The following is a 144,179-nucleotide window of genomic DNA, read 5'->3' on the forward strand; positions in this document are numbered from 1 at the left end:
ACTTTTATTTTTTACTCAAGTGATGATCCTGAAGCAGAACAAAAATCAAGTCTTGCAAGGGAAAATTATCACCTGAGTCACGGCAAGTGTAATCTATTGAGAAAAATGGAGATTTTAAGCTACACAGAGAAAACAATGTGAATGCAAAACAGTAGGGATCATAGTGTAGCCCAAGCAATTGGAAAAATGTGTGAGAGATTTCTATCATGATCCTGAGCAAGGTATTTTTAGACAGTAGTCTGCCCTGATTAAGTAATGAATAAATAAAAGGCAAATTTTCCCCACTCTTTCTTTGTGTGTAGAAGACACTGAAAGTCCTAGACTAGTTCAGAAGTTTTGGCACACCATTGATTCACTCAGGTTTTGTGATGAGGCCAAAAAGGGAAAAGGGGAAAAAAAAAAGCCTGTGAAACCCTATAACTGTCCAGTCTCAGTGGTTTTGTTACTGTGCCAAAATAAGGGGTCAAGGCATAATAGCACTAGAAAAGCTCACTTGCTGTAGATTTTACATAACAAGTTCCCAGCTTCTCTCATTCAGCTTGTGCCTGTTTCTGCAACCAGGGCAGCAGAGAGAGCAGATTTTAGCTGTAAATGTGTCAATGGGTAGAGCTTGTTTTCCTTTGGTAAATTAAAGAAATGCCTTGGTGCTTTGGAGCCAAGGGTGGCACAGAAAGTAAAATTGAAAATTCTAGAAAGAATCTCTGAAAATGTACCAAAATATTCCCTCTTTTTCTCCAGATCTTGCTTGGAAAAGTATGGGTTAGACAAAGTAGCTTCTGCTGCTTCCAATTATAAGTATGTTTAGGGGTAGATTTTTATACTAAAAGTCTGTGAAGCACAGCTCCCCAAGAACTGGGTTCTTCAGCAGCACTTAGGAGTATCCCTTAGGGCCAACCTGCTTTTCAGAGGTGGCCTTTGCAACTCCCAAAGATGTGCCATGCAGCAGCAATGGCTCAGCCCACCTAAAAGTTTTGCCTGCTAACTTGCAGGTTCAGTAGCCTAACATACATCAGCTTAAACTGAAAATTTCAGTGCTAGCATCACTTTTAAATAAAGCAAGGCAGAAAACAATTTGTGGGCCAGATTCTGCTTGGTAAGAGTGCTTCCATTAGGGGAGTTTCTGTACTCAGGGGCAGCGCATTGTCTTGGACCCACTGTAGCCACTAGACTGGAGACAGACAAAAAGATACATGGAGAAACAGAAGCCTTGTTGGCAGCAAGTCTGAGACAGAGAAAAAATTTATCTAACTTTGGTTCAGTGTTTGTGTTTTCCCTGCTATTCAGGAGGACCTGCAGGGATCACGAGGATTTTGAGAAACATCATCCTCCCTTGGAGCTGAGCTTTTGCTCTGCTGCAGCCTGAGAGTACTTTGATCAGAGATACAATAGCAAACCAGTAATTTATTATTGTTCATTGTCACCTCCAGCCACAATTAACATTTCCCCTTCTCATTAGAAGTTTTTCCTCTGTCCCTTTTCTGTTTCACTTTTTTGTTTTTTGCTTTTTTAAGAGAATAGCAGAAGTCATAACAAAGGTGAAGCTTGTGTGTGGCTTGGAGTGCACTATAGGGATAATACCATAACTTCCTTGGAAGCAGACAGATGCTGTATTCCTCCGCCTACTTCACCCCCCTACCAAGTGTCCCACCAGGAACTCTTCCCAAAACCTGTAGCTGTACCCATGACCAGAAAGAGGCACAGCTGTAAAACTGCAGACCCAGTTTTGGACCATCCTGCTCCAAGCAAGCTAAAGAAGCAAAAAGACAGGCTGTGCAAGAGGCAAACTCGCAGTCCCTGCAAATAGTTTAGGTTTGCTTGGAATAATGCTGTGTTTCTGCAACATGCTAACAGGATGTTTATGTGCATATGTTTTCGTGCACATTTAAGGTCTTTAAAGTCAAATGCAGGACTTTAACTCTGTAGCTGCCACTACCATTGTTGCAAAACCTTTGTCTGGGTGTCATAAGACTGACATACAATACTGTGTATGTGCACATTCATTTATAAAACATGTGCATCTATTTATATTGCATTTGTGCAAGCTTGTAGGAAGGGAGCTATATAGTTGAACTCAGCTTTCTGAACACTGAGAAACACAAATTTTTTCTCAGATGAGCTGTAACTTATGATCTTTCCTAGAACTTGAAAATCTGTCTCTGTGCATCTGCTTTTGTCAAAAATGAGATAATTCAATATGCAGGTGCTGCTCTGCAGACATCCAGTTTTTGCATCCAAGTGACAACCCTGAGATAATTAAATCTTTAGCATTTAATATCCTACTGACATGTATTTATAATCTACTGAGTATTGATTTGCCTCTCTGTGCGCTGAAATGCCCTGGTAAACCAGCTTTGCTCCTACACCTTACATCTCAGAGTGCTGTTTCTTGAATGCAAATTATACAGGTCACTCAAAATTTACAGATCTTGGGAAATGAGCAGTACTGTGAGCTTTTGTGGAAAATGTGGCTTCTGCAAGGAATTTGAGAGAAAAAAACCCGAGCCCTGAGACAGAAGGAATTTTTACATGACAAGGTCAAGCCAGATATGTGTGCACAGATGGTGGCTGACAGTACCATACTCTCAGGCAGGCTTATTAGTGCAGCCTCAGTGCCATGATAACATAGATGTGCTGGACTGGAGGTGGCTCACACTTGTCAGCTGAGAGCAACCCGGCAATTGGTCTCACCCATTTGTGCTGACATAATTAGAGAGGGAGGGAAATTCTATGTGAGGAGACAGAGGAAAGGAAGTGACAATTACACATACTATAAAAAAAAAAAAAAAAAAAAAAAGCTATGGTCATGGCCTTGAGATTTTTCCTTTCCTTTGTAAAGACCCCTTTCCCTCTCTCACAGTTGTTAGTCATCATTTTTTGAAGATAAAAGGAAGAAAGCAACATAGTCTGTCTCATTGCCATCCCTGTGTTATTTGTAGCCTCCACAGGGTCACAGAAACAGTGGCTATGTTACTAGGAGATAAATCCTGAGATGTTCCAGCATGCCAGGTAAAGTGGAGTCTGTCACAAGGAGTGGCAGGACCTCAGAAAGGGCTGGGGGAACACAGCCCTGGGCACTGGGTCATGCAGCTCTGGTGTTTAGGACTAGGCAGGAGTTTGCAGTGGATGGGATCCACTGCTTTTGCAGAACCCTCTAGTTGAGCATCACTTTATTTACAGCTACTACACCAAAATAAAACAGCCTCTCTTTCATCTGAGCTCAGAATAAATTGAGACAGCAAGATTCTCACCCTGTCTGCTCTCCCAAAGGAACTGGAGGGACACTTTCCCCACGTCAGACATCCTGGCACTGGTTTTATGCTGAGGCAGTGCCTGGATAGGCTTGACAGATGCACAGTGTTTTGAAACAGAGCTTGCATTCTTAAGGCTGCCAACTGCCCAGAACAGAGCTGAATGATGTGTTTCTCATCTGGAGCAAAGCTGGGAAGTCCCCAGCTTCCTCCAAGCCATTGGAAGTAAAGCATAAGGAAAGGCAATGAACATCCTGTGAGTTAAATTCTGAACTAACACTTAATTTCTAACCACTGCTCTTTAGCCACACAGGTTTAATGATTTTAGGAGAAGACACATGGTGTAATTTCCTCCCATTTACAGGACCACTTTACCAGTGGGGGCACCAATGCATTTCATGTCCCACAAGTGCATGAAGTTACAGAACCTGGATGAAGACCCAGATCTCTTAAGTCCAAGTCTGTCACTCCAGCCACAAGCAGAGCTACATCCAACATTGAAGAGATACGTGGAACTCACTTCAATTATCTACATTGCCAAAAGCACAACTTTTCTCTCGTAAAACAGGTATTTGATAACCAAACAATCTAAGACATTCTCATTAAATTAAATAATATGACTGTTTCCTGAATTCACCCACTTGCACACATTTCTGAAGGAAAAGCAATCCCAGATATCTGGGGATATAAACAGATGTCCTCTGCTTAATCAGATAGTTCCACCTCCCAGTAGTGTGTGTGCCTGCCCTGCCCTCTGAACTGTACATTAATTGGTTGATATAGGAGAGGTGCATCCATATTTGTAATGAAATATAATGATTTATGGTCAGATTTCAGACTTTATGTTCCAAGACCAAATCAGTTTGGTTCAGAAGGCATCACAGGAGTTATAAAGTTGATAAACTGGTATTAGCATTACAGTTTAAGAGACTTTTCTGATGTATTGTTAGCCTTAAGGCACATACAACAAAGATGTTTATACGTAACCTACATATACAATACAAAGCTCTATGAAAATATTTTCCCCTCAGTCTTATGCAAAGTGTCACATTGCAATTTTCAGTTAAGCTGCATTTAAAATTAAAGCAGTGATCTCCAATGACATATCACCAAGATAGCTGAGCCTGAGGCAGGAGTAGCTCCAATAAATTTAGCCTTTTGGGGGAGTTCCACCAGAGGAAATTTCCAGGACTATGTGCTGTGTTTGACTGCACTGTGGTTGCACACCTCTGACTTTCAGCAAGCAACAGTTTAGCAGAAGTTTTAGAAGAGATGAGTACAATGGCTATGTCTGAGCTTTGCAAGTCAAATCCTACCTGGAAAAAAGAAGCTGCCCTATGTTGATGGGAATGCACACCTATGAAGTTTAATTTATTTTTTAAAATTGATTTATTATTTTAAAAAAATGTTATTAAATAATTTGGTTTCATTAATACTGATTCGTTTGAGAAGAAAGGCAGATGTAGAACATTAGGTTCTAAAAATCAAGTTTTAATTTCAGGAGGGATGCATGACTGTCTGGTGTTTGGAAGAGATACATGAGCCAAGGGAGCTTTCTCCTGCCCTTCCAGCCCTCCCACAGACTCCCTATGATGCCTTTACAGCACATTTGACTTGCTCTGACAACTGACCTGCATTAGAGAAGTGCTCAGAGATCTTCAAATGAAGAAATGTTCATAACTAAAAAGCATTTACTGTAATGAAGCCCCTTAAAAGGGGCTCTGTATTCCACAGCTGATGTCTAGTGTAGATGTAATTGCACTGAATGTTGTGAAGTGTATTTTCATTCCTCTTCTGCATACATTATCTATAATTTTCTGAGTAAAACAAACATCTGTGCACAGTTGTGGAGATGAGATTTTGTGCTTGTTATGACGGACGACCTTCAGTTTTTGTTTTTGCCCAGGATTCTTACAAAATATAAACAAAGTTACGATGCAGCCTCCCACTTTGACCTTTTAAATTTTACTTTTAAAAATAGAGGTTATCTTTTACACTGCAAATTATGCCTTTATCTCTTATAATCCCATAAGTCAGATATCACAGTCCCACTTCAATTATGCTAAACTCTTATGTTAATTTTAAATCATGTAACTTAATTCCTGGCAAAGCAGGCTGGTGATTTTCAAAATGTGGTTAATGAGGCAAAGTACCATCTAGATTCTGCTATTGAGATCATCTGAATCCCTTAGGTCGCTGAACATGACTATGGAGAGGCTCTTCTTTACAAAAGTCTGGGTTAGATTCTCAAAAAATGAATTTTTAAGTGCAGTTAGGGGCTATGAAATTTGAAGTTGAACGTACAAAGAAGTTAAATTACTTTCACTAGAGCCATAGAACAACAGTGCAGCTAAAACAATTACGCCTCTGTGCACATACATGCTTTAAAGGCCTTAACTGGTGTCCTCCCCTGTTAAATCACAAATGCAAACCATACCAGATTTTCAAGATGACAGTCTGGGGACCTGATGTCCATGGATGTATGCAAATCAATGTCATTTTTCCTATCATTTGCAGAAACCAAACATTTGCTAATAAATTTTTTTAATCTCCTCCCTGACTCAAACAATAGCTTTATCTAAGTCCTGCTAGTAGACAAAATCTTATGAGACTGTGCAGCTTTTTCAATGCAATTACAGCTGCCCCCCAAACCTCTGTCATTCTCTGATAAGAAGGCAGAAAGTTTGCCACTAAAATGAACTCAGTGTGAAGCTTAAGTTCTTCAGAGACTTTGTCATTTACTAATATTAATTTATTTCTCTGAACTGAAGTATTCATACCTAACTCATCTATAAATTGGCCTCTGTTCTTCATTAGCATGTTGCATTTTTTTCCTCATGTGCTTTTTTGAAAATACCACTAGTGTGCCATTTTTTTGTCTATAAATTTTCAGTTAATTAACACACATCCACAAGAGACAAGACAAGGTAAATGTATAGACACCCAAAGGTTGGTGGACATTTATCTTTTATTTAAATTTATTACATTCAGTGGTCTTCTTATAAGGCAAGACAGATTCACTCAGGATTGGAGATTGAATCTAGTACTTAAAAGAGCAGAGAACCTAGAGGTCATACCAAGGTCAAATCCAATGCAGTTTTCACATGAGTTAGAAGGTAGCACGGTACAAAATCAAAACTTTCAGGAGCTCTTCTTTAATGTCCTGACCCACAGTTGCACTTGAGAGCAACAGCCATGAAAATGCACAGTTAAGTTAAATAAAAAAAAAATCCTTCAAGGTAAAGACAAATGGGAACTCAGTGACAGCCATTAACAGCATGGCTGGTGTGGCAGCACAGTGGCTCTGTGCTGGTGTCCAGCACAAAAAGGAATACAAGGAACCATCACCTCGCCAGCCAGGGGCTCAGCATCAGTCATGGAATGTCTGTGCCTCAGGCAGACTGTGCAGCTCTGGCACACTCCAGGAAGGAAAACCAGGAGGGATTTCTGGCAGGGAAGGTGGGACTTGAACCATCCTGTGTTAAAAGGGGGAGATTTTTGTTCAGCTGAGGAGAAACATGCATGGGGGAGGTTCAATTATCAGATATATCTCCCAAACACTTCTAGGTGTTAACATCTGTGGGTCCACCCACGCACAGCAACAGCTCACACAAGTAGCAGTGTGTGTGTTTACCTGTCCAAGGCATCCTTCCAGCTTCTCACTAGTGCTGAGCAAATCTCCACACCTCATATGCTGATGGATGGCTTTTTGCTTCTCCTCTTTGCTCCATGGCGTCAGGGAACAGGGTGGTTTAAGCTTATGGGTATTGCAGACAGCACAACCCCTGACTTGGGCTACCCAGTGTGCTTTTGACTTTTCCCCTTGGAGTGGTTTGTCCTGCCACAAGGAGAGATGTGCAGAGCCTGTTTGGTGGCACTCTGGCACCATGGAGACTGGAGGTGGCTTTTTTCCTCTTCTGAGGAGAAGATTCAGGAAGAATCAAGCAGCGAGGGTACCTAGGAAATGATCTGTCCTTTCAGTTGGGACCCACAATTACTCCTGTGAAAGGACTGAATCTGTACATCCTACTTTGCCTGAGATGAAGGAAAAGACAACAATAATAGCATTAGTTGGGAACAGAGGGAGAGGACATTTTACTTGCATCACTTTCCCTCCAGGCTGTTTCCTCACACTACAACTGGCTATATTGAGACACTGAAGCAAGATTCCCCAAACTATTTCAGAAAGAAAGGCATAGGTGACATCTTTATTGTGGAAAGGCATAGACAATTTTCCCTATCCATTTTAGGGATTTGGTATAGTGATGGACTTGGTAGTGTTAGGTTAATCATTGGACTCAATGATGTTAGACACCTTTTTCAATGGTTCCATGATCCTATGGTTTGGCAGAGATTTCTCCTCCTCCTGGGACACCGTGGCCCAGCCACTGGGCAAGACAAGTTGCAGGAACAACTGCATGTGCTGGTCAGGCAGCACTTGTGGGAGGAGAGAGAAAGGAAGGGTAGAAAGTATCTTTTCCTTTTAAAACCAGATTCTGTACGCATCTTCCTCTAGGACAAATCAGCAATACACATTATACAACATAAAACTGCACCATGCACCCCACTCCTGGGGCTTGGTGACTGCTGGCAAGGCAGGCAGCACAGCAAAACACAGGTGACTTCAAGAAGCTCTGGGGGCAGGACCAGTTTATAGGTTTGGGAGGCAATGGGCACACACACCTTGTCTGTAACAGATTACTGGGAGCTGGGCTGATAATCAGACCTCAGCAGACCCCAGAGAATGCTCACAGCAGTTGCACTGAAGTTGCTTCTCAGTGCAGAGAATATCCCAGAGCTGCCACACTGAAACTTTTTCCATTTCACCAAAAATGAAGAGTACCATGAATATTGGGATCACAGTATCATATGTAATGATGCACTGTGCATTAAAATCTCAATTTTTTTGAATGCAGCAGCTCTCTGAAAGGAGGGTCATACTTGTCAACTCGAGTGCATCAATCAAACTGAGGTAGTGGACTGGTCCTTCACAGGCTTACCCAAATTTACTCTGCTCATCAGCTGAGGTGCTGTGTTATTTTTAGTTCGGTGCATTTGTATTCAAGAGCGTCTTTCAATAAAAAAATCAGGTCTAAAATTGGCTACAGTCTAATAGTAATCAAAAAATCAAGCCTTGCAGCTGAGAACATTGTAAACATTTTAGAAAATTAGCCAATGATTCTTTATTAATAAGTGACATAAAGTAAAAATACATTCAAAAGTTTTTCCAAAACCCATTTTTAAAGCAAACACACCAAAAAAAGAATCATGCCACTCTGAGGTTTTTTCCTGAAACCATTAAAAGAACATTAGGTAAGCTAATGCAACAGCTGTCTGAGCTACTGCTTCCATAGTATAATCCATAATGGTAAAAGCAGCTTTTTCAGGCATTTTAGTGCAATTTATGCTGTTTACAGGTCTTTTCTTTCTTTGCATTCTCCATAATTTAATATCAATTGATATCACTCTAGCTTATAAAATCCCCACTAATTCAAGACAACTCTACTTAGCAGTAACTTCATTTCCTTTCAGGGCTTTTATCAAAGTAGTTGTTTTGAATCCCAAAATGATAAATATCTAATGGAAGCCTGAAGTTATTCTAGTGCTATACAAGTGGTGATGTATAATTGAACATTAAGTAATCCAAGTAATAGAAGTCATAGGTCAGCTGTCTCTCCTCCTTAGACAGTTCCTTTAAATATTGCCTTACTACTTCTGTACTTGTTCTCTCATCAGAGGAATGTCTGTCTTTGAATTTAGGGAACTTCAGATTGGCTGGAGCTCCTACCAGCTGCAGAAAGTAATTGGCATCTTCTTCCAGGGTTTCAAACTTTCCTATAAAATCATAGTTGATGAGGCAGGGATAGCACAGCTTACTGACTTGCTCCCAGTGAATGTCCATTCCAACTGGTCGGTGGGAATCTAACAAATATTGGATAAACTCCTTGAATTTAACTCCTGATCCTGTTTTCAATGCTTCTTCATCTGCATTATGTCTGTACTTTTTAATTATTGCCTTCCCAAATACTGGATGGTAATAGCTGTTTGGATGTTCAAACTTATCCCTGAAGGCAGATACCAGTCTTTCCATAGGGTCACGTACAAATATAAACTTGGTGTACATGTTCAGGCGTGTGTAGATCCCTTTTAGGTCATAGCTGTCCAATTTCCTTAGATGCTTTCCATAGTGCACATCGTCATGGGAGATGTTGTTTGCTGAAGCAGCGAGTCCACTGAGCACCATGAGGACCCTTTTCCAGTTGGAGCAGCCTGCTTTGGGCACCTCACAGTACAGAACCTTGTGCCTGTCCTCCACGTAAATTCTCGACACCAGGTGCACCAGATGGGTTTGTAGCTTCTTTCTGCTGTTGTATTTCCTACAGAAGTCCTGCAGGAAGGCTCTGCGCTTTTCCTGGGCGCTGTCTATGTCCTGCCACTCGCCACCCTTGACAAATGTCTTGTTTAATGGGTGCAGAGCAGGAGGTAAATACACCCCTCTGAACCAGCTGAGAGGGGACTCACTCGTCCTCTGCTGCTCAGGCACTCGGTTCCCCGAGGAGGCAGCTACCACTCCGAAAGGGTCAGCCCTGCCCTGCCAGTGCCTGCTGCTTGAGACAGCCATCTCGTGGTTACTGAGGCCCACAGGAGCACTTCTCCTCCATGCTGCTTTCCTCGGCATCCCCAGAGGCTGCAGAGTGAAATCCTGCAAACATGGAAAGGATCAGAGCTTAGAGCACAGTGACAGCAGTGACAGCTGCAGCAGCAGCGAGGATGGTGGGGTGTGCTCATAACCAAGCCACATCTGGTACCTACAAAGTCCCTTTTGAACTGCTCAATCAATACACCTAATTTAGGAACAAGTTGAGCTAATTACTGAAATACATGCTTCTGAAGATTACCTGTTAGCACAAAATAGGTCTCCCTACAAAAAAAAAAAAAAATTAGTTCACACCTCTTAAGAAAACAAAAATGGTTCACACAGGGTGGTTGATAGTCTTGGTAGGGGTGGCTTTTCTCTACTGAACACATTTTCCCCTGTGACAGCACTGGCACTGGTGGAGTTGCACAGTTATTCTCTGGAGTGCCCTGGCACAATCACAGTAACAGGAGTTGGATCTACTCCCACCACTGAGACTTGGAACAGCCCTTGTCCCCAGCAGGGGACAAACCCAGGGTTCCTAAACATTTGACATCAGTTGGTTTGAGCAGGGTATAGTGACAGACAGAATTGTCCCTCCAAAAGGGTCCTACTGCTGTCTGCATACAGAGAGGTAATGGAAGTGGATACACTGAATGTACATACAGGTGTCTGTGACACAGATGCCTGCACCTCAGCTGCTTTCACAGATGATAAGGAAAAGTAGAAGCCTTTGGAGCCTATTCCATCTGACTTATTTAAACATCAACATTAATGACACCAACTAACTAAACATCAACTAGTGACCCTGCAAAGAATGTGAAAAGATGAGACTTTCCTCCTAAACATCTCTGTGTATGTCCCCACCCATTGTGCAATCCACAAACTGCAGGAACAGCAAAGCTTGCATCTGTTTTGATGTAAAATTCTTCAGGGTCTTGAATCATGCAAGTTGACTGCAGAATTTCTTGCAGTATGGGTATTTCTGCTCACTCATTCCTGAGTGGATTCTCTGTGTCTGTTAAGCCTTGCAGATTTTTTGTCCAGTTGGTAAGAAAGCCTGATGCATTGGGACACCTCCACAGCTGCTTATTTTCATTACACATCTGGAGAGGAAGGATGCTGATTGACAGGTTTTCAAACATCTTATTGCAAGTAACAGAAAAATGCTTAGATGGACAGACAAACACAGACTACCTGACTGCTCCCATAAGTCTAACTTTTTTGGAAATCTACATAAAAAGGCTTTTCTGGCATAAACTGATTAAACATTTACTGGAAAGTTGATTTGTGCACTGGCAGATCAAAAGTGTGAATTTGGGGAGATGTTAAAGTTCATAGGCCAATTCAAATGAAGCTGTTAAAAATTCAGAGGAAAAATATAAGAAATGATAATGAGTGGAACACAATTTGAATTCCAGTTTGAAAAAAAGCCTATGAAAAAACAAGCAGTTCAAGGAAAAGTTAGCATATGTTGCAGCGTAATAGTTTCCCATAACAAAAACAAATGTAGGGGATCAGGCTTTTCTGTACTGCTGCAAGCCACTGACAAGCAGGTCGTTTTGCCACTGAACTGATTTTTGTGTTGGTGAAAAAAAAATGAAAGAAGAAATTAATGGAAGACTTGCATGTCTGTGAAAGAGAAGGCATGTTGGTGTATTTGGAGATGCAAAAGGATACTTGAATTCATTGGATTTGATGTGGTCAGCTTTTCTAATATATTTTTAAAAAATATATTCTGTTTAATATTTTATTCTTTAAAACAAATGAAACACATGTGTCTAGAGATTTATCCCTTCTGCCCTAGGATGGAAATAATTCAGGAGCTAAGTCAGTGTGTAACAACAGAAAGCAGTGGTAATAGTAAGCCGGGGTGTGACTATGAGTCTAATGGGAGTTTCAGCATCACAGTGAATGGCAAAGTGCCATTCTTGCAACTGCTACTGCAGAACCACAGACTTACAAATAATTTAAATGTTTTTAACTTAAAAGGGAAAGCTGGAACTTAAAAAGGTGAGATAAGAAATATGGGATACTCAGAAACCAGCTACACAATACAAAGCTCAACAGAACTAGGAATAAAATTGTAACAGTGCTGAGGTAACTAAAGATTGTAAGCTCCTTAGTACAAGTCTGGTAATTTTGAAAATTTAGAGGACAGTCTCCAGTGGTAGATGGCTGTAATACTACATCCTACTCATGTTGGTTAATATAAGTTTTTTATGATCTCCATGAGGGATTGTGTCCTTGCAGTAAATGCTGGCTGTAATTTGGTGTAAGAATAGCAATGGATAGTGATATTTTCCAAAGGCATAAATGGCTGGTACATTCCCATGGAAGTTTTCTAACTCCAAAAAATTTAAAAAGAAAAAGAGGAAAGAAAGAGATCAAACCTTTCTATACACTTGCCTGAGTAACTAGGTTAGTACCTAATATAGGTGAGATGAATGAAAAGATGAATCAAGCTTTATTTTGGATGTGAAATATTTATCTAGACAGTTTTCCTAGGAAACGAAGAGAAATTGTTTAATAGATAGTGCCATGTTCCTTAAGCAAAGCTGCCTGACAGTCTGACACTTATCTGCATGAAAGAACTGAAAGCCACACACTCTGAAAGGATTTAAATATTTTATGACACCAGTCTTACATAAAGAGAGGTGCCTTCTTTGGCTTGCTCTCGGTGTCAGTGAGTTTTTGTTGTGCATTTTATGACACTTTAAAGATCTGAACATCTCCATGTTATATTTTTTTTTCCCCCAGCAATAACAGGTAAACAAAAACTTGTGAAAACAATAAACACTTTTAGAAAACATCCATATCCGTATCCATACATCTAAATTCCTAACAGTCCATCCCACAGGCATTGTTGTTCTGGAAAACACCTGAACATACACCAAAGAGAGGCAGCATGCAGGCAGTATTGGATCCAGATCCAGACTCTGGATCCAGATCTTCCCAAGGAGACAGCCCTTACCAAACTCTTTGAGCCAAGTGTCCAAGGGCAGGGATGTCCATTTATGGCTTTTTAAAGAGCTGCTAAGTTTGGGAACCAGCTGCCTGACATGGGAGATGAACTTTGGAAAGATGCAAGGCTGTCCTTGAGACATGCTGACAACCTGTGCAGCAGGTTGGGTACATTTAGTCTGAGAATTGAAACCCTGTGAAGTGTTGCACCTTTGCCAGTAATTGTGCAGAGATCCCTGGCCTCTGTTTGCATGAACACATTTGAAAGGAACGTAAAAAGTGGCCATGAACCTAATTTAGAAGAGTAGAAGAATAGAAGAGTATGCACATTGCCTCTGTCTCACTTTAACGGAAGACAGATTTAAAAGTGAGTTTAAATTTGAGGAAAAATTGAATAGAGTATTTGTGTGATGTTTAGCTACTGGCAAGCAACTCAGTGAAGCTGCTGAAACAAAATGCATTTTAGAGTAATTAATAGGTTCATGGATTTTTAAAAAAATATATATTTTTATTGCTGGATGTTCTCTGCTCCTCTTCATTCACAAAAAGATTTCTCCTCACTGTAAAAATAAGTAGCCAATACCTTCTTTTATACACATTGAATCTGTCTTTTCCTTTAATACCTTCACAAGCTACTGGGATAGAAGAGATTGACTACTGCCAAGAATGGTTAAGACTCATCCAATTATGCTGTGTGGTGATTTTACAATACATGGGTGGGATCTCATCTAGGCAGTTTGCAATTAGAGCAACTCCCCATGCAGAAAGATAATGATGTATTGGAAAGGCTGATATTCCAGGGCTGATTTACAAAGATTTAATGGCCTGCAGTGCAGACAGCGCTGTTCTTCTTAAAAGCCTTAGTGCTGGATATTCATTTTTTCTAATAAAGATAATAAAATTAAATAAGCCCAACAGAAAACATAGCATGAAGAATAGTAAAGGAAAGAAATACTCTGTTTTCTTGTGCTTTTCTCTGCTGCCAACTTACCTGTTTACCTAGGATCTCTCTGTAGAAAACTGACAAAGAGCAATTTGAGGTTAATTTTCCAGTTCACACTCTGCCTCTAAATTGATCACGGAGCATATATAGATGAGTCTCTTAATTTAGGTTTTTAGCTGAAGGCAGCTTGAATACTGGGAGAAAATAAAACAAACATCCTCTTACTTGGATGGTATGTATCTGTGAGTCTTTGAAAACTTTGGAACCAATAGTTTCAGGCTAAAACGTCAAGTTTTTCACATAATGGTTGGATGGGGCTCTGAGCAAACTGATTTAGTTCAAGATGTCCCAGTTTATTGCAGGTGGATTGGACTAGTGGACAAGTGACCTTTGGAAGGTACCTTCCAAACCAAACTGTTCTGTAATTCTGTGATAATTGTTGGGCACACTTAGAAGAATCTCTTAATCAGAGGACCATGATTGTGGCAGATAGCTTAGATTTGGTATGCAGTTTAAACATGAGGAAAAGTTGAGAAGATTCCTATTTCAGCAAGCCAGTGAAGCCTGGATCTGTTACTACCTCCCTTCAGTTGTACAAGCATGACAAGCTGTACTTGTATGTGCAAGTTTTCATAAGCCTGCCAAAAGGGGAGATTATCCTAACTTCTTTTGTGCCAGAAGACTCTTTGGGAAATGTAACTCAGAATGGCCAGACTCCTCTACTACTACTATGCTACCTGAGCTAACATGTAAATATGGTCAGAACTCTCTCATGTCATAGCAGTTGTTTAGTGTAATGTTGGTGAGCTAAACAAACTCCCACAGGATCTCCCAATGGAGAGACTATTCAGGCTGGCCACAAGTGACAGAAAATATTTGCTGATGAGGTGCTTCACCTTCTGTGCAGTGGAGATACACTTCTTAATTCATCACTTGTGCTTGTATCAGCTACTCCAAAGATAATAGGCACCACTAACCCCTCACCTCCCAGTAGAGCCATGAATTTTTGGCTTATCTAATTTATTAGGGCATATCACTGATGCTACATTCCTCAAAAGCCAGAGGCAAGACCTTACTGTCACAGATACCACATTTTCCTATGAGATATGTATCCCTAAAACCCATGTGCTTGTACCAAGCATCTCTAAGATTACTAAATGGGTTGAGGGAAAAAAAAATAAGAAAAAAGAGTATACAAGATACTCAGAACTTCATTCAGAGACTAAAAGGCAAACCTCATAGTGTGTAGCTGAATTCCAATTAGGTTCAAAGGAGATCCTTGTGAACTCTGAGCCAGACACAAAATAGAGTAAGTGATCATAGTAAGAAAAAAATACTGCAGGTAAATTTTAATTAACAGATGCCAGTAATTTTAAATACTGCTTTTCAAAACACAGCTTTGTGAATCAGTGACTATCACGCCTAGAATCTGTTAGCAGAAAGTCCAGCATCTCATTGCACGGTGACTTGGAGTTATGGCAAGAATACAGACCAAGACAGTGAAGAAGGAAAGGGCAGAGGGAAAGAGACGGGTTTTTTTCTTGTTATATGCTGCGGCCAAGCGTCAGTGATTGGTGTGGAAAAATTTGAATGAAGAGCCCCAGTCCAGAGGAGGTTTTGGAGGAGAAGAACCCAGGCCCACAGGCAGTGGGGAAAGTGGAGAGGTCCAGTGGGGTAAGATGAACAGTAACACTATCACAAGTATAGTAGCCTACCGTCCCCACTTAATAAGGAGAGAGGAGAAATCCATTTCTATTTGCCTGAGACCTCACAGATACCCAACTCCTGGCTCTGCACCAGGTTCCCCTCCTCTCCCTGCCCTGTCTTCATCGACAGAAAGCACGAAATCATGCTAATGAGGCAAGACAGTCTGCACGAGCCACTTCCACAAGCTGATTCACATGGTCAGCAACTTGGATGAAGGAAATTAAGCTCTAATTTACTTGCCAATTCTCGATCAAATCTGGAATTAACTCCCTCCTGTTTCCACCTTCACAGTCAAAGCGTTTGGATTCTCCAAAGCATGCCTTGAATGGGAGGAATAAGACAGATCAAGGCATAAATAATAGAAAAAAGTAGCAATAAAGATGGTATTATTATCAGAAACCAAGTCTTGTTTGGCAGATTAAAGATTCACCAATACAACTGCAACCAAGTATAGCAAGTAAAAAAAAAAACAACACTCCACTCCCTTACTCCTAATAAATAAATAATAGGGAAGGTCAATTGATAGCAATAATAAATTGGTTTCAGGATAGTGCAATGCTGATGCTGCTTGCCTTGCCTCCTGATAACAGTTTTATGGTGCAGGTTCTTTGCACTTCAATTTACAGACTTGAGAACAAGCACAGAACCACTGCAGCCCATACAACTAGTGTTTGGGCAGACTCTGCAGCCACCTGGCATGGAGTGCATGTCTCTAGATGTGCAGCTAAAATGCACTGTAAATAAAAGGCAATTTTCAGGTCATGGACCTCTTGACACTTGGCCATATTTAGTCCAACTTCCTTCCTACCTAGCAACACTTGTTTTGCATACAGGTAAACCAGTGTGTTCAAGCTATTTAATTCTGAGCTCAGTTCTCCTCTGTATCAGTAAAACCCAAGTCAAACACTGTGGTCAGTGGCCAGAAATCTTCACCAACACTCACTCACATTTCTATGCAGAACAATCTCACAGGAAAGCAATTTAAACAGCCTGAAATTCAAAACTGACTAAAGAAAGCATGCAATATTCATTTTATGAGGCAAAGGGCTTGATAACCTTATGTATGGAGGGAGCTTAAATCTGAAGATGACACTTTCAGGCAATCTCTGTATATTACATATTGATCTCTTATTTTAACTGATTAAGTAATGCTAACATGCCTACTTTTTCATAACTTCGAGCACTGAAGCAAACCAAATGACCCAAACAGTTCCTGCTCTTGACAAATCCAATTCCCAAAATTGCTATTTTCAAGTGTATTTGAAACACGTATTTGAAACAAAAGAATGTCTCTCGCACGTTCAGAAGTCAAGTCAGGCAGGAATTTTTGAGCACATTTCATATTACAGACATCTATTTTCCTCTCCAAAGAAAAGGGACACCAACACTTTTTATCCAAAGAGGGATCATGTCTCAGCCCTTGCTGATCAACACCCAGCCTGTGTAGGAGAGACCAGTGCCTATTTCCCTGTCTGCATGAATAGACATATTTTGCAGGAAGTTATCCAAACTGCTGGGAGTTAACCCTGCATGCTTGGACTGAAACTCTGGCTCCCATTTTCCAGCAAGGGCTTTGAGAATCTAATGCTGTGCTTCTGCAAAGCAGAATTCCTCACATTAGTGGCTGTGGCAAGATTCACAGGGATTTTTTTTTTCTGGTAAACAGAATCCATCTCTATCTTGTTTGCAGGTAAACATACTTATCTTCCAGCATAAATGAGTAATCTTGCTCTTTTAGAAATAATAAGAAAAGTTTCAAATGAAACTAAGTTCAGATGAAGAATATTAATGTATGTTCAGGCATGAAGAATTCAATTTCTTCCAAATTGCTTTGAAAGAGATACTAAGATCTCTAGAGGTCTCAAAGCATTTTCCCTTCAATCACAATTAGCATTTAATTCAAATTAGATTACTTTATTGGTAAATAAAAAGGAAATAGAAATATAAATGCACTCTAGGTTGGCAAATAGCTCAAATACATGTTTGCCTACATTTGTACACTTTTAAACAAATTTGTGTGTTCATTTCTAGACAGAAATAATAATACTTGAGAATTGATTGCATTCATAAATTACAGTGGGAAAAAATACACTGTGAATTGGCAAAGGGCATTATTCACTGTACACTCCATCCTCACACTCACTGACCCTGTTTCACTGGCTGGCTAAGTCATGTCTATCACAAGTAAAAGAAAATACATCAGCTTATTCTGTAGCAGATTTTTGTGAGGCTATCCACTCAATATGCATTAATATGCAAGCAGTGCCACAGCTGACAATATGCCACCCAAACAATAACTAGTTCAAGCACCATCCCTCCTTGAAGCACAGGAATCATAAGAGCAGCACTGTGTTCGAGGGCAGCTGCACCCACCAGAGTGTTTGGTTTTATCCAAGTCCCTTGACCTTCACACTTTATTTTTCCATGTCTGTAAACCAAGGAAAGATAATAATTGCCTAGCCCATGTGAATATTGTGATTCCTACTTTCTGATTAACACTGGTAGAAAAACCTTGCCATTTTACAGAGAAAGACACAGAAATCTGGTAACTGGGATTGCAGCACAACTTCCCAGTCCATGCTGCCCTTTATTGCTCAAACCTCACACCATGTCTTTCAGTACTTTTGTTAAGCATTCAATCTGTTGCAGATTCTAATGCTTGGGTTTTTGTTTTTTTTTTTCACAAAAATAATAATTCTTCATAAAATTAAAGATATTTTTCTCTTCAGACACTGCACTTATGTTCCTGCCAATATAGCCCGATAAACAGTTTCCTCCACAAGAGACTGAAAAGTTTCTCACATAAAAGTGCCTTCTGTACTTATTTAAATAGTAGTTCCTCCTGCATTTTTTTCTGAGAGTCACCATCTTGGTCCTATATATTAAGCACTAATCAGTGAAGGACTGTTATGTTATTTGAACTCAGAGGGGGCAGAGAATGTTATCAGAAGCAGCCCTTATCAGCTTGGAAGAATTAAAATGCTTTGTGTTGGGAAAAACTAAACATTTTTTTCCCAACTGATTTTTATCTGATAATATATCAGATAAAAAAATAAAAATTATTTTTAAAAAATGCAATTTCTGCTTACTGATAAACAAAACATGCAGTGGGAGTACGAAGGGTCTCATATTCAACCAGGCTGGGCTCAGAGCTGTCTGCCTCAAGTAAACAAGTGAGAACCTACAGGACATGACCAGCTGACCCACCCAGTGGATCAGGGAAAAGAGGAGTGACTGGAAAGCTGTCCAGTGAAAAAGGACTTGGGGGTGTTGGCTAACAGCAGCTGGCTCTCAGCCACTGTGTATGCTCATGTAGCCAAGAAGGTCAATGGAATCTTGGTTTGTATCAAAAATCATACAGCCAACAGGACTAGGAAAAGGTTTGTCCCTCTGTTCTCAGCACTGGTGAGGCCACACTTCAAGACTGAAACAAGGAAAATTTCCCTTGGTGGAAAAGGATCAGCTTAGAGAATATTTAAACAAACTAGACAGAAACAAGTCCTTACAGAACAGAAAAAAGGAGCTTATGGAATGCACCCATGAGTGTTGAAGGAGCTGGAGGATGTCACTGTGAGCCTATCCTTGCTTATCTTTGAAAAATCATGGTGACTGGGGAAGGTTTCCTGAGGACTGGAAGAAAGAAAACATCACTCTTATCTTTAAGGTTGGATAGCAAGGAAATTGCAGGTTGATCACCTTCACTTCATCACCTGGGAGCATGACAGAGCAGCCAGTTCACCTTGATGAACTTCATGAGGTTACTGTTGGTCCATTTCTCCACCCTGTTGAAGTCCCTCTGAATGAGAGCACAACCCTCTGTTGTATCAGCAATTCCTCAGCCCAGTTTTACATCCTGTGACAACTTCAGGGTACACTCCATCCCATCATCTTTGTATGTAATGAAGAAGTTAAATGGTATTTATTCAGCTGTGACCCATGAGTACTCCATTGGTGATTGTCCTCCAGCTAAATCTCATGTTGCATGGATTTATGGAGGGGAAATTGAGTCTGACCCGTCTAATAGCCCTGTACAAGGAGATGACTGGATCAGTGGTGAGGGGAGAGTACTGGATCTTTTTATCTCAAATTTACTAAGGCTTTTGGCACTCCCATAACATCTTCACGAAGAACAAGTTAGGTAAGTGCTTAGTGAGTTGGACTGACAACTTAAACAGTTCTGCACAAAATGCAGCTGGAGGCCATTCACTACTGCCCCAAGGTTGATGGTGGGTCCAAAAGTGTCTCGTGTCTTTATTACTGACCTGGATAATGAGACAGAATGTATCCTAACCAAGCCCGCAGGCAATACAAAATTGGGAGGAGTGGCTGATACACCAGAGGGTTGTGCTGCCATTCACAAGGACCTCAACAGACTTGAGAAATGGCTAAACAGGGACTTCATGGGATTTGACAGAATGGAATGCAAAGTCCTGCAGCTGGGGAAGAACAACCCCAGGAACCAGCACAGGCTGGGGGCTGCAGAGTGGGAAAGCAGCTTTGTAGGAATGGACCTGAGGGTACTAGAGAACAACCTGACTGTGAGCCAGCAATGTGCTCTCAAAGCAAAAAAGGCCAACAGCATCCTGGGATGCATTAGGCAGTGCAATTCCAGCAGATCAGGAGAGGTGATCCTTCACATTTTTACAGCCCTGGTGAGACACAGACACACTGCTGTGTCCAGTTCTGGACTTCCCAATGCAGGTGACATGGGTGTACTGTGATGCCTCCAGTGTACAAATGGACATGGAGGTAGACATGCTGGAGTGAGTTCAGTGAAGGAGCAAGGTATTTAAAGATTAGAAGCATGTGGCATACAAGCAGTGGCCAAGAGAGTTGGTGCTGTTTAGCTTGGAGAAGAGAATGCTTGGAGAGATCTTATCAATATATATATAACCTGGGAGGGAAGAAGTGGGGGAGTGAAAATGATGGTGCCAGACTCCTCTTAGATGTGTCCAGTGATAGGACAGGAGGAAGTGGGCACTAAGTGAAACATAAGGAATGCCATATAAATATAACAAAATACATTTCTACTCCATGGATATCAAGCACAGGCATCCAGGAATGTCCAGGAATAGAGGAACAACAATACTTGAAGGTACTCAAAATCCAGCCAGATGTGATCCTGGACAACCTGCTCTATGAGTAAAGGGATAGACAAGATGATCTCCAGAGATGTGTTTCAACCTCAACCATTTGGTGATTCTATAAAGCACATGAGGATGAAACAATTGTTCAGTTTGTTCAGTGGACTAAATGCATTAGTTCTCTCATAGATTTTCAAACTCTTTATTTTTGGGGGATAAAGTATGTAACACTGAGGAATATGACCTCAAACTGGGAAAACAGAAGCAAGGGCCATACCTATCAGATAACCTCAAAGTGGCAGGACATGGAAGCTGGCATAAATGGACTGAAGTTTTTTTTAGCTAGGTCACATGAGACGATGAAGGAGATAGAGGAGAGTACTGGAGTAAGCTACAGTAGTGCACAAGGGCAACCAAGGAGTTTGGTCTGAACTGTGAAGATTTATATGTGCCTGCAGCAACCTTCAGGTCATAAGCTATTCTTCATCATGGTCTGTGCAACAGACTTATATTGTCATTTAACAAAGGTTTGAGTTGACTTTGACTTCTTTTCTTTGGCACAAGGTGTACACATACTGACAGTGTGTCAGAGCTGCAGTTACCCATGGTCTAACCCCAGCTCTAGCAAGTACAGTAGTTTCACAAATACAAGCCGCACGGATTATAAGCCGCACCCCCGCTGCCTCGACAATGTTGCTGTCTTTGTCAATAGATAAGCCGCACCCCGAATATTAGCCGCACTTTCGTTCGTCGCGAGAATCCGTGCGCAGCTTTCACAAATTGGCCAATTAGTAACAGGATCGCGGCATAGCGGGCTTTACTGGCTCGGGGCGGGGCCAGGCAGGCTCGGCCCGCTCATGGTTGCCGACGGGGCCGGGTGGCCCAGCTCAGCGCCACGGCTCGGCGGGACTGGCCGGGTGGTGCTGCCGCCGCCGCCGGGCTCGCTGGCCCCCCTCTCCCGTCAGCACCGCCCCGCTGCCGCGTTCGCTCGCCCGGCCGGCGGGCTGCCACCGCCGCCGGGCTCGCCGCTCACCCCGCGCCGCGCTCGCTCGCCCCGCGCCGCGTTCGCCCCGCACCGCGTTCGCTCACGCCGCTTTCGCTCGCGCCGCGCCTCGCTCGCCCCGCGCCGCGCTCGCCCCGCGCCGCTTTCGCTCGCGCCGCTTTCGCTCGCGCCGCGTTCGCTCGCGCCGCGTTCACTCGCGCCGCGCCGTTTTCGCTCGCACCGCGTTTGCTCGCGCCGCGCCGCGTTCGCTCGCCCCGCCAGCAGGGCTGCCGCCGCCGCCACCAGGCTCGCCGGCCGCCCCCTCCCGTCTGCACCGCCGCCGCGTTTCCTCGCCCTGACCGGCACTGCGGGCCCCCGCACCGCCGGGCTCCCCCACGCTGCTGGCCCCGATTCTGCTGGGCTTCCCCCGCTGCCAGGCAGCCCCACCCGCCGGCCTTCCTGCTTCTGCCATGCTCCCCTGCACTGCTAGCCCCAGTTCTCCCGGGCTCCCCCGCCCTGCTGGCCCGGGCTCTGCCGCCCCCCTGCCCCGCCCTGCTGGCTCAGGCTCTGCCGCCCGCCCCCCACACTGCTGGCCCTGCCTCTGCCAGGCTTTCCCACCTCTGCCGGGGCCGGCCGGGCTCCAGCTTGGCTTGGGGCTGCCGTGGGCTCTCACTTCCGTGTTGGCAGCTTTTAGAATTTTGTTAATGTATTAGCCACCCCGGAATATTGGCCGCACTTGCGGGTTTCCACCAAAATTTTGGTCAAATTGGTGCGGCTTGTATTCGTGAAATTACTGTACATTGTCTCATCATTATCCTGTGTTCCTGCTTCACAACCCCATGTGCAGAAAAGAAAATGCTCCCTGACAGAGCACTTGAAAGACTGAGGGATGGATGTGCCACTCCAAGGGAATCTGCCTTGACAAAAAACTCCTCCGTGACAAAACTGTGACAGATATTGTGGAGCATTCTCACTGGTCTTCCAGCTTGACCTGGAGCTTCACTGCAGAAGGGACAGCCTCAAGTCTGAGCTCAAACACAGCTGGGATTTTAACCCAAAAGTCTGACTCTGCAAGCAACTTCAACTTCCAAATGCAATTATACATATTCATCTCAGTCCTTCACAGATTCAGAGGCACTGGACAGAACTGTATGTAGGAGAGTACATTAAGACCACAACACGATAAAATATGAGTGGTAAGGATGAAACATAAAGGATTTCCCCAGACACATTTTGATTGGTGGTCTGCAATGTGTTGTTTTCTCAAGACAGTTACATAGAAACACAAGGTTTTTTCTTGTTTCCTTGCATTTTCCTCAGCGGTCGTTAAGATGCTACAGTAAACAGGCTGTACATTGGTGGCAGGATTTACCCTTGAAGTTGCAATGGTAGCTAAAGACAGGTATTGAAAAGCAGAGTGTATGCTACATCTGGTTGACTGCTGGTGGTAGGTGACCACTGCTGTCAAATGACCATACATATTTATATACATAAATGACAAAAATGATGTTTGAGGAAAACCAGCAAATGCCTTATAATCAAAGGGAACAAAAGCTAGTGAAGATGATAACTGCAGTGAAAGGTTTCTGGAAGCAGATACTCCCTTAGTGTTTTGTCTATGTCATGTTTCACTAAACTTTGCTTAGGCTTTAGAAGAGCCAAGAACCACACAGAAACCACAATGGTCTTCAAGATTAGAGAGATCCCAGATGCACACAGTGAGGGGTTTACCCAGCAGGAGATCACTGGAACAGCAGCTTTATCATTTCTCCATCCCCTCTCTTTCACTGACCTCTCAACAAGATATTTCCTTTGCACTCCTGTTCCTGTCAACTTGTAACATCATCCATCTTCTGCAGAGAGCTTCTCCCTCACTTAAGTTTCTGGCAGCCAGTTTAACATACTGTTGCTGAGCTGAGCTTAAAAGGGACGAAAGGATCTTACCCTCCATATAAAATTTTAAGTTCAGTATTGAAAATAAAAAGAATCCTTACACATCAGATATTCCATCGGGATCAATACCGGTTTAAATATTTTTGTTGAAGCAATAAAAGTACAAATCATATATGAAGTGCTTCTGTAATTGTGTCGTAAATGATAGACTTGAATATGAAATTGATTTCTGTTCTGAAACACTCTTCCAGTTCTTGGATATCCAAAGAAAATTCCTATGGAATGGGACATCACCAGCTTAAGTAGCATCCATTTAAATGGGAATGTCTACAAATCAACTTTTTACAGCTTTATTTAGATAGATTCAGCTTATCAAGACAACGCAATATTCTTACAAAATTAGATATTCTTAGGTTAACTGCAGAGAGACAGAGCAGGTGAACCATTCAAGAAGGCATGCAGGAAGAGACCAAGACTGAACACACAAAGTACAGCACATGAGTCAACCTTTCAAAATGTGGCAATTCCTTTTTTTTGTAACAGTACATTCTTCCTCAGAAAAGGGCAATGGCATGCACAGAGCAGATTTTGTCAGACAGAAAATGTGCAGAATTAGGTCTCCAATCAACCATTCACACATGGCCAATGTTGCCTCAAGTTGTGCTTTAAAAATACAAGTGCCCCCCCTTCTGGCCAACAAAGACTCCCAAAAGTGGTTTTGCAAGACATTTCAGGCTAATTTCAAAATGCCGTTATAAAAGTTAATTAGACTTGTTCTAGGATATAAACTCTCAGTCAAAGCACAGAACTCCCAGTAAAATCCAAAATATATCTTAAAAAGTGAAAGATTTCTTATGCAGTGCTTATGCAATGCCATATTCTGAACTAAATATCTATCCATCAGTTTCCCAATAAAGAGTATGTTGTAAAAACTCTGAATATTACATTGTGCCACAGGACCAGGCTTCCCACAAGAGTCCAGACTTGCAAGGGTTTACCTGGTGAAGAGTGGTGCCAGCTCAGACCACTGAAAGTGACACAGTGACAGCTGTGCCATGCTCAACCGTGGCAGGGGACTTGCTGTTGGACCCAAACCAAGTTTCTTTAGGTGGTCAGTCCCCTGTCAGGTTAGTCCTTCATCTTGGTGATCAGTTCACAGATAACTGTGGTGTAATTATACCAATGCCTTGATGTATAGCTTAGAAGGAAGATGGCTTAAGGGAGGGTAATTGCTGGACTGCAAATATTTTAATGACTGCTTTTTAAGTGGCATTTCAAAATAAATCTCACAAACAATCCAGATGCCCATTTATATGCCATCTGGATAACAGTATTCAGCAAGAGGACAAGAAACCAAAGAATGATAAGCAAGAACACTGCTTCTGTAGAGTCAGGTCCCTTTGATCCACAAGGGCATGTAATTGAGGAAAGCAAACTCTGTGTTTCCTCCTGTCTTTCTGGTTAGAAATTTTTTCAGTTTAGTTCCTATATGCTTTTCCTGATGCTGAAATGACAAATTACAATAAAGGTTTTTTTCCAAGTAATTACTCTTGATACAGTAATAAAGACAAGGCGGAAAATGCCTCTGCAAGCAATGTCACAGTTTAGTGCAGCCTCAATGAAAATTCATGGCAGAAATAACCTAAGAAACACTGAAATACACTGCTGTTCAGGTATTTGTGTCAATAGCTTTCTGACTTTTAAAAGGAATACTAGCAAACAGAACGGAAAGAAAAGCATAATGTTGTGCTACAAAATGTAATACCAATGAACAAATTACCTCTGGGCTTTGTCCTCAGCACCAACATGCTGGGAAGTAGATGAACTAAATTGCTCAAATGGCAAATCTCAAAGATCAAAATGATGGCTACATTTGTGAATTCAACACATCTGCAGAGCCAGTCAGTTGTCTGCTCCTTAGCACATCTGTATTGTTAATATTAGTGTATCTTGTGAAATTCTCCTTTCTTCTGCCTGAAAAAATTATGTTGACAAAAAGTATGAAAGTTTCCAAATACCTGATTAATTGTTTCTTGTTGCAGTTTTTTTCCAGACTCTGAAAGAGAAAGAAAATAATTAGTTTGCATATATTCTGATCAATACAATAGGGGACTTGCAGAGCAACAAACAGTAAATTAGTAAAAAAATAATCAAAATCTATAATTAGGAAACAGAGTTTAACATGTAGAAATTACTTGATCTTTTGAAATGGAAATACACCTAAAATAAAAGAAACACAAGCCTCTGTTATAAAAAAAAGTGTGATAGCAAGAACATTAAGATAAGTAGTCAATCTTGCTAACCTGAAACCCCACAAGAAATTTAAACATTCAAAAGGGAGAAAAAAAAATTCTAATATGTAATATGAAGCCTCTCAATATTGCAAGATGTACTACGTGACCTGGATGCTGGTAGCATCTAGCTCAGGATTTGACCACTGGAGGAGAAAAGCAACTTCTGCCATTACCTTAAAATAAAATGAAATGCCTGTGTCAAGACTGAGGCTCAGCACCAGCTGGCCCAGGGAGAAATTCTATCCTGATATTATCCACAAAGTGGCAAGTTGAATTATGGTCTTGTTTCCTTATTCTGGCCTTCTTCTGCAGCGTTCTTCACTGTGCTCCTGGAGATAAAATCAAAACCTAGACTGAGCACTGCTTTTCTACACAACTTGCCTTGGACTTGAGCAGCAAGGACACCTCAAACCTGTTTGTTGCTTTCCAGCCAAAAGGGGCAGTAATTTGCTCATTTACTGCTCCCATGCACTGGTTGTCAAAAGGGCAGCTGGTATCAGTTTGCTACTGGAGACTGTCCACACATATTGGGGAAAGTCAGGAATTTCACACTTGCCCATCCAGCTAGGCTACGTGCACCCAGACGGTTTTTAAAAATAATAGTGATAGGACAGGACTTACAACCTGTCAGTATCACTATTAACTGTCACAGGAGCCTGCCTAGCTTGGGTGGCTGCCATCTCCAACCCTGGGAAGGATACTCCATTTCAACCAAAATTTTCCATATTGATAAGTGTGACACAAACAGAATTTTTAAAATGAAGTAAAATTATATAAAGTGTTAAAATACAGAATAAAGATTCTACTTAATTATCTTCCCCTCTCATCCCTGAGACTACTCCTCTTTTCAATGAAAGCATCATAGATTATTCAGATGAAGATAATTACTTTAGGCTATAAGATTGTCTCCTATGATAATGACTTCCTGCATGCTTGTGTTGTGTTTTTATTTACTAAATATAAAAATTGTGCTTTTAAAAAACTCCACAGAACTATTGTTTAAGGGAGACTTCTTAAAATGTATTCCCTTGCTCATCCCTGAGTTGATCTTTAGGAGAAATAAGATTTATTCTTGAAACAAATATTTTAGCCAAATAGATTGTTGGTAATAGAAGATTAAAGGAGTATGTGTTTTTAGCATTCTCTAATGATATACAAGTTGCTAGGAAAGCAGAGTGTTTGAAATCTCTGGTTAGATCAACACTATTTTGCTCAAAGGTTTGTGGACTTTGAATACTGATGCTTTCCTGTTTCCCAGTACATTTGTTTTTAGGCTATTTTGATTCACTTTAAAGGAATTTTAATAACTTTCTGTTGACAGCATGGACAGCTGGTCTTGAGAATTAGTGAAAATTCACTTGCTGACTGAGGAAGGAAGTGACATCAATGAGTTTCTAAAGTCAGCCCTGAGGGAAAAGTGTACTCTGCCAGAGTAGCCTTTCATGCCATTGTATTTCCAGTGATCCCTCAAGATGCAAACTGCATTATCAATCAAACTTGTGGTCTCTACCTCAGACAAATATAAAAAAACCAGAAAGACTGGGAAAGACCTGTGCAGCCATTCCTGACACTACTAAGATAAAGGTGAAGAAGAATTTATGGTTAATTCTTTCCTTGTTCTCTCTTCTTTCTTTTCATGATTTAAATGTACAGTATCAAGGCAAAGGTAGCTGCAGAAGTGGCTGTATGATACGACAGCAATGGTGGCATGGTTAAACAGGACAGAGATTGACTGGGCTGTTAAGGATAGAAGAGAGATCAAATTCAAGGTCACCACTAAATTGAATACTGAGTTCTCCATTTATTTGCTAGATGATCCTTGTCCTCATCACAGAACAACTGTGTGCATTTGGCAGAGTCAGCACTTGTGCTCAGAAGGGACCAAGGTCTGTAATAACAGACACGCTGCAAATTAGGGTGGAAATATATTGGCACCATTACATGGGGAAACCTGAAAAGTCCTGGTGTGTACAGTACTATTGTTTTAGAAGAAACATCACAAAAAGCAGTGAAAAAACATGACACCTACACTGCTGAAAAGGGGTTCAGTTTCAAAAGTGGGCAGAATTTTGTTTGTCCCACTTTGGGGGGTTTTTTGTTTGCATTTTTTTTTTTTTTTTTTTTTTCATTCCCAGAATTATCTTATAACAACTAGTTGCTAATCTGTTTTATTTTTGGCACTCTCAGTTTTGAGGAGGATGTTCCCGTGTCGGTGCCTTGTGATCATTTGTGGTGACCATCAACATTCACCAGCAGGATTCAAAAAACGCCAACACCTGCATCAATCTCATGAAATGCAGGTAATACGTGACACTTGCAAGAAGTTTCATTTCTGGTAAATACACACATGCTAAACTTAAAATTTTTTTACAGTTTTTCCCAAGCTGCTGCAATGAGGCAGCAGCCTATGCAACAACATCAAACTAACTGGGAAAATTACTGCCATCTGAAAATTTACTTAGAAGCTGCCCAGTAGGTAGCCAGTGCAGTCTCAGAGCTCACCTCCTGCAACTCAGACTGCTTGTGAGCAGCTTGCTCTTCTATATTTTTTCTGCAACTTCATTTTTCTACCTGTCATCTTGCAAACTGTTCCTAAATGGGCTCAATAGTGCCACCTGAGCAGCCTTAAAATCACAAGCAAGTCCAAATGCCTTAATCACAGACAAATAACTGATACTTTGTGATTTAAAAGTTATATTTACCAGTATGAACTATCATTCTTGTTTGCTGACACCGTGCTTTCCTACCGTGCTAGCTGAGGCCAGACTGCTGCAACAGGATTCCAGTGGTGTTTTTGCATCAGGACTGAGAAACATACCACTCCCAACTAATTTTTAGTGATTTTCTTTTGTCTCTCTAGCTGCAAAAAGTGTAATGGGTGGTTGACTGGTTGAGATAAATGGCCTTCTTGGGTTGACCTCGAGCTATATCACTTTGGAAAAAAAAAATTACAACAAACATTGTTTAAAAGATTTCTCTGTATGTTCATACACTAATTAGTATACTAATTCATGTTTCCAGGGCAAGGTGGTTTTTTCAATTTTGTTTTTTTTTTTTTTTTTTGTTGCTTGTCCATGATTAAAAGATTACCTTACTGAGAGGAATAATGTATGTTTTCTAATGTAACTGACAGCTGCAAGACATGAGAGTGTGCCATAACTGCTGCTGTCACGAGGAATGGCAACACCAACTCCTCAGCCTTATGCACACAGCCTACACAGAGAACAACACATAATTATGCACTCTATGCCCTGCTTACCTCCATACAAAGGAATGTGATATTTGTGCAGGTTTACAGATTAATCTGCTGTAATTCCCTTTAATGTTAAACTACTTCCAGCTCAAATATAATTAAGATCACCAGGTACAAAAGATTCAGATTGGAAATATGAGTACACTCCAACAGAACAAATAACAGCTTGATGCTGTTTTTTATGTTCAAATAGTTGGATACATTAAGGATTTTGACAGCATGTTTGTTCTATAAGTATGTAGATGAAAAAAACAAAGGTTTCATTTCAAAAGGCAAGAAATGACTACTGTATTTAATTAGAGAGAAAAATCCCTTAAGTATATAGATCTGCCAATTTTTATGTGACGTGACTGCTATAAGACATAGCAACCTAGCAACAAAGGATTTTTTTTTCTTCCAAAATCCAAATTTATATACTTAAAGTTTTTATATACTTTCATCATCAATGTCAAAATAAAAGCTTTGGAATAAAAAGTTTCCTTAAGCCTTCAAATAATTCTACTAATATTTGTGGCATGGCAGAAAGGCAGGGGATGAACAGAAATGCTGAGTCTGCTTCTCAGTTCCAATGTATCTGACGGTTTCCAGAAAGACTAAGAGTAGCGCGGAGATCTCAGGGGACAAAGGGGACCCTCAGCCTTGCTCTGAAACTGCCTATGCATAATGTGGAACAGCCATATTTACTTAACTTCAAGTGGGAATGGTACTTATAAAAAAATCATTAGTCAAGAGGGAATTCGATGCTCTAATACCAAGTTACTTCTGTTTTTCCAGTTTGTGAAATGAACCCTATAAACTTCATCTTTTAGTTCATGTTTCTAGACTTAAACACATATTCAACCTATTAAGTTGTGACCCACCCCACTTTGATTACTGCAGTCCTGATCTACCAGCACACATTCTGAGAAGCGTAAATAATCAAAGCACTCATTTTTCATAAACTTCTTTAGCAAATACCCGAGGCACAAGAGCCTGGGGAAGCAACACTCAGATTTGTTTTTCAGGTTTTTAACAGACAAGGTGTGACACTAACAGATGATCTTCTGTGAAAGCCTGTAACTTGGCACACAAAGATTAAAATATTTAGGGCAGAACCATACACTTCCTATGTATTATCAGCAGAATCTCTGAAGCAACACAGCTCTTGCAGGTCTGGTCATCATTTCCTCCTCCTTCTAACGAGGAATTCAATAAACTGAAAGTGCTCATTTATACAATCGCCTTCAAAACCCAGTTTAGTTCACTGCTGCACCTCTGTGATAATTATGCAACTGAATATGATTACAGTGGCCTAAAATATATTAATCACATCTTCATGGTATTGCATAATCCTTCTCAGTTGTCACAATGCCAACTCATAAGTTGCTCTGGTAGAAGGAAACATAAAAAGAAACCCAAGTTGATACTGATTGAAGCAAATGAAGGCAAGTTGGCCATCTCAAAACACTGAAACTCTCACAGCATTCCAAGGTCTCCCTGGCTAATTTTTTGTGATTACTTTTGATATGAAAACAGACCTTTAATTGTCAGTCTCTAATAAGGATGCAGAACTGTTCCCTGGGAGGTTCAAAGGACCCTGGGAAACTAAACATTTACGAAAGCTTGAGTAGCCAAATGTCTTGTGCTGATTAACATAGACCATTCAGTTTCCACCTAACGAAGTCATAACAAGAAGGAACCCCAAAGGAAAAAAAAAAAAATTGGACTGACAAAGGAACATTAGTCTTAATAAGACTGAGGGCTCTCATTCATTAATTCTGTTGAGCGTAAAAAGGAGGTGAGGGTATAACTCAAATCCATTCCTGGACCAAATCCTGCATTGACTAACATTGTGTAACTGTACTTGGGGCAAGGAGACGTTACAACATAAATTAATTAAAAATTTGAAATTTTACCTGCTCTCTACCTCATCAGCAGTGATAAAATTTTTCAAATGAGACAGAATTGCCAGGATGCCCACTAATGGAATTAGAAAGCAGCCTTGTTTGCCAGTTTTCTTCTAGAAGGCTGTGCTTTCTATAACTGGGAAAAGGGAAAGCAAAAATTTGTCATATTTTTCCTTTAAGGATGGAAGATTTGAGATAATGGAAAAGTGCCAGACAGTGTATTTGGTTGTAACATCAACACAATATTAATATCATGATTTGGATGGTTTCCAGCTGAACATGGCACATATTTTCAATGCCTATTTGGCATTCATCCTGTGTCTAACAACAAGAGTAGTTTGTTTCAATTTTGTTTTACAGCTCACTGTGCAACCGCTTTGAAAAGTTTTTTTTCCTTTTATCCAACTGTTTCACTACTTTTTTCACATTCCTGCACTCTTAAGGAACTGAATGGAGCAAATCACACGTCCCTATTCATCTGTAATAGACAAGCAAAGCTCAGTTAATTATGTCTTAGTAGGTGCATTTTTTCAAATCCTATCACAATGTGATCCAAATCCAATGGTAAAAATTCTCAGTTCCCACACTGCAAGGGCCACTGCCTTTTCATCAGAACTATACAAACCACAAAGTCTCCCCTTTCATGTTGCTAGTTATGTATGGTGCTTTACACTGCTTTATATTATGATCATCTGCAGGGTAGGTCACACAATCTGTTAAAATACCTTTTTGACGTGCTTTTGTCAAGCTCAATTGCTTATGCAGTTGTATTAAAAAAAAATAGGTTTCCAGGCTTTGGCACAAAGGAAGTTGTTTCTACCCACCTGTTTCAGTTTCCTGTATCAGGGTTCTTAGCACATCATTCTGGGAGAAATCATAAAATCATACAATGGTTGGGCTGGAAGTGCCATTAAAGATGTTCTAGTTCTAACCCTGCTGCCATGGGCAGGGATACCTCTCACTTGACCAGATTGTTCAGAGTTCCAACCACATGGCCTTGGATGGTTGACTGATTTTTTTCCAACAAAGGAAAACTGTCTGGGTTTTTTATTCTAAGAACATCACAGTAAGAGCTGTCATGATAGAAAAGACCATGGAGAGAAGCTGGAGCTTTAATCCACATGCTCAGACCCCACACAGAAATAAAGCTGTGGGTATACAGCTCTCTCTTTAACATACCAGGCTATGGTCTTAGGCAGCTGAACCTTTGCATTGGCTCACAGTGGACTGAAACATTGCAGTAATCTGGCTTTGGTTTCGGTTGCTGCTGGGGTTCTGTTCATATTAAGAACATGATTGTTCCTCTCTAGATGAGGAATACGAGTGCAGTTGAAATTTGCAGTCCAATTAACCACCTCTAGGCAGAGTCATCATCCTCCTGATCATCATCATGGTCAGCTATTGGTTTTTCATTGGTTTTGGTAGCAAATATAAATTGATCTCCGCTTCTGGAGCCATCTATACCCATATAATCTTAATTAGAACACCCTGGAAATGGCATCTGAATGTACCAGTACCAATGGGAAGCAGCACACAAGCCCAGAGAGACTTATTCTGACTCACCTGCTAGGACAACTGCACCACAAGCAGCTAAGCTACAAAGCTTCTCCAGTGTGAATCAGAAGCAGCAGTGTGAGCAAGTAAAGGACACTGCAAGCCCAAACAGAGATGGAAAAATTCAGATTCTTGGCACTAATTACAAAGTAGAGTCCCACGGCAAAGACACCATGGGAAGGCTCAGTGTACAGTTTCTGTATTTCAGAAATAAAAAGAAGATGAATTGTTTGTACAACATAAGGCCAGGAAGTGACCAGTGGTGATGAGGGCAAATATTCTTTTAATTTACTACTCATTCTGAGCTATGCGTACATAAACAAACTCTACTTGTTTAAATCTTTCTTGTTTCTTTGTTTAAGGTCTAAATGTGACACTCTAAGGCATGCTCTTAGCAAATGGCCCCAAACAACTTCTCTGAAATCATTCCAGTTAGAAGTAGAATATTCCCCAGTGAGACCCTGACAGTAACAGAAAGACACTGTTCACATTTACGAGGAATAATCTGTAGTTAGTCCACTAGTAAAGAAGAGAGTGGAAAAAGGAAAAGGTGAAATAGGAACCCTATGAAATAGAACTTTAACAACTGAAAAAGCAAAAAAAAAAAAAAAAAAATCTGTAAACCAAATAATTTTATAGTGAATGAAAATTAGGTGAAGAAAGTGAAGAAAGGCCAAGAGAAACAAAGCTAGAGCATGACCTTTTCTAATGCTTGGCTTTGAATTAAAATTGGTTTAGATACAAACCAAAAACCTACAGCAATCAGTTGCTGCAGGGAGTGCAAATTTATCCACATTTTGTATGACTGGAACATGACCTTTTGCGACCAAATCTTGTGGTTGACTTCAGTTGCATCTATTGGAAGCCATTGTAAAAGGTCATCCACGACTGAGAACAAAATATGAATCCCAGATGCACAAGGACGCAGGTTTGTGCTACTCAAAAGAACTTGGGGAAGGAGAAAGAGGGCAGGAAGATCATCTACTGCCACAGATTTAGTTATCATATGGATTTGTAATTTGGTAAGAGCAATTAATCTAAGTAATCAATTTCCAATATGTGAGTGCAAATTATGAGAGGATACGCAGTTTTTATGCTTGTCATTTATGTCTACATTACTTAAATATTACCAAAGGAGATTATATTATCAAACAAGGCTACTTATTCAGTAATGTAACTTGAGTCAATTTTTGTTGTCTAGAGCATAGTAGAACCACTTCTTCCCACAGATTGTCCACGACAAGAAAAGATTATGGACCCTCAGTTTTTACTGTTATAAAGAAATAATGTTCTTAGGCAAAGATAGATTGTAGCCCGAAATAACGTATTTATCTGACTTTACACATACAAAACCTTAGCGCTGTTTGGTTTTGGTGTGGGGTTTTTTTGTTTTTTTCTTGTTTTTTCCATTAAAAGCATGATATTTTAAGGAGCTCCTTACAAGAAGAGCTGATAATGATGCACAAGCAATCCTCAACAAGCAAAGTGCAATTATATACATAGATATATATATATATACATGTATACAAGCTTGTTAGTCATGTTCTCTGAAGATCAGAAAATTCAAACTGTATAGTCCAAAGTAGCTGACTAGGGAAAAGAAAAATTGTACAATAATTTATGTGTAGAAGTAAAGGAAAATTCATGTTAGAGAGAACTGTCAGCAGTTATTTAACTAAGATCTCATGACAACACTTCTCCAGAAACCTAAATTAATTCAGAAGGCCAGTCTGTAAAAGATTCACACTGCTATATGAGAGCTCATTTAAAATTATGCAAAAAAAATATTATTTTATGCTTGGTGTCTTTAAAGCCAGACCTTTAGCTCAAGCTTGCTATCTGCCCTACCCCTAGCTTTGGGCAGCTGTGTAGAAACTGAGTATATATTGCGTTTGCTATGGATAATTGCAGCCACCTCCTCTCTTGCAGGTGAAACACCCTGATGCTCCAAGCCTCACAAGCAGCACCATGCTCTGCTTGGGGGGAGCCTTTTGCTCACTTTAGGAATGCCTGTTGAGCCTCCCCGTGTGTGCCATCCTTGCTACACCCGTGAGGATGCTGGCAGCGCTCAAAAGTGGAAAGCAGCAGGAGTGATGAAACAACTTCAGCTGGAGAAATCTTTATGAGAACTGAACTCAACATATGTCACTGAAAATGTAGTTAAATTATTCTTTTTAATTAAACAGAGACTCAAAACAACAGCAGTACAGTGGTATATGGTAAGGTTTTCAGTACCCAGAAAATGCAAAGCACCCCAACACCAAAAGCATAAATGCTGAACTGGATCTGTTTGATCACTCGAGCAAAGTTTTAGTAGATGTTCTCAGGTACAGTGCATCCTTTTCATGTACAGAGGGTAAAATAAGCTTTAAAACCACACCTGCAGGTTTTGTACATGCCAGCAAATTCTGCCCACAAAATATATACTGCTGCTGCTTGCAAAGGACCATATGTACATACCAAAAGCTGGTACTGAGGTACAATTTGCATCCATAAATGTGCAGGTGCAGTTCTGTGGAGACCCATGAGAAGAACGTGACCACACAGCAAACAAATACTACTTACACAGCAGTCTTCAGAAAACAATCTTTCCATAGGATGTGCCATGCCAGGCACAGCAAGGAGAGGCAGAATTCACAGCTGAAATTGCAGTTGTGCAGACTGGCAGACTGATTTAAGAAACAAGCCTACTCAGTCCTGGTTTGCAAACCATGGGTGTGTACTAATTCTGGTAGCTCTGATGATACCCCAAACTGAGGGCAAGATGAATGTGTCAGTTGCAAAGGTGAAAAAAATTTCTGAGAGAGTCCTTTGCACCAAGTGATTCAACATGGTTTTCTATGACTGAAAAAGCCCACCTTGTTGATTCTTTTCTAGTGAACTGCATTCTTTTCCAGGCATTAAAATTAATTCTGCAAGCCTGACATGAATCAGCATGAGAATTACTGACCAAAGTAAGCTTCAGCAAGTACTAAGCAACACAGTACCATAATACGGTGACTTTATTCACGTGTAAATTACTGATTTCTAATGAAGTGAGCACTCAGGATTAAACATTTATTTTTTCTTCTGACAGGAGAACACAGTCAATATTGTATGTGTTTACCAACCTGGCAATGACTTCCTGCTAATTGCAGGGACAAGGTCTTCACATATGTCCAAGACTAAGGGGAAAATGCATATTTTCATATGTGAAAAGAAACACAAATTAAATATGGAAAAAATTCTCTTCAGATTAGAAATTATTTTGGACTAAAGCCACATAAATTGCTATTACTTAAATATTTAGTGAAGGGTAAAAAAGTAGTTTTGAGAAGACTGAACTTCCTGCCTTCCTCAGAATCTAAAAAAGAAAATGTGATAAATGAGCATTCACCTCTTATGTAACTTTTGGACATCACTAACATACTGACCTATTGCTATAATGAAAGTAATTTGTATACTGTGGATTGTGTATAATTTAAAGGTTAGGTCCAAATGTTGTAAGCATGTGAGATGGAAATCTTCAGAGAAATTAATTTTACATATTGATGCTGCTGGCAGGGGGTGAAAGAAGTGCTTAGTATTTTTAAATGGCTGGTTAATTAGACGTGCAGTCACAGAATCTGGAAGAACAGAGATGCAAACACCTCAGAACTTAATATTTCTTCTCTTCATACAAGCACAGTAATAATGTTCCTACTTTCAGTACTTTTTCTCTCATAGATTACAGATAACTAGCTCCCAGAATCACATTAAAAACCAGAAACACTGCTGGTTACAGCTGTATAGAACCAAGCTTAGGTCAAACACAGTAACAAACTTACTGTAGTAATGGAAGCTATGTTCATTGATCACAGGAGAAAACATGACAGAAAAAAAAAAGAGTTATAAAGAAATGCCTTCATTTTTAAGTCTCATCTCTGAGAAGAGACTAGACCAGTTCAACAAATCCAGTGTGGACTACTATTTCTTTACTGGAAAACTTACGCCATCATGCAGTCACCTACACACACTCAAGACCCAAATAATCTTAGGTTAAAATACCCTTTTATACAAGCTACAGACAAACAATGGTTCTTAGGGTTTGCTTTTATGATTGGTTTAAGCTTCCCAATGCCCAGCCCTTGCTGAAGCTGGAGTCCTGCTGCCTCATGATGAGGATATTGATGGTCGTCAGGCTGTTCTGAAATCACCTGAGAAAGGGAGCAAACAGAGAAGACACAATGTTTACTGGTGATACTAAACTATATGAGGCAGAAATGATGGAGGCTAAAGAACTTTCTATGAGGTTCATAATAAACTGACATGTGAAGCGCAATTTATACAAAATTATGCTTGAAATCTTTTACGGGAAAGCTTAATTGAGACTCAAAAGTAGTGGACTCTGAACTGAGTTATGAGCACACTGCTACCTAGGAACAAGATCTTGGGGTGGTAAAACTTCTGTATAAATGTCATCTTCCTTCTCCCCAGTAGAGAAAGCAAATTTAAGACCAGAGAAAACCCAAAAGGCAACTATTGTGTTTCTGCATATCCACACACTTGCATCTTGAATATTATCTGCAATTCTGATCCTTCCACTCATGTACAGAGTTGAAGAAGAAGAAAAGAGGGTGAACTGAAAGTATAAACTGGCTTAAAAGGAGCAACAACTATGAAACCTGGGAAAGCAATGATCCAGAGGAGATATGATAGGGATCTGTAAAATTATGAGTGACATGGAAGGGGTGAATCAGAACTGACTGCTGCCCATTGTAACACAAGGCTGGGGGCATCAGATGAAGCAGGCAGATGGCAGGTGGAAAACAAACATGAGGAAGCAGCTCTCCATGCAACCGAGAAAAGGAAACTCAGGAACTCTTTGCCAGGGGATGCTACAGCTGCTAAAACTCTACATGGATTCAGGGGACAACTGAACAAGCTGAGAGACGGGAAATCCTTTTGGGGCTGATAAGCAAACAAAAACCACCTCTGGCACAGGAAGTTTCTGAAACACAGACTGCTGGAGTTGGAGAAAGTAACGTGAGAAGGTTTCACTTTGCTGCTAGGATATTGAGCAAGACAGAGCTCTGGTCTCAGGCAGTGTTACTGCTGTGTGCATATATAACACAAGGCAGCCAAAAAAGAAAGGCACTGGTTTAAAACACTTCAGTCTGGACACCTTCAATAACAACATGCACCACCTGCACAAGCTGTTGACCCTTCCTGCTGAGCCTCCAACCACAGGGGACTGACCAGTACTTAGATAAATTTCCAAGAAACACGAAGAACTGACTCACTGAATATTAAAAGCACTAGACTGTGTGCAGTGAAAAATGAACAAACAAAATTATCTCAGTGACTTGCAAAATTCCCTGGAAAGTTTACTGGGAGCAAGAGATTGATCTGCAGTATCCTAAGGTAGATGCTAACACCAGACCACTCTGTTATGCCACAGGCTGCAAACACAAAGGGTTTAGAAGGCATTACAGGAACTTTTTACCACCTATCAATTTTCTGGTTTACTGGTTCTACTTCCTTGGAATTAGGCAAAAATCACTAGAGAAAAGCAAAGGAGTGTTTTTGAAAAGTGAGCTCTGTTGGATCTTTGTTCATAAGGCAGATATTAATTTAAAGAATACAAATAGCCCAACAGCCATTAAAATGAACTCTTAAGCACTATTTCTAATTATACTCCATTGATTAAACACAACTATATTTTAATTAAGCTTTGTTCATGCCATCATCCACGTATGATTTTTCTCCTTCTAGAGGAGGAAATTAATCACTTTTTCTAGAGATACATTTTCATGGCAAATAATGCTTATCACTTAATTTATTTTAAAAGCAAAAGACAAAATCTGTGCAAGACATGAATTGTCTCAGCTGTGTTAGACAAATCAGTGTCTACTTCAAAGTTCACCTGCATGGAGATCCCCAGTCAATGCCTACACTCTTTTCATTGCTGATTTTAAAGTCCTACCAAGAGGTTCACTTTTTGCATTCTGAGTTGTTACAGCTCCAGCTGCTGAGCTATTGTTAACAGATTGTGTGAGTTCTCCCAGTCTATTTCCATGTAAAATCAGATTACCTACAATCCGGGCTGAGGAGCAGCCTCGTGGTTTGCCCAGCACTGGGGCTATGGAGAAGAGATCCTGAATGTTAGCACCTACTGCCCTCTACCTGCTCCACTTAAAAAGCTTAGGCAGTAAAACTAGACAAAACTTCACTTTCCAATTTTTTAAATATTTGGTCTTATCACTCTGATTGGAACTGATTTCTAATCTATTTCTTTTGATTGCAAGAGTAGGAAGTGTTATTCTCCTCTACATTGCAGTCTAGGTAGGGATTGTCATTACAAAATGTGCAGATATATATTTCTTGCATAATTTTATCCTGTTTTCATATAATGTAATTTTAAATTTCTCTTAGCAATCAGTGGGATTATGAATTCAGAGGTTCACCATATCTTCCCAGGAAATGTGGTGGGAGGTGTACTGTGCTGAAGTTCATCATGACAGACAGAGAAAAAAGAATTCCAGCTTGTAAATCCTTGCCCTGCAATACGATCCATGTAGAGAAACACGTATACAGGCCATCTGAGTAGCTGGCACATACTACAAAGGGACAGACCTTGATGCCTATACAGATTCTTATCTGCACCATCAAGGACAAAGTTCCTTTAAGCCACAGCAGACAGGCAGCACCATGAATGGGGACTCAGAAAAAGTCTGTCTCAATGGTTTTGACCTCGTATTCAGCTTAAGTGATAATCCACCGTTATTGACTCTGACTTGCACTTCAAATTCTCACTTCTGCCCAAGAGAATTGCTTGAAATTCCTTAGATATAGAAAATCAATAGGAAATCTATTCCCTTGGGTTTTGCTAGAGGGTACACTAACCTCTGGACTTTTAAACTGTTTTTCTCTGACCTAGAGAATAGAAAATATTTCCATGTCCATTTGTGGAGGGGCAGAAGCCATGCAAATGGCATTCAGGGAGTCACACCTAACCTCAAGTCCATGAATGCAAAGGCAATACTGTAGCCCTGTGTATATGTCTGTTAATCATGACCTACAATTCTGAACAGAAAAGACACAGGAAATCCTGGCAACTCTTACAATTCTATTATCCCACCTGCATGTCTTCCAAAATGCACGCCAGTAGCACTCCCTCCATATAAGGCAGGAGATACAGGAAAATATAAAAGTCCATTTACATATGTAGCTACTTGTGTTTTCAAAAATCTTTAAATTTCCAGCAAAGGCTTAACTTGATGCAGTTTGGTTTAGAAATAAAACAAACCATGTGCTTCCAGTATATTTGGTCCTTGTCACTGCTTCTGCTTCTTCACAAGCTCTATCATCCATGGTCTGGCAGTTACCATCCCTTCCCTTCACAGACTCATTTAGGTTCACACCTGGAATATTTACCCCTGGTTCCACCCACTCACAACAGCTGATTATTTTGATAATTAACCTGTCAGACTGCCTAGACAGCTAAAAAAACCCAAGTAACACTGGACCAAGGTCTTCTATGAGAGGCTTTGGTCAGAAGCCAAGGACAGAGCTAACAAACAGACATACCACGACTGCATGCCATGCTTGCTGAAAGCATGTGTAAATTTATACTGGGCATTCTGCATACCTCAGCATTAAGCTGGCCTGGCAGATGGGTCCCTCAGTGCCTTCTTTCTCTCTGTGATTGGCAGTAACAGCCAGGAAAAAAATAAAGCAAACTCCACCCTCTTGGGACACCCCTTGGGGTGGTGGGCTCTCCAGCCCACTGGAATTGTTTATCCATCAGAGAAAAGAGGTCCCATGGCAAATCGTGAAGCCAGGAGGTAAAGTGCACAACTTCCCAGCACAAAGGCAGCTTTAAAGATGTGCCATGAGCTGCCAATATGCCCTTGTGTGGCCAGGCTGCCTGTGAACTTTAAGCACTCATCAGAAATCACTGGGGTTTGGTGTCCAGCAAAGCAAATCGCTGGAGCATAATAAGCTAGGTGGTCTACAGTGAAGTGTCATGTTAAACCCAGTTAGAAAAGTGCACTCCACTTGGTATCTTAGGTACTTCACGAGTGGTGTGTGTAAATGAGGGCTCTGGCTTTGTTTGTTTGCAAGAAGAGGAGTTTTTTCATTTGTCAATTTACAGCAGAGATTTTGATACTCGAGAACTGTGTCTGTGTTTGTGATTATACACCCCTGCTGCTAAGTATGATGATTTGTTCCACTTCAGGTTTTATTAATTAAATTAATACTAATTGAGCAATCTCCTGGTATAATTTTAGCCTGAGTGCTTTTTGCACTAAATCCTGTACACTGTAGCCTCTCCTTAGCTTCCCGTTCTATCTCCTGTCCCAAAGGAAATGTTTTACTGCAGATCACTGCTCTGATACTCTCAGGTTTACAGATATTTATGGCTATACTTGCATGCTCTTAAATCAATAATAAAATCCAGTAAAATCAACAAATGCTTTAGAAGATATTTTAGAGTAAGAAGCTATTACCAAAAAGAAAACAAACCCAAAACCAACCCAACCCAAAGATGGTTAATTTTATGTGACTAAGTGCCCTCTAGTGACAAGTCCTACTCCATATAACTTTCACAGTCACTTTCATGTGTTACACAGTTTCGGTTGTCAGTAGTACCTGAAACATCATGGGGTTTTTTGTTTGTTTTTTTTTTTTAATCTGTTTTTGTTTTTTGTTTTTCTTTTTTTGTTGTTTTTGTTTTTTGGTTTAATTTTGCTTTGTTTTATTTAAAGAAAATAAAGAAAGCGGACAAGCAAAATCTATCTGTAATAATAATAAAAATTACTAATAATAAGCACCAATCACTGTGTTAGTCTAAAATACACCTTATTTACTGAAACATGATGAGTATTTTTCTGCATCAATGTTATTATTCCCATAACTCAAGGGAGACACATGGTGGGTTGTTTAAATTGCTCAACATTGCTTGAACTGCTGCTGCTTCTAAGAGCTGTCTGCCACTGAGTGGTGATGCTGCAAAGTAGAAGAGAGAATTAACTTTGGGCCAGCCTGGCAACCCTTTCCCCTTTTTACAAATTCCTCACTCCACACAGAAACCCACCTCAAATCAGGCATTCCTTCCCCAGAACAGCCCACACACATGCTGGAGTAAATGTGTCTAAAAGGCAGGCGTGGAGCTCCACCTGCTTCATTACCTTCTCCAAACATGTAAGTGAAAAACATGTACTTTGGGAAGCCTGGCTTATTAATGAGCTCTTAGGGAACAAAAAAACTCTCCAAAAGAAAAAAAAAATACTGTATTTTTTTTGTCCCTCAATAATTTTGAATTTGTGAAATTGGAGAAATCATAGAAAGGATACTAATGTCTTTACTTTGTAGTCCTACTCCTTTAGGTGACAGCTGAAGATTTACAATCTGTTCTTAACAGAGAAGAAAATGGTATTATGATTTTAATATATATATAATACACAATATATATTTTCTATACTATGTTATAATACATAAATTAATACATTAAATATTATAAATAATGTAGTGCGCACACACATATATATACACACATATATATGTATACACACACCCATAGCTTTTCCCTGATCAGATTTTTAGGCACCACTTCAAAATTATTCATCACTATTCTGTAAATAGCATTTTTCCTTTTTTTTCAAATGTTGCGATTTGCTTTCTACTGTGGAGAATCTCACACTGACACTTCAGTCTGTGAAACAGCTCTCAGTAATTTTTTAAAAGACCAGCAATGAATGATTTAAGCAAAACTGTTCTCTTCTACGCATTTTTTTTAAAAAAATGAAAACATTTCAATGAAAGCATGCTTTTTTTTGTCTTCACACTTAATGAGCATGAATTATATTTTCTGGTTTTTCTAATGAAGTAATAACCTTACCACATTAATTTTCTTTGCTGTACTCAGTGTCTTTGCACTAAGACAATCAATGATGTTAGCTAGAAAAGCAGTTTGCCAGTGTTCTCTCAAGTTACTGTAAAACTGGGAATTTAGTCAGAAGTACTCCTATATTCCTCTGGAACATTAAATTGAAGGCTTAAAATACAGCCTTTCAGTAAGCAGTTTCTTAGAGAAGATAAAAAACAGCTCATAAACCAAAAAAAGATGCAGCAAAAGAGACATATTTTTCTAATGCACACAGCATAAAATGCACTGAAGGAAATTCAAATCTCCTAAGGAAATTTTGCTTCCTTAAAAACAGCAAACACCAATACTAAGATGCTCTGAATTGCAATTTGACCTTTCAAATTACTGTCAAAAAAAGGGTACAGTTTTATTGTTAGTTCCTGTTCTCAAGTTTTATCGCAGCAGTTACATTTCTGCCTCTTTGTCCATACTCAACACTGCCTAATATTGGTTAGAATTGACATAAAAGATCAAGGATTGTAAATGCAAATGACCTAGCTACCCAGTGGAAGGAATAAACTACCCTTAAGTATTTTCTCAGTCATGACAGAAACATCCAGTGCCTTCTTAAGGCTAATAAATGTAGACAAGAAACATGTTACTCTTACACTTTCATGAGACATAAAGTTCTGCAGTTCAGTGTCTGTGGAAATTTCTTCTGATCATATTAAAATGATCTTAGGGCTCTGCAGAAACTCTGCTCATAAAACAAAAAAGCTAGGATAGTTAAAATTAATACATCATAAATAAAACATGCATTTCTGTATATATTAAGTGACAGGTCTCAGAAACTCCACCACCACACACACGTTCACAAAGCAGCAAAAACACATGCAATTCATTAAGTCCACTCAAGTGTGTGGTTCTTCCTGGCATTATTCATAATTGAAACATTTCAATTCTAGTTAACAAAAAAAAAGTCCTCTAATTTAAAATTAAAACAAGAAAATTGGTTCTGTGTTTCTGGATTACAATCCCACAGTGTCTTCAACTAGCCACATTAAGCCTTAGGGTGGTTAATTTTAAAATATTTAGGGGGTTTTGTGGCTGCTTTTTAAAAAAAAAAAATTGTAAAGTAATGCAGCTCACTCAAGCAGAAATCTTTGCAAACACGATTCTTAAATATTTTTTTCCAGTATGCGATACAAAGCCAGACAGGAAAACAATGAAAAGTGCCAACTTATATTTTAATTATAAAATGAAATGTCATTCCTTAAGTACAAATGTTCTTAAATAAGCATAAGGAACAGATGGGTTGCAAAAAGCAGAAAGAGCAGAGTATCCTGCAGGATATACTACTGAGGTGAGAGATGAAAGCATGGGGGTGACACTATCCCTCTATTTTTCACCTGTTTTAGCCATAAAATCTCCCTACCAAGCACCCACATGGTTGGGACACCTCACCTGGACTGCCTATACAAAAGGAGGAAAAGCACCCTGAATCAAATGGATTGGCTTGCTACAATGAAAATAAAGAATTAGATGCTGCATCTCAGACTCAACATCCATAAGCCAGAGGTGTGTACATCACAAGCTCTGACCCCAATACCCCACTGCTCAGCATTTGGCTTGATCTGGTTCACAAAGATGAGCACAAAGTGTATTTTCCTATTCTTGTTCTGTTTTAGTGTTTCACTAGGTCTCCACGCTGCTATCCTCAGACAAAGACCCACCCTCTCAATTTAAAAATAAAAGAAAATCCGCTGCCCCCACCTTTCCTTAAAGCCTTGTTACATTCTAGGGCCATTTCAACAAACATCACCAGCTTTTCTTCTCTTTGGGTCCTTCAAAGAAGGATAATTGTTTCCCCCAAAATTTATTCTGTAACATTGTTATGGCATTACCTAAGTGGAACTGGCAGAGCCCTGGGGGAAGGGATCATGAATTACTGCTTTTTTTCTTGCATTCTTCACTTGTAATCTGCTTTTGGTTACCTGCTGCAGATCAGGTAACTGTAGTCAGCAGAACTTTGATCTGGCTCCATGTGGCCCATTAGAACTGGGCAGATAAGAAACCTGCTTCTATAAAATCTTATGAAAGTGCGACACCAGATGCAGGAGGAGGTAATTATTCTGTGTTGTAGCTGGTGAATTCCTGAAATAGAGATCTGTGTTGTTTCTGGTGCTTTTTGTCAAGATATGAAAAAAAAACCGAAGCAAAACTTCAGCAAGTTCCTTCTGAAGATCCAAATTTTCCTAAAAAACCTGGTCTATCTTATTTATAATCCCTTCATGTAAATTAATATTTTGGTGAGTTGTACAGTGAGACAAAAGAGCCTTACAGCTTCTTCTATTTGCATGATGAAGAATTGATTTTACCTGAAAGTAACACTTGACTTCACCAGTTACATGGGGCCTGAAAAAAAACCACATGTTTACCATGCTAAACAGTTGCATCTTTAAAGTTTTGGAAAATTTATTATTATTATTATTATTCCTTAATAGAGCAATATTGGTAAATCTTTACCCAAATATCTACAGTTCTTTTTTATTTTTTTTCATTCAAGAGAATAAACTGTTCTGAAAAAAAAAACCAAACAACAAAACAAAACCAGCTAAAATAGTTATCATGCCACTGTTTAAATAGCTCCCACCACAAATAAAACTGTGCTGACGAGCCTGCACACATCCAAGGTCCGTGTCTGTGTAAATCAAAGAGACGTGTGAAAGTAATTCGATTCATTTAACAGTCACATGGTATAAGAAAGGAGAAAAAAAACCTATATTCTTAAATTTGTCTCTGTCTCTTCACAAAATCATCCTCATGAATTCAAATAGGAAGAAGCAGCTTGGCACTGGAAAGTCAAGTGTCTGAGTGCCATGGCTGCAACAGACCAGCAAGGGGAGTAGTAACACTTTGAGAACTTCTGTCTTCAGTGACAGACAGCTACACATAAATGCAGTAAGGTATAGAATATTGATGCCAGGCTGTAGAGACAGTGGAAGGGATATTAATTCTACTGAAAGACTGAGAAATTAAAAAAGCAACCCAAACCCCACACAGACCCTTACAATGCTATTTGGTTTTGAAAAGAAGGTGGAAGCATGCATAAAGGATCTCAGATCAGCCCCACATGCCGCTCACCACACTACCCAAGGCAGCAAGCTAAAATAAAACCCTCTCAAATTTGTGACTGCTATTTCTATTTCATGTCTTTATATATGTATGTGTGTATATATATACATACACATATATGTTGTTTTCAGTATTTTCTCATTTTAAACAGTAATGGCTACATATTTCTATGGGAAAGAGAGACACTTTCTATCCTCCTAAGAAAATAAACAGATGGCACTGGTGGGGTGGTAAGTTTCAGAGAGGAAGAATTCTCGAGGCTCAGTTGCAACCCTTGATAAAGAAAGTAGAAGGTGGAATTCCTTAAAGCAGGCTTCTACATCTCGATTTCTTAGGGACAGATAACTGAGCCAGCACTTTCAGAGAGGAGTATATTTTATAACTCCTGGCAGACTGACCTTCTAAATACTTGTGCCTGCAGCACTGACACGGACTTGCCCATGGTGGTACCAAAGGCAGAGTTGCACATCCCACCACAGCTCCCGCCACAGAGGGAAAAAAAGAGGGAGCACTGACAGTGCCTCTTCACTGCATCATTCCCACTCTCCTTTTCAATCCTGTCCTACCACAGGTACCTCTGAACAGTGGCACTGCCCAACACAGCTACAGCCCAGCCACCATGGAGCAGAGGACCACATGCTGTAAAAAAGAAGCAAAGATGAAAAGAAAAACTACTGCCTGCACCAGGTTCTTCAGGACAGACGAGGTTCCCACATTCCCACCTTTTCTACAGCACTGTGAATTTTTTTACAAAGAAGTAAGAATCCCTCTCCCTTCAAAATGATGCAAGTTTTTAACAACTGCTACCCAAGTAGGTAACCAAGGCATTTAATCAACTTGTAAATGCCCAAGTGTGAAGGGAACCTAAGTACTAATCATGAAATTACTATGCATGACAAAATTCAGAATAGTGTTTTGCTGTAATTGTGCATAATTTAACTCAAAAAAGCAAGAGGAGTTATATTTGGATACAGAAGAAAGAGGTCAATTTGATGAGGGGGAAAAAATGCTGTCATTTTTACTAGTCTGAGAGAGAAATCCTTCACCCAGTAGAAGAATTTTGCTTCTCCGATGTGATGCCAGGGGGACAAGGCATCATCAAAGGAATATGTAATAGAAAAAATGGTGTTCCAGAGTCACATTTTCAACAAAAAGAAATCCACCTCTGTTACCTTAAAACACATTTATAAACTGTGGTTTCAGACACTGGAGGCAGATAGAAACCTGTATGTTACAATCTCAGAGTACAGCTGTAAAAATTAAAACAATATGAAAGATTTCCTCCTTCTGATAAGAAGGAGTGGAAATATTAAATAAAAATCCAGGATAATCTCAACAATTTCCTAATGATTTTGTAACATTTCCGAACATTGGGTTCAGCAGCTCCTAATTTAGAGTTTGTAAGAGGATGTTGAGGGGGTCAAATCCAGACCTGATTTGGACAGTTTCTTCTTTTCTTCTAAAGAGCAAGATATGGGATGCAGGGTGACATCTGTCCTGGATGCACTGCCACTGACATGGGTGAGGCTGTGACCTACACAGAACCTTTCAAACCCAGACACAGATGAAGGGATGTGTGGATAGTGGATTCTGAAGGTCTGCCCACCCCATCGGGTCAGCCTGTGTTCCCTTGAACTCTGTTAACACGGCACCAGCCACAAAGAAGAGCCATGAGCCTCCTCCCCCAGCACTGATATGTTGATTTTACCCTCCTTTTGTACCCTTCCCTTCATCAGCACTGACCTAAACCAATTACAGTAATTTCACGAATACAAGCCGCACCAATTTGACTAAGATTTTGCTCCTACACCGAAAATGCGGCTTATACTCAGGAGTGGCTAATATGTGAATAATTTTCTGACATTTCCAACCTCAGAAGTGCCAGTCAGGTTGCCGAGCGGAGCAGCTGCCAGTAAAAGCCGGTATTTCGCGATTGTTACAAATTGTTACTCTGTTGCACCACGGGTGGAGCCTGGCTCCCTGCAGGCAGCACGGGGGGCGGGGAGAGAGGAGGGAGAGCTCCCTCCTTCCCTTCTCTGCCGCAGCCCGGGGGAGAGACAGGGGGGCCCCGCGCCGCCATTGCCGCGGCTCGGGGAGGAGGCGGGGGGCTCTGTCCCCACCTACCTCCGCCGCCACAGGAGCGGGGGGGGGCTCCATCCCTGCCTGCCACGATGGGGCAGCGCCGGGCCAGGGCGAGCGAGCCCAGAGGTGGTGGTTGGCCCCAAGCGGCCCCGCCGAGCGGCAGCGCCGGGCTGGGCCACCTGGCCCCGTCGGCAGCCACGAGGGGGCTGAGCCTTCACAGCCCGAGCCGAGCCAGTAAACCCCGCCCTGCCGCAGTTCTGTTACCAATTGGCAACTTTGTTGCACGCGGGTCCTCGCTGCGAACGACAGAGCGGCTTATCCTCAGGTGTGGCTTATTTATGGACAAAGAACGAAATGTTTGCCAACACCCAGAGATGCGGCTTATACTCAGTGCGGCTTGTATTAGTGAAATTACTGTACATCTAATCCCTTTACCTGGCAGAAAGCAGAGAAACATGAGCTGGAGTTCAGCCTCAGGAATTGTGTGACAGAGAAGAGAAGGAAACCAGAATATGAAGTGCCCTTCACCATGCATGGCCCACTGCATTGGTCTGAGCAGCCTAACCCATATTCTGTGACACTGCCCTGAGGATATCACTCCTTGGGACATAATTTTTGGACCAGAAGTAGAAAGAACATGAGATAATATCAGGAATAGTGCTTTTCTGGTAATCAAGTTCAAAAAGGATACAGAGGGCACAGAGGCTGTGGTAAGAAATTATCTTGATGCTAATGCAAATAGTGGTGGTTTCTTCCAAAACAGACTCTTGCACTTGACCTTTAAGGCCCACCTTTCCAAGGAAATAGTGTTAATCAAATCACAACAAAAATTCCCTTGGGCTTATTTTAAATACAACAAGTAAATTGCATTAGCATAAACTCATCTCCATCTTAAGAGGCAGATTCTTTGATAGGTAGCTTTCAATGTACATAGACTGCAGAAGAGGAAGATTTTAACAACCAGTCTCTAAACTTCCCTACAAATGTAGTTGGATTGGTAACTCTTCCAAAAGTCATAAAATGTGGATGCATTTTTCCATTGAAGGTGTACACCTTTGCAGCTGTTAGTGACCAAAAATATATTTTATTGATTTTGAAGACATCTGTAAAAATAAGCCATTTTTGTTTATTTGGAAAAGGTAGTAGTAACAGTATATATTTTCAAGAAACAAGTATGTGTAAACACAAAGTTCTCTTGGCAGGCATGATATACACCACAGATCTCATATGCATTCTATATAGACTTTGTCCATAATCTAAAATCTAAAATATATCACATAATGTTCATGTGACCATGTGGTTTGCTTTTTCATTTTTTTTTTTGAAAGGATGGTAGCTTTACATATTGTACTAAGATTTTTCATCTGTGTATCAACCGCCCCATTACAAAAAAGCTAGTTCCTTTTGCAAATATCAATTGGGGGCCCTCTGGCCACAGGCCTAGCTGGGTAAGTCCCTGCTACCCTTGGGTGGGAACACCAGGCATGATCAGACAAAAATCTGCCAATCTTTCTTTTGGCCATTTCCATCTTCCCAGTTTTCAGTCTCTGTATCACAAACAGGCACAGGGTAACCCAGTTTTCCCTGTGTTAGCTGTCTTCTTCTTTTTGTAATTAAGTCCGAAAGGATAATTTAATTTGCAAAAAGAGAAAAAATACTCTGGACCATAAAGAAAAATACGATTCTGGACAGAATTGTTCTGGGATGAAGCTATAATATGAAAATGAACACAGTCATGGCTAGCCTTTTGTGTTTCTATCATCCTAAGAAGGATCTCTCTTTTTCTGAGCCTCTTGGCTTGCATATGTGTGCCTTATCCTCTTCCTTTCTCTAAAGTAGCAGAACTTTTTATCTCTAATTCCCTTGTCATCTGCTAGACAAAAATACAGATTCAACATCCTTTTTTATTTTTGAAAAAATACATTATTTTTAAGAATGTTACTAATTATCAGTTACCTTGAGAGCTATGAAACACTTATCCTACTTTGGGAAAATATTTGGGGTTTAAAAAAAAACTTTCCTACTCTAAATCAGGAAGAAGAAGATAAGATTAGAATGACTTTTAACTAAAAAAGGAGTACTTTTCACTCTTTTGACTGGCTGAATTTTCAAAATAATTTCAAAACACGTTGTCCTTTCACTCAGGCTGCAGACTCTTGACAAATTCAGAATAACTAAGAAAGAATTCTTTTATTCAGAAGATGTCAAAACAATAATGTCAGCACAGTTCTCCAAAGAAATGAATTGTAAGTAAAAAATTAATTTGAAATTTTCTTTCCCACACACTGTTGTGCAGTTGCACTGGATCAGCACTTCCTTCTGAAGGAGAATGTTCTGTCACAAAAATCCCTGACTTGATCTAGGGCATTGTGCTTACTTGTATTTTAGCAACAGGACAATCAAGTCCTGAAAAGATGTTTTCTTACTGAAAAGTAAGAAAACCCCTTCCTCCTTGGGGTCCAGCTGCCTGTGATCCCAAGCCAAGGGTTTGTCCAGCCCAGCTGTCCTACCTTGGCTCATATTCCTGAGAAAATTGGTTACTTGTGAGGCAGGGGTGTTAGAAAATGGGCTAGAGCCACACAACAAAAGAATGGCAGAGATGCAGTTATTGAGCTGAGGATGGATGCTGTTGCAGGATTCAAGAGAAAATCACCAACATGAGAAAGTATAAAGTATTTAGGGGACTGGAAAAAAAAATACAGCATCTTAACTGTTTCCTTCTGTTCTCTAATTTCTGGAACTAATGAGTATTGAAAAAGAAAAAGCACTGAACAGACAACTAAACTGACTGCAGTGGAAGTTCAATTATAATCTCAAATATCAATCTGTGCAATTTTAACTCAGCTCCCATTGCTAAAGTAGGTATTGGCTATCCATGAATGAATAAAACAGTATTTAGTATTATCCTCAAATAATCTATCTGTAGAATACTTAATTTTTGATCTGCATGCTTCTGTGTGTCAATGGTCTAATCTTACCCGATTATTCCCATTTTATGGCATTGTTTATCCTATAGCCTCATCTCATAGCTTAGAATGAATCATGGTAAATCTGTACATCTAGTGGCTTCCTGATAAAACACATTTTCCAATACTATTTTTAAGCACTTACCAGGCAGTGTGGCTAGGGGCACTGCATGACAGATGCTATGGAATCATGAACATTTGAATATTAGTATATTAATTTTAGAAGAAGTGCTATATATATATCCACACAGGCTTGCCAGTGATTGTATCACAACCTAAGTGATCAGGAGATGAATTACCAGAGGAACAAGTGATCAGAGTGGATTTGGGATAGTGATTCCTGAAAGGCAGGTTCTATATCATACCCACAGTGGTCTACAACAAGGACATGTATTATTTATCATGCATTTATTAATTCTCCTGCTGCAGAAGACAGGTGACCTACTCTTAACTAACCATACATGTAGCTTTCTTTTAGATGACATGTTTCCTCTTTTCTGAATAAACTCTTTTTTGATTTAAGAAACCCTGCTTCTCACCTCATAAACTTCCAAACCTGGTTCAATATAAGGGAAGATGATGCAGTACAGGCAAATGGGTTGATGGTCACCACACCATCCAGGTTACGAGACATTCAGGTTTAGCTGGGAAAGCAGAGCTTGTGGTCTGAATGAGACATGCCCCATCTGGCTAGGGCTCTGCAGCATGTTCTGCAAAGAAGGATACTTCAAAAATTTCCAGAAAATAAGATGCCATCCTGATCAGGTGAAAGGTGTGTACTGGAACTGTGATTGGGCTGTGGCCCAAAGCTAGACTTGGCTCTGCACTAACATAAAAAAAATTCCTTTTGCTCTCATAGATTTAGTTTAAGAATTATGATCTTCCTACTGTTGGAGCCAAGACCAAAATGAACACATCCAGTTCCTTTTATGTAACACCAAACTGGGAAGACTTTTTCCAAAGCTTGCTCAAGCAAACAGGCACACTGACCACCAGCCATTGTACAGTTCCACAACTCCTGAGGCTCTCAAATGGCATCTCATTCACAAGCCTCTCTAAACTAAAAGAGGTAAAGAACTAGTCTGTGCAGTATTATATACTTCAGTCTCTTCAAAAACTATAAATACAGGACTTCCTTTGCTGAACAGCATCATCAGAACCAAATTTGTAGCAATGGTAGCAATTTTCTCCTTCTGTACAACAGACCTGCATCAGTTACTGTCTGCCATTGGTATGACAGTGGATGATAATTGGTTTAATATCCATTAAAAATAAAGCAAAATGTTCATGCTAATTTATTGGATTAGACATCAAGTTGTTTGTATTACAAAGTCAAGGAACAACTGCTTCTGATGATGCCAATGTAAATTATCACAAAACAAATCATTTATTTCACAACCCAAATTGTAGATGTGTATGGTAATACCAGATAGACTTCAAATACAACCCAGTTGCCACTGTCTGCCAGTCTTTCAAACTAATAATTTAGTTTCCTTATGGCATTACAGTTATGCATAATCTGTATGCAATTCACATCATTAACTAATTGTATTTTTTCCTTTTTCTAAATTCAAGCTACACACAAGACTAAAGATATATTTTCACATCTGATTAATTTCATTATCATTTATGCTAAGTCTGCTCCAACTGAACCTAAAAAATGTGGAGGAAAACAGTTTTGTTTTTCTTTTAGCTTGGATTTAGATTTAAGAAGACAAGTATCAGCAGCAGCACGAGACACATATAATAGAGCTTAATTACATCTCATACAGGCTTAATTACAAGAAGTGGCAGAAAGAACCTGCAACATTTCATCATTAGAGAAAAGTTATCAAGCATGTTTCCCAAACTTTTAGTACAGAAGTGCTATTAATTGCTTACTGCCTGCATACAGAATTTGCATTTGTTATTCAGGCTGATATACATATCACAACTGCCACAAAGAAATGGATAACTGAATTAGTTTGATGAATTTTGTAATAATAAACATAGCATTTCCACAAGAAGTTTGGGGAATTGAAAGCCTGCATTTATGAGTTCTGATTTCTGCAGCAACTGGTTTGCTTTTTTTTCTTCTTATAAATTCAGGATAAAATATTGCTATTGTTATATTCTTTGATATCCTTATTTAATTCCCAATACATAGAGAAAATAGTCTATATGCCCACATAAGTAAGCCAGTCATTTCAGGACTAGTTGAAATACACTATTTCTTCCACAGAGGCAACTTGAAACAAGTTGGTTTCTGGGCACAGAAAATGAGAAGAAATTGAAAAAAGTATATTTCCACAGTAAGCCATACAACAACTTTATGAAAATTGGTATTATAAATTTTAATTTTCATTATTTCATGACATATCAGTTGCAGTTTTACACAGTTATTTAGATACAAGTGATGACTTTTCATTGCAACTTGGGGGGACAGATTTAGGTGAAAAATGCTAATGCTGTATTGATTATTGCACCATTGACCAATTCACACAGACTTTTATCTAGACTGCTTGGAACACACCATTATGTGTTCATCTTAAGTTGTGTATTACAATATTTTGGAGATACAGACAAGTTCCAGAACAGCTGAAATAATTTCAATGCTTGGTGGCAGTCTATCAAGAAAACCCCCAAAGTTTTTCCAGCAATGCTGACTTTTACAAGAAACGCATATTTCACTGGAAGTAACCTGACAAAAGAATTTGGAGCAGGCCTAATCCATTCCTGATTTGGCTGCTTTGATGGCATTTAGTACATGCTCTCTTCTTAGACATTCTGCTATATTATTGTTGTCAACATCTTTGAGCAACAACACTCCAAAAGTCAGCCTACACTACTTCTGGTCATCAAAGCTGAGCACTCCTGGCATGCAGCAGAGAGCACCTATGAAATACTGACTACTCACTGCCATTTTCTGTTTCATCCCATGTCTTCAAGAAAGAAGGTTTAAAAAAGACTACAGAGACAAAAGGTACTCAGACCATCTTTCTTTAAAGACAGCACATTTTGTTGCTTTTCTCCCCCAGTACACAATGTGAAGTTTCAAGCAGCAGAGCTTTGAGCAGCTTTCTTTAGGAAATCATTCCATAGCTTGCAACACATCTTTGACAGAAACCTAAACTCCCTTTATTTTAAGGATTCCTGGAATCCAGCTGAACATTGCTGCAACTCCTCAGTCACCCAGATTCACTTTGCAGTTCTGTGGTTATCAGCATTAGTGCAAATTAAGTCTTTTCTCTTGAAATAATAATTTTGAAAGAAAGTGTTCTTTAACATCCTTACTTCTAAGGTCTAAGCAATTCTAATAAATATGAATTTTGTTTTATCTTCTGTCTGAGGTTAATCTAGTCAATATTTTACTTATCTGTCTCACTGTCATTTTTGGCGGTGGGTGGGGGGGCATCAACAGCAGGCTGAAAAGATGTAAAAGATGCTAGCTGTAAAAAAGATGTTAAAGAATAAAAACTTGAACTTAAATCCTCATCCCTACAGAGCCTCATTAGTACAATTCACTCTGTCTCAATTCATCACCAGTCATCACTGCTCATTATTTATAGTCCTTCAACTCATCTACAGTCTGTACAACCATGTTTCTATCTAAGCAAACATGTATTAGTTATTTGTGTATGCTTTGGCAAGATGGTATCAAAAGGTTTACTGAAATGCATGTATTATACCACTTGCCTTTCATCTGCTTATTTTGTAATCTTATCAGAAAGGTAAAAAAGCAATCTGGCTAGATTTATCCTTTCTAAGCCTATTTGTCTTATTGCTTATGGTTCCATTATTAAAGCTGAGGAAAATAATCTTCTTTACTCGACCTCGCAATGCATTTATCATTTCCCTGCTTTTTATGGTTCTAATTTCACTGGCTCTTCCAGTTATAGTCATGAAACACTCTCAAAAATGGACCCTAACATGGAAAAAGAAATGTGCACAGTAAGAATAATGATTGTGGAAAGAAGTAGAAACACAAATTCATTAGAAACAGAAATAGAACACAAGGTATAGCAATTTTTGATCCTAAATCTGCCTCTTCTGACCACAATAAACTGTGTATGCTAAAATTCAGTTCTGCAGCCAGCACTACAAATCAGCCAGCCAGAGCACTTCAGCGCTGCCTTAGCTTTAACCACATGAAAAGTCCCTCTTGACTTCAGGGTCTACTCAAGTGTCACAAGCTAAGCACAAGCTTCACAGAAGGAAAAATATCAGCCACAGTAAATCACAAGCCTCATTTATTAGCTCTGAGGGCCTACATCCTGCAGATGGAGGAAGCAAGAATATAAGCATGGATATTGGTGCCACTGAGGGGCTGTGAGTTCCAAACCTGGCTTTGCACAAGTCAGTGCTTGTGCTTTTTCCTGTTATGCCTCTTGATCAGCATTCATTCATATTCCTCATTCTCTTTATTATTTGCTGTTCGGTTTCTGAGCTTTGATTTTGCCATTTTCTGGATGGATCTTTTCTAAGAGGTTATACTCTTGTCTTGCTACTAAGTGGAGAGGGCACAGAATTGCCCTCTGCACCAGCAAATTGCAAAAATGGTTTGAGATGTTACTCAGTACACTGCAGATCAAGTAGAGGTTCTTTAGTCACCAGGAAAAAAAACCAACAAAAGTAAAGGAACAGGCAGCCTCTGTTTTAAACAGGCATCTCAATTTTGTCCACAGAACCATAATTTTTCAAATCCCATTACACATTGAGACTTACTGAGTATCCCTACAACATTTTTCCTTAGGTATATTTTCCTCAAGCCAGCAAAACCCAAGCCACCTCACAAAACCAACCCTGCTAAAACTCCCAAACCCACTCAAGTAGTCCAAGACAAAATGAATCCACCATTACTGCACTATAATGCTATGATGCTGCTTCACAAGAGGTCAAGGAAAAATAAATGAAATAAATAAATAAATAGCATCTGAAAGGGTAACAACACATGCCAATTCAGTTTCACATGAAAAAGTAGCTTCTCCTCTCCGTAATGGAAAGATGATACTGTCATAGGTCAGTTAAAGAGTCCCTGACCAAAAGCAGGATTTTCAGCAACAACAGCAAATATCTGAAACTGTTCAGCAAAAGAAAAGCATGAACACAGTAGGGGAGGTAAACAGAGAAAGAAAAGTCAAGAGGAGAAGTCAAAAGAGATGTGATTCTTAATAATAAGGCATTAAAAAAATCACAATGTTAACAATAATCATGATAGAGACTGCTCCAGAAAATGCACCCAAATAAAAGGGAATACAATGCAGGAACAGATGAAATTGGGGAATAGTAAAGCAAATGCTGACAAACAAGCAGTGACTAAAGTGGAACAACAATGTTCAGCCTGAATTGCATGCAGAAGCAATTTAAATCACTGTGTTTACTCTCCTTTTTTTATTCCCCTTCCCTTTTGTTTTATTAAATAAACCACTTCTGCTTATTCCAAAGAAAAGAAAAAAACATTCAACCTTTCAGACATCTGTGAAACTGAAAACTCCGTGAGGCCATCCAGGAACACTGTGGATACGTGGAACAGGGTTCAGTGAACAAAATGGATTTGCTCAGACTTCTGTGAATGTCATTGATCTCCACAAGAATGAAAATATTAAGATTAATGATAGCATCATGAGTGTTACACCACCAAATAGACCAGGAGACCCTTGAACAGATTTTAAAGAGAGGAGCTGCTCTAATTCTGTTTTCTTGTATTTAAGACACAAGGTTAGTGGGGTCATGCAAACAGGTAACAAGCAATTTAGGAAGTGGATCACCTGGCTTGTGCAATTCCTTCAACAGCCTAGGGATCCTGAGGGCATTTTGCAACACAGCAGCTGCTAATTGAAACAGAGGGACACCTCTTTCACTCATAGAAGTACAGAGCACTTCAGTGCTAGTCAGAGATACACACTGTAATGTGTTTTGGCAGCTGAGGTAGAGGGCAGAGAGGGCCAAACACACATGCACGCACTGATAATGCAAGAAATCCCACTCATAATTCCCTCTACGCTTCTCAGCCAAATAAGTCTCCTTACTCTTTTCAATTCCGTAAGAGAAAAAGACACAGAACTATGATTCATACAAAAAGGCGTAAAGGATGCAGCTTCACACACATCACTGTGCCTCAAAATTCAAGTAAGATTTACAGCACTTTCTCAGTTAAATTACAAAAGAGACAGAGACATTCAGGACACATAGGACTTCTGAAAATTTAAACTAGGTAATGTGTAATTAGCAGGTAAGCACTATTTTGTTACTAATTATTCAAGGGGCATAGAATTTAATTATGCTCTCTTCCATTTATTGTTATTCTATCCACCTTTACAAATATAATGGCTTCTTAAGAATAACTGCACATAAAAATCTTCAAATCTGGCTTTAGTTAATGTGCAGCTATATATATATATTTTTTTTAAACAGTAATTTTTAATTGTAGAACTATTTTGCTTGTTTAGTCGTACTATGTTTCAGAGCTGCATTATACAACAAAATCTTATGCATTTGCAAAATTGCAGTGCACAGCTGTTTTGTTACTTATACTCCATCTTAAAATTGACTGGCTGCAAAATGAAGTTTGTCTGAAAACAATCATTTCTGAACTCATTTAAGTTTCCAGAACCCCCTATGAAAGTCTCTCTTATTTGACCTGAAAATGTGATTCACCAGTTAAATAAATGCTGCACTAAATCTGCAGTGCAGGAAAAAAGGGGCATTTTATTTTAATTCTTTTCTTGCTGGGTGGTTTTCAACCAAAAACCTAAAAAATGTATTTAAGGGCAAAAGGTCGAAGGAAACACAGCTGACTCAAGCTACAAGGTCAATGAAGCTAAGAAACAGTTGCATGAATATCTTATACTGGTTAGAAGCTGTAATTCTCAGAAAATAAATAATTACCCAAGATACAAGTCAAACTAGTTCTGCGAACCATTTTTGCTGATTGCACTTTTAAAGAATTAAAAGCACCAAGAACTGTTTGCATAACCAGTTAGTTAGGATAGGCTGCAAGCAGAGAGTTAAAAGACATTTCATTCAGTAAACCCAGAGATAAAGGGCACCATCAGGTAAATCTCAGGTAAATCCATGGCACAATTTATGGTGATTTCAAAAAGAGGAGTTTTGGATTTCAAGAGTAAGGATGGCATTTATTTCCTAACCAGAAATTCTTTCTACTAATACTAGAGAGACATGTTAGAGAAAGCTCTCAAAAATTCTGGATTTGGTGTTTATTTAAACAATAAAAGAAAATGAAAGGCATGTCTTTATGCCTGTGTTGTCACACTAAGTGATATATTCACAAGGGGTTAAGAGGAGATGTAGCTGGTGGTACTGATTCAGGTGACAATTGAGGTGAAAGGAGGCAGGGGGAATCTTATAGAAGCAGTTTTCCGAGAGAGAACACTCATCTCTAGCCAAAGCCAAATACTGAGGCCTGATATGTTGCAGAAGGGACTTTCAGCTAATGAGGGACAAGCCTCAGAAGGATGAGTCAGAGATCCCCTGCTACACCATCAAATGCCATAACACACTTACACCAAGATCGCTGTGTAGTATGTTCAGATGGCAGTGGTTAGAGAAAAAAGTAGCAATTTTCCTTTGAAGGGAGTCTGGACTTAAATAGACATCCGTGCTAAATCAAAACACTCACCATACTTTAACAGTAGACTACCAGCTGTGAACATACCGAGGAATTGCCTATTAAATGCAAAAATCTGCCCTCTCCGTTTTGGCAACAAAACCTGGAATACTACCAGGCACTAAAGAATTAGACTGTGTAAAGGAAAAAAAAAAGTGAAAACCAAAATGATTGCTGATGGATGTTAGCCCATGCTAAATAGGCTAAAAATGCATCAGGACAGCTACAAGGAGCACAATCAGCAGCTAACCTTTCACAGCCTGAAAGGTTCACATTGTCACTGAGCAGCAAATATAAATACACACCGTCCAATGAACGGGAATAAACATCTCTATGGATTTCACACAGAAGACAGGGCAAGACCGGTATAATTAAGTAATTTGAAAACTGAAAAAAAAAGCAGGTTCGGCAGGTTTTAAAGCACAGGACAGAAATCTGTGCTCCTGCATTGTAATAGTCTATTTCTTCTCTAAAGGCAAATGTTTATGATATTATGCCAGTCCATGGGATTGTCTCAAGATAACTAGTTCTTCTGCATTCAGCACACAAATACATTACTCCATTTTATTCCTATACAAACAGCAATTTCCCACTATTATGAAATGAGCATACAATGAATCTCATATTCACCCTTCTCCCACAGTGCCTCTTTATACTGAATGAATACAAAATGCGAAAGAATTAAGCTTGTGTGGCCAACTCATAGTCTAACATGTTTTGAGTGCCTGAAAAGTAAATGTGTCTAACATTTTATAAATATATAACATTCAAATATGTATAGATAAAATTCAGAGTCCTCTTATTTTTTGCATATATATACACATGAAGTTTTGACGAAAAGCTAAAATTAAAGTGCCTTTAAGACAAAACATCCATTGCAGTTTCTCCTTTCCTCTGTTAGAAAACTGTAATTATAAGCTTAATGCCATACCCAATGTTTTGTATATTTTGTAAGTATAGCACTCAATACAAAAGTCCATTTCAGACCTAAAATCCTTGGTATGGTGCTATAAAGCCATTAACTCTGTGTTAAATTATACTACATTTCATTTATACTACATTTCATTTTAGCTGTGATGGTCCAGTAATTACTACTGATTGTTTCTGATCTCTCACATATTAAAAAGCATGGCTGGTGAATTAGTGATGATAACCAATAATGAGAAGCAAGAGCATTTATACTTTTTCTTTGTACACCATTCACTTATTATTAAAAAAATCCATTATGCTCTGTATTTTACTACATAAGACAGATATAACCCACTAAATATATATTTTACCTTTTTCTCCTTTTTTCAACAGAGATGACAAGATATTATCATATTACCTTTTCTCTCTCACTGCACTGCCAGGCTCTGGCCAGCCAATTCTGAATTTGCTTTCACTTTCAGACATTTATCTGCATACAGTTAGGTGAAAGGTATTATTAATCATATCCTGTTGCTAGGCTACCTGGAGATGTTCATTTAAGCTTAATGTTTCTCTTTGTTATAAAGTGCCATGAGGAACACACAGATCTGAGACAAGAAAACTACTTTGCAGAAGCTGCTTAAAACATAAAATAAAATCAAGGCTCTCACAATAGAATATATATTAACAAGAAAAATAATTTTTTAAAACCCCAGTATAGTCTATAGTTTGCATAGTAGAGCTACATTTTAACATTAAACTTTTAGATAACTGATGCACATGAATTAAAACTGAGGCTTAGTGCTCAGCATCATAACTGTTGGAAGAGCTTTAAAGACGCTACAGTGTCTTTATTAGAAATAATTCTGCAATGAGAGCATTATCTAATATTCAATGAAATAAACAGAAATGTATAAATTACACACAATTTAAATAAAAATACCATATATGTCCATGTAAATTAGCATATTATTTATAAGGTTTTTGGATCAAGCTTATGTGAAGATACACACCTCTGCATAAAAATTCATATCCATTCATAATCTGCCACATCTAGGAAGAGTTACCAAGGACTTGACTCAGGCTTAAGTCACAGGTTAAAAAGTTCTGTGTAACAAGAGATGGAGCAGCACAAATGCAGGATGTGCCTTAAACGGCTCTTCAAACCTAGCGAGTAGCAGTCACTCAGTGGAATTGGAAAACATGAAGCAAAATTCTAGCAAAGACAAGGCCATATATAATTTTACTCCAAGACCAGCAGGATGAAGTTCTCTGACCCTCTCAAGGTCTCTATACAATCAGCTATCTCATTTAAAAATCTGCAAAAGGCCTTGTCTATGTTGCAGCTTTAATCACGTTAGGGAACTAAAGCAAAACAGTCCAAATTGTTTCCCTTTCACTCTACTCCAGCTTGTCTAAAAAAAATCTGGATATACATGAATGACTTTTCAAGTATTTTGGAATACTGATACTAATTTTAATTCTATGTTAGGATCCCTTTCCATTACTGAAGACAGAAAGCATTCACTTTGAGAGTATCAGTATCTGGTGCACACACTCATTTGGAAATTTGGGTTATAGCCCTTAAAAACATACAAGCAGCAGCACCCACTCAGCGTGGTGGTCCCTCATAACTTCCTAATCCATCCATTCTGTTGAAAAGCAAATATTCTGAATACCAGTATAGACTGGCAAATCTTCTCTGTTTCTGGGGACAGTGAGCTGTTTTCTGAAGTTTTGACCTGCAAGCTAACATAGCACTTTGACAAAATGACACTAAACAGTGTAATAGACTTTTCAATACAGATTCCTGACTTGGATTCTGGTTATCACCAGAAACACACATGGGTGCAATAACGAAAGTAGTCTTCAACATTTACAGAGTTAAGAAAACAAAAAATTGCTTCCAGAGACCAGCAGTGACTCTGGACTCCTTTTTTAAACTCCTGCTACCTTGGTGCTTTCCAAGTAACACCTGCAAGCAATGCTCTTTCTGATTCTTTATGTGAAAAATATATGCAAAATACTTCTGGAAGACATTACTGTAGTGCATGGATATGTCAGCAAAAAAAGAGTACAAAAATGGCTCTAGTATAGAAGAGTAAGTGATTTTTCAGAGTTTCTTTATTACAGACATTATTTCAAATTAACTTTCATTTCTGCACTAGTATTATAGGCGTGGAAAAGTTTGCATTCAGCATTTTCAGAAGTACTAAGCATGGGATTTTTAAGTCCTTGAGTAGAGATTTTTTTAAAGAGCTGGGTCTATGGCATTGGCGTTTGAAGTATGTACTGGTTAGCTTAAGAAGAATTTGTTTTAAACAATATTTAATTCTATTTATTCTTTATGGAGAAAGACAATAAAACATTGCCCACAACAAACCTAAATGCCAACAGGTACATTTCCAGCACCAATTCTGGTCTAAGATTCCTAACTGCAGTCATGTTATCCTATGAGAAAGCTGAGATGAAGCCAAACAGACAATGCTGAGGACAAAGTTAGTGCTGCTGATATCACGAGAAGATCCAGGACCTGTACCTCTATCACTGTTTTTATTGTAAATGTTGTACCAGACAGCTGTTTCTTCAATGAAGATCTATTTTGCTTAAAATCTTACAATTACAGTAATTTCACGAATACAAGCCGCAGCAAGAAGACTAAAATTTTGGTGGAAACCCGAAAATGCGGCCAATATTCCGGTGCGGCTAATCTATGGACAAAAATGTGATGTCTGCCCTTACCTAGTATCATGCTGGTCCAGTCCCGAGCCAAAACAGTCTGAAATCCATGGTTTCCCGTTGTTCCGACGATGAACCAATCAGAGAACAGTTTATTGCCTGCCTGTGGATGGCGGCGTTACTGAGGGGCGGGGGTTGTTATCGGGGTGAGTTACCTCGGCAGTTCGATAAAAGTGTGCGATATTTCTCTGTACTTTTTAAAGTGTTTTCAGTCTTGTGCGGCTACGGGGCTGGCTGGGCTCGCAGGGAGAGGGCTGGGGGAGCCTCTCTCCCCGCAGGGAGAGGGATGAAGCGGGCAATCGGCTCGCAGGGAGAGGGCTGGGGGAGCTGCTCAGCCTGCAGGGAGAGGGCTACAACGGCCGCTCCCCCCGCAGTCGCAATGGCTACAACGGGGCCGCTGCCCCTGCGGGGCTGCGAGGGTCAGAGCGGCGCTCCCCCCGCGGGCCGCGGGGGCTAAAACGGGGCCGCTAGCCCCCACGGGGCTGCGAGGGCCAGAGCGGTGCTCGCCCCGCGGGCCGCGAGGGCTAAAACGGGGCCGCTAGCCCCCACGGGGCTGCGAGGGCCAGAGCGGCGCTCGCCCCGCGGGCCGCGAGGGCTAAAACGGGGCCGCTCCCCCCGCGGGCTGCGAGGGCCGGAGCAGCGCTCCCCCCGCGGGCCGCGAGGGCTAAAACGGGGCCGCTCCCCCCGTGGGCCGCAAGGGCTACAACGGCCGCTCCTGTGCCAGCACGGAGCACGGAGATGTGGCTCCGCTCGGAGCTCAGATGCCTGCCCGCGCGGCTGAGCGGCTGTTTAAAGGCAACGCGGATCCATTGGGAATGCTCGCAAAATGACCACACTATTGTTCCTGTCTTTTTCGGCTTGTAAATAAAGGGTGTGTCTTTTTTCACTTGGAAACAATGTTTCCGAGGTCGGCAGTAAGCCAGTAAGCCCCAGCGATCCCGCGATTGTGTTACTAAATGATGACTTTGTGAAAGTTCGCTGCGAACTAAAGTGCGGCTAATATTCCGGGTGCGGCTTATCTATTAACAAAGGCAACAATGTTGCCAACACACCAGCAGTGCGGCTTATATTCCGTGCGGCTTGTATTCGTGAATTTACTGTAAATTGTTTCACACTGTGGCATTTAAAAAATTAATTCAAGGAAGACAAGGTTCAGCTTCATTTAGAAGACCAAGGACTTCTTCAGAGAGAGAAAAACACCCAGGACAAATGTGCTACTGCTCTAGGTTTACCAGACTATGCGTTCTGGTTTGGTAGTTCTGCTTTGATAGGGCTTTGTAGCAGTACTATCTCCATATTGCCACCCAAGTTATTTTTCTCTTTTATTTCAGATTTCAGCTGGGTAGGGGAATTAAAAAATATCCAAACCAAAACATCCTTTCTTGAAATGAACTACAATTACAAAAAAGCCTAATTTTAGCTTATTACAGTTTTATTAAATAAAAAGTGTAGTGAAATATCCCACGCGTAAGAGTTAAAAAGGATAGCTGTAAATGTATAACCTCATTTTGTTTTGAAGTTGACTACAAAGGCATTAAGGCAATTACATCTCACCAGAAGGAAAAAAAAATTCAAATAAATAAATAATTTTAAAATTGTGCTGTGCCTGGTGCTCTGATAACCACTACTGCCACACTTATGGTGTGAAACAGACCTGGTCCACATGTCCTGATCCCTCAGCTCTTCTAATAGGAACAAATTCCATGCTTCTGCACTGCAGAGGGAGATCCTTACAGCATAGATAACAGACTTCCATTTAATTTCATACTCTTGATAACTTTATATTTTTTTTTTTTTTTTTGCTTGGTCTTCCTTTTCTGAATTGCTGCCTCTGTTTTTCTTACCACATGTACTGCACAGGTCAGCTGATCTTTAAAAAGCCAAAGAATAATTCTTGCTGGTATGGAGGGCAACCAGCCTCTATCCTGGGTAAAACTTTTCAAAGTTATGCAGCATTAAAGTTAGAGGCTGCTCCCCTCCACTTCAGTGGGAAAAGCTAAGCATAGCTTTTATTGGAAAGGATTTACTAATTTGGAGAATGGAACCCTGCAATTTTGTATGCAGATTTCATATCTTGTTTCCTAAATTTAGGGTTTTTTTGCTACCATGCCATCTTACAACTGTTTTCTCAGTAAGGCATTAGGGTGGCAGAGATTGAGGGCACTTCCAAGAGCAGGTGCTCTTCTTAGTTAAACCAAGAGATATCAGTTTATCATGAACCAGCAATGCCAACAGGGTATCATCCTGAAGTAAGCATCTAGCTAAAGCATGCAGGGCAGATTTGGTCAAGGATATATTTTCTGCAGCCTTAGCATGCCCAAACACAATAGAGAGAAAGCAGTGGATAGTCTCCTCCCCAGCCAGAAGATAACTTCATCTCATCCTTCAATGCCCTGGGGGACATGTCAGTGAAGCGCTGCCGTAGGCAATGTCACATGGAGTCCTCTGTAGCCCATGAACATTGGAGTAACTTCCATCCCTCCAGAACTGCTCAGCTTATGGCCAGGGGCTTCTCAAAAAGCTGTCCTTCACTCAATTATATGTGAGAGTGATTTAAAGCTAACTGAAATTAATTTCCTAATGAGCAGGTAGTTCTTTAAGAACCTAAACACACCACACCCTTCTCACCTTACAACTGACATTTAGCTTTTTGAAGTTCAGCTAAAAATGACAACTTGCTCTTTCCCAAGGTTTAAGAACAGTTATTGTTTCACAGGCACCATGGAGACATCTTTCCACCTTTGTTACTCTTTACGCTCCTCATTTAACCAATCAAACATAATTCTGCTTCCTGTAACAATGCATTCAGTCTTCACACACAAGCCATTTCCTTGTGGATAGGCTTTGTTTAACACATTCTCATTTCTTCTATAGTGCATTTCAGATCTAATCCCTTCACTCTTTCCTTGGATGTACAGGAGCCTCAACACCTCTTGTCCTGCTAGCACTGTGCTTGCAGCCCAGCATCTGAAGTTTCTTGTAACAGAAGTAAGATTTTAGCTAATACTACCAGTGTGTTTTCCAGAGCTACAGTCCGTGCCCATCTTACAGCAACACACAGATATTTTGGCACGCTCCAAGCTTGAGAAGTGTTTCTTTTCTTCCACCTGTAATTGAAAACGAGTTATCTAAAATACAGTTTGTCCTTCTTAACCTTTGTTATCTTCACCCCTCATGAAATATGTCTCCCCATCTGGAAAACTCCTTCCGCTTGAGTTCCACCCTGGTTCCACCTGACAGCATCCCTCTGTATTTTCCATCCAAACAACCTCCGTTCCACTGGCTCAAGAGATCTGGCCTTGAGATATGGCATTTGAGCTCTGATGGCCATGCACAACTGTTCATACCAGAATAATTGCAGTCTGAGCTGATGATTAATTCCAACCCATAAATATTTGTTATTAACAGGCAGAGGGCTGTGACAGAAGTCTTCCACATGGCAAAATAAATGAAAAAAAGATTTTTATCTCTGCAGTACTCTACAAGTGTACAAGTTTTAAGACATGCTTTGTAACACACTTTAGTTTCAATTATTGTTAACTGCAAAACATGAAGGTCATAGCATAGACTATACATCTTCAAAATGTTTATTAAAGTAGCACTGATGAATAACTTAATTAGTCATAGCTGCAGCTATTTTTCTCCCAATTATTTCCCTCTCTTCATACATTTTCAGATTCAGAGCCATTTTTTCTTCAGTATTCCTTGGTAGCATTTCTATAATTCATTAATAGTAATGAAAATGCATAAAGAGCAAAGATTTTCAACTCTTCTAGGAATTTTTTCATAATAGCATCCACCAATCTTTGCACCAAATAACTGAAAAAAAATAATAAATAGGACTCAGTCTGATTAAAAGCAAATTTTTGAAGCAAATTTCAAAATCTAACATCTATGTTGCTGATACCTGCCTTCAGGTGACATTTGAAACTCTGCTGAATATCAAATATGCCAGTTGTAAATAAGTGTTATCAACAAACATCTATAGCATTCTACAAAATTTTCCAAGCAGAGAGTTTCCACTGCTGCTATAGCAAAACCCACAGAAATTTAGAAAAAAACAACTCTGAAAAATAAAGTACTGCAAAAATACTACTCTAAAAATGGTATATATAAATTAGAAGCAAACTTTCCAACACAGTTTGTCCCCTATAGACTGTTGAAGAAATTCTAACAAGTAGGTAGGAGAAGAACAATAAAAGAAGAAAAACAACTGACAGAACATTAAGAAATTCCCTTTTTATACTATGGCTTAGCTGTTCCCCAAAGAGGGAACAGGCTTGTGTCACCATCTTCTGAAGGAAAGAAAGAAGACATGCGTTCTGAGGTTTCAGCATCCAATTAGGAATTTATCAACTTAAAATTAATTTAAAAACTATTTTAAAACTTTATGTCCATATACAGGTAAGCACGAACGTTGTTGTCTTTTGCTTCTCAGGTTTCTTTTAAACATGGGTGTGATTTTTTGGGATGATTTGGATTCTCAAGTGTCTTAGAAAGCCTGACTCACTACTAAGAAGTTTCACCCAAATTACATATTTTTAAGATGCCATGGAGAAATGAAGAAATCATTTATGTTTGGAGGTACAAAACCAGTCAGAATAAAGAGTAATTGCTTTGTTTCTATATACCCTCACGTTTATGCTCCAATGAAGAGAGCAGAGAAGCTCAGTAACACATGGAGAAGGCAGTGCAATATAACAAAGCATCTGCAGATAACTCCATCTCCATTTTCTGCTCTTTGGTTTTATAAGGAGTCACAAAAATACTTTACACTTCATTATTTCTATAGTACCTATGAGCAAAGTGCACTGTGTTTCTTCATGTCAGCCAGCCAACCATTAAACTACCAGAAGTTAAATCTTTTAATATCTTACATTCAGTTCTGCAGGCTCCATGCATAAAGTAAGGGTGTGGGAGAACAAACCCTGCCATTACTAGCCAAAAGGAACAAAGCATAGCTCTGTCTGCCAGCCTCTAACTCTTACATCACTTGCAATACTTCACTAATTCTATTTTCTTTATAAAGCATTAAAAATATGGCTGAAGCTATCTAATGTTTGACAAGTAAGCATGACAATATAATGAACTATAACCACTTGTACACAAAAATAGTAAAAATACAACAAATCAATGAGCAGTTTTAAGTCATGGATGCACCAGAGGAGCAAAAATAAACCATGAACAGTTTGTGCTAAGCCCAAGCTGATCTGGAAAGAAAAGCCAACAAGTTGGAAAAAAGTTTTCCATTTCTTACCTACTACCAAAAAGATACTCTCTTCACAGTGCCTGAGATCCTGATGCATATCCAGGTAAAAGGGACAAGAAAGAGTGCAAAAAAAAACCCCAGTGTGTATAGTGTGAATGTATGTGTGTACTATCTTTAATTTAATCTTTAATTTAATGACAGAATTAGTTGTCCTGTGCAACAAACCAGTGCTTTATGATGACACTGTTTTGAATAGCACACAAGAATACATACAGAGAGTCATGCTTTGTATCTTGGACCACTAGTAAGAGCATAGTTTTTTCCCTGACTCTGATTATTGGTATAACTGGACTCCTTTTTTACTTTAGCATATATTGTAAACATTTGCTTTTTAGGTTCTTTTGGTACAAAAGAACATCCTAGCAATAAATCATTACAATATTACCTTCAAAGAGGAGGTAGTTTGAGCTCTCCGGTGCAAATAAGAAAAGCAAAGGAAGTTAATGTGTTTAAGTTAACTTGCTTTCCTTTGTTTATTTGTGCCTATTGGTTCTCAATATTTTCCTTCTCCTTATTATATATTGCTGTTGGAATTAAAATTATAAGAAATGAACATTCTGCCTGAGGGATTGCAAGAGAAATGTGGGAACAAAGAGAAGCAGTGAATCTGACAAGCTCAGATAAAAAGAATACTCAAAGAATTATGGGTGGTAGTTTGGATATTGCCAAACAATATGTACAATTAACAACTGTGTCTTGAGATGGTATTCCCTTGATGAGTATCTGTAGTCATGTCAAATTGATGTGCTAACACAAATTACTGTCTCTCACATTGCCTTTTCCACTGTCTTTACTCCACTCTTTAGGACAATCTTTCCTACAACTGGGCAGTTTATAGCTCAAGTACATAGAAAACATGAACAAATCAATAAATCTTTATATGAAGCTCAAAAAACTTCCATCAAAAATGCATCTGTTTTGCTTTTGATAATGAGGCAACAAAAAGGGAAACAAACAGGGCAAAAACTTATATGCAGAAAGATTCAGGCTCTATGAGGACTCTTAATATACCAGATGCAAAATGTTTAAATATTAACATGAGAAGCAAATAATATTAAACCTGAGAAGCAAATACAGATCTATGATATGTAAAGAAGAATATATCAAGGTTATGAAACAACTTGTGGTTAGACCACAGTGATCAGCATTAAAACCTTTAATATAAACAGCACTGAAACATCTCCCACTACATCTTTGGTGGGAATAGATGCTGAAACACAAGACTGTAACCTTCGTATACATTTCTAGCTTAAATGGTGAGTGAACTATAAATTGTATTTTTCCACTTCTTTTGGCTCTTAAATATGTGAATACTCAAGTTATATACAACTGCCTTACAGATATTGACATAATTATTGAAAAATTCTAAATTGTGAATTTATTAGATGCAAGTTTTTTAGTTCAATATTTAATTTCTTATTTTAATTACCTATTCAATACTACTTAATATTTTAATCAGTATTTGTTGAGGGTGTTGTTTTTATTTTTTAATTTTGTTTTATTAAGCCATATAGAAAAGAACATACAGACCCAGAAAATCTGAGACAGTGAAGAGACTTTGCTTCTAAATGCAGCAAACTACAGTAATTTCACGCATATAAGCCACAACATTTTGACTAAAATTTTGGTCTCAACCTGGAAGTGCGGCTTATAATCAGATGCGGCCAATATAAGAACAAAGTTCAGAAATTTGCCAACCCGGAAATATGAGCCCACCGCCCCGGAGGGGCGGAGCGGCGGCAGGAATAACCTGGCCCCGTGGAGGTGGAGCGGCGGCAGGCATAGCCCGGCCCCGGAGGGGCAGTGCGGGGCGGTGGCAGGCAATGCCCCGGCCTCGGGGAGGCGGCCCCAAGCCAGGCCTGCCTGGCCCCAAGCCAGTAAACCCCGTGATCCTGCAATTTTGTTACTAATTGGCAACTTTGTGAAAGTTGCACGCGGATTCTCGCTGTGAACGACAGAGCGGTTTACAATCCGGTGCAGCTTATATATGGACAAAGAATGAAATGTTGCCGACACCTGGCCATGAGGCTTATAATCAGTGCGGCTTATAATAGTGAAATTACTGTAAATACTCATACTGACAGACTGACAAACTACAATAAATTGGAAAGTATTCTTATAGTTCATATTTTATACACCTCCTGTCTGCTTTGCAAACAGAGCTTCTGAACCTGGATGCAGTGACCCCTGTCATTTACAAGAAATCATTTTATCTGACTAGATTATATCTTTTGATGATACAAATTAATTGCTTATAAGAATTTTGTAAAGCCATGAAACAAGAGCATAAATCTTGAGCAATGGCGAAATTCCCTCTAAGGATTAAATTAATAATGACATGGATTTTCTGAATTACTAAGGAGAAATGGAATAAAGAGCTTCATCCTACTGTAAGGAATGTTCTCTTGCCTTTGTAAGGAAGGCTCTCAAAGCATGCCAAATATGATACAAGCTTCTATTGAACCTGAAATTCTGTGTCACTCTTAGCGCAAGATTCTAATACTGGAAGAATCCTTCAAAGCAGGACCCAGCATCACCTCTGCTTTGAAGACAGAGAACTAGGGCATAGGTTTTCTGTATTATTTTCTAAAGAAATCATTGGCAAACTCAGAACATGTTAACTTCCACCATATCTAGGACCTTGAATAAGAGATCACTCCTTCTTCATACGAAAGGAAAGCAAAAGAGTTTGATGGCATGAATCGCTGAATTTCCTGTTTACCAGGTAAGCATATCACATGTAAAGGAAAAGTCGTCCACCTCCATGAAACCAAAAGAAACTTCCTCTATGTATAATGGCTGAAAGGGGGTGCAACACACCATATAACACTTCTGCTTACAGCATTTTATGTGCCAGGTCTTTTTTCCATTTTTTTTTTAATATTCACAGAGCAGTATCTGCACTTTGTTGATCAGCACTTTAGCTGGTCTTTCCAAAGGACCTTAAAATGTTGACTAGAACTTGCCTTGGTTTCTGCTTGGATTGAGTTAACTTTCTTCCTAGAGATTGGTACTGTGCTGTGTTTTGGATTTAGCATGAGAATGATGTTGTGAAAACACTGGTGTTTTCAGTTATTGCTAGGGAGTGTTTATACTAAGGCAAGGACTTTCCAGCTTCTCATGCTCTGACAGCAAGAAGGTTGCAGGGGCAGAAGTTGGTGGAAGACACAGCCAGGGCACTGGGCCAAAGGGATATTCCATACCACAAGGTGTCAAGCTCAGCACATAAACCCAGGGGAAAGCTGACTGGGGGCCACTGCTTGGGAACTATCTGGGCATAAGTTAGCAGCGGGGTGAGCAATGATATTGTGCATCTCTTGTTCTGCATATTCTATTTCTTTCATTGGTATTATTATTTTCTTCCTTTTCTGGCTCATTAAGTCTTCATCTGCTTCTCTCTCTCATCCTGCTGTGGGGTGGAGTGCACTGTGTGGTGTTTGGTTTCTGTCTGGGGTTAGACCAGGACACAACAACGCAACACGCAGAGGGTTAACTAAGCTCAAGAACCACAGAAGAACCTGGCAAACCTCTGCAGTTTTATATAGCCTAGCAATATGAAACCCCTTTCTATTATTGGCTAGACTTCCTTCACACATCCTCTTTAAGGAGTGTATAGAGAACATAAACTGTAGTACCTCTAAGGGGTATTCTCAAGGCTAATTTTAGGCAGTGCAAACCAACCTCTTTCTAGACTTACTCTTAAGCCTGTCCTCGACTATGACTCCATAGAAGATGGTCAGAAAAGGATATTTAAAGTCGATTTGTAATTATAAACACACAAAAAATAAATAAAAAAAGCAAGCAAGCAAGCAAGCAAGCAAAAGAGCCCTGTTGATACCAGTCACACACCTGCAACTGTACCTGCCTGCTCACCACTCATTTTTAGCTTCATCCAGACAAGTGTTCCTGTTCCTCCCAGTCTGCCCATGTTCCTAATAACAAATATTACGAGTTCTCTGCCCCAGCCTTAATCTAAACCAGTGTGTGAGTCCAGCCCCACTGACGCTACACCACAGTAAAGATTGAGAACTGAAATTATCTTGCAGGACAAAAAGAAAGATAACAACTCTCCACTAACCACACTGGCCAGGAAGAACAGCCTACCAATCCGAACATTTATCTTTCAATTTCCTCCTACACATCTTTTTTCTTCTCTTTTTATTTTTTTTTCTCCTATATTTCATAATTCGCATCCCTAGGCTTAAGATGTGAATTGTGAATTGAAATATTTTTACATGTTCTTTCATGAATCTCCATACATAATTTACAAAGCCTTACATAAATTCCCTTAGACCAACACAAATCTTCTCCCTTATTCATATATCACCATCATGGTTTAACAAGACATGGAAGATCTTGATCTTCTGCAATTAAATTAAGGTTTAAAGGACTCCACAACCATAATCTACTAACGTTTGAAGCTAATATAATATAGCAAATGTCCATTAAAAAAAAATAATTCTGTAGGACCTGTAGGACTAACAGCACGTACCTGAGCAGGAGGAGGAGCACCATCCACTACAGAACTATTTATTTGATCATCCAGAGTCACTTACTTTGGAATTCTGTAATCCAGGACTAAAAGCATTCATCAAAAGTATCTTGTTGGCAACACCCATGTCATGTCCACTATCACGTGGGAAACATGTTACAATGAATTATTGCTCAAATCCAAAATATCTCAAACTTTTCAGACTAAAAGTGAGCTATGGAAGTGGTCTTATTTGCTTAAAGCATGAAAAGCATAACACTGAAGTAAGTTGACATTACCCTCATTTCCATAAACCACCGCAGCTACTGACTGACATTTTGCAAGTTAAGCAAGAGAGGAGTCAAATTCATACTGGCATTTCTACTGTCAGGCAAGAAAGTGTGAAGCGTGCATAAACCTGCAGTGCCATCCACTGCTTGTCACTGTACCCCTGAGAAGGAAGTGCATAATGTGACATTCTCCTCCTATCCAGCTGCACTGCACACAGAGAGGACATGATGCTCTGTATCCTCTCAAATGGTGTTTTATGTTCAACAGTGAGCCTTTCCTGTTCCAGGATAGCGCCCACTCGAACAGCCTGTTTGATGGAAACCATCAGGCTAGAACTCACCCTTAAAACAGTTGCCATGTGTTTAGGCAGCAGCTAGACTTGTGTTTTTGAACAAACAAAAGAATTGAACTTCTTTGGAAGAGATTCAGCAGCCCAAAATATGCATTATTGCACCTCCTAAATGCATGGTGACTTTTTGATGAATTCTTCCCTCTAGAAATTTTACTCTTGAAGGAGGACACAAGGTTCCTCCAAACAACAAATGCATAAAAGAAAGGAATAACAGAGTGAGATGGCTTATATTGCCTTTATAAGGAAAGTTTTAAAATGTTTGATTAGGTCTGTTTTGCAGTTTATTTAATTATGACAGCATGCTGTCTTTTTCTAACTTTCAGGAATTGAATTAATATGGAATGTGACCTCTATCTCTATCTAACAATTCCAACAACATACAGTACAGTTCCTATCAGAAAATACAACTTAGTAGAATTAAAATAAAACCCTCACAGGTTTAATAAGGGATGAAAAAATCTGATTTCTACATCAAACTCTCCAACTCATGCTTCAAGAAACTGCCCAGGCAGACTTTGTTCACAAAATTCTGAGGATATTTCATGTCAAATCAAGACTTAATAGATTGATGTTGCAAGGGCTCTTTATGTGAAATCATTCTTTAAAGGACAGACTGCAAAATATTTGCTAATAGTCTATGAAGCACTGTAGCTAATTAAGGAAAGTACATTTGTCAAATAAATTAAGTGATACTTTATCATTTGCCTTCTCAGTAATCTATAATGCATCTCCAATATATCAGCATGAGTTAAAGGAGCCTTTGTTACAGCCAGTAAAAACCTCAATTACTCTTCTGAAGAAAAGTCTGACATTCTATTTTTTATCCATTCATAACAGGACACTCTAGCTAAGCTATATATCATATACTTATCTGAATCAAAAAGTTCCTTAAAAAATAAAGTCCAATATTAAATAAAAAATGTTATTATTTTTTTTAAATAAACAAGAAATACTCTTATTTTTAAATTATATTTAGTTTCTACTTTGATTAAATTATACTTTCCATTGAGAATCATTCTGAAGGTTTCCAAGTTAACTCAGCTTTAACCTATTTAATCATTATTCTTCTATGATAAAAAAACCCAAAACCCATATCCTTAAAAAATTATTTAAAAACGTCTTTACTATTTAATTTTTCATTTTTTTTTAAATTATAAACTCTTGCCGGGAAAATATGTGAATTTTTTTAATGAAAGGAAATGTAGTTAATTGCATCTATTTAGTGTTTACATAACTTCTCCTAGAGCCTTTCTTTGGACCACCTAGCTTGTGGGGCTTTTAAAAAGTCGTTAGAACTAAATTGCTTGAAATTAGTAAAGTTATTTTTCCATTCATGCACCCGTCTCAGCTGAGAAAAATCATTCAACAGCGAGCACTTGTCAGCACAGCCACTTTCCCCATTAATTGTCGACTAAGACAAGAAAATTGAATTTTTGTCTGCAGAAGTTTAGGCAGCAGTTCCATGGGTAGAACACCGTCAGGTGCTGTCAGCTGCTCAGTTTCTCTAAGCTGCAGAAGTGAACTGGCATACCTAGAGCTGCTAATGACAGACAGCTCTTCTGAGACGGAGTGGCAGCAGGTTAGTTCCTCTAAGCAATCCACAGGGCAATGGAAATGGCTTCACAAACACTGCTTAATCGCTATTCTGCTCCCAAAGGTGTTGCAGCTGATTGATACGCTAAAATTTCATTCTAGCTAGTGATAAAAACCCCAAGCTATCACACAATTCTATTTGCTATCCTTACCCAGCAAACGTTTCGCCCAACTCAGACTGTCAGCTCCATTTCTAATCACTGTACAAGTAACATTAAGTAAATGTGGCATTTGGAACACTTGATGCTTTATACAAAAAAAGCAGAAATCCTCACTTATTTATCTTCCTCTCAATTTTAGGCACTAAGAGATGAATGTTTTGTCAAATGTATGGAGAAAATATACATCTAAAAAACCCCTAATAATTTCAGTCACGTTACTGATCTGACTGGCAGATAAGTGAGTTAACTTGTTACTAATTTTTAAAAAATGTTAAATTTTGTCTTATGAAAAAAATCCTTAATACCTTAACCTCTCTCCCCTAAAACATCTATCACATCTCTGATTTGCTCTTATCAAAATTTCTCTTCTTGAAAGACAGTTTATTTACACATGTGCAAAGTCAATCCCAGAACAGTCATGAATATAGTTAAACAGACATGTCCTTCCCTCTTACAAAAAAAATTATTGAAAAACAACATTCTCCAATTTACTATCAACACTTTGATAGGTACAAAGCTGAAGTGATACAATCAATCATTCCTGATTAGTTTTTGATAAAGAGATGCACAGAAAAGTACTGAAAAAGTAAAAATGTAGCCAGGATATTCTGCTGAGCCATCCATTAGTCACTTTTTGATATTATGATCTCACAGGGACAGAAAGTGGAAAATATTTTTAGTGATCCATAGACACTCTGGAGAATATTTCTATTGAATTAAAGAGCATCATGGGAAAAATGCTTCCAGTAGTGTCCAGTATTCAAGCTGGATTTCTCATCAGAGGAATCTCAGAGGAAAGGCATCCATTAAGACAACATCACACAAACGGATGGAAGAAGGAATAATTGAAGGCTACTGAAAACACCTCCAACCTAGAAGGCCTCTAAATTGTAAAACACAAAAGGCAAAGAAAATTCTCTTAATTACTATCATAAATTTCTCTAGTTTATAGTCTACTCTAAGAACTGTTTGTAGAGACAATATACGAAGCTGGAGAGACCTTTGAACCTGATATGATTTATTACTTCTTTTTCTCTGCCACAGAAAATTGGATTCCCAAGCCTCTGCTTGAGCTACCTGAAGGTAGAAGTAACCTGGTATGTCCTACGTGACACAGGATGATCTTGCTACCATACTTGCTTGGCTGAAGAAGCATTTCTCTTGGAAACTTAAAATTTTCACGTTTTTACCTGCTTGAATACCTCCCCTCACTCATATTCACAGTAATCTAAGACTAAGTCATTAGATCCTATGAACATTTCTAATTAAAAAAAAAAAAATATGATCCACTTGATTACACTGTCTTCCTATTCAGAAAAGAAAACTCAGAGCAGTAGGATTTGGGCTTTTTTTTGGACTAACTTGTTGAATTTATGCCACCAAAACTATTTTAGCTCCTCTTCAGGCTCTGCCTTCCCTCCTCTCCACCATTCCTTGTTCCCCAGCTCACAGCATTGCACCATTACAGAGCCTCCACATGCAAATGTTTACTCTTACTTTGGATGTTTACACATAAGATTAAGCCTTGTTCCCCCACAACAAATATTTTGTTTCATTAGTAACTGGAAAACACTCCTGCATAGGTACAGTTTCAAGTGAACATTCTTGATAATATAGTATTTGTCATTGCATGAATGCAAACATAATTATTTGCTCAGTTTTATGGCTATTTATTGAAAAGCAAATTGCGACTGTCTGCAATAGAACTACCTGAAACATTACCTCTATGCCACAAACACTGTTTTGCAAGTGCAATATCACATCAGAGGAAAACATCAAAAGCCAAAGAAAAAAATATTTAGAAAAAAAAAGCAGGAACAGACTCTTGGGTACTTTCAATTGGTCAAACTTCAAAGTTCCTCACACACACATAAAGTTTTCATTAATTCTACTGATTCTCTGAAGCACAGATCATTTTGGCAAATGGTTATCTTAACATGAAGAAGATACTTTTAAATTGCACCATAAAAGCAAATATAAGTCCTACAAATCCACCCATTAAAAACTTCTATAAACTGCAGCCACATTAGCTGCTTCCAGATATTTGGAGGGCAAGAAAAGAAATATTACTGGGAACCAGAGTTCTGGAAAAACTGAAGTGTCAGAAGTTTTTTCAAGGCAAAACCACAGTTGTGGCCAGGATACTTATAAAGAATGACTGATTGTGTGATGGCAGCCTTCTTTAGATGGTGCCACCAGAGAACAATTTTATGATAGAGAGTTTAACTAATGATTGATATGTGAGAAACAACATAGTCGAAGCACAAAAATATTTTAGTGATAGGAACTGCCAAGCAGAAGTCTGAGAAAAGTAAAACACAATCATGAAAAACATAAACAACAAATAAGCAATAATATAAAGCAAGTTTAGCACATTTCTTATAACAGAAGTCATATTAGAAGTTGGAATTAAATGTCTATGGCCTACCCCCCTTTTCTATCATCAAGGATCCAGAAACCATTTTCTTTTCTCTGCCATTTTTTTTTCAACTGCTCTTGTTTTTCTATGATTTACCTCAGGAGACAATGAGTAACACACTTGTTAGCGAATGTGTCAGCTTCAAGAAACACATCGAACAGAATGAATAAATCCTTTCTCTGGTCTTTGGCCCTTATGGACAGACAAAACCAAGAAGATGTTGTTCTAGCAGCTCTAGAGTTAGACATTCTGGCAGCCCTCTGACACAGGTGAAATGCCTGGTTCTCAGTCCCAAATTAAAGCTGAAAGGATAGGAAAGTTTTGCAAATAAACATCTGACCTCCCCCAAGTAATTAATATGATTGCCTTAAGTGGATACTAGTCCATGTAGATTAGCTCATTTAAAATACCAAGATTAACTTCTAACTTCCCAGAAAGTCAGTTATTAATTTGTGAACATTGGTCATCACAGACTAGACTTTGCTTAAACTGCTTCCCAACTGTCATTCAACTATATTTTACTTACAGAATATTAATACAAGCTGTCCAATATGCACATTTTATTATCTGAAGAGTCAAGGCTGAGTCTTCTTGCCAAGAATACCTTGAACCCACCTGTCAGTCACAGCATCTGGCAGCTTTATCTGCATTATATTTATATGTACATCAGTCCTAAACCTGATGCCAATAGAGTTTTGTTATATTGCATGATCAATCATAACTTAAGTGGTAGCACACCTCAGCTATTTGCAGATTAATTCTACCAGAAAGAAATTTCTGCTCAAAGGTTAAATAAATCATGAAGTATTTATACCTCACTGCAACTACCTCAGCCTACGTAAGCCGGGTCTCATTCGCCTGTTCCTCTTCAAAATAGGCACACTGAAGTGGAAAGATTGTAACAGAAAAGAAGTAGGGTGAAATTAATTTTGCCATCTGTAAGAGGATAAAGCAAATTAATAATAAAAAAAAAAAATCCCTAAAGTCCATATTATTTGTTATATTTCACATATACTTTGTGCTGGCCCCATTCCATGAAAGTATCTTGAAATCCTGGAGCAATGCCAGAGGGGTTTTTTGAGACGTTCTTCACTGTCTTCTACCTGCCATCGGAATGCAATGGCAAATCCTTAACTTAACAATGCACACAGGAAGAAGAAAACTCATCAAATAATTATTGGTAAAAAAAAAATTAGTGTATATTTTTTTACGGTTTGTTGCTTCATTGGATTTAATCGGGGGGCAGTGAGCCAACTCTCACTTTAACGAGTCAGATCCTACAAGTAATTTCTTTAGTGATTAGGAGTCTATCTATATCAAATGGACTCTATTATTGCCTTAATAATTCAGCAGCTCCCATGGAAAAAAAGATAAAAACACATCCAAGTAAATTCCCATCCCTCTACCAGCCTACCTGAGCTGCATTTTTGCCTCCCATCACAGAACATGACAGATTTGGTTCTTCACCAGTGTCAGAATTTTACATATTTGATGACCTCTTTGAGGACTGTTGGTAGGCAGAAAATGTTAGAGAACTTGAGAATCTTATATTCCCACAGAATTTTCAGTTTCTAGGGGAAAAAAAAAATCACCTCTATTAACAACTGTCCTGTAGAGCTACTTGGCTTGAGCATTTCCAAATAGTTTATAAATCAAGCTAAAGTTCATGAAAATCCTTGATTTTTTGGCCCAAAATCAAGAACAGAAGTGCGTTCTGGAAAGTGCTCCACAATTCTTGACTGCAAGTATGGAATAATATTAAAGCAATGAGATTTAATGAATTATGTGCACAATGTTTAAAGTAACAGGCTGCATTTTACACACAATTGAAATACCATGACTTGTGCTAGCAGATTGTGGCCTGTTTGTTCTCAGTAGTGGACAAGGCATACTGTGCAATAATGACTCTTTAATGAGAGCATGAAAAAGCTAGAAACAAAGAAAAAAAAATAATGCATCTATGTATTTTCCTAATTTGCATGGCCAGAATTCATTCAAAAAGTGTAGTGTGAAGTACATCATAGTATTTTTTTTAATGCAATAGCGTTATTGCAACAGATTCTAATGCATTGTTTGGTCACTAAGTGTTCTTCCAGGAATAAAAAATTATTTTACACAGATGAGTGGACCAGAAAGTGAAATTCTATTTACCCAGTTCTATTAAGCTTTTGCTAACTAAAGCTTTTTCTTCTCTGCCACTGTTGTAAGGCCAAAGTCAAAGTAACCTCTCATGACATACACCTCTGAACAGCAGAAACATTATACGGGTATGGCAACAATTCTGGAACAACTGTTTTCCACTCTTCCCAGGAAGAAGCTCCTCGTTTAAAAAATTTAAGCAAGAATATAAAGTATAATCAAAACTGTCTTTGCAAGCAACGTTTGCTATACTTATTGTTTCCTGTTAGACATATTTTCTTTTCTTAACAGAGCTATTTTATGGATGAATGGCAAAGCATCAGGCACTGATGTTTTCCTGTTTAACACAACAGAATGTTTCCAGCTGAAGCTATCAGAACTCATGCACCACATCTCCCTAGCTGACCATAATCAAAACCAAACACCTCCAAACCCTCACTTCTCTTGCATATAATTTACTGAGAGGCAATATGCCCATTCCCAAGGCCTAACAATATGACTCTATACAACCCCAAGTCCACTTGAGCTGATCCTAAATGCATGCTTGCATTAGGCCAAGGTTATAACAAATCTGTCACAGAAAGTATTGCAAACTTCTAACAACTTCTTCCTTCATCTATGCCCTTACACATGTACACAAAGCTGGGCAAGTTCTTCTATTGTTGGATTATAATTAGCACTGAAATGAGCTGCTCCATTCCAATCACATTAAATATAAAGTCAGTTAACACCTCGTCTTTCACCTGGCACTTACCCACAGTGAAATTTAATATTGGTTCTGATTATTCTTAACCTTATGCTGCTGATTTTCAGTTACTTTCCTGGATGTTACCCAGTGTCGATGACATGCAGAAGACATTCCCTGATGTGCATGTCAAAATTTGTGGCTATTAAGCCATCATCTGTTATGTTCTAGGGCAATTAATTTCTTTGCTAAGAGACAAGTTTTGCCTCGCTATCATTGTTACTTAAGAAAGTCAATTTTTCAAAGCCAATGGCTTTCTTAAGAGCTCCTCCCTTCCTTTCCCCTTCGTTGTCTGCTTGGCTCATAGGAGTTTTTGTCCATGGGAACTGAGCTCCTTGCAGCCATTGACTCAACACTGTATCCCACCCCTGCCATTCCAGGACCTTCTGTGCTCCAGCATCCCTGAACAACAAAAAAACCCTCAGCCAACCAACCAGCCAATCAAAAAACTCAACCAAACAAAATGGAATCATTGCTCATTTGGAAAAGTCTAATAGTGACCAAGTCTTTTTTGTTTGTTTGTTTTTAATTAGAATATTATGGAACTGTAAACACAAAAATTATTACTACCATTCTCCAGAAAAAAAAAAAGTCTATTATTCCCCAAATATTTTGATAACTCATGTAATTTCCCCTTGCAGATTGTGCCAAGAGACAAAATCTGTGCCTACTCAGCCTGATTTTGCTAGAACTATGTGATGTGAATTCCTGGCAGGATTGTGTGACAGAAAGCTGAGTGGTCAATATAAACAAAATCATTTGAAACAACAAAGCTGTGAGGGACAAATTGTACTTCTAGCGCACAGGTTTCACACAGGTTTGATAGAGGTCAATGATAGTCTTGGATCTTGTTACCGTGGGGAGCCTCTCCTAAGTGATAGGGAAACAATCATTTTTGATGATATGAGTGGGACTGGGGGGAGTGAGGGTTCCTAAAGAGCCACTGCAGGCAATAATATTTTCTAGGTTGCACTTGCTGCCAAGTATGGCTTTCCAGGCAGTACAGGATGCTGCTGTTGCACATCTTCACTAAATCAAGATCAAACCAAAACAATTCCATGGCCAAGGGATGTGTGTGATATTCTATTCCTCATCACTTTACATCAAGTGATGCTCATACATGCCTGGGAACAGTTTCATCTATAGGCATTGCTTAAAATACATAATATTTTTCAGTTTTCTTGAGTAATGAATATTTACTGTTTTATAAAAAACAGAATCTTTAAGCTGACCTGATTATTGACCATGACTTTCAAGAGAAATGAGCAAATATGGGAGTTTTGGAAGGGGTTTGTTTGTTTGTTTGTTTTAGATTTTGTTGTTGTTTAAACATAGCATTTGATAGAACCCAGCTAGCTCTCTCTTCTCTGTGGCTGAAGACAGTAACATTCACTCCCACATATATAGCCACAAGGCTCAAGGTTGAAGGAGCTGCAAAGAAAAGCTCTGTATACTGATGTGTCATGCATCTTCCCAGTTTCAAACTGACAGATAGGAAATGTCTTGCACAGGAATACTGTAGAATGCAGAAACAGTCTTTTTCTTTGAATATGCTAATAATGTAAATTTTAAAAAATTACAAAAAGTGAGACACTTGTCTGAAGAAACAGGGACACAAATTTGAAAACCCAGCCAATATTCCTGCCACCATGAAATAATGATAACCTTTAAAAATAAAAAACCCTACAAAAATAAAACCATTTTTTTCACATTAAAAAAAAAAAAACCTAAAGGCACTTCTCGTCTTCCTTGAACCTTTTTCTCCTTGACACAAATAATTTTTTTCTAGCTAAACTATACACATCATCTGTCACATGTTAACCCCTTGTACACTAAAATGGTTCCCATTACTTGAAATCTCTCAGCCTCCTGATCTTTAAATGCTTGTTTCACACATTGCAAGATGATCCAGAAATATCCCAAATTAATAGCAATAGCCTGTTTACAGTAAGACCAAATGAGTAAAATAGAAAAGAAAATATAGAAATGAAGGCTCTAGAGTGTGAATACAAAATAATTCTTCAATATAAACTCATCTCCAAGTATCCCAATAGCTGACTGTGGTTAGAAGATCGGTTTCCATCTAAAATATTTCTCCTACCAGCAGTCTCTACTCCCACAAAAGGAAGGAAAATAAAGGGGATACTTTAAATAAATATATATATATGCATACCTATATGTATATATGTACACTTAAAACAAACATCAAAATTTCTAATTTAACTCCAGTAAGAAACCAGAGCTTTTATTTGGATTTTTGCAGAGACCACATCACATGTTTTAACATGACTGTTTGCAATCAAGAGACATATCAAAGCAGCTCAACATCAGACACAAAGGTAAACAGCCTTAAATATACTCCAGCAGAAATAACTTCCTCTTCTAAAAATGTGCGGTGCACGTAAGGAAAATGGAACAAGTCAGGAAAAGAAAAACATTCATCTTTCCATCCTCATTCCTAGATAGTAAATTGCATATGAGGAACAACTGAGAGAGCTGGGTTTGTTTATTCTGGAGAAAAGGAGGCTCAGGGGAGGCCTCATCACTCTTTACAACTCCCTGAAAGGAGGGTATAGCAGATGGGGATGGATTTCTTCCTCCAGGAAACCAGAATTAGATGACATGACCAGAAGCTGCACCAGGGGCATTCAGGTTGGACATCAGGAAGAATTTCTTCACGGAAAGGGTATTTTAGAATTGGAACTGACTGCCCAGGGAGGCGAAGTCATCATCTTGGAGGTGTTCAAGAAAGACTGGACATGGCACTTCATGCTATGGTTTAGCTGACAATGTGGTTATTAGTCAAAGGTAGAACTCGATGATCTGACAGGTTTTTCCAACCTCAATGATTCTGTGATCTCAATTCTTTTCTACTGTTATATCTAAACGATGATTTGCCAGGTGAAAAATACCTCTCCACCCTTCTTGCTTTGTAAGACTATATGTTTGTCTTAAATGATACTGCATCACACAATCCATGCCCCAAAGAAACAAGACTGCAGGGCTGTACTGCCTGAATGACAAGCTTGTAAGGATTTTTTGGGACTGAGGAAGTGCCATGAACCAAATATTATTAAAAGCAACAACAATGGTGGACAATAACTGAAAATTAACAACATCACTGAATGACAGCACATCTGTCAGAAAATCAGACAGAAGTTGGAAAACAAAACGAAATTAATATATATCATGTTAAAAAACAGAAAAAGCATAGCTACTTAACAGAGAGAATGACTACTAAGGTCTCTGTAAAATTACATTTCTGAACATCAGCCAGATATTCTGCTCTGAGGGTCTGACTAACCGGAAAACATCATGAAGGGCACCTATTAAATGTTTTGTATCGAATTCAAAAGAGCATTTAGAGAACAGTGTTACTGTTACTCAGCTTTTCCTGGAAGGAGGATACCCCAATTCATAAGTGTTTCAACATCAAGCCAAAAAGTCCTCCAGGGGTACCTGCAATTAAAACTTTGAATTGAGTTCAGTAACATGCCCATAGACACAAGAAAATTACAGAATCCTCTTCTAAAAGTTCTGTTTGAAAACAGACAAGAAAGAGTACATTCAGGTGTCTTTATATATATAATTAAGGCATGTGCTACACCTTTCTAGAAGTAAATCTCTGTGATCTAGGTATGCTCAAGGTTGTGTGGGTTGTTTAAATCTTATACACAATAATAGAGGAAATGTCACCAGCTTCTGCTCAAACATGAAATTGAATATATAGCTAAGAGGAGCCCCAAAACCTCATCCTATTTAGTTTGTTTTATACCACCAGAATGTGGAAGCTGGAATTTCTTCTAAGCCAGAAGGATTTATAAAACTACATGTGATTTAGCTATAGGAATGATAAAAGTAAAATGAATGAAATGCTATAGGAATGATACAAGTAAAAGGAATGAAATGCAAGATGAAAATGATTGACTGAAAAAATGAATGAAATGGCTGCTAAACAGCCAGACTTGGGAAGAAATATCTTCAGAAATAGATAAATACAGCCTTAAGTGTTCTAAAATATGAATTTTTTTTCTTAAAGCTTCTGGGGTTTGCAGCTGTGGAAGACAGGGTGAGACTCTACAATCAGCTCAGAAAACCATCTTCTCTTATATTAAACTTTTAATTGTGTTTTTAGACCATTATTGTTTAAGAAAATACCAATTTCCACTTGTTTCTTAGCTGCTTTTTTTCCTGCAAAGGCAATTGTTCTCTCCCTACTGCTTCCATCTACTGAAAACTGGGTGGGGGAAAGGAAGCCCATTCTATGTTATATGGAGAAATTCACCTAATAAAATTTTGTAGCATTTCTGGGATTTCAATACTTGTGTAATTGTTCACCAAGTAGCATTTACTGGTCCTATTGAATCTTCTTTCTTTTGTGCTGCAGTCCAACAATGGGGCAGATTAAAAAAAGCAAAAACAAAACAAAACCAAAACAACAAAGAAACAGAAACATTTCACACACAAAACACAGTATATTCCAACCAGAAGGGTGAAATCTAAGTAGAACCAGACTCATTAGAACAGCCTCATTAGTGACTGGGCATTGTAAACCCAAAGATTTGTTTGCCATACAAGTGATGTTCTCCAGCAGACTTAGGAAGACTACCATAAGCTACCCAGGACTTTGACAGCAGAAATATTTCAATTTTACTAGAAGAATTAAATTATTCATAATTAAGAATCATTATTAAGCAGTGTTCTTTTCACCTTTATCTACAAGCCTGTTTTCTACAAATAGTGCATTTTCTGAAGATTGTCTAGAAAAACTATTACTTCCATGAAACAGTTGCCTTTGCAATTCATCACATATGCACGGTTCTTTAAGCCACATCAATGTTTCTTCACTTAGACAAAGTTTAAACAAAAATAAACCCATAAAAACAACGAAGAGTAAATATTATCATGTCTGCATACATATTCAATTGCTACTTAGAGTGCTAAGAAAGGCAGTCTTTGGACTCAAAATAATTCACCAGATTACTAAAGGACCCAAAAGACCCCTATGGATCCCCAAATCTGGCAAGGTGGGGAAAAAACCCACCTGTCTATGCCAAGGAATATGTGTAATGGATGGCTACAGCAATAGCAGACTAAATCGTGAAAGTTCATGCAAAGACTTGCATGAAAGATCGTGGAATTTCAAACTTTTTTCAAAATGTGATTTTTATCTGAATTTTTAATTTGTTTCTCTACAAAAGGAGGACTTGTGGCCTGAGCAATGTATATCATGTCTGTCATGAAGCTCCTCAGGAGGTGGATGCCAAAATTGCAGGAAAGCACATGGACTGCAGAAGGGTGCCTGGGCAACCACTGATGCTACACAACTGACACTCTGCAAAGTGAAGAGAAAGCACATGGAAAAATCTCTGTATCCTTAAGGTGAGATACAAAACTGCTGGGAAAGAGGAGATGCAAACTTTTTCACCCTAGAGAACCAGAAATCTATGGGAAGGCAGTGCAGCCCTTTAATTAGTGGAAAGGCTACACAATTCTAAAGTAGTCCTTCATAATCATGGATTTACTAGGCACAGTTCACAAAAAAATAATTACACAAAATTTGAGAGAAGGGGAAAAAAAACCATGGCAAAAGCCCAAACAAACCCTGCATACAGTTCTAATCTCAAAGATAGTCTCAGATTATTTTGTAGTAATCAGTCACACTAAATCGCATCAGTCCCCCTAAAAAGGACGGTTTTTAAAGTATGATATTAGAATATCTATTTTAAAACTTGAATTCATATCTGTAATATTTCAGGATTAAATTGCAAGTGTCCTTTGTACCCCACAACCCCCTAATTCAGGTGATTCATGGTACAGAACTCAATATCAGCCCTGGAAGACCCAGCAGTTTGCTTCACCTGAATGAAAGGAACAGCACTGGAAATTTCTAAGCATGTAAAAAATAGTGATTGCTTCTTAATCAGTGCCACAATATTTGATGCATGCACTGCATAATGCAAGACTGTATTGAGAGCTGTCAAGCAAAGCTGTGGGATCCAGGTGAATTCACATCAAGCTTCATTCATGTATGTGAATTTATATACAATGAATATATTTATGTATGGGGAACATAAAGTGCTCCATTTATACCATAATATCAATATTGTCAATTAAATTTTTATCCAGATGTAGCCTGTACATATTGATGCTCACATTGACTATTGACAAGTCTGTTCCCAATTACTCCACTGAGGTGAGCTGAAGCTACCCAACAGAAGTAAAGATATATCATCCTGTCTTTATACACTCCATGCCCAGAGGCAAACCATGAAACTCCCCTGTTCTCTCAGTCTGCTAATGTCTCTGAAAGCCATCAGAGAGGACCACCATGTAGCTAGCAGCTGTTTCTCAGACATTTTTAAATGAAAGATTTTCCCTTTTTAAGGCATAGGGATGATAAACATGGCTAGAAATATTCTGGAGTCCAAGCACGGTGGGAGGGAGCAGAAGACGTGGCTGTGATGAGAGGTGCATCCAGCTGCTGAGCCTGCAGGTGCATCTGGAGTAGATGGACAGGATGAAAAATTAGAGGTGTTCCTGAGCTGGATACATTTGAGTAATGAGGAAAGTTTGTAAAAATATCCAAGTTCCTTTTTCTCTGATTTAAGATCAGTCTAGAGCAAAATAAGACATAGAGGGGAATAAAATCACACTTGAGATCTCAGTGAAGTGAACAGGAAATAAAAATAAGAGACCCCAAAAGAGAAAAAGCAAACTATGAATGGCACTGGATCTGGTGTGAAAAATTATAGAATGGCTAGAATAGCTAGAATTCTAGAATAGCTGAAAAAAGAGGCAATAAGAATGGCAATGTGAAAAAAAAACAGTTCAACTTTAAAACAGTAGGACAAACATTTCAAATGGAATTGAAATCTACCATATAATTTTCCAACTCCCCCAGAATATCTACATCTGATTGAGAATAATTCACCCCACAGTTAGGAGAGCCTGAGAAATAAGCATGAACATTACAAACCACAACAGAGCAAAATTCACTAACTTTTCCAGAGATTGTGATTTATATGGGCTCCAGATATTCAGAAGAACGGGGTAGTAAGGAGAAGTATTTCACAGGTGCAAAACAGATACTTTCCTAAACTCAAACACATCCAACTTTCCATCCCTTCAGCAACCAAATGCACACATGAATGCTGTAGGTCTTGAGCAGGGCACTGTGGATGATAAAAATAGTTCTGTCTACGACAAACACTTATCTCTCCAGGTTCATAGTACGGCAATTGAGAAGCACAAGGCACACTTTCCTTTTCCTAACAGAACTTTACCTCACATGCTCAGCCACTTGCAGATTAAAACTAGCTGTCTTACAGCTGTGCAGCTAGTGAGAGGATTAAAGGAACACATAAAATCCTTGCAAAGATATTTGTCAGTTTAGGATTCTCCAGATACAGCTCATCCCCAAAAAAGCCACAGTGCACAACACATGGCATTATGAAAAACAGAGAAGAGGGAAAAAAATTGCAAAACGTGCATAACTAAACAAATGTATATTGTGAATATGCAAATATGTTCTATTTCATATCAACTCTAAAGCAGCATACAGGAGGGAAGCATTAGAGAATTGAGCCACAGAAGGTTTTTAGGGGAGATACAGGTGTTTGAAATAAAAAAGAATGGCTCTCTAAATGTTAAATTTGAAGAAGAAGCAAGAGCAGACACCAAAGAATGAGTTTTTGCCATGCTCTTGCCAACGTGCATGACCATATACATTCTCTACTGCTACTGCAGAGAATGCCAAAATTCTTTTTTTGTATCTTGATGAAGTGCTGTCACAGCAGTCCAGTGAGTTAAAAGGGCACTCAAAACTGCAGTCACACTTTAAGCTCACTAAGCATTCTGTTATTCTCTGATAGCTTCCATTTTATTAGAGAAATGTTTCCACATGGAAATTACTTATGTGTGTGAGGAGAAGCCTCTCTCTTGAAGAAGATTATAGCAATATATCAAAGAAAACCCCATCTGGTTGGCCAAAAGAAGAGTCTGTCCTAATTCAACCTTTATTTTATTTTTCTTGTTTCTTTTTAATGGTAGAGAGATACATACAAAAGAAAGAAGTAAAAAAAAACTGCAGTGAGAAACAGCAACAATGAACACTTCAAGGAAAGAAAGGTTAATTACAGCACAAGAAAAGATGCAAGGAATGTGAAGAATGTCAGCAAGTAAATAAATCAATAATCTACAGTCATCATCTACATTCCTGAACTACCTTGAAAGCAAGGATATCTGCCCTTAACATTCCTGACAACAGTAGAGATTTTCAAAGAAGACCCCCCCCTGCTGCATGCTCAGTTTCTGCCAGCACCCTTCTGTCAACAACTGATTACAAGGGAACCTTTCCAAAGGGAGCCTGGATTACCTCTTACAACAGTTTTGCTAATATAAGCTTGTGAACACTTTTGGATAGCCCAGGAAAATTAACAAGCCAAAATTAATGTTGTGATCACTGCACTTAGTTGAAAAAACCCTCAAGATCATTGTCAAACAATTGCAGAAATGATGCACTATATTTCCCCCTCAACCCTGCTCTCTAAAACACACTGGAGCCTTGCAGCTCATATGGAATAACAGCACAGATCAATAAAGCCAGAGACTAATGTGGTTTTACAGATGTATTTCTTCACAATGGTATCAACATACTGTAAAATAAAAGTTTTACAGAGGAAATGAAAGTTGAGTGAGAGAGATAAGAGGATCTAGAAGTCAAGACTTAACAAGTTGGAAACAAACAAACAAAAAACCACTGACAAAAAAACCTCAAGCATATAAACCAAACAATCAAAAAAATGCCAAAACCCCCCCGACCAAACCCAAACCTCGAAAACAAAACCCTAACCCCCAATACAAGTACACAAGTAAAATCAAGGATATGCCCTCACTAAGGTGACATAACAGAAGCAGACCTGCAGAGCAAAACCATGGAGGACCTCAGTGACATGCATCCCTTATTAATACCTTTTGTGGAAACTTACTTCAGACTCCCTCCAAACTGGTCCCATGAACTGAGCTTCCAGTAGGGGTTGAGGTAAATAACCTGGTTTAGTTTTGTCCATTTGTCCATAAGAATCTAGACCAACCCAAACCATCATAAATGGGAAACAACAGAAGTACAATTCAGAAGAGTAATCCTGAGCCAATGCCAACACAGATTTACCCAAAGTTGCCACATGACTATGACGCTATATATAAAAAGTCTAGTAAGCCCTGTCTCAAACAAACAACAACAAAAAAGAAAGGTTGAAAGGATGATTCCATAAGTGCTGCTGCTTAGAAGACCACTTTTGTCTATAAAACGCAGCAGTTATTCTCTAAAAATTGCTTTACCACACAAAATGTAATGTACAAAACTCACAACAAATCATCACAGAGAATAATTTCTAAATGGGACGTGCAGAACGCTTTTGCAATGCTTAGTTTTCCAAATGAAGCTGATACAATACGATTAGGTAGCTGGGGGCATCTTTTCATGTGACTGAAGAAATTTCTTAATGAAGTGTAGCAATTAAAACAAGTCTATTTTCAATGCCATTTTACTTCCAAAGGAGGGTGGAGAGACTCCACCTTCACCTATCCTCAATATGTTTGATGGTCATCTTAAAATAATAGATGCAACTATGTAAAAAAAAAAAAAAAAAAAGAGAGAGAAAACCTAGTGTACCTGTATGTTGCTCTTCAATCCAAGCTTGCAGATACATGAAGAGGAGTAGACCAGCTACTCCAAACAGCAGTACAGACACGAAGACTTGTCTTAGGTTCATGACCCTACAAGGGGGCTTCTCTCAGCTGTCAGAAGAACTCATTGCTCACTTTTCTGAAGTCTTTAGCATGTCTGCATCTTCTACAATATCTTCCCCAGAGACACCAACCTGAAATAACAAGAGAGGGAGGTTGTTCTCGTGTTACACTTTTATTCTTCACCAGAGACTGTGTTAACAGCATACTATATTCAAGCTGGAACTCTCACAAGCTATTGCTTTCAATGCTTGTATTTCTGCCCACAGTCTTGATGTTCTTTCTACCCCCAGATGAGTTCTAAGCAGATGCACTTCTCAAAGTGGCTGAAAAGACCATTCTATCTCCAGAAGAGCAAACATCACCTGCTGTCATAACGGAGGGAGGTAACAACCCAAATGAGGTCATTGGGTGTCACACCAATGCCCCACTGTGCCCACCAACCACCACAGCTGGGAAGCTACAGGAGGCTGGGTCACACTCCAAGAGGCTGCCAGCCCCCTGTGATGGGCAACCCAGCCCCTCTGCTTCTGGACAGTATGATCATGTATCCTTAAGGATAGGTCACACAACATGACCACTCTGCTCTCAGAGCCTTATTGCTAGCTCAGCCTGTGCTTCGAGGAGCCACACAGTGATGTTCAACCTCAAATATGAATCCAAGTTGAGTTTTGCAGAATTAGAAAATGCCAGCATAAGATGGTCTCAGTAACAGAGCAGAAAATTAATTAATGGCTCATCTTTTTATTCAGCTGTGTTTTGCAATATGGAGAGGGACTTGTCAGGAACTCAATTCTTGCTACTAAGTTTAATGGAAACGAGCTCAACTGTAAAAACTTACCAAAAAGATTACTTTATTGAACAGGAGTGGGCCCAGAGGAAGTAATTTACCTGATACCCTGCACCTGCCACAAAAGGGCCATAAAATTCATTTTATAACATCAGAACATGAAGACACTGCAGACCACTAGAGGACAACTCCTTAATCTGAATGAGAATGTGCTCACTTTGAAAGTGCATTATTAGAAGCTGAAGAGAGAAGTTGTTGAAACTGGCCTGCACAGCAAAAGAAAATTCCTTAAAATTCAACATAATGGACACTGTTGCCGGTGCATATGACAGAAGTGTCTGATGAACCACCACAAAGAATGCTAGGAAAAACTCAAGTTTTTAAAGGAATACAGATATTTGGAAGATATTTGAAAGATAAATCTGTTAAATACACATAAAAGAAAATGCAGGTACTTAACAGTTATTCTGAATCATACAAGTACTTCATGTTCCACAAGTCTGTAGTTTTTAATAACACTGTTACATCTGTAATTGCTGAGTTTCTAAAAATACAGTACACATAAAGCTTAGCAGGAACTCCCATCAAAAACAGCTGTTGAATGAACACAGTAACTGTGTTAGAAAGACACAAAAGGCTTCAAGAACAACAAAACTGTTCAGCATTTTTCAGATGTTCTTCCAATTCTGTGTCATTAAACTATACACTTCTCTTAAGCACAAACTTGCCTGCAGAAAATGTAAGCCATGGTTTAAATATTAATCATTTGATGTGTAATTGTTCCGTAAAAGACAGATAGCTAGACATTAACAGAATGTAAATGTTCTGTCTGAAGTCTTTTTTGTAAGGGTCATGAGACAACTGGTTTGAACCAGGCACATGAAAGGAAGGTGATAGAGGCTTTATTCTTAACCTTGCTTTTTCTGCTTTGATTCTACAGAGAGGGAATTTCCTTTATGTTATATACAAGTACCTGTTTGCAGCTATTGTGATGATGCACATGATTGGAAGGAAGCAGTGAAGAATTAGCAAAAACAAAGAAAATGCTCGGGGAATGCTGTGCAAAGCTTTTTGTATATGTGTGGGTAGTGGAGCCTCCTTTCACCCAGCTCTGCCAACACTTGCACCTTTTCTTCCCTACTGTGCTCTCAGCACAGACTTGCACTGCTCTTTATCTATGCTACAAGGCCACTTAGGGCTTTGCACCTAACTTCAGTGCTGCAGCAAATGTACTGTTTACTGTCTTCAGAAGTCACTCTGCTGATGAGACAGAAGCTTCCCAGCATAAGCAATGCTTCAAGAAACACCAGATATACAATCGATGAATACAAACCTCTTCTGTTTTCCTGCATACAAAAGCCGTGTTGTTCATGTAACAAGACATTGACAGCATGGATTAGGAGGAAAAAAAACCCAGCAAATAAATAAGATATGAGGGTTTGAATATATCTTTGAAATAAATTACTTAGATTAATACTAGAAAGCAGGAATCAGTTTCTTGGTGTTTGGGATTCACAAGTTTCTCTCACAATAAAAAGGTGAGGAATCCAGACACACACAATGACAGTGCATGCTTCCAAATAAGCCAACTTTTGTGATGCTGTTACTTTCTTCCATCTCTGACTACACAAAGCTCCATATATTCAGCCTTTCTTTATGAAAACAGTGTCCTTGAGTGGGCAAGGAAAGCTTTCTCAGGCCCCATGGATAATGCTGAAAGCGAAGTGTCTCACATCACATCTCCATGAACATTTCTGACACTTGTATGCTGGCACTGCTGCTCTCCAGCCACTTGCTCTCATCTTCCCTGTCTGCTCAGCTCTTGCCACCACCATGAGGGCATTCTGACCAAGTTTAACCAAATTACAGCCCACAACAGAACGGTGCCAGTGGCCTTTCCTTTAGCAGTAGCTGGTATCACATACATCAATGACCCATGACAGCATAAGATATAGAGCTGGCCTTGCCCAAACACCATCATGGTTACATGCAGCACCATCTACAAACCTTGAAAGGTGGTGATGAAAATGCACTTTTAAGTAATTTAATCTGTTAATAAGAAAACAGATGTTTTTCTACTAGGTTAGTTTTAGTTTTGAGTGGAAAGAAGTTTATAAAAGGAAACAACAGTTCAAGGTGTATTTCTTCTTCTTTTTTTTTGTTTTGAAATACCAAACACACCCTAAGGCAGATTTACTCCACCATCACTATAATTATCTTTGTATCAAGAGTTTACATGCTGCTTGTAATTAGCTTAATTTATTTAAATTTAATTTATATTAAACTGTCGTCATTTTTGTGTTGGTAAAGTTTTAAGATTAGTTTTAAACAAGAGGAACATTACTTTAAATTACTGATTTTAACTTAGGTTAGAATTTAAATACATCAAACCCAACTGTTCTGCTACCTTATAAGATTTTAAAGGCTTTTCAGCTTGAATGAGTAGTTTAATTTATTTAACATAGCGATTTGTAACCCACATATGAAAAAATTATAGTGACATTTAAAAAAGTCTGTGTCTGTGAATCTTCTAGTAGAACTTGAAAAATGGCTGCACAACACTGACAAATTTGCTCCTTTTGTATTAAAAATCAATGGTCATGGATTACACTCTCAGGCATCCTGGGCAAGAGGAAATAACTGCAAATATTCTTTAATCAAGATAAATGGTTTCTCGTGGCTGTGAAAGGCCAAGAAGCAGCTACTTTCAACCCAAGTATTTTCAAAAGAGATCCAAACAGAGGTTCAGCATTCCTGTGAATCTTTTTTTTTGCTTCCAGTCCTGGGCAATACCTTGACCATCCTGCTGGTTGGTTCTTGTTGTGAGGCAACTAATGTAGCCTGAGAAACTGGTCTGTGCTTCCACCTATGCTGAACTAGGTTCTTGCTTCTGCCCAAGGTCACCCTCATCTCTTTGGGAGGTATAGACCCCAATGTCCCACCTGTTTCAACTCAAGCCACACACCCTAAAATTTCAAGTTATTTTGAGTACTGGAGAGAGACTACTTACATATCCTTATCCATCCTGGAGAAGCAGTAAATCTGGCACACAATAGTGCTATGTGCCTTAGTTGACAAACAGAGTAAAAATTTAGAAATTTTACAGGTCTCTAGTAATTAATTTCTGAGTCCAAACTGATTTACATTTGTCAAATATTAAGAGTTTCAAGAATCCCTATTTTACTGATATAAAAGCCTTGCATTTTCCCCATTGTGTTTTGGGTTCAAATAGGTACATTCCTGTACAGGGCAAACACAAGCAATTGAAATAACACAGCCACCCAAAAACAGGGAAGAGTAAACCTCCTGCTTTTGGCACGATTCTGCCTTTCAGGGCATCATCCAACTTTTTCTTCATAGCAATATACCTGCAGCTGAGGAGAGGCACCTCAGCACTCAGGCATCATTCCTGGTTCCTTCCTGTTCTAGACCACACAAAACCAACAGCATCTGGTCAGTATGTTTGGCAAACTTTAGAATTCCTTGCCACCGTAACCCTCACCATCACCTAGTTCCATAATCAAGGACATACAAATACAAAACATTAGGTTACCTCCAACTATTTAGAAACCTTTTCTTTTAATTCCAGCTTTTTTTCCTTCACCTGGAAATAAAGAATATCAAGATGCAGGGTTAACCAGCAGAATACAGATGAAAAAACCCAGACAATATTTATAATGGTCAAAGCATTCATATTACTGTGGGGTAATACAGATTCCTACCCACTCAGTATCTCCTTAGACAGTACTGAATTAATGAAAACTAAATGAGAAAAAGAAAGTTAGTGCAAGTGCCCAGTTTTGGGTGGTTTATTTTCATATTTTTTTCATTTTCTTCCCTCCTTCCTTACCTCAAGAAGCACTGCATTTTCTGATACCTCCACTGGAGTTATTATGGCAAGAAAATTTTGCAGTGAGGAATGTTCTGCTGGACACTGGCCCAGGCTACTTTCAGCTCAGTCAGTAGAAGGAGGCAAGGATATCTTCTCACTTCAACGCTCCCCCTCCTCCCTCTCTTGTCATCTGTTAGCTCATGTCCCACTTCACACGCAGATGATCCTCCAGGATCACCTTTCCACTGTCCACATCTCAACTTTCTGCCTTCACAACAACTAGCACAAGGCAGAGCTCCAGCTCTTAACAATGCTTGCACAGATCCTCATATCAGGCAGTACTTTTTGTTCTGGTGTATTACAAAGGTGGCTAGAAATAAATGTACAGCATTTGCCATTTTCTATCTCCAGCAAGTTATGCTGAATGCTATGGCTGGGTGAAGTCAAAAGCCTTATAGAAATTTGAATTAAGTGAGTAAGCAGATCAAGATAGTCAAACAGTGGTGCTGAGAAATTCTGCAAAAACAAAAAAACCTGAACTGACCAACCTACCAACCAACCTCTCACCAAACATCCCCCAGAAAAAAAAACAACCAACAAAACCCAAACCAAAATTCCCATAATGGAGTTTTTCCTGTCCATAGGAATTTACTAGGTGTATACAGACAGCATACAGGCCCACTATTACATCAGTCCTGCTGATACCTCAGCAACTTCTTCACCTGAAGAGCTGCTTATAAGAAGGCTGTGTAAAAGTATAATTGAAGACACCATCTGGCCTGCACAACTTTTATTACAGGCAATAATAGAAGATTACTACCTACCACCACTGCAAATCAAGTTAAGAGAATTCTGTTAGAGTTCCATAAGACACAAATGATGAAATACTTTTTTATTAAATATATAGGGATTTCTCTTCAAAGGAGAGACCTGTTTTTATCAAAGTGAGCATTCTTCACTCACCCACTGCCAATTAAGAAACAATAAAGCGCCTTTAAAAAAATAGAGCTTAAAAATTTAAATTTTAACAGCAGTTAGGAAATTCCAAATACCAACATCACCAAAGTAATTCCCACCCAGTCAACTTGTACATATTTAACATTTTTCAACTTCACTCTCCCTGGTTACATAGCAGACCACAATGCTCTTATAGCAATTACATTTTGTTTTAAATGTACTTTATAGCATATAAAATATTATACAAAATTAATAACATGACAAAGAATATATGGTTTGCATTTGATTTTATTATTTTAATCTATTAACATCACTAGTTCCTCATTATCCTTTTGATATATTTCCAAAGGGGAAAAAAAATCAGTTTAGTGAAACAATGGGCATAAGCAAGAATCATCGCTTCTGGGAACAAGAACACCACCTACCTGGTTCTGCTCCTCTACCACAAATCCTACTAAACTTTAGACCATGTCAGCTTAATGCATGTAATAGCAACTTGCCTCAGACACTTGTAGATTAATTTAAAGCTGCAGTTTTAAACAAAAAAAAGTCATGCTTGTGTTAAGAACAGATAAAATGCTAAGTTGTCCTACCCATGTGTATGCAGGTTGAGACATCAGCATCATGGAAAGTTTTGGTTACTTACAGAAAACAGAGAAGACTGAAAGCACCAGGTCCGAAACTTCACCAGTTCACCAGGATATTCAGTTTCAAGGGTTTCATCCTACAGTTGCTGGACATCTCACTTCAAAAAGGAAAAATCATTGTTATTCTTCAGAACATTTCCCAGTAAGGGCTGAGAGACCTCAGAAGAAAAAGGCAAGTTTGGTATGCTTAGCTCTTACCTGTCTGAAGCACTCCTGGGAGTCAGCGAGCCGTCCCAGGGAAGTCGCCTGGATTTTGGGAAGTTAAACAAAAACACTGCTCACAAGACAGCAACTTGATGGCTCTCAATCTTCTAACAGGATTTTAGGTGGGACTTCTTCCCACTCTCAGGATAAGGAACATTAGCAAAAGGACTGTGTGAAAGCCAGATCTTCCTTTTTTTGAAGTGTTGAAATGACACGGTCTTGTTTACGGGCTGCAGTGAGCTGAGGCGCTATCAGCACGCCGGCAGGACTCGCAGCCTGCCCCAGTCATTCACTCCACTGCTACACAACGCACAGGCAAAATACCAGCCCATTTTTTTTTTATTTTGGAGACGTGCCACGAATTCCCGATTCCCGCTGTGTGACGAAGGCAGAGGGGGGTGTGCGGGAGCAGAAAGTTGCTCGGTGTGCGGAGCGCGGTGCCGCAGACAGGGCTCCGCGGTGTCCCCAACTCCTGGGGACGCTCCGCACCCCGCGGGGCCGCTCCCGGCGCCGGAACCCTCGCCACGGACTCGCCGGGAGCCTCGTCCCGCCCCGGGCTGGCCGTGCCCGCAGTCCCGGCTCTGCCCGGGGCTGGGCGGTGCCGGGGCCGAGGAGATCCCGCCGGGGCTCGCCCGCCCTCCCGCCGGTCCCAGGTGGGTGCCCGGGGCAGCCGCTCACCTGCCCGCCGCTCCCGGGAGGCGCTGCCGCAGCCCCGCCTGCTGCTCGCAAACTTTGCTCGCCAAACTTTGGGGCCGGGGAGGGGCCCCGGAGGCAAAGGGACACCGCCGGCCCCAGCGGGGCAGCTGAGTGCCCCCGGCCACCCCCGTGTGCGCCCCCGACATCGCGCTCCTTCCCCGCCGCCCGCAGACGAAGAGCTTTGCTAAAAGGTTTTGTTTGCTGTTACACATCCTGCTCTCCCTGTGCTAGCGAATAAATATGTCTGAGCTGCCAGGCAGAGGCAACTCATAGCTTTAATTAGCTACTAAAACAGGTAGCGTAGAAACTTTATTGCCGTCCATGGGGAACAGGATGACAGAGAAAAATGTTTAATTAGTGCTTGTTGGAGCTTCACGTGTGCCTTGCAAAGCTTATCTGCATATTGTGACAATAGATCAACCACGTAGATAAATTGCATTATCTTTCTTGAACGCGAATATCGCTTTGCTTACATTTCTTCAGGGAAGTCCTTGAAGAAATAGCTCTGGCCCTTGCTAAGGTGGGGTAAGAACAGAGGAGTTCTGACTTTCCAAAGCTGCGCTCAGACGGCTTCTGTCTCTCCCTTAGGCATTTCGTTGGAGTGCTGTGTTCCTAGAACTATCCCAGCAGAGATACTTCTAAAGTGCTCCTGGATTCATTGCCCACTGCTCACTCATGGCATTGAGGCATCCTCTGGAGTAACAGTACTGTAACCATTCATGGTTTTGCTACACCTTTTACTCCAAGAGGTCTCCAATCCTCTCGCACGCAGTTGAGACAGCGCACAGGGATCTCCTCCCCAACCAGCACAGCACCGCCTTCGGCAGGGAGCTGAAATCGTGCTTCAGAGCAGAGGGTAGAGAGCTGGGCTCTGCTAGATTTCCAAGGGGGTTTAACTAGGCAGAGTGTAATTACCCTGTCCAAAGCTTAGACGTTGGTTGGAAAGTGCTCCAGGATCTGTAACAGCCGTAGGCAGCCAAGACCTGTGTTCGGGAGTGTTCCCTTGGATTTTCAATCCAGGTGCTAAACTGTCCTGCTCCTGCTTAGTTTGGGTTGTGTGAATACATATAACCTCACCGTGGTGCTGTAAATTTTCTCTGGTTTATCTCACTTAAGGGTCTCCCTAGTCGCAGCTCATTATAGGAGCTAGCAGCTCAGAGAAAGGCCAGGGAGAAAACATTTTTCTGTTAAAGCCAACCATGGATCCATTTTAAAATTCTAGTGAGTAAAGCCTATCCCTCACACCTGTAGCTTGTCTGGGCTGCCTAGTAGAAATAAAAGGGGAGAAAGGGGAGTGTGAAGTAGAATACGGGTGGGTTTTGCTGTTTCAGGGGAGTTGAGCATATTTCCCCTTTTAGACAACCTGGCAGGGATGTGATCTTATGTTAACCTTAACAGAAAAAAAAAATAAAATTGCAACCTCATATTTAAATTACAGATCTATTAGTCCCTGATGGCCAGTGAGATTTTAGAGAAAAACAACATGCCAACTGGATTTTAGTTTCCTGATGTAATACACTCAGAAGATTGTAATGAAGGTCACTGAAGCTTCTAGTAAGGATATACAGGTTAACCTTCTGGGTGTTGTAGATTTAATTTAACTCAGTAAGTACATGCAGAAAACATATTTCTTCAGATTGATCTACTCAGGCTGTATCCATCAACTAATTAAACTTATATATAAAACTGAATAGATCAGACATCTTTATTTTTATTTTTCTTCAGTTAACGGAATAAATTAATTGCTTTGGGATAAAGCCAAGTCTTGTTTTACAATTTAGTAAAAAACAACTAAAGAAAAAACCCCAAACCACAAAGAACTCTGGACTAGTGCATTTAGTTTTTGACAATACTTGTTCCACACAGATTCTCTGGTGCAGAGGGTATAGTCCAGCTATTGATATAAGAATCTTTATCAGATTAAAGATTAAAAATTCAACATGCAGGTGAAATTAGACACTGGATTAGGAAACTCATCAATTACGTAATTGTAATCAGCACCTTCTGAAGCCTGACATGTAGTAAAAAAGAAACAAATTACAAAAGGGTGGCGGCAGTCTGTCTGTGTCAGCAGAGCTGGTGTGGAGCCAGCACCTACATCAGAAACTCTATTCTTGGCAGGTTTCTGCATGTTTGCCATGATTTCTGGTAGACAAGTAGCTCAAGAGTTAAAGAAGCAGCAGCATCCTCTGAAAGCAGTGAGACAGCAGCCAGGTGGTGATGCCTTCTTGCAGGAACACGAGTGGTCAGTGCACTTAGAGAAGAATGGTAACAGGTTGTGAATTGAAACTGCAACCTGCCAAAAATTAGAGGCCAATTTGCTGAACTAAAACCACCTTTACTCTGCAATAAGATCAACTGAGGCTCTCTACACGCATTTCCTGTGTAGATTTTCAGAAGCCTTTGGAGGAAAGTTTGGTGTGGAGGGAAGGCAGGTAGGTCACAGTAACCCACACTCAGAGCTGCTTCTCTGCGCACTGTGTATGGCCCCTAAATTTGTGGGTGCTCAAACCATAGGGCAGAAACCATACATATCATTGCTGTAAGCTGTTGAGAAATGCCCCTCACTTGATGAACTTTCCACCCAGCCTGGGTTTCAATTTGTCATTTTTGAAAATTTTCTGCAAAGCTAGTGCAACCGTCTGCACATTTCAAGGAGTCAAAATCTGAGATTCTTAGGTTTAAAAAAAAATTTAATATAAAATCCCTGGCTCAAGTAGCAGCAGTGACAAAACTGTGCTTGTTTGGCCTGATCTTTTTCCAAAGGGGAAGGATTAGACCTTCAGAGACATTTTTAGATTAGCTAAATTCATTCCAAGTGCTGTTATCATTTGCTGCACTGACTTTTAGGACAGGCCACACTGGCATAGTTTCAGTGTGTTATATATAAATATAGAGCCCATTAAACAAGCCTTTGGTGATTAAAAACATTTTATCATTATGAAGGTGTCTTTTGCTCCAGGGTACAAACCATTCAGCAAGTAGTTTCATTTTATTTCCTTGAGCTTTTTTCATTTTCAGCTAATTAGCTAGAAATACACCTCCTAAAACATTCCCCTTTCCTCAGTTAGGAGGCTAAAATTTGCCTCTACCAAGCATTGCTATGGGGGATTTGCTTTGTTCTTTAAAAAAACTGCTAGCAACTTGGTACAAAATTCATTTGCTCAGTAGTGTATGCTGGGGTAATTATCAAAGCCTTTCTAAGCAAGCTGTGTGCTCATTCAAAAATATTAGGCAATTCAAAGTGTCTGTGGTTCTTCAGCTATTACAAAGTTTTGTTTTTAAGCAGTCTCCAAAAACTTAGCTTAAACACTTCAATGAGTTGACTGTGAAGCTCTTTTATCCTAATGGGCTCCTGTTCTCAGAAGACAGCCAAAAGTAAACAGTAGCAGCAATTTTTTTTCTGAAGGTTGGTGCATTATCTCACTCCAATTCTAAAATGTTCTTCAAATAGCAGATGCTACTCTGTCAAGTGCTGCAGGACTACAAAATGCCTTAGGATGACCTGAAAAGTTTATTTCTAAAAAAAAAGAAAAGTGAATTAATTCTGTATTTGAGTGGTTGGTGAGGAATTCCATTAACAGGTATAAATGTAAGGCTGAGATTAGCTCCTTCTGTCTTACTCCCTCTGCCCTAGCTCTGAGTGAACAGGGTTTATGTGAGTATTCATGCTGTTATATGATGCATTTTTATCTCAGAGGAGGTATATCCAGTTTTACAGGTTCCATGCATAGAACCTTTTCAAGACAAGACTGGATAGACTCCTGAGCAGCCTGGCCTGACCCCGTGGCTGACCCAGTCATGTGCTGGAGGTGGGACTCCAGGTTCCCTGTGATCCCGTCCTGTGGCAATTGTCCTATGCTGTCTTCCTGGATAGCTCATCTAAAAATCAGAAGGTCACATTTTCCCCACAATGGTCTCATCTTGCTACAAAATTAAGGTTTGAATTCCCCCCCAGAATCACAGACCACAAATGAATGAAGTCCTTAATTAATGTCAGAAGGGTTTCTGTGGAAGTGTGGTTTGTAAAGGAGGAGGTTCCTCTGAAAAAAGAAGTCTATTTTTCCATGCCTTTTGAAATATGTTTGTAAAAGCTATGTAACATTGTAATTTCTAGTTTGTCTCTTTCTATAGAAGAGGAAACATTCATCTTTGTTCCACCAAATAATGCTTGATTATGGTACCTCCTGGAATAGAATAGCTTACTGTATCAGAGTGCTGAGCTGGGACACAGTTTCTTTGGTCTTTCAGTTGTTGGTATTATAGTGGCCACACATAATGAGTTGAAAAAAAAATCCCTAACAGTGTGTTTTAAATGCTTTAAAAGTGTCCATAAAGATCTTGAGGGACATGTTCTTGTCTTCCAATTGTCACTAAGGAATACTGCTGATCTTCTCCATCCTTACTGTGCTGTCCAGACTTCTTAGCTACAACTGACTGCTCTTAGATATTACAAAGATGAAAAAACACCCTTACAAAAATCCTCTTTTAGACCAATTTTACTGTCTTTCACGTGACTACTAAATGTCAGGGAATTAAATTCTACATATTGCCCTTTGGTCTCTACACATCCCCTGAATGTGAGACAAACAAAATTCCCTGGCTCCCAGTAACACTCTTGATAGTACAGAGTTCTGTACTAATTCAACATCTGTTGACAAGCTGTCTATATAAACCGACAGTGAAACAAACTAATTCATGAAATTGGGGGTGCCTCCAAAGTAATTCACAATCTGTTGAAATCAGATACCATATCAGTAAATATGAAATTCCAGTTCTTCTTGCACCCTAAAGTACCTGGAACAAAAAGCAGAAATACAGTGACACGACAGTCTGGCAGCTGTCCTGAAACTAAAGGAGGACTGAATGAAATAAAACAGGATGACTTTTTCTTCACCAGTGTCAGCATTGGACTATACACTGAATATTTGCATTGCTTATTAACACCAATTAACATATTTTGAACCCATTCTGACATTTGGATTCAAACACAGAGCAAATTATGACATTATGGTATGCATATGCGCCAGGAAAAAAATAAAGTTCCTGAGAAATTCTGGGACAAATGAAGGTGAAAAGTAGAATAAATACTAGGCAAATTGACAACCAAAGTATATGGTTGTTTCTTGACAGAAAAAGAACCAGAGATTAAAAAATTATCCAAAATCTCGTGTGAACATTAGTCCCAAGTATTTAGTTGTGTAATGGTTTACAAATGGGCAAGTGTTGGGACTGTCCCATGTTTTGCACCTCCACAAGGTATTATTACAGGGTCAGTCTAAGGAAAATGAGGTCAAGTATTCTATACTGGATGTAGGACATATACCGGCCAGAATAAGATTTGCAAGTACAGTAATTTCATGATTATAAGCCGCCATCATTTTGACTAAAGTTTTGGTCCCAACCTAGAGGTGAGGCTTATACTCCGGAGCAGCCAATATATGAACAAAGTTCTGAAATTTGCCAACCCAGAAGTGCAAGCCGCAGGCGGAGCCGAGCTTGCGAACTGAGCACCTGCCAGTAAAACCTGCGATTGCGTGATTGTTACAAATTGGTTACTCTGTTGGGTGGCGGGGAGAGCGGACTCCCACCGGCACTGCAGGGCAGTGCCGGTCCGGGCCAAGCCCGGTGGTGGCGGTGCAGGCAGCAGGCCTAGCGACCGCCACTGCCAAGCAGCACCAGGGCGGCACGGGCCGCGCCAGAGCCCGCCTGGCCCTGGGGCAGCGGGGCAGTGCCAAGCCAAGCCTGCCTGGCCCCGAGCCAAGCCAGTAAACCCCGCGTTCCTGCGATTCTGTTACTAATTGGCAACTTTGTGAAATTTGCATGCAGATCCTCACTGTGAACAAAAGTGCGGTTTATAATCCGGAGCGGATTATATATGGGCAAGGAGCAATAAGTTGCCGACACCTGGAAGTACAGCTTACAATCAGGTGCAGCTTATAATAGTGAAATTACTGTAATTTCACTACCCATCATACATCTCCCTTTAGCTAGAGGCTGAGGTACACATAAAACAAAAGACAGTTTTTTCAGGGGGCACAACCAAGATGCTTAGCCTATAGTAATAAGTTATTAGGCCTATTTTATGTCAAAAGATATTCTCACAACTGGGATTTTAGATTAAGATATTTCACTGAGACAATGGTGATTGCTCTGGTAGGTCATCTTTTACCTATAAAATTTTAGACCAACTGTGCTAATGTAGCTGAATCTGCTGGCAGTGTTTGATGGACTTGGCCATCATGTGGCGCTCTTTAACATTAAGATCTAGCAGGGTAGATAAAGCTACACATCTCATTCTCTTAACCCTTCTCCTAACCATTTCCTGGTTTGGAATTGTGCTCCTCATTCTGGGAATAGCCTCATGAATTTGAAACTCTTCCTTAAGACTGGGCTGTGAGATGGATTTGGGAGTCAGCAGCATGCATGGGCAATAAAACTCTTCATCTTCATAACAGCATGATCAAGCTTTCCAAACGCTAAAGTGTATAACTTCACACACTAAATGGAAGAGTAGCCTGGGAAAACTAACATGCCTCTAATGTTGGACTGTTCAAAGGGAAAGAGATCTGGAAGAGCTATGTCAGCTCAGGCTTGGAGCTAGGCTTAGAGCAATTCTGGAAATGTGTAATGGCAGAAAATTCTCTAGCCAGTGGCATTTCCCTCCTGTCACATACCCATAGCCGTTTTTCCTGCCTTCAGGCCCCACTGCTGCAAAATGCTGTATGAAAAAAAATGCAAGTGAACGCCATGATGGAGCCTCAGGAACATAAAATTCTAACACATCTCACAGGATTCTTGCTAATTTCCCTTGGCTCGGCTCAGCTCAACTGTATATAAACCATGCTCTCCAGGATTTGGCTTACTTTCTCGTAGTAATTAGGTTTCACAGGAAGGTTTTTCTTTATTTTTAGGAAACTTTTCCTCATAACCAATACAGAATTCTCCCTGTTTATTTCATGCACTTTTCTTCTTGTTCTTTTCCCGAAAGACATGGGATAGTTCACTGCCTTTTTTTGTGAGAATGTTACATGGTAAATTCCTACCAAGGAAACCACAGTGCACAGCATATTATTCCCTTTAAAGGAAACAATCATCCTTCACCCTGTGTTTGAATTCTGCAATGAATTTATCTCACTCCTTAATCCAGTGCAAGCCACCTTCCTTCTGTCTCTGTCTCATCGTAACCTGCTGAACAAAGGTGACTTTCTTATGGATGCTTTAAATAACCCATTCTCTAGGACTTCCTTTAGGCTTTCGACTACTAAACTCATCCTTTCCAGATGGTATCATAATTTTCCACCTTTACATCTTTGGAATGAAATGTAAGAATACTTAATAAGTAACTTGGGACAGATCATGAGCTTCCACAAATACACTCCTGCAGTGCTTTCATTGCTAGAGACTGTTACTCCACATCTGGAGAGGGAAATGTGATCTGTCACCCTATATTGGGCTTGCATGGGAATATCTGGGGGCAGGCGAGGCAGGCTACAGGGATGGCTTCTGTGAGAAGCTGCTAGAAGCTTCCCCCATGTCTGACAGGACGGATGCCACCACTGCTCAAGGCTGAGACCATCAGTGAGAGTGGTAGGTAGCACTTCTGGGGTAACAGAGTTAAGAAGGGGAAAAAAGTTCCTTCACAGGAGCAGGTTGTAGCTGGAAAAGAGAGAAAGGAGAATATGTGAGAGGCAGAACTCTTCAGACCAAGGTCAGTGGAGAAGGAGGGGAAGGAGATGCTCCAGGCACCAGGGCTGAGATTCCCCTGCAGCCTGTGGTGCAGACCGTGGTAAGGCAGCTGTGCCCCTGCAGCCCATGGAAATCCATGCTGGAGCAGAAATCCATGTGTAGCCTGTGCAGGACCTCACACCAGAGCAGGTGGATGCCTGAAGGAGGCTGTGACCCCATGGGAAGCCTGTGCTGGAGCAGGCTCCTGGCAGGAGCTATGGAAACATGGAGAGAAGCCCACACTGGAGCAGGTTTGCTGGCAGGACTTATTATGACCCTGAGGGACATAGTCTCAAGTGCCCTTCCCAGTACACACCTGATATGGGCTGCATGAATGGAGTGGTTGTTTATACTTGTTTTAAGTATTAAAAACAAAAAAGTGTGCTTGGGAATTTAATCTAATTTTGGAAATGGAAAAGCATAAATGTTTCTGTTTTGTAATTTTTGGGATTATCTTAATTACTATAGGAAAGCAGCTAAAGAATAAACAAAGCAGCCTGTTATTCTCTTGTGTGCTTTATAAATAAATGCTCTGCTTTGTAATTACTCCTTTAAAGCTAAATGCTTAGGTACGAAATATATTGCTCAGGAAAACTTTACAGTCATCACCGCAGATATTTGACAGTACTTGTAGAACTAAAGCACATATACCACTATTTATTTTATTGTTTATAAACTGAGAAGTGCTTGGTCAGTAGAGCTGGAAGTCTTTTTATTTTAATATTAGACAGGAGCAGAAACTGGAAGAAATGTGGGCTCTGTACACAAATAGGAACATCCTTGACCAAACATTCATGAGTTGTCATCAAATTATTTTTATTGTGTATATTAAAGTCAACATGTTTAAGTCTACATGCATACATGATGCATTTGTATCCAAGAAACTGTGTGTTCCTTTGTTTCAGATTTGCAAGTCATCTAAAAAGAACTTAGCTTATAAAAACAATTGAAACTTCCAGTAGTGAATTAAAATAGCAGGATTTTTTTGTTTGTTTTCTTTAATCTCAAATTGGTGTGAGGTACACAGTTGCTGCTTGTGTCAGTGTAATAACACTGACTGCCAAGTTTTGTTGAAAGCAAATAAATTGAAGTAGTCAGGATTTTCAGGATCATCTACAGTTAAAAAAACTCCATATGTTAGGTAGCTTACAGGGAAACCATTATTAGCAAATCCCACAGACACCCTGCTGTCAGAGGTCCATACATGACACAGAAGCAAATAAATTCTCTCACTACAGTTTGGATTTATGAACCTAGAAGTTCACAGCTCCACAACATGAAACTCCTGTTGTGTGTGCAGCCATATTTTCCATCTGTGATTCCTCTTCTCCTAGTCCAGGACTACACAAAATTACTGCCACATCCCTTCTTCCAGGTGGACTAACTAGCCAGCTGCTGGTAGCCAGCTGTGAAACAACCAGGTTTTACAGTGAACAGCCCCCAAACCATCAAAAAGAACTAAGAAGATGGAAAAATTCAGGCTCTCACTGAACCACCGCTCTTACTATCCTCACTGCAATTTACATTGGGACAGGGGAGAGAAGAGAGGTTTTGGTAAAAGAAATAAATGATATTTAGCAAATGAGATAGAGACAGTTCTTCCTTCAGATAATATTTTCTTTCTAAGTTTCTGCTACATGCTTTTAGATTTTATTTTTAATATAGGGTTAATTTATCTTCTATAGGCAGTCAGAATAAATGGGTTAACAGAGTTTGCTCAGGCCTCCTCATCTCCAATAAGTGTGTGCATAGTGCTGTAATACTATTCAGGGTCTGCAGTCTATAGTTACAATTTCCATTCTGCCCTCCTACCAGCAAAATGGGGCCTCTCATTTATCTACATCAGATCATGGTTTGCAATTGATAGATCAGCTTCAAATAAAATGTAGGAAATTCACCTTATAACATAAATGTATCTTGCATTCAGCACCTGCCTTCATTATGGTGCATTCTGTAGCAGCTGCCTATAAAGATTGCATTGTATAGAAAAAGAGACTTCTCAGCCATCAAAGAAGACTGAGTTCAATCCTTTAAGAAGATGATGAGAGCGTGAAACCCGGTCATTTTCAACAACTGAATTACAACACCTTTCAGGTATTACACTTGCCCCTGAACAACCTTTTTCATTTCTACGTTGTTATGCTCGCACTTTCTGCTTCACTAAGGTATTTTCTTCCCCTAGCATAGTGTTAGAAAGCCAGAACCACCACCATTCCCCCTATCACCACCAAAAGACGGGATAATTTGACAGCAAAAGCTGTTATATCAAGTACACAGAATTTAATATCTTGATGTGAGCAGATGACATGTATTCTCCATCTGTTTCATGTATGGTAGCTTACAGAGTATGGCTTTCTTCTAGGCGCCAGGACCACAAAGACTGATGCTTCATAACAAACATTTTCCCTCTAAATAATTTTCTGATAATGAAATATCCTGTATTCCAAAAATACACACTTTTGCATTTGAGATTATATTAAGCACTGATCAGAGCAGTTTGATGAATTTGACATTTCTGATTTTCACTGCCTACAGTGATCTTGTGAATCAGCGTAAATATTTTGAAATGTTTACACACAGCTATTGCAAAACCTATGGGGAGCACATGTCATGGCAGAAGCAGCAGTTTATGGTGCTGGGAGAATGAGATCCTGTTGCCAACTAACAGCTTCTAATGGGCACAGGTAAGGCATTTTGCTCTGACATGTCTGTGCTCTCCTGCATGAGCATGAGCAACTGTCAGGTTGATGCTGCCAAAACCTTTGGGATAAGAGTCCTGAAGCCAGTGGTGGCTGTGTCTCGCTACCATCACCCACCCAGCACCCTCCTCCACATCCACAGAGATTGAGTCGCTATTTCCACAGAGTGGCAGCCACTGCAATTCACTGCTACTTCCTCTTTGAGAGCATCTAGATCTTTATCTGTTTCTCAGAGGGAGTGTAAGCCCAGCTGATGCCATGATTATTCAGAATTTTCCTTTAGCTGTTGTCAATTCCTTTCTCAAGCAGCAAAGGAAGAGATCCTCAGGCTCTCTCCAATGAATAGTGGCCAGCCAGGAAGCCAGTGTAAAAAGTTTAGAGCTTACCAGTTCATGTAGCAATCAAATGCTAAGTGCTTAATGGAACTGCAAGGGAAAAAGTATTTTATCTGTGAATAACTAACCCCACATTTAATCATACCTGTGTAAGTCTGCAGGACCCCTTCTGAGTCTGACAGGACAGCCCTAGAATTACCTCATTTAGCAGAGCCCCACATAAGAAATGGGGTGCATGCTCAGGAGGATGGTCTCTCTATCCAAAGGTTAAGATATACAAAAAGATTTCAGGAGCTTGAGGAAGAAAATTAGTGTGTGAACATGAAAACCTGAGGAAGGAATGATGAAATTAATTACCAGACTAAAGGAAAAACGAAGAATCATGAAGAAAAACAATTAGTAGTTGAAAATGCTCTTGAGTCCAGTAACCTTGGAGAATGCATTGAACTAGTGGTTGCTGTCACTTTAGGCAATTATTGGATAGCATATAAACCTTTTTTCGAACAAAGACAGAATTGTTTGTATTTTAGGAAGCAGCCATCAATAGTGAAATTAAATATCTGAATGAATGCAGGAGCATGTTCTAATAAAACATGAGGAAAGTAATCAGGAAAGATTACCTGTCTTGTCAGCCTGATATTTAGCAGTGATAAGAAAGGAACTAGTTGCCAATGCACTTTCCTTTTTGCAAGCTGAGCCCATATAGCATAATATTAAATGGCAGAGACTCATAAAGAGTTTAAATGCTTCACTGCAGGACAGAGCTGAAGACACACACAAAACGGAGATTTATATTAGATTGCTAAAATGGTTACTCTTAATGCCAAACCGGGGCATCCTGGGATCAGCAATAACTTCCCATGATTGCTCAGAGCAGCCTCCAGTCACGCAGTTGACCTGAATTGGAGACTGATGAGTTGCAAAGAAGCAGGGCTTTATACCCTGGACTAAAGGAAAGCACCCCTTGACCAGCCCAGGACAGAAATTCAGCACCCACTTGCAACCCACTGATCTTTTTTTCCCTGTTCCCAGGGAAAAAAAAAAGAATTATGGCAGGGCCCATCTACAAAATGCTGCCTCTGTCTGGAGGTCCCTGGTACAAATTCCCATGCAGAGAGCTGAAAAGGAGGTCACTGCCTGCAATTACAATCTTACACTGTACCCTGGATGCAAATAACACCCAGGCAGGGAGTACAGCCTCTGCCTGCTACTCTAGCTCAGCAGATGGAGTAGCTGCTAAGCTCAGCTTGCAGGATTGAGAAATGGATTTTTTGTTTTATAAGCAAAACCATGTGCAGATGAACGGAGGATGACCTACAGATCACAGAATAAAATCTATTACTTAGCAATTTTTAGGTCAATATACTACATGTCACTCTCTTCACTCATCTCTTTTCTGCTTATTTTATTCCAGTAACTTGTTTGCTTCCTTTTCTGCACTCCAGAGCTTAGTTTTAGCAACTGAGATTGGTGGGCCTTGCTCAGAAACCTCCTGAATTTATTATTGCTCATCTTTAATGAGGTGGCTTAATAGAGATACTACAATATATTTGCTTATAATTTCACATGGTTTTCCTGTGCTTTTATTGTAAGTGGGATTTGTATCAAAACCCAAAAATAAACCATAGAAGCTTGTTTCAAAGCTTTACTGTGAAGCTTTGATGCAAACATCTGCTTCTCAATACATTCTTCCTGAAATCTAGGAAGGGTATTATAACAGCTTGGGATATTGCACACTTTGTACTTAAATTTTAATGACTTTCTGCACCCAAGTTGCTACTGTGAGGTGGTAACCATTTTAGTTACCATCTCCACACCTCTAGGCCCATTATAGACCTTTTAGAACCTCTAGGCAGGGCTCTAAATCCCTGAAATACCAACAGAACCATTTTTTTTATATGACACCCTCAGACTAAACCCTTGTATTTACCTTAATGGTTAATATAATTATTAAAGTGATCTGCATGACTGAATTTTGCATTTGCATGAAGAAAACTGTCTTTGTGACTATTTTCTTTTTTGTTTTAAACTTTCCCAAAGCTGACCAGAACATTAAAATCGTTTATCATGAGCCAAATTTCCATGATTAAGGAAAAAAATTCTAAGTACATCTAGAGAGAGCTTTGTATGAACTGGGTACATATCCATAGAGAGAGTGAAAGATGCAGTTATTTGGTAATCTTAAAAGTACAGAGCATGTTGCCTTCTGAATGTAGCCATTGCAATTTATGATTTCTGCCATACTATATATTGATTTCTCTATCTTGGGAATCAGCACGTTTGCTGTTGATTGAATTCAAATTATTCACTCCATAGTTACATTGATTTTAACAGACTTCTGGACAATTTTGGACCAGGCTTGTTTCAAATTACACAAGATGAATTCATCATGGTTATTGATATACAAACTTCCATTCTCCAGCAACTTGAAAAAGAAGCAAACTGCTTTTTTTCCCCTTCTGCACAGGCCAAACTTGTGTCACACTCAATGTACTGTAGCAGTCAACTGGCCTTAGCCTGCATCTCATGACAACTCTGAGGAGAAAAGGCAGAAAAGAAGAGTGAATTTTGTTTGTCTGAACCCAAGGATGAGTCTGTCTATAGTGGACAGTGACTAAATTAACTATACTTTTCATACCTTTCATCAAATACCAGAAAATCTTCTACCTACAGATTACATTCAGGTGCTGCTTGGGTGTTACGGGCCCCCCTTTACTCCTTGAAGACGAGGCATGGATGATGGGCACCAAGGTGCCTGTTTCAGACACCTGGGATTGTCCCAAACCTCTCTGCCTCCCCCAGGGTCACTCCCTCAGTGAAATGTACCCCTGCCTGTCTGATGCACATACAGGAATGGGCATTTACATAAATCAATACCACAGTGCGACTCTTTTGTAATTAACTTTAGGGAATCCTTTTTGGCCTCATGCTTTTATTTCCACTTAGCTTGGGCAATGACTCCCTGCTCTTTTGAGTTATTGCTATATAAAGGAATATTCAATATTCAGTCAGGCTGAAAACTACTGATTACATTCCTCAGTTTTAATAAGATGTGTTATTGGATCTTATTTTATTGAATAGAAAAAAGATCAAAGATAGATCAATGATCTAAAAGATATGATCAATGGCAGCCCTTAAATATTTCCAAGTCAATAGTTCCAGAGATTTATTCATTCAAAAGGGCCTAGAAGTGTTTTACAATTGAAGGTTCAGCTTCTACTTGCCAGCTTTATTTAGCCTTCACTTTCTTTCTTCTTAAGGTCATTAATTTGGGTCCTGAAGTTCTGATGTTATAAATGGTTGAAGCAGTAGGATATAGAATAATAGAATAATTTAAGTTGGAAAAGACTTTTAAAATCATCAAGTTGAACAGTTAACCCAGCACTGCCAAGTTCACCATTAAACCATATCCGTAAGCACCATATTTATAAGACTTTTAAATAGCTTCAGAGATCTCAGGCCCTTAACAGCCTGCTTTAGTACTTGGTAAATCTTCCATTGAAAAAAATTTCCCAGTATCCAATCTAAACCTTTCTTGATGTGGCTGGAGGCCATTTCCTTTTGTCCCATTTCTCGTTATCTAAGAGAACAGCCTACCCCCACTTAAGTACAACCTTCTTTCTGGTAGTTGTAGAGAGCAGTAAGATGTTCTCTCATCCTCCTTTTCTCCAGGCTACACAACCCAGCTCTCTCAGCCACTCCTGGTAAGACTGGGGCTCCAAACCCTTCACCAGTTCCATTGTCCTTCTCTGGATATGCTCCAACCCCTCAAAATCTTTCTTGCAGAGGGGATTGAACAGAATTCAACATGTGGTCTCACATTCAACATGTACTCTCACCTGTGCTGAATAGAGGGGGACAATTGCTGCCCTGGTCCTGCTGGACACATCACTTCTGATACAAGCCAGTGTATTTCTTGGCCAAAGCAATGCTGGCTCATGTTCAGCACCCCCAGGGCTTTTTACTTCAGACAATTTTCCAGCCACTCTCTCCTAGCCTGCAGCTCTGCATGGAGTTATTGTGACCCACATGCAGGACCCAACATTTTGCTTTTCAACCTCATTACAATTGGCCTCAGCCCATCAATCCAGCCTGTCCAGTTCCCTCTGTAGAGCCTTCCTGCCCTCCAGCACATCAGCACTCCCACCCAACTTGGTATTTTCTGTGAACTCACTGGTTATTAAACAGCTCCAACACTGCGCCCTGGGGATTGCCACTTGTGATTGGCCACCAGCTGCATTTAACTCTGTTCATCTCCACTCTGGCCTGGCCATCCAGTGGCTTTTTTACTCACTGAAGCACTCCTCAGCCAAGCCAAGAACAACCAGTTTCTCCAGAAGAATACTGTGGGAGAAGTGTCAAGGCTTCACCAAAGTTGTAGTTGCAGTGTTCCTCTCATCCACTAAGCGGGTCACCCTGTCCTACAAACAGACCAAGTTAGCCAAGGAGGTCTGAAAGTCCAGACCATATCTGATGATTTTATTTTTAATATTATATCTAAACTACCAGATGCATTATTAATGTAGAGTCCTGTCCATGCAGGCATCTTCACTGTGCTTTCAAGCCCTCTTTAGGATAACACATGGATATGGCCCTGTCTGCACTCATTCTAGAAGTAGCATACAGAAGTTTTACTGCAATGACATGTTGTTTTCTTTTCTAATGAGGAAATGAACAATGAGTTGTCCTCCTTTAACCTTGCAAGTAGAAAATAAATCCCGCAGGCTGGAGAGTTTCATGATTTAAGATGTTATTTTCTAAATTATAAAGCTTCCTGTGGAGATGAACTTGCAATCTCTGACAAACTATCTGGTGATTACTGTGATAAGAGTAGTAAATGATCTAAAAATACATACATCGTCTTTTGAAGTAGAAAGGAAGTTTTACATGAGTTCTTCAAATCTCAGAGCAGAGTCGTTTGTTCTCTGTTAGGATAAACACATCATGTTAGGGTTTACCCTGAGCAGCCTAGCAGAAAACAATCTGCATAAATAGATGAAATTTTATCAAACAATGAATAAAAGATTCAAACAGAAAATTGGTTTTGTTTTGTTTCTAAGAGGTTTAAAAAGAACAAAATTACCGGTCTGTTTCTTTTCCCTTAATATCTTTTTTTAGATAATGGTGAACAGATGATTCTGTCAAACTTCACTTGCAATGAATTCAAGACAAGATAATATCATCATCCATCTTCTTGATGAGCCTCATCATTTTATCTTCAGACTAAATCCTGGAGAAAAACTTAACAAGCTCTACACATCTCTTCATTTAAAAATTATGGTTGAAGGAGAGAAAATGTTTAAGGTCAAGCTTCTAAGCTACCATCTGGAGCTCATTTAACAATTGCCAAGAACATCTGCCACTACTGCATATGCCTAAGACAAAACTTAGCCAACATCACCTTTTCTTTTAAGGACAAAATCTTAGAGTCACATGAGCATTGACTGAGATGACTTTCTGCCAGCAATCAGAAATTAGCGCAAGTTTAGTGGTTTGACAACCCAGCAGACCTTTTAATAGATAAAGACAGTTCTGTAGTTCACAACACAGAGTTCACCATCTAAAAGTCTGTTTTCACAAACAGTAGTGTCATTTACAACTTTGCAAGACATATCAAAAATGTTGGGGGTGGGGTGGAGGGGTACCCCCTGACTGATGAGAGCTGAAATGCATTTAGTGGGTAGTAAAAGAAAACTCCCATAATTCCCATTCTTGGAGCCACCCCTCTGCTTTGGCTCTCAGATTGCTGAAAGCAGTATTTTTGGAAAGTGTTGTAAGCGAAATATGAACGCAGACACTTAAATGCTAAATAAAATGTCTCCTCAGAGATGGGTATAATATTCTCTGAACTTTTATAACAAAATGGAAAGATATAAAAATCTGGAAAACATATGGCATATGAGGTCTAATTTCTCAGATAAAGCTCTGTGTCTTTATTCCTATTTCAAGATATAGTAAATCCCACTGGTTATTAATTCCTTACATTGGGGAAGATGGTTAGAGTCTTAAAATAGTGTAAGGATGTTATTCTTTACTCACACACATGAATTCTTAGTAGTAAGAAGTAGACAGGAGATGAGGACCTGTGTAACTAAATAAAAGAGAAAGGGTTTGGTTTTTCTTTTTCTAGCTTGTATGGAAATTGACTCCTCTAAATGATGGACATGACATATAAAATGGCTATTAAGATATGATGAAAATTTTAACTAGAAGGAGGCATTTTACATGGTTGCATCATTAGTTTGATGATTTGATCAGACAGGGCAGACTCTTTCAGACATGCTTAGTGTATCAAATTTCTGTAGTTTGGTAAATATCATGCATTGAATTTTTTTTTCATAGGTGAAATAGTAGTACAATATACTAAATATTTAGTGATTTGTCTGAACTATGTAATAACCGGTGTGTGCAATTCAAGGTGATACATATGTATATTAATAGGTATAATGAATAATTTAATTCCATTTATAGAACACTGAATCTGTATTTTAATAGTGTCTAGAAAGCAAAGAAAATTGAAGTGACTAAAAAACTGAATGAGACTAAAGTTCCCACATTGATTATAGATCACTTTACCTTGGAAACTGAAAAACAGGAGTTATGTTTCTTGTCTTTTTCTATATGAGTTTTTAAATTATGCTACATTTTGTATTTTAACAGATGGCACAATTTAATCCTTATCAGAGGACAGGAGTTATGTAGAAGCTGGTAGTATTTGTCTCATGGTGTAGGGAAGATTAATGGGAAGTATAATATTTTGGGGTTTTTTTTATTATAGCTAGACATAGATCTCCTAAAAAAATTATCATCAAGTTGGGTTTTTTTACAGAATTTTACTCTGTTTGTACAAAAATGAAGAGAAAGATCTCTGCAGCCAAGCCTCCAATCTAGCAACTATTAGCTTTCCAAAATTCAGAGCACCATTATCAAATCCACCACACAAACAACAGTGTATGTGATCTCCACTCAGGCTTTTCTTTCCACTTCTATTCAAGAATTTTAACTGGCAAACGAACCTGTCACTTTGAATGTGTTTTTACATTTTTTCTAGATGCCTAGAAATTGTTTATCTTTAGTAGGATCTAAATGTTTTCTCTGCTTTTGAAATGCCTCTAGTCTGAACAGTCTGCTGAAACAGAATTTGTAAGCAGGCTGACATTCATGGTGTGACTCTGAAAACACTCTCTCACCTGATCCAGATTAATTTAGACTGCTACTGAATCCTCAGTCTGCTGAATCTCCCTGAAGTAACTTTTCTACATTATGAAAATTTAAAAAGAACTTCTGCTTTTAAGAACAAATTGACAAGTGATAGTTCACAGAATACCCGCAGATGTAAAGCAAAACGTGTCCAAAACCTTAATTACAGCACAAGGATAAGAATGCTGAGATTGGTGGTAAACTACATTTATGAGAGCAAATATTTAAAAGTAAGGAAAACCTAGAAGTTGAGGTCAACAGGCAAAGTACGCAGGATACTTTTTGTATGTTTTACATACTTTAAAATGGGGGAAAAAAATATACTTAGGGTGGAGCCAAAGAAAGACAAATCTGAGAGATATGTGTATGAGACTTGTGTATAAGAATTCATTCTCATTCTTTTCAATAGAATTGGAGCTTTTCATTGGGCTATTTTAGATATTGATTTTTATTTTGCAAATAATGCCATAACTCTAAATTATGGGAAAGGCTAAAGCTATGCTTTGATTATTTGCTTGCAGTTGGTAAACATATGTATTTGCTTCCCATGTTTGTTAAGCTGTACTTTTGTGTGTTTTCGAAGCCATGTAAAAAATTAGGATGGTTTATTTTGTCAATGCCTGTCTTTGTTGTGGTTTAATTCCACTGGCAATTAAACATCATGAAGCTGCTCATTCACTCCCCCGCTACACTGGTGAGGTGAGGAGGAGATTCAGAAAAAGGTAAAACGCACAGGCTTTGATAAGAACAGTTTAACAATTGAAATAGAGTAAAATAGAACAAAACCAGCAATTGCAATGAAAAGAGAGAAAAAAGTGACACACAATACAGTTGCTCACCACCCACTGACTGATGCGCAGCCTGCCTCCCAGTAGCAACCAGCCCCACTGCCACCCCCAGCCCAGTTTAGGTACTGAGCAAAATGTCCTGTACTGTGAAATATCCCCCTGGCCAGCTGAGGTCACCTGTTCTGCCCATGCTCCTCCCAACTTCTTGCACACCTGCTCAGTGCAGAGGCTGGTAAAATGAACAGTCCTTGACTTAGGGTAACTACTCACAGAATTCACAAAATCACAGAATCACTAGGCTGGAAGAGACCTTCAAGATCATCGAATGCACCCCATGCCCTAGCACCTCAACCAGACCATGGCACCAAGTGCCACGTCCAGTCTTTTTTTAAACACATCCAGGGATGATGACTCCACCATTCCCAGGGCAGAGCATTCCAATAATTTATCACTCTTTCAATAAAAAACTTTTTTCTAATATCCAACTTGTATCTCCCCTGGCACAGCTTGAGACTGTGCCCTCTTGTTTCTGTCAGTCACTGCCTGGAGAAGAGATCAACCCCCACCTGCCTACAAACGCCTTTCAGGGAGCTGTGGAGAGTGGTAAGGTCATCCCTGAGTCTCCTTTTCTCCAGGCTGAACAACCCCAGCTCCCTCAGCCGTTCCTCACAGGGCTTGTGTTCCCAGCCCCTCCCCAGCCTCGCTACCTCCTCTGGACGAGCTCAAGCGTCTCCACGTCCTCCCTGAACTGAGGGGCCAGAACTGGACACAGCACTCAAGGTGTGGCCTCACCAGTGCTGAGTACAGGGGGAGAATGACCTCCCTGCTCGTGCTGGCCACATATTCCTGACACAGGCCAGGATGCCATTGGCCTTCTTGGCCACCTGGGCACACTGCTGGCTCATGTCCATCCTGCTGTTGACCAGGACCCCCAGGTCCCTTTCTGCCTGGGCACTGTCCAGCCACACCATCCTCAACCTATAACGCTGCAGGGGGTTATTGTGGCCAAAATGCAGGACTTGAAACTTGGACTTAGTAAACTTCATCCCACTGGACTCAATTCCAGACAAAACCCGGACAGTCCAAGAGCAGCCAGGGTCAAACTGCTGCACAATATCATGTTTGTCTCTCAGCAAAATAGGAACAAAAATACTGTTTAAAGTTTATCTCAATGGGGTATGGTGCTCCTTAATCGTGTCCTGTCAAGCAGACACACAAACACTGGAAGTCACTGAAGAAGAGTGGGAAAAAGAAAACGAGGAAAAAAAAAAGAGCAGGTCAATTTGGAATTAAATTACTTTGGTAGGTGAGGGAACTTTCAACCTGGGTCAAACTAATATCAGTTGGATGATTTGTAAAGAAAATCCTCATGTGGCAAATATTTTTCCTTTGCTTTTATCAAGGATATTTATAGGTTTTAATAAGTGCAAAGGCTCACACTCAGCATCTAATGCAGAACTCTCTGTTGTGGTAACAATGCTGATAATGCCATAAATAAATACAGCGGTTTAGAGCTGCTCAAGTGCTGAAGTCATCTTTTCTCATTCTTCCTCTTGCTAGCCCAGCTACATCTCTTGGTGCCACCAAATGTAGGCAGACTTTTGAAGAAATATAATAGAGATTGTGGTGAGAGATGAAAAGTCACGTCACCTATACCCTCCTGGCTCCTAGCTGCTGAAAGCTGATGTTCCAGGATATTTCCCTCTATCATTAGGAGGGGGCTATTATGGAGATAACGTGGCTTGTGGTGAGGTTCAGTTGAAGTGGATGAGAAAATGCATGGAAAAGGGACCGGGGAGAATGAGCAAGGAGGAAAATGCTAGAAGAAAATTTAATATTGCAAGAAATGGGGAAAAACAGAAAAATGAGAGACTTAAAAGTAGGTTAAAGTGTCTAAAGAAAAGGGTTGGGAGGGAGGGAAGAGAAAGGAAAGGAAGTATTGAAGGTTAGTTTGAGAAGTTTGCTGACGCTCTCAAAAAATGTGTAGTATCAGGAATTCCCCAGAACTCCCCAACTCTACAAACAGGAGGAGACAGGCAATGGCTGAAAAAGCTGGTCGTATTTTAATTAAATGTTTATTTAAGTCTAACATATTTAAAAATTATAATTGGTTTCCCCCAGCAATGCCCTGAACCAAGCCCCTTCACAAAGATCTTTGAAAAGCAGTCAACTCGCAAAAAATCCCAGTTGGCAACTCTTTCTCCCTGAAAAAGAAGCTTACCCAAATCTTCAAAGGCCAGAATCTGGCATAGTTTTCTCGAGTGAAGTTTTCCCTGTGAGTTGAAGCCCCGCCAGGAAGCGTGATGTGCTCCAGCTCGCTGCACACGTGCCCTCTGCGTGCCCAGACCGACGGGCAGGAGTGACTGACCTTTCTGCACAGTGACACCTCACCCCATGTCCCCTACCCCTGCCCATGGAGCCTGTTTTGTGCATGGCCCAGGTGGGAATCTGCAGCCAGGATGGATGACTGAGGGCAGTACCAGGGCAGCTGTGCAGTGTAACCCATCCCTGCTCTGGGCTGTGCAGTGTATGGCTGTGGCACTGCAGAGCGTGTTCCATCAGCAGGGTCATGGTCCCACAGAATGAGCAAAATACATGAATCTTCAATGAGCTTCGCTCTGCCCAAAGCTGATCCTCTCCCCCCACCCTTTAGCGTGGGCAGAGATTCCCTGTAGCAGCAGATGAGACAAGGTGCCATAACTGTGCACCTGAGCAAGTCTCCATCCAGACACCACAGAGCTAAGGCCTGGCTTAAATGATTGTTTCCTGGAAAGGACTTCTGATGACTGTGGTCAATGTTGATGTGTAAGAACAAACCTTTCAGAGGAAAGAATACCACATCCTATTACTCTGCAATTAAAATCCACAGGGATATTTAGAGAAAATTAAAATTCATGTCCTTGCTGCAACCTGTGTAAAAATGGATGGAATGACTCATTGCCTGAAAGCTCAAATGGACTGCAAAACTTTTAAATGAAGCTGATGTTGGGAAACCACAGCCCCAGATTTCTGAAATTCAGGCTCTTTTAATGTATTCTAGGTAGGATACTTAAGTATTCACATCACATGATCTTTGCAAGCCTGATATTAGAACAGACACAGAATAAAGGTCAACAGACAGAAAAGTCTGATAATAATAAAACAAAAATGCATATGCATTCACATCTTTAACAAATACACAATGGAGCTGGCTGGGCATGTTTAGAGGAAGACATTTTTCAGACAGAAAAAATGGTTTGTGAAAGAAAGCTTTCATCAATACTTTATATACAGTTTCTGCGTGGAAAGAATTCCTGGTGAAAGTACACGCACAACCAATTATCCACTGACTGCAGCTGCCCCTGGGCAGAAGGAATAGAAAGTAGTTTCTATAGCTCATGTTGTCAAGGACCTGGACCTCTGGTTCAGAGTGCCCAGACTCCTGGTGGAAGTGGGAAGTGGGAAGCACTTTCAGAGTTGTACAATGCCTTGCCCCAGCTCCTCTGCCTCACACTTCTTTCTGTCCCCCAACCCAGCCCAAACCGTGCCTGGGATAATGGCAATTTCCTGGAATGTGCATGGGAATCTAAATGAGGATGTCTACCACCCTGCTGGCCCATGGTACCTCCCTCTCTATCACTCCTGATGGTTGTTAACAATCAAGAAGTTCATAAGAGGGAATTGAGTTTCCCATTTCTGAAGAAAAATGAAATTATTTGCTTTTCAGTCTGAGACCTAGCCAGGCACAAATATACCATGTACAATTTAGTGATATCAACTTAATTGCACATTTCCTTCAAACTATATGACCACCTGGATGCTGTCACAACAATAAGAGCAGCAAATTAATGTTTGTGAGGAAATGAAGTTAAGTATTAAGATCTAATATATGCTTTCTTGGAAACTGCTATAAAATTTTTTGTTTCCCTTTGCAAACGAGTGTTAAGAAAGCCAAGAACCAACAAGTGTCTAATATTATTTTTCCCCAGACGAAATGAAAAGATATTGATTTCTGTGAAAGAGATTCCTTGATATGTAAACACATTATTCTAAGGCTTAGAAGAATCATATACTTTTATTTCTCCTGTCTTCTGAAAACACTTGAAGGAAATATTTTATCAAAAGAATTAAATAAAGTGTTGTGTATGTTCCCAGATAAAACAGCCACCAAACATATAACTTACATTTTCACATTGAATGTATACATTCCTGATTTTACCTTATATTTACTTAAACAAACACTAAAAGATGTCAACTTTTGAACACTAAAAATTTTGAACACTAAATAATGTGAATCTGTAGGGTTTGTTCTGTGCAGAGTGGCACCAAGCCTGTCTGGAGAGCACTCATTCTCATGGCTTAGTGTGAGGTAGTCCTGTGAAGAGTAGGGATTTGGACCTGATGATCCTTATGGGTCCCTTCCAACTTGAGATATTCTGTGATTACATCATGTCTGGTCATGAGGGTGAGTATCAGAAGAGATCCTTCTTCTTATCAATTACAAGGACCATTCATGCATGTGCTTTAAATGGTGATTCTACTGCTTTACAGCCACACTAGTGACAACCAAACAGATAAAGAACCAGTACAAAGCACCCCCTTTTACTGGGTGGTTTTGCAACTGACACTTAGGTTTTCCAATTAGGATGGTCATTCCTATAATTTCATTGACTAGGGAAGCCTTTGAAAAGACTATAAAATTCCATTAGCAGTCTGTTAGTCCTCACATGCAATCAGCCATTTGAGCCCCTGCACTCTTTTTTAGTGTAATTTTCCACTACAATGAGCATGACAGGAAATCTTTGATTGACAATTTAGTAATTTCTCTATTTCTATAGAATATATATATGCATGCATATGTAATAGATAAAAATAGTATAAATTTATTTATTGCATATATATGATATCTAAAATGATGAACTAATGCTTATATTAATTATATTATTAATTATATATTATTTAATTATATACACATATATTTGTATATAGAAATCTAGTTATTTTCATATACCAGAATGAGAGAAACTTTCCAGATTTAAGAATTTTAGATTGTAGAAATATGCTCTACTCCTCTCTTCTTTTCTTTTATATTTTCCTTAGAATGGACCATCATAATTCAGATTTACTTGGGGCACATGCAGTTCTAACTTATCAGTTGAAGTACCCTTCCTCAAGAAGCTTGGCCATGGAGACTACCATTTCATAAATATCTTCCATTTCCCAGCAGTTTTGCCTTGTCTTGAGTATGCACAATGGAAAAGGAAAGGCCCAACTGCTCAATAAAGGAGAAAGAACATTCCTGTGTCTGCCCTGGAACAGTACAAAACAGCAAAGAAGAAAAGCATGTGCTGTATTTGTGTTTAACCAAGAAGCAAAAGGAGGGGAAGCCCCAAGATTAACAGAAAAAAATAAATTCTGATTTGTGATGGTCACAATAACTAGATGGAAAAAACCACCATGTGTTTCAATTCCAGTTAAATAAAAGCCTGGTTTTGCCTCGCACTTTTGATAATTTGTCCATGAGCACTTCGTTGTTTAAACAGTGTTCATGTGGTAGAGCCAAGTTTAGAAAGGATTTATTTAACATGCCATTACAGCAATTAGCCCCAGGGAAAGTTCAGCTTGCATACCCAGCTTCTAAATATGTCTTGAGTTTGTATTTATCAAGAGAGTTTCCTTTCCCCCCACGACCAAGTATAAACGTTTCCTTTTTTTTCTTTCCTCACCTCACAGCTCCTCTGAAGCTTTCAGTCTGAGCTCTTTTCTGAGCACCTGGAGCTCCAGTCCTGAGGTCCCCTTCTACCTTACCTCCCGAGGACACTGGCACCATGTCCCTCCTCATCTGTGCATCTGTCAAGCCACATGTGCCAGTTGGGATCATGACTGCAGGAGTGAGCAGATAAAGACAGGATGTTTAAGAGGCAGAAAGGAGATTCAGGATGTTGGAGTTCAGTTTCGAGCTCTGATGTGACTTGAGGCAATCCATTTAGTCACTACCTGTATCTCGGCTCTGCATGGTGATATTTGGAGTTTATTTCCACCATGATTATTCAGTCCATAGTGGATGAGCTAATATTTATTATATTAATAGTAACCACTTCCAATATTTTTTTACAGCAGGCAGACATCAAGGGTCCAGTCTCACTTTGGGCCTCTAGACACAACCATTCCTCACAAAACTTTTTGAACCCTATGACTTTGATCAGATTTTCACAAGTAAGAATGACATTCTGCACAGTGGAGGAAATGAGTTCTGGTGCCCAAAAAGTCTGGTTTTGAGTTTTCCAGGATATAGTAAATAAAAAAAAAAAATTATCCTATAAATAAAAAATAAATAAACATTTTATTATCTTCTGAATCCAAGACATGACTTCCTTTGTCTGTACACATCTCTTAATGACAAGGAGCAGACACAGCACTTCCTCACCACCAATAACTGTGGGCCTTCTGATTTCATTTTCACCTTTCCTTTACTTCCATCCATAGAGGTGATTCTCCAGGTTCCCTTGGGAACAGGGAAGGAGGTGATTTCTTACAGGCTTTAGCTGAATGCAGTGTGTGCAACCAGCATCCCAAAGCCACAATTCCACTTCCATCTGCCGTCGGCTGATCAGCCTCTCACACTGCATGTGGCAGGAACTTGCGCTTTTTGCCCCCCAACATAGATTGGGACCAGTTTCTGCTACATTTTCAGCAAAATTTCCCACAACATTCAATGCACAAAACAGAATGCAGCTCTAAATCTACTGCTTCTTATGTTTTCAGCTGCAATTAGTTTTTTTTAACTGTTTTTGATGAGCATGCATTTTACAGTCATAATTAATTGCAAGCGTTGCAAAAGAAAAATGGTGTTTCAGAGCCCCTGCTTGCTGCACATATTAGCCACAAGAGGCTTAGGGAATGTCACTGCCTGGGTTAAAAGAGTAATGTTGCTTTGATTTGGCAATATGCAATAAAAAATCAGCCTTTTTCACTCTGCATACTCTTTCTGCACAACACGCTGAACATACATTCGTTATACACCAGCTCTGAACAAAGCAAAGTGATACCAATGCAAATTTTTTTTTTCTGAAGCATCAACAGGACTGACCAAACTCTGATTTGTTGGAGGTAAAATTTCCCATCTAGTTTAATTTTCTACCACTTATTCTGTCTGTATCAAATAAATGAACCAAAGTACAATAATACTTCCAGCAAATGACTCTACAAACCCATAATTCCTTGACAGCTTCAACCACTGGACTTCTTTTTTATCCGTATTTTGAGGCTTTTCCTGCATGTCTGCAATAAATTAAAATGTGAATATTTCCAAATTTATTTCCCTGCATTATGCCTGGACTGCTCAAGATGAATGGGTACAGCAAGAAAAGGTGAGAGGAATTTCAAGGGCTCCATGAACACTGCCTAGTGTAGCACTGCAGTACGCAATTAACTGACATCAGCTTGACCTGCTACTTGCCTGGAGGAAAATGGTCAGATGGTATTGGGTAAAGTTTATGAGATGCAGGTTCCCACTGAGGTGTAGGCAGGTCTTTAATTCGCTGTCATTTATGACTGGAATGCTCCCTACCTGCACAGCTTTGTCACAGAAGTGACAGAGAATCAAACTTCAAATTGGTGATCTTTCTTTTTCCCCATCATCCTTTGGAATGAAAGGAATGTGATACAGAGAGAACAGTGCAAGTGTGATGAATGAATTTCATGGGGCAGTCATGAATAAAATAGAAAAGAGTTACATAAGCATTTGGAGAGAGAATATGCATGCAAGTGTTCTCAACTACTTGCAAGGACATATGAATAAATTTAATTTAAAATTTATTTTAAATTCAATCTTTTCTTACTAATTTAGAAAGAATAATTCTTTAAAACCTAGTCTGGAAGAAACAAAAATTTTGCTCCCTGATCATGAATCTGTTCCATATTTGAAGCACTCTTTTTAACAAACCTAGTGAACAAATACAGAGAAAAATTATCCTGGAAAAAATAATAAATCCCAGCTTTTGAGCACCAGCTAGCTTAGATCAAAAGCAAATTTCTATATAATATATAGAATAGAATAGAATAGAATAGAATAGAATAGAATAGAATAGAATAGAATAGAATAGAATAGAATAGAATAGAATAGAATGGAATAGAATAGAATAGAATAGATATATAGAAAACCACTCATACATTTTAGTGGGGAAAGCTCTTGTTAGAAGGGAAAAAATAATCCCGTCTGGTTTTCCCTCACTGGATTCCTGAAATTAACAGGGAATGACATAGTGGCTGTGAGCGTTTCATCGTTTCTGGGGTGGAGAAGGAGGGAATATTTCTCTCTGATTTTTACTGACCCCTTGTGGTAACCTAAACTACGTCTCATTGCTGAAGGAGGCTTCAACTTCCTCATGGTAGGAAGAGTTTACCATGGGCAGGAAGAGTCTAAAGAGCTTGCTCTGACCATCTCAGTGGCCTCTTAGGAGTAAAAAAAAATCTTAGGTTTTCAAGAATCCAGAAGATGGACAAAATTCTAAAAATTTTCTTAGTCCATGAGGGGAAGATTTTGGACTGCTTGGTGTGTAATGAGGCTGCAATTCCATAGGACAGGTACTGACTATGCAAACATGAGACTGAAATTCAAGTAATTAACTCCATCCACCAAAATCCCAGAATTTAATTAGAGGCAAATGTATGCAAATTTTATTTTGCACTACTGGGGAATGCAGTTGTCTATATAAATGTCTTTCTAAAAACTAATTCAGCACTAAGACGAGAATTTATTCAAAGATGGGCATTGCCCCTGTGTTGGGTAATTTAGTCTAGATGTCAGAATAAGAGATGGGACAAGCTGTAAGAGGGCTGGTTAGAGATATTCCAATTTTTAGCCTTTCCAAAGTACGTATTAAATCCACTGACAGACAAGAATTTTAAAAAATACCTATTTAGAAAAAAAAAATAAATTGTAATATATGTTCACTTCCAAGTACATGTAAATGTTTTATAACTACTTACCCACTATGCAAACATTCTGTCACTCAGGAGCAAGCCAAGGTTCTTGCTACTTCCATTTGTCCTAACAAGAGAGTCCCTTGCAGAGGTAAAAAACAGCTAAGGGAAATATTAAGGAGTGCAAATTTTGACATGTGATTTTTATATAGAAAAAGTACATCTGAATCTCACATGATCCATATACCTGGGAATTGTACTTTACAGATTTTGTCATCTGTCAAAACACATAATGAGTCCCTGAAAGATAATTATTGTTTATTGATGAGAGAAAGCAACCATAAGCAGTTCCAAATCTCATGTCATGTTTCCCTAGTGTTTGCAAAGATTGAAAGTCTGCTACCTTATCTGGAATGCCTTCTCTGGAGTTGGTGGTTAGTTATATTAGCTGGAAATATGTTCCAGACTATTTGACACGCAGGGAACCAATTGAATGAATTCTGTATTGCTGTCATTCTTCCCTTTCTTAAGGAAAGAAAGAAGGAAAGAAAGAAAGCAAGAAAGAAAGCAAGAAAGAAAGCAAGAAAGCAAGCAAGCAAGAAAGAAAGATAAGAAAGAGCTGGAACTATGGATAAATGTTATGTATGTTGGGATAAATATTACGTATGTTGGTGAAGCATACCATGTACTATATACATAAACTCCTTGCTCCATATATTTTCACTTGCTTCATGTGCTTCCTGTAAAATTGCTTTAGGTTGTTTATGAAAAGTTAGGGGGAAGAATTTCTGTTAATATTTTCTATCCCTTAAAAATGAAAATGAAGACAATAAAAACTACCTTAGATGAAAACAGTTAGTTCTAAAATTTGAAAGCAAGGAGCTTTTAAGCTTCAAACAAAGTAAACGGGCAGCAAAATCACTTGGGAAAATATATTTGCTTTAGACATAAATGGATTTGACCTAAACTAAATATCCTTGTCTTTCCATATTAAAGAAGCATCTTTCAGTTTAACTTTTGGAAATGGGAATAATACACAGTAGTCATACCTGATGGGCCACCCACAGCATGAGCATGGACCTCTAACACGAAAAGAAATGTGGAAATCAGGCACCAATAACTCTTCTTCTGTGATTGCAGAAGAAATAAAATTAAATGTCTGAGAAAGTAACCCTGTGCAGAATTTAATCAATCATGGAACATTGCCCTAAAAAAATGGCACTTTTGATTATTCCAACTAAAAAAGAAAATTCATTGGAATTTGCCCTGTGGTTCCATGGACTCTTCAAAACAACCAAGCTGTTCAAGGGATTGATGAGCAATAAATTTGGGGCCTAATATTTTTCTGTTTGAATCAGGCTTCAAAAACAGTCAATAAAATATTGGTAGAAGTCATAAAATCTAAAATCACATGCTCTACATTTTCTTAAGTCCCTCTTTAAGATATTGTTTGAATGTCTGCAATGAAATTTGTTATCCACTTTTCCTTCTTATGTGCTTCATATACAGCGACACTTTAATATGCTTTGGGGTATTTTTGGAAGGGGTAAGTTTTCTTTTCAAAACAGTTTAAGTATATGAACAGATGTAAAATTAGCCAACATTGACAGTATAACCAGTTGTGTACTGTAGACAAACTTGTCAGAAAATTCTAATATGATATTTATCAGCTTTTTAATGAGAACATGACTATCAGCTTCAACACAATCTAGGATAATGTAATGTTTACAGCTGAAGAATTACTGAATGCTTATACTAACAGAGATGTTTGCTTTTAATGGCCACATTTTCCATTCCCATGATACAATAGTCTAAAAAAACCCTTTCTGTCTCTCATATAGACTAGGTTATAACAACAATTATTATGATTTTATATCTATACAATGATGCCTACAAAATATTTAATACGTAAGCAGCTGGTGCACTGTGGCCGATGCTTACTAAATGAATAAATGTTTTGTCTTGTGTTTCCCCCGTGTACTTGCATCCATCTGTTGTCTTGTGTCATTTTTGATTGAGGCCTAGAGGCACTACCAGAAAACAAATAATGTCAATTTTGTTTTCATTATTGCATGGCCAAGAACCCTACTTCCAGCCTGAAAACACTCTGGCACTTGGTGCTGCACAAACACAAATGCAAAGAGATGTTTTCCATGCTTACACCCCCTGCGGTAGGAGGACTTAAAGTACAAAATTTTTCACAAGAAGTTTAAATTGGTATTCATTACAGGACAAATAAATTTATTGAATGTGCAGTCTGAGTGAAAGCAGATTTACCAAGCTGACAGAGGAAACTGCAATTCCTCCTAATGAGCACTCTGAAGAGTCTCCAGATCAAAAGACAGGCGAGCATCTGTTTCACTTCACATCCTCCCCACCCTCACCATGCCTTCAGCCTGCCCTCTTCCAAGACAAGAGCTCACCAGCTCTGACCCACAGACACTGGGGGCCATGGTGTGATTGTGCTCAGCCCTTGGGCGTGTTGCCCTGGCTGCTTCCCCCCACTAAAGGGGTTAATCACTGCGCTGCTTCAGCACAAGCCAACAGAGCTGATCTCCATGAGTGCATTCTAAGGATAGCTCTCTTCAACAGGGCTATTGCAAACCGTGCTTTTAGGTCTGGGATACTTTCTCAAGGGGGTGCCTTCTCATTTCCATTGGCTGCACAGGCAGACTGCCTGCCCAACTCAGTTGATTGATTCGTGTACTTGAAGTCAGCGCCCTAAAACACTTATAAATTATTTAAGACAACTATTGGGGCAGAATCAAACCATAAGTTTTAAGGGCTTGCCTGCTCAGCCTGGAGGTATATAAGTGCCTGTATTTCGGTGTTGGATTTCTACACCTATATGGCCATATGAGCAGATCCATACAGTTGTTCTGTTCTTCTGCAGTTCCTGAAAGTGTATCAGTGAGGGTTACAGAGCAGGTGCTCGCTAGCACAAAGAGGGAGTTTCTTCATGCTGTGTAATACCCTGAACAATTCTGCAACCTGAGCTCCTGAAACCCAACCTGTCTGAAACCAAACACTCCTCCTTTGAGACAGTGCCACAGAGGAAGAAGAGTTGCAGCAAGAACAAGAACAAAAATGCAGAGAAGAGGGACTGAGGATTGCAAGTTCAATGGTCCCGTGTGTTTGGATAACAAACTTAGTCTGTGAGTGCAATCCAGCACAGACCCTTTGTTCAGGTCTTCTAGGTCTAGCCTTGCTGAGCTATTTAAGCCCAAAGAATGATTCATGGAAAGGCGAGTGGGATTTCATCCCAAATATGAGTATTTCAGGATAGGTCTTTCGCCGAGTTCCGTGAGCTCAATTTTCCTGAGAAACATCTTGGAGTTGTCTGTCTCCACTGAGCAAACAACTTCAGGGATAAAGAGCTGAATCCTGAATTGAGTGAAGTAGATTGTCCCTGACACCTCTGTCAGGACAAGTTTCTCTCAAGAGAAGGACACGATCTCTTTTTCTTGGAACAGCATAAGACATCATTCAGTATGGCCATGTTTGACAACTAAGAGAAATACAGCTGTGTTCCAGAACTTCAGCTAAGTAACTTGGCATCGCAGAAATTTTTAGAATTGCGGTTAAAGCTGATGACCCATTTTCCACTTTCTTGAATCCCAAATAAGGTGTATTAAATATTAACTTCCGATCTGTTTGAGTGTGTACGTCTGAACTTTGAAGACAATTCCCCCTGGGGAAGAGAAAAAGGAGAAAGTGAAATTCCCTCATATATTCAGAAGATTTATTCTGTTTTGGATAATTGCTGGCATGGGAACAATCCTTCCCCTCAGAAATGGCTGCGTGTCATATGATGCCAAGTGGTCTCAAATACCAAATTCAACTAAGTAAGACAGATATATTCCAGATATTGAAATTTTTAGGGAGAAACTGAAAAAAAATCTTATTCACCTCTGACTTCTTTCTGACATATCATGAGCTCATGTAATGGACCCCATGTTAGACTAAATGATTCTTGGGATGCAGTAATCTCTGAAGAGATTTTGGTTTTCCTTGGTTCTGTTTTTACTAGACTGGTGGTGAAAACTGACTTCTGATCATTACTTTGCTTCTATTCAAATGCATAGCAAAGATTTTTAAGAGTCATGGATATTTTCTTACCTCACTTTCCCCCTTACCTTTAATAGTCTCAGTAAAAGAATAAATAAATGCTGGATAAACCCGTGTAGCACAGGTACCTCCTCCAAGCTCTTCCTGCTTCATGCAAGTGAGCCAAAGCCTGACAGTGAGGCCAGACCCCAATTCATGATAATATTACTAGGATGGCATCTACCTCATTTACAGTCAGAACCCCCACATTCCAGGCACTGCACACTGCAGATAATCATAGAATCGTAGAATAATCTCAGTTGGAAGGTACTCACTAGAATCACCAAAGTCCAACTCCTGGCCCTGTGCAGGCTACCCCAAGAATCACAATGTGTGCCTGAGAGCATTGCCCAAATGCTTCTTGAAGGTAGGTTTGGTGCTGTGCCCACTTCCCTGGGGAGCCTGTTCCAGTGTAAGAGAGATCTGTTAACCCCCAGGGCCTTCAGCCTAATATGAATAACAAACGAAGCCAAAGGCTGTTCTTCCATTTGTCGGGGAAAGAGACTGAGCAGTTGTGCTCTGTGGATTTTGTGTGAGAAAAGTCTGCAACTGCCTGCATTGGTTTGTCTGATCCTCAGAGCATGACTAGAAAAAGGGAAAAAAGGTAGAAAGATGAAGGTAAAGTCAGTTACAAAGTTCTATATTTGATAGAAAGCTACGTGGGAGTAAAAACAAAATCATAAAACGACGGGACACAAATGCAATGGGAGTTAGGGAAAGATGAAAGAAGAAAGGAAATTGGATAACAATAGTGATCAGAAAGAATAAAGGCGAAGACAAATAATGACAAGCAAGAAAGAAAGAGGATTAAAGGTGAATGATGAAAGCTATGGAAATAAGGGTGGTAGCTGCTATCAGAATTACAGGAAGTTATTTTATTTAAGATGTCATTGTTAGGAGTCAGAAAACATATTTTTGTTTAAACATAAACAATCTTGAGAAGAGGAAGGTTTCAAGGCAAAAGGGGCTTCGGGGAAATGTAGAAAACACCTGACAATATGTTTACATGGCACCAGCAGCTGCTGGAGTTAGCTGAGGATGGCCTAGCTTGGTGTACTGGCAATGGTACAACTTCTGTAAGCACTGACTTTCACACAGCCTAAGCAGTCCTGCTAAAATAGGGGGAGTTATAAAGTATCTGAAAAGACTCTTCCAAATATTTTTTTAAAATTATTTTGAAAGTTTCATCTGTCAAGGATATACCATCATGAATTTTTATTGTTTCATTGTTGTTAATTATTTAATAATGAAAATTTTTTGTATGGAATGAAAAAAATTCTCAGAACGTCATTGGGAACATCAGCAAACTTCCTTATGAATAGCTCATACATGTAACACAGGTTTTGGAGTTTGTTTTACAGGTGCAATTTGGGCTGACTTACAGGGAGTACAAGACTGATTACATGCAAGGAGCTACAGGTAGAGTGGCAGGCTCTGAGAAATATCCCTTTCTCTCTTGCTGTTCTCTGCCCAGCCCATATGGACATCTGAGATGCTCTTGCCAACAGGCTGTGCTTACACCATTTAGAACTGAATTAGTGGTTTGGGGAACAGGCACCTGAAAACCCACTTGCCAGTTTAATAGCGCTGGGAATACTTCACCCTCCCCTGGCAGCCAAGACTGTTCCCTACCTTGCAGCAATGGGCGTAAGTGCTCAGACTCTGTACTGCCCAGAAAAAATGTCAGCCCAATCTCATTATTTCGTTGATGAGAGATTGGTGGGATGAGTAAAGCAAGGAGACAGAGAGCCAGACATGGCAGTGGGGTCCCTGCCAGGACAGCAGTTGAGGAGCCTTGGGACACCATTGGGATAGAACCCTGCTGTGACTCAACCATTTCCAGTATCTCTGCATCTGGAGGGCAGATTTGAGATCCAGGTGCTAATCCAGGTCTGTTTCCAGGCCTGCTTCCAGGTCTACTTCTGTGTTTGCCTAACAACAGCAGTAGCAGCAGCACAGTTTTTGCATGACCTGATTTCTATGGCTGCTCAAGAGTATGTCCAAATTCACCTCCAGAAAGGACTAATCACAGCTGGTGTACCCTCCATACTAAACTAGAGAAGTCCCACCAAGTGTTGTTTTTATATCCCACTGCTTAATTCAGCAAAAGATGTGTTCTCTAATTCCTTGTATTAGTGCTTTATTGTCCTCAGAGAAGAAGCCTCTTCAACTTAATAGCAGTAGAGGTGTAGTTAGCAGCTTGTAACACTTTGCTTCCCCAAATGCTGCAGTACTCTGAATTTATAAGCGGGACTGGTTGTCACAAAACCTTGTAGTCTTACTGGTTAAAACAATCTTATTTTTTTTTTCTGGGGCCTATATCTCATTCAATTTCTTATGGTTCAGGCTCTTCAAGTGCCATCATTTTACTATGAAGTCTAATTCTCAAGACCTGACTCCAAGGATTTGGTGATTAACCAGGATTTATGGTGCAGGAGAGCCAGACCTTTCTGCGACTAAAATGACACAATAACAGAGATAATATCTGCAGGTTTTTTCTCAGCCAAAGCTCTTGCCTAGAAGATCTCACAGAATGAGGGATATCTGGCTGCAAAGAGATCCGTAAACCGTAATCATTGGAGCTGGATGGAAAAAGATACTTCCAACTCCTGGAGGATTTCAATATTTGATGACTGCTTTTGTGTCAATTTAAAATGATAACTCAAAATGTCAAAGTTCTGCTTAGTCAGATTCCAGGCTCAGTTCAAAATCCATCTGGGCAGATGCAAACTGTTCTAAAGCCTGAAAAAATTCTGAAATATAGACCTTGATGATTAATTAATCTTTCATGTAAAAGGTTTTCCCACCAGGAAGGAAAGGATTTCTGGGGCCAGGCTCTTTGAAGCCCACCCAGAGCTGGCAGCCTGACATGCAGGGCTGGTGGCCAGCAGTGAATGATCAATTCTCACCAGAGCTTTTCCCAGTGAACTCCAAGCCTTCTTAAACTGGCTTGAGGATGATTCAGTCTCTGATGAAAGAAGCCTCTGTGAGACATCACTATTCAGAAGGAACTATCTAGAAAATATGTTCCTTTCCATTTACAATCCAAAAAGGGTACAGAGAGTACCATGTTTCCTCAGCATAAATAATTGACTGCAGAATGATATGTAATATTCATACTTTAAAATCATTAAACAAAATAGGCTGAAAAAAAGTTCTTAAACATGGAGTGATATTAATCATTTAACCACAAATTCAACTTAGTCCTTCTCTTTTGTTTAATTTAATTATTATTTTAAAAAATCTATTCACAGGCAGATGTTGCTCTGCAAATCCACAGAACTAATATCCACATGCGAGACAGCCTGAGGTTTAGCCGCTTGCAGTATTAATTAACATTATGAAGCATTGTTAGTGGGAGTGGACAAAGTAAAAATGAAAAATTTTCTGTGCTTGGTAAAATAGGGATGAAAATGGGTCAAAAGAACGATGCTTTTCATGCAGCATGGCCTTCCTAGCTGTACTGTATGCTCACAGATAGTTCTCTATCTTTTCTGTATCTCCAAGCATGCACAGCAGGATCCTCTCCGAATGGAGGTGTTTAAAAGAAAAGAGAATCCCAGAAGATTCATGAGGAATTCCTGGACAAGAAAATGCTACCATGCAAGAGCTGAATTCATCTCAGCAAGTGGAGTCATCCAGAGCTGTGCTACTGCTCTCACTGAGGAGTGAGAGGCAAACCCTATGAGCCAGCATTGTTTGGCTCCTGGCCTGGAGAACAATCACACACAAATTCACTGTGTCAGATCTCTGTGATGGTCTTGCTCTGCCTTTCCAGCATCCATTCTCTCTTTCCTCCCCTTTTCCCCACTAAAAGCACTCAGCCTGAAACTGGACTCTGAGACAGCTTTAGTTCTGACAAGTAGGGCAATAATTTATAAAATAAGACTAAAAAGTGTAAAGATGGACTGGTTGGAAAAAAATGTCCTCTGGCTAGATATAAGAATGTCTGAATATTTGCTCCAACATGACTGTCAGCTATTATTCATCAGGGAGCTACCAGAGCCTCATCTTAAAGAAGAAAAAGTTTTTTTCCTCTGCTTTATTTTTATGTTTACCTTGAGTTTCATGGAATAATTGCAGCAACTTTAAACCATGACCCATTGTGCCTTTTGTGCTGCACTGTGTTCTCAGCCTGTTCTGAAAGGCTTCGTTCACAAGCTAGCTCCCTGTGATGCCAGGGAGCCTCTGCAGAGGGAGAAGGCACTGTACACTTGGGTTTTGAAGTGCAGCCTACTGAGGAAGAAAACATTATTCTCTTAGGATTTCACTGCGTTCTGCAGCCCTTTCAAGTACAAAAATACAGTTCTTGTGAACTGTTCTTTTAGTACTATATATACTTCGCAAACTTAAGCTGGAGCTGTAGACAGACCTTGGACCCCACAGAAACTTCTTCATGCCACTAGAGATACACAAAAAGTGACTTAGAGCTACTCTGCTGGGGAAGGCAATTGTTTCCCTGAGCCTGGAGCAAACTTTTGTGAAACATAGCAAGGACTTAGGGCATCTTACAGGCTGTTGTCCTTAAACACATGCAGGTTTTGGAAAGCAAGTGTAAAACCTACCCAGCGATGATTCTCCTTTCTCTCCCACTTCATGGCTACGTTTGTTATTTATTTCAGTCAAAAGGCTGAAGGGGACTGTGCAACAAGAAAACAGAGTAAAGGTTTGTGCTCTTGCAGGTCATATACAGTTTCACAAAATGTGCAGTTGTGTAAAGCACCTAAAGTTAGGATTTCTTCTGGCACATTGCCTGTGACAGTGAAGTCAGGTACTTTTCTTCATTAGCTCACTCATGATGGCCTCATGTTGGATATTACATACACCCACAGGGGAGTTACAGACACATGCAGGCTTTTCTGTCCCATCTGCAAGATTATTCAGTGTTCAAAAATAAACAAGAAAATTGTGATTATCCTGTGATGGTTTGCTGTACCATGTTTAGAAGTCATCACTAAATTACGTGGAAAAGGATTTTTTGTTCTTCTTTAAATGAAAATCGTAACACAGCTACATAGAAGTCACCAGTGTTTCCATGGCAATTCTCAGATGTATAAACAGGTAGTCAATGTAAATTTTCAGTGAAATAATTTTGTGAGTTTGTGATTTTCCTTTCCAGTTTAACAGCCCTGTCTGTTGAGCTGCCATCTCACCTGAGCTGTGAGGTCTCTAGGGCAGGCTGTGTGTGCACAGTGCCTAGAGGTATGTCCATTTACCAATATCTTTAGCTCTCACTTAGAAGAAATAGGTCAACCAGTACGATAGGTGCCTACCAGGATGGTGAGCAGTGAAACCACAGTGTTAGATTGTTGCTATAATACGATCCTAGGAAAATATTCCTACTCTTAAGCGACATCAAATGTGAGAGGAAAACACCTTTCCTTCCTGGGAAAGAGAGGCAGGAAGAGGGGGTCTGGTAGACCTCTGGATGGCACTGTGTTTTATAGGCAGAAGAGGTTGGCAGAAATGGATGCATCATTTAACACAAATTTACTTGTGGTAAAAACTGATCAATTTATCTGGCATAAAAGTAAGACTCTATTTCTACTATCAAGATCTGAAGGCATAATTACACGAGCCACAGCACTTGTAAGGATGTTCAATGCAGACATAAATTTATTAGAAAACAGGACAAACACATTTGCATACTGATTTCATATTTCTAGAGGAAGAATTTCTATGCACTATGCCAAAATAAGAATTTAAATTATCTAATATGAAATTGTGAAATTTAATGAATGATATAATAACATCACTGGCAATAGCACAGATGGCTCACCATGCTGGTGCTTCACTCTGTCTTGTATAATGGGAATGGTTGAGAAATGCCACGTATTTCTATTGCACAGTATTATCCCGGGTGCCTGCACAGTGTTCCACTGCAGAAGTTCTAGCGCCAAAGCATGAAAGTTATCACTTACATTTCAAGTGCAGAGGAAAAGCCTTGTGATTTATAACAACTGCTGAGTCTTAGAACAATACAGAAGCAATCTTTGTTCTTTGGGAGTAACGCATTGCCCTAAAGTCATATAAAACAAAGCAGAAGTTCTATGGAGTATTACTGCTAATAAAATATTTCTTTCTGAGGAGGGGAAAAATTAACAATGAACCCTAAAGCTGAGGGGCTAGGCAGTAGTCTAACCTTAAAAAGGGAATAGTATTTGAGTGCTTTGCTGTAACCTTTAGCCCGAATTGGTTATCTTGGAAGGATACAAGAATTTTAAAAAATGGCTGGGCATTTTCTAAAATATATGAAAGTTGCACATGCTAGCAATTAATAAGATGAGAACTTACGTGTATTTAAACAGAAGAGAGGCCAAAATCACTCTGTTTAAATCTCCGATTTTGTTAACTGTGTAGTCTTACAAATTAGCAGAACCTGTGCTTTGGGGAATAGGTAAGAGAAGGAGGAGATTGGTCACAGGTGCAAAGCTGTGAAGGCTGGACTGTTACCAAAATAAATGTTTAGTAAATTATAGACTTAAAACCTGATAGACAGCAATCTAGGTAAACCAGAGGACCCACTTAAGACCAGTTATTTTGTTATAAGAGCAAAGCTTCAGCTGCCTCAGGTTGGGTACTAGTTTGTCTTGGTAGTGAGAACTGACTCCTTAGCAAGTTTAAATGTATCATTTATAGTTAGAACATGAGGAACTTCAGAAAAACTTTTCACAACATTTGCGAGCATGCAGATGACCTTCCAGTTTCATCCTGCATTGCAGATTTTCTAAACAAGAAGATAATTGTCATTATTTTAATGTTTTATTCAATACCGCCTTTTCTAGTTTCATCAGAACAGGGAATTATCATAAAAAGCAAGAGAACAAGGATAAAACTGTGATTCCCCTTAAGTTCTTGACAAAATTGTCATTGATTTAAAGAGGAAAGAGATGTGTTTTTTTTTCCCCCAGTGGTATCTACATCCTTGCAAAATATAAGTTTATTTTAATTTTGCACTAGGATGCATCTAGAACTATCAAGCCTCCTTCAAACAGCAATATTTCAGCTGCCATTTCTCCATACAAAGGCAATCATAGATTTCCTTCTGACATCTGTGTGTATGTTTCAAGGCTGAGCTAAAGGGAAACTTGGTTAAACACCGTTTGTGGCAGTGGGGTTACCTTGCATGAGACAGCCCTCACCTCCACTTTCATCTCCCCCTGAGAGCAGCCCCTTTGATGGCTTTCAGTAGAATGACTTATCCCAACACCTTTTCACACAGATTGCACAGTGAACCCCAGAGCAGTGAACCAGAGGGTAAATTTGCTTTCTACAAGAGTTTGCTTTTGTTCGAGAGCATGACTGAGACAGTGGGTCAAGAGAAACTACTTCTGTCTTTAAAGCACTGTTGCTTGGTGGGGGCTTATGACTAGTTTGACGAGGCTGGATCAGACATTCAGTATTGTACATCATTGTAGTTAGCAAGTTAGCTTTTAGAAGAGGTACTTTAACATAGTTTAAAGCCAGCACTTGACCTACCTTCAAAGGCAGTAACTGTTGTCTTTTAGCACACAGGGCCTTTGGAAGTTGCATAACTTTTATCTTGGTGTCATGGACGGTGGTGAAATGTGTTGTCTCTATCTGACAAATGTAAAATGCAGCAAGAGAATAGTGAAGAATTCTCCCTGAAGTCTAATGATCTGTTATTCATCACTGTTTATCAGTGCCCCTACTGTATATTTGCTGTGCTGTCATGGAAACAGCCATTCCACCAACCTATTAAGAGAAAATTAAAGTGACACTGTCAAGAAAAGCATATGTTAGAAATTAATTTCTTACCTGCGTCACAAAGAATTTTTAATTTTTTATAGTCCTCTTTGCATTCATCTTTTGTGAACATAGTAAAGACAGGAGTAATTTCATAAATTCAGAAACCAAAAAAACAAAAAAACAAAAAACCAAAAACAAAACCCACAAAAAACCCAAAAACCCATATACAATAGATCACAAGTGAATTTAATAGAATTATACTTTGATTTGGTTGTTTTCCAGTCCTCCCAAAAGAGCAGGCAACCCCACCTAGTTCTGTATGCCAACTTTTTTATATGTCAAAAAGGCACAGTAATGTCATTATGATACTTTGGTACATAAGGGGACCTTGTGCCGTACTGGCTCTATGCTATGTCTCAAATAATCAGGATAAAGTTGCTTCTTCAATGGTGCAGTTTCACAGTACCACTGGAGGTACTCTGCTTTCCTTTCTGTTCCCATCTCCAGCTTTTCCCACATTTTCCTTGCACTGACATAAGTATGTATTTGATCTTCCTGTAAAGTGAAAAAAATATACTTTCTGGATTGAATTTCTTTTCCCCTGAGCCTGCTCAGATGACCATCAATGCCACTGTATAGAAAATGAAGACAGTCTGTTATCTGGAATTGCAATGTCAGCTTAGGATGTGGATCCACAACACAGCTATAAGGATGAGGAAGGCCTCTAACATGAAGTCTGGTGTAGTGTAAGGCCTCTCACCCATCTAACTCTTGAAAACTATAACATTTCTTTTGTTGGAAAATCACTCCACTCCATCACCTGCAGTGGAGTTCCGTATGAGTAGCAGCCTCCTCTGCCACGTCTCCAGCGTGTCCTCTCTTGCCATTGAAGCACATGCTGGCCCCTATTCATGTGGAGACAGACAGATATGCAGTGGTAGTGTCAAGCTGTGCAGATTTTCTTGTCCTGGGGGACTCAGCAGGCACTTTGTGTCTCTGTTAGATCTTCTTGTTGCTGCCTTAGCAGTGCAAAAAGCTATGCTGCACAGGGGAATCTTCCCAATAGACCCATGCTAAGATACTGCTCATGTGAAGACAACACAAAAGCCATCCCCAAAGTCACTAGAGTCAAGCTCTAAAAGTAGACAGAAAGTAAAAGGAAATCAAAGCCTGGATGGATAACTCTCCCTTTACCGTTCTTATATTCAGATGAAGAAGGTGAGGCAGTAAGTCACTAATGTATGTGGAGACCTGGAATGTGCTTCATCATCCTCCAGTGATCTATGGTCAAGAAAAGGGCTGATGAAAGTAATTATTTATAGCAAGCATAACAACAGTGCTAGTTAAAGCTCAATAGCTGTCACCATGACTTTAACAAAAGCTTGTGAGAGTCATACCAATTTGATTGTGTCTTAAAGTGAGCTGAACTGTAGAGAACTGCAGTTTTGTTTCTAATACCAAGAAAATCATCAGAGTAACAGCAGTAATCAAAATGAATGAACCCTACAGAGATATAATGACTATAGAGCTGTCAGCATTTTTTTTCCTCCTGCTCTGTTTGAACCCAAAGAAAGGAGTATTGAGTAAGAATCCACTACATCTATCAAGCACAGTGTGAGACTTTCACTGATTCTACTCATCTGGGAGTACCTAATCTTATCCACAGAATAAGGAGTCATTAAAAGTAAGGGGTTTATCACTTGGGTTTATGACCTATATTTATAGGTGTATTTTAGTTTTGCTTATGCCATGGCTGAAGTTCAATGTGTAACAGTCACACCAAGTGCCTTCACTCATTCAGAACAGACAATGTTGGCTTTCTACTGTCTCCATATATGTGAATTCTTGTTTAACTCTTTCAGCAGCTGTCTAAACTAAAATATCACACTTATACAGCAGGATTAATTTACTTCAGGAACAGAACAGTGAAAATTTGGGCCCTGCAACAAAGTTCTCCTCTGGTCCCAGCATAATTCTTAGGATTTCTTTCCTCTTTTCCAGATGTGTCCCATAATCTTCTCCAAATGACCTCCACTGATATTCCCTGCCTTCAAAAGCTTCAGACATCTGTGTCACTTTTTTATCAAACAACACAGATGCTGAATTTATTTCAAAAGGTAATTCAAGATGTCTCTGGTGACTTTGTGTGGCTTTCAAAGCACTAAACATATTAGCTTCATCTAATGTAAGACATCAGACCTACAGCTTGCCTCTGATACAGACATACTTTGCATCTTTGAAGCCTTGAAGTAATCTAATCATGTATGGATGTGTGCAAGTCTGCAGGAGCCAAAACAATCTTAAACTTTGGTCTGGATTCTTTTTAGGGAATCAGCCTGTGAGTTTGTCCATTTCTTTACTTTCACAGTAACATTTTTTTTTTTTGTATATGAGCCAGTAATGTGCACTTGCAGTCGAGAAGGCCAGCCAAGTCCTGGTCTGCATCTAAAGCAGTGTGGCCAGAAGATTGAGGGAGGTGATTCTGCCCCTCTAACTCTGCTCTGGTGAGATCCCACCTGGAGTGCTGCGTTCAGTTCAGGGTCCACAGGAAAGTACAGGAAAGGCATGGATCCCGCAGCAGATCCAGAAGAGGGTCATAAAGATGACCAGAGGGATGGAGCATCTCTCTTGTGAGGAAAGACTGAGAGGATTGGAGTTTTTAAGTCTGGAGGAGATAAAACAGGGAGATGTTATTGTGGCCTTTAAATATTTAAAGGGAGAGTATAAGAAAGATGGGCTGGACTTTTTATTAGGGCTTGTTGAGATAGAAGATGTCCCTGCTCCTTGTGGGGGACGCTGTATTAGATGACCTTTAAAGGTCCCTTTCAACACAAACTATTCTATGATTCAGTAAATATCAAAAGGGATAAAAATGTCATAAATCTGTATATAGTTCAAGCTGATATTCTATTTCTACTAGCAATGTAATAGTACTTTTGCATTAATGATGTATTGAGATACTTGCAATGATGATTAGTCATTCATATGCTAACTTCTTTAACTGTGTTTCACAACATTAAGCATACCTCTATTTTTATACAGTTTATGATCTCACAGTCCATTTTATCCTTATTTTTAGAACCAGGAATTTTAGCAAACCAAACATTAAAAAAAGCTGCAAGAGCTGCTTGACTCTCAGTGTTAATTGTAGGAACACTGAATTCATCAACTTATATCTGATTAATGTGATATCAATTGTCCTTGGAATATTCTTCTCTTTTCCCTTGCATCTGGGTGGTGTGTCACCAGTTTTGAGCTCCCTACTGTGCTGGAATTTTATTTTAGAATTAATTCTGAGAAATTGTCTTTTCTTGTTAAAATTAAACTATAGTATACTACCTCCCATACTGCACCCCCTGCAATTTTGGTATGTGTATGTACACGGACATCTTATCAGTGACTAGACTTTATTCTAACATTTGTAAAACAGTACCAAGTTGGAATGTTCCGCCAGTTTATTAGGTAAGAAGGTGTGTGTTACACAGAAAAATGTGGAGGGCATAAAGGGCAGACCAGAGTGTTTCCATCACCCTGCAAACACCCCTGCAATGTTACTTATTTTCTGTGGAGGGTGATTAACTCTCAAACACACTGCTGGCTGTGAGATCACCTGGCTGCAGGATGACAGCCCAGGTCTCCTTGTCCCCTGCCAAGGTCGCCTTGGCCCTTCTGCCTTGCCCCTTGTATCAGGCACCTTGACAGCACCCACCACTCCAGCTCCAGCAAAGGGTTTTACAAAGCAAACCCACTGGGTTTTATAGGAATTTTCTATTAAACACTAGATGTCACTGGCATACTCTTAACACAGTTAGTTGGAATTGACTGCACAGTGCTTGTTCAGCCCCTCACCCAAATGCAGAAGCTTTTTCTGTGCCTGCACCTCACTGGCAGAGACCCCACAAATCCTCCTCAGGTCAGGTATGGAGTGTTTTCAATGCCCTCATTGCCCAAACGCTGTGTTTGATTGGGAAACAGTAAGTACAAATGTTTTCACAACGGCGGGTTTTGCTGCATTTGTGTATTCTCGTGGTCTCAGACAAACATGTAAGTACAGGAAAAAAGTACAGATTACCAAGAAATAAAAGAGTTAATTAACCAGTTATCCTTCCATTATGGGGAAAACTGACCCACAGGGTCCTGTCCCTTCTTTGAAGGAGAATGGAGTCCAGCGCAGCAATCAGGTCATATACCCATGCTGGGAATAGGAAAAAAGCAGATTTGCTTAGGAAGAGCCATAAACAAGGATAGCATTTTAGCTCCAGTATAATAAAATTCAAATATTGCCAGAGTTTTTTTTTTTTTCTTCTTTTTAAATTACCTTCATCACGAAATAAGGTCTGAATAAATCATCTTATTATTTTTCTATCCTTTGGGTACATTTTAACAACTTCTCTGTAAGAAGGCTTATGCAACACACTTCTCTGTTGTGATACAAGTTCAAATTCTATGCAGGCTTTTCCTCTCTCTCCAGCAAGTCCATGACTGGTAACAACAGCCTGGAACGCTAGCATGGCCAAGGTAAACAAAAACAATGCACAATGGCAAACTAGAAAGTACTTTTCAGCTTGTATGATTGCCTTTGGAAAGAACTGGGATATCCTCTTCTCAGGACATAGTGCCAGACCCTGGAAAATGGGAGAGTGAAGTGCAGGCTGGCAACAGGCAGGACAGCAGCTGTCCCTTGGTGCAAAAGTCAAACAGAGCTGAAAATGGTCTGGCATGTATGAGAGTGTATCTAAGAACTGGCAGAAGACTTTCCCTGCCTATTTCATTTAGGTTTTTTGTGGGTTTGTTTTTCCTTTTTCTCCCATTTTTCTCTTGTGACCAGAGAGGTGGGGAATTGTCCCCAGTTTTTCAAAGCATAAAAACTGTTATGGAAACATCTTAGCTCAGGCATCTGACCAACTGTGAGCTAGGTATTGTATACTGTACAAAGAATGAAATTGTTTAATGACCTCAGAAAGTCTGAAAACAATTATAAATTCTAGGGTTAGAACTGAGGTGCTCTTTGTGCCTCTACAGAGCTGATCACACCCAGCTTTGATTCAGGACACATCCTGTGTCCATCTCTGCAGTTACATCTACCCAGAAAGAGAAGCTCTGAAGCTTCTCTCCATTCTGATGCAAGTCAGCCATTGGGGCTGTCCTGATCATTCAGGATGATTTGGGGCATCTGATGCAGGGCAGGAAACAGATAATTTTATATTACATCAATTCCATTATATTAAGGAGCAAATACAGAGTCTCATGAAGTATCAGACACATGGAACAGAATTGCAATCATTACAAACTCAGGAATTGTTCCCTTCAAAAAAATGAAAATAGACCCAAACACCCTGTATCCTTCATCTCCACCTCCTTTCCAACACTTTAAATGCTGAGTAAGGAACTGGGTTTGTGCTGTGCATTAAAGACCCACTACCTCTGGCACCAACATAAACAATGGTTACTCATGTAGAGGTCTCTCTGTGTCGAACTAAAAGCATAAAGGCAGTGCTCAAGCTGTCTTATTCTGGCTAGGCATGAAATGAAAAAGAGTAGAAAACAAATGATACTATTCAAGATAATGCCAGTGAGGGATGAAATCTGTAATAAAACTTTATTTCTGAATTGTTCACTCTTCCTTTATCTTTTCATTGCATAAAGATTCCATATAAAAAATATGATTTACGTGGAAATCAACCAAGTAAAAATGCAAATTTAAAATGCATTACAAATTTATATAATGGATTAGTATGTAATTTTCTCTTACAAATTCAATCAATTTTAATTTAAATATGTTGCATTTAGAAAGCAAATTGAGCTTTTTTTTTTTTTTTTTTGCAGAACTAACCTGTTTGTGTGATGAAAGGGAATACACAAAATTTTTCCAGTCTTTTTGTCCCCCCTTCCTAATGTGGAGATTCTCACTAATGTCAAATGCTGATATAGGTAAAAAGTCATACATTTGAAAATCTAATTCAGTTTCCAAGGATGATAATGTTCATGTGCACGTACTACAAAAAACCACTTTTTTACTTGTCTTGATGAGTATATCTGGTCCTTATGGCATGTTGCCACACAGAGGAACATTGATGTCCTTCTGTCTTACACAACAAAATTTTAACTAAAACCCTAATGGTGAAGAAGTTTCAAAGAAGTGTGAGTATCCTTCCTGATCCATGTCTCCCCATTGCCCTAAATTTGTTTCAACAACTTTCAAATGTTCAGTTTCACTAATAGCAAAATCATAAAAAAGCTATTAGCATTGTAATTGTATTAATTTCAGTAGACACATATTTATTTTTTTCCCAAATTTTTCAACTTTTAAATCTCTACTGAAGTGCTGATTGAACAGTAGTGCATATTTCACAGTTAATTTTGCATGTAAACTTTATCTACTTGTCCAGAAACTTAACATGACAAATTATGAAAAACAACCAACCATTCTTTTGTTTAATGTATTTCAACATTATCCATGAAACCCTGACGACACTGAAATCACTAGCAACTCTACAATTAATTTGAACAAAGCCATCATTTTATCTCTGTCTCTCTGTGGATTGAGGACAATGTTACTCTTATAAAAAATTTCATTAATCAATTTTTTTCATTGATTTCTTTGGAAGAGAAGCCTACCTCAGACATGTTATTCACAAAGTAACTAATCTACACACCTAACAGGTGAATAAATACTTGCTCTTTTGGCACTGGACAGCTCCAGTATTGGGTAGCAATAGCAGCAATTCAGAATGCTCTGAGGAATTCAGAGAGCAATCTGTGGTGTGTTTGTGATAATCAATCACTCAGCACCATCTGCAGAGTGCTGCAGCTCTGATGGGGATGCAAAAGGTGGGGTGCCACCTTCTTCTCCCTGTGGTGCCCCTATCCTCCAGTCCCTGTATGCCCCCTGCTCCTGCAGTGCCTGTTTCCACACCTTGGGGTTGTGCTGGTTCTCTGGAATATGTTGCAGTTTCTTTTGTCCTTCTCATCACCTTCTGCACAGTGAGTCTTGTAGCCTTGGCATTTATAAACAGCTTAGATGATTTAGCCACGTAAGCTATCAGGCTTAGCTATTAGACACAGGCTTTTATTTTCACTTATCAAACTGCAAAACTTTTTTCATCCTCCCTTACAAGCCTGGGTTATTAGCAGACCCATCTGTGTGGTTCACCAGCCTGTGTGATTAACACACCCATCTGCTTCAAATCTGTTGATAATCTGCAGATCAAAGTCCCACTTGACTATGGTCATTAACACCTTTCAGCGAAAGAATATAATTCAAATATACTTTTGCTAAGATTTAAAATTTTTTTTGGCAATGCTTAGAATCTGTTTCAGATGACTGTTTTCTCAAGGAAATTCCAAGTGCTTAAATGCTCTTGAGAAGCAAGTGGAAAGGAGATTTTCACGCCATAGAATTTGGGACACAATTCTTTAACTGTTTATTCTTCAAAGAAACAAAAGGCAGGGACTCACACCTTTCCCCAGTTATCCTGTATCTCAGCCGCAGTCACTGCACCACAAACAGTCCTTGCAATGTCTTGCGCTTCAAACTCCCCTTCCATTTTCAGTACCTCTCAGGACTTCTTGGTAACTGAGCTTCTCTATTTATAAAACGTGATGAAATGTTGCTTTCTTACAACAGCAAAGTGCTCATGCTGGATATCAGCCTCCACTGCTTTAGTTTGGAAATTATGTAATGCAAATGATAAAGATTTTTCTGTCCCTTCATGCTCCAGGACAACCACAAATTAACATTTGTTACAAACAAGTTAACTATTTTATTGCTTTTTTAAGTCAGATATATTGACTGCATAATTTTCTATTTGAGTCTCCTTGGAACAACTCCTTTCTATTAGAAGCTCCTTGGTAAAGCAACACTAGATCACAAAAATGTTGGCTGAAGTGAATCCAGGCTCAATATGCAATGCAGAGCAAGAAGATAAATCTTTCTGGGATATCATCTTTTTGTTCTCACATTTCACTGAAACACATTACCCGCTGTGAAGGGAAGAAAAGCCTCAAGGGCTCTTGGTATTTCACAACTGTGAATTTCCAGCTACTTGCTATATTTATGGCTACATTATCAGTCTTCATCAGGATGCAGTAAATACCTTTGCAGAGGTCAGTATCTTGGATTTAGTTCAATTGTTATTTTCAGTCGTGGTAGAAACTTGACTTAAATCACTTCTGTCATGTACTTGAGACACTCAGCTTGTTCCACTGTCTCCTGCTCCTTCTGAAACAAAGGACACCGTTCCTGCATGGGGCCACTAAGAATAAGAAACTCTGCTTTGTTGCCTTCCTGACAGCTCTCCTTTCGTAAGTCTTCTTGTTCCTAGCACTGGTTTGATCCTTCAGGCTCGACAGATAAACCAGTAATTTCTGCTTTAACATCTCCATGTGGCATTCAGTCTCTTGGTCTTCATTGCTGCGCTTCCTTTATTCAAATCTACCTGTCTGAAAATCCATTCTTTCCCATACCTGCAGTCATTGCAGCTCAGCAAAAAAAAAAAGTTACTTTTCCATTGTTCAGTCTACCTTAGGCTTCAATATGGATCATCATAGCACTCAGTCATGCAAAATTTCTGTAGCATCCAGATTTCCCAATTTTATGCTGTCTGGATTCCTGTCTCTTTCTTCTGAGTGAAAACTAATTCTCTCTACAAGGACTTTCCCCCCTATCTTTCCACTCCTAC

General features: G+C 39.5%; 1 protein-coding gene across 1 annotated transcript; it reads right to left on the reverse strand.

Annotated features, from left to right (window-relative positions):
- Positions 1-8,523: 8,523 nt before the first annotated feature.
- Positions 8,524-95,636, reverse strand: CHST9 (carbohydrate sulfotransferase 9). The gene is made up of 5 exons (XM_033070507.1): positions 95,326-95,636; positions 95,127-95,225; positions 88,828-89,035; positions 25,477-25,514; positions 8,524-9,951 (listed from the first exon to the last, which is right to left on the reverse strand). The coding sequence occupies exons 3-5, from the start codon at positions 88,925-88,927 to the stop codon at positions 8,854-8,856; spliced, it is 1,236 nt and encodes a 411-aa protein (XP_032926398.1). The 5' UTR covers positions 88,928-89,035; positions 95,127-95,225; positions 95,326-95,636; the 3' UTR covers positions 8,524-8,853.
- Positions 95,637-144,179: the final 48,543 nt, after the last annotated feature.

Source organism: Catharus ustulatus, chromosome 1 (genome assembly GCF_009819885.2).
Source record: "Catharus ustulatus isolate bCatUst1 chromosome 1, bCatUst1.pri.v2, whole genome shotgun sequence".
In the NCBI taxonomy this organism is placed as follows: domain Eukaryota; kingdom Metazoa; phylum Chordata; class Aves; order Passeriformes; family Turdidae; genus Catharus; species Catharus ustulatus.

Excerpts from the sequence above, each read along its gene's own strand:
- CHST9 (XM_033070507.1), bottom strand. The coding sequence starts at position 88,927 with ATGAACCTAAGACAAGTCTTCGTGTCTGTACTGCTGTTTGGAGTAGCT. Across the intron at positions 25,515-88,827 it reads GATTGAAGAGCAACATACAG|AGTCTGGAAAAAAACTGCAA; the intron begins GTACACTAGGTT and ends TTTCTCTTTCAG. Across the intron at positions 9,952-25,476 it reads AACAAGAAACAATTAATCAG|GATTTCACTCTGCAGCCTCT; the intron begins GTATTTGGAAAC and ends CCATGTTTGCAG.